The sequence below is a fragment of the Solanum dulcamara genome, chromosome 2, assembly GCF_947179165.1.
Source record: "Solanum dulcamara chromosome 2, daSolDulc1.2, whole genome shotgun sequence".
NCBI lineage: Eukaryota > Viridiplantae > Streptophyta > Magnoliopsida > Solanales > Solanaceae > Solanum > Solanum dulcamara.
In genome coordinates, this window is record NC_077238.1 from 80,085,545 (window position 1) to 80,229,723 (window position 144,179).

At 34.5% G+C, this 144,179-nt stretch overlaps 9 protein-coding genes and 1 long non-coding RNA gene across 14 annotated transcripts in view; 5 read left to right on the forward strand and 5 right to left on the reverse strand.

The window, feature by feature from the left end:
- Positions 1–7,443: 7,443 nt before the first annotated feature.
- LOC129880962 (uncharacterized) lies at positions 7,444–18,940 on the reverse strand. Of its 2 annotated transcripts, XM_055955243.1 has the most exons (4): positions 18,634–18,940; positions 17,778–18,317; positions 9,179–10,229; positions 7,444–8,896 (listed from the first exon to the last, which is right to left on the reverse strand). In XM_055955243.1, exons 2-4 carry the CDS (start codon positions 17,853–17,855, stop codon positions 8,187–8,189), a joined length of 1,839 nt encoding a protein of 612 aa, XP_055811218.1. In that variant the 5' UTR covers positions 17,856–18,317; positions 18,634–18,940; the 3' UTR covers positions 7,444–8,186. The 2 variants fall into 2 exon arrangements, with proteins under 2 accessions (XP_055811218.1, XP_055811216.1); XM_055955241.1 differs by having other exon boundaries at positions 17,778–18,940.
- Positions 18,941–25,148: 6,208 nt separating this feature from the next.
- On the forward strand, positions 25,149–28,433 carry LOC129880965 (glycine-rich RNA-binding protein 4, mitochondrial-like). Its single transcript, XM_055955248.1, has 5 exons — positions 25,149–25,307; positions 26,691–26,845; positions 26,950–27,018; positions 27,847–27,953; positions 28,088–28,433. The coding sequence occupies exons 2-5, from the start codon at positions 26,713–26,715 to the stop codon at positions 28,217–28,219; spliced, it is 441 nt and encodes a 146-aa protein (XP_055811223.1). The 5' UTR covers positions 25,149–25,307; positions 26,691–26,712; the 3' UTR covers positions 28,220–28,433.
- LOC129880966 (uncharacterized) lies at positions 26,080–81,828 on the reverse strand. Its single transcript, XR_008765512.1, has 3 exons — positions 81,499–81,828; positions 81,099–81,257; positions 26,080–26,089 (listed from the first exon to the last, which is right to left on the reverse strand). It is a non-coding gene; the product is annotated as an uncharacterized LOC129880966 (long non-coding RNA).
- Positions 30,149–60,018, forward strand: LOC129880963 (DNA repair protein RAD50). Of its 3 annotated transcripts, XM_055955244.1 has the most exons (27): positions 30,149–30,407; positions 31,423–31,509; positions 31,912–32,079; positions 33,235–33,410; positions 35,778–35,892; positions 36,785–37,013; positions 37,226–37,404; positions 37,507–37,677; positions 39,600–39,704; positions 39,786–39,893; positions 39,973–40,184; positions 40,298–40,390; positions 45,356–45,483; positions 46,050–46,164; positions 46,385–46,514; positions 46,607–46,816; positions 49,619–49,827; positions 49,985–50,186; positions 55,500–55,669; positions 55,743–56,067; positions 56,761–56,886; positions 56,977–57,029; positions 58,632–58,782; positions 59,036–59,098; positions 59,329–59,462; positions 59,547–59,675; positions 59,787–60,018. In XM_055955244.1, the coding sequence occupies exons 1-27, from the start codon at positions 30,285–30,287 to the stop codon at positions 59,824–59,826; spliced, it is 3,951 nt and encodes a 1,316-aa protein (XP_055811219.1). In that variant the 5' UTR covers positions 30,149–30,284; the 3' UTR covers positions 59,827–60,018. The 3 variants fall into 3 exon arrangements, with proteins under 3 accessions (XP_055811219.1, XP_055811220.1, XP_055811221.1); XM_055955245.1 differs by lacking the exons at positions 30,149–30,407; positions 31,423–31,509; positions 33,235–33,410 and having other exon boundaries at positions 31,999–32,079; XM_055955246.1 differs by lacking the exons at positions 30,149–30,407; positions 31,423–31,509; positions 31,912–32,079; positions 33,235–33,410; positions 35,778–35,892 and adding an exon at positions 36,269–36,504.
- On the reverse strand, positions 60,997–64,509 carry LOC129880964 (serine hydroxymethyltransferase 4). Its single transcript, XM_055955247.1, has 4 exons — positions 63,762–64,509; positions 61,976–62,366; positions 61,782–61,883; positions 60,997–61,501 (listed from the first exon to the last, which is right to left on the reverse strand). The coding sequence occupies exons 1-4, from the start codon at positions 64,437–64,439 to the stop codon at positions 61,257–61,259; spliced, it is 1,416 nt and encodes a 471-aa protein (XP_055811222.1). The 5' UTR covers positions 64,440–64,509; the 3' UTR covers positions 60,997–61,256.
- A 2,085-nt stretch (positions 81,829–83,913) lies between the features above and the next one.
- On the reverse strand, positions 83,914–86,004 carry LOC129880967 (phloretin 4'-O-glucosyltransferase-like). The gene is made up of 2 exons (XM_055955249.1): positions 84,927–86,004; positions 83,914–84,340 (listed from the first exon to the last, which is right to left on the reverse strand). Exons 1-2 carry the CDS (start codon positions 85,950–85,952, stop codon positions 83,984–83,986), a joined length of 1,383 nt encoding a protein of 460 aa, XP_055811224.1. The 5' UTR covers positions 85,953–86,004; the 3' UTR covers positions 83,914–83,983.
- Positions 86,005–87,804: 1,800 nt separating this feature from the next.
- LOC129880969 (protein transport protein SEC23 E-like) lies at positions 87,805–96,140 on the reverse strand. Its single transcript, XM_055955250.1, has 12 exons — positions 95,094–96,140; positions 94,823–94,996; positions 93,428–93,589; positions 92,904–93,046; positions 90,914–90,989; positions 90,584–90,756; positions 90,314–90,395; positions 89,688–89,765; positions 89,288–89,449; positions 88,921–89,184; positions 88,599–88,703; positions 87,805–88,467 (listed from the first exon to the last, which is right to left on the reverse strand). The coding sequence occupies exons 1-12, from the start codon at positions 95,865–95,867 to the stop codon at positions 88,318–88,320; spliced, it is 2,343 nt and encodes a 780-aa protein (XP_055811225.1). The 5' UTR covers positions 95,868–96,140; the 3' UTR covers positions 87,805–88,317.
- An 8,399-nt stretch (positions 96,141–104,539) lies between these two features.
- LOC129880970 (probable UDP-N-acetylglucosamine--peptide N-acetylglucosaminyltransferase SEC) lies at positions 104,540–119,011 on the forward strand. 2 transcript variants are annotated; one of them, XM_055955252.1, is made up of 28 exons: positions 104,540–104,850; positions 109,087–109,232; positions 109,344–109,442; positions 109,531–109,581; positions 112,217–112,333; positions 112,431–112,487; positions 112,764–112,883; positions 113,022–113,084; positions 113,176–113,254; positions 113,811–113,920; positions 114,018–114,071; positions 114,160–114,227; positions 114,340–114,442; positions 114,627–114,829; positions 114,935–115,031; positions 115,584–115,655; positions 115,779–115,855; positions 115,930–116,046; positions 116,148–116,232; positions 116,341–116,508; positions 116,873–116,983; positions 117,140–117,226; positions 117,324–117,451; positions 117,533–117,615; positions 117,735–117,840; positions 117,934–118,080; positions 118,481–118,601; positions 118,751–119,011. In XM_055955252.1, the coding sequence occupies exons 1-28, from the start codon at positions 104,691–104,693 to the stop codon at positions 118,862–118,864; spliced, it is 2,943 nt and encodes a 980-aa protein (XP_055811227.1). In that variant the 5' UTR covers positions 104,540–104,690; the 3' UTR covers positions 118,865–119,011. The 2 variants fall into 2 exon arrangements, with proteins under 2 accessions (XP_055811227.1, XP_055811226.1); XM_055955251.1 differs by having other exon boundaries at positions 104,546–104,850; positions 117,735–118,080.
- A 10,047-nt stretch (positions 119,012–129,058) lies between these two features.
- Positions 129,059–131,840, forward strand: LOC129878336 (protein HEADING DATE 3A-like). Its single transcript, XM_055953452.1, has 4 exons — positions 129,059–129,324; positions 130,097–130,158; positions 130,465–130,505; positions 130,989–131,840. Exons 1-4 carry the CDS (start codon positions 129,133–129,135, stop codon positions 131,219–131,221), a joined length of 528 nt encoding a protein of 175 aa, XP_055809427.1. The 5' UTR covers positions 129,059–129,132; the 3' UTR covers positions 131,222–131,840.
- A 2,217-nt stretch (positions 131,841–134,057) lies between these two features.
- Positions 134,058–144,179, forward strand: part of LOC129873681 (probable UDP-N-acetylglucosamine--peptide N-acetylglucosaminyltransferase SEC) — an 11,583-nt gene continuing 1,461 nt past the window's right edge. Inside the window, exons 1-11 of the mRNA XM_055948821.1 lie at positions 134,058–134,171; positions 134,872–134,943; positions 135,067–135,143; positions 135,218–135,334; positions 135,436–135,520; positions 135,614–135,796; positions 136,159–136,269; positions 136,426–136,512; positions 136,610–136,737; positions 136,818–136,900; positions 137,020–137,262. Of these exons, the coding sequence (XP_055804796.1) occupies positions 134,058–134,171; positions 134,872–134,943; positions 135,067–135,143; positions 135,218–135,334; positions 135,436–135,520; positions 135,614–135,796; positions 136,159–136,269; positions 136,426–136,512; positions 136,610–136,737; positions 136,818–136,900; positions 137,020–137,262 (1,300 nt within the window). The remainder of the gene's footprint in view (positions 134,172–134,871; positions 134,944–135,066; positions 135,144–135,217; positions 135,335–135,435; positions 135,521–135,613; positions 135,797–136,158; positions 136,270–136,425; positions 136,513–136,609; positions 136,738–136,817; positions 136,901–137,019; positions 137,263–144,179) is intronic.

Here is a 144,179-nt window from a genome sequence, read left to right on the forward strand (position 1 = left end):
TGTCTTTCTCCCACAGCACCCCCACCCCCCACAACAACCAAAAAAAAAAAGGATATACACTTCTTGTACACAATGTATAAACTTGTATGATAGTGTATAAAAGGTGTTTATACACACTTTTACATTGTTATACACTGTGTATAATTATAAAATATATGCATGTATACATTGCACAAAGTAATGTGATAAAATAATCTCGAAATTAGCTAATATCTCAAATCAAACGTGAGATAAAGTTAAACTAAATTTTATTTCAAAATTATTATCCAGTTTTTTCTTCAAATAGTACTGATATGGACAACACATCAAGAGAAAAAAAAATTTAACTCTTCTTTTTCTTTTTTCTATTTTATCAAGTTTTTGACACCAAAAAGACAAAAAAGGAAAGGCCTTTGGATTGAGGAGCCTTTGCCAAAAAAAAATTGAGCCATATTAATTTAGAACACTGCTTGAGCAAAAGGTAACAATAGCACTTCTCCATTTAAGGGCATGGCTTACTGATTCATGAAATCGAGAATCGTGAGATTTTTTGTTCAGATTCTAGTGTTGGCAAAAATCTCAAATGACTTTTTCTCATTTGTCCACGTATTTGTGTACAGAATTATCTGATACGTATACTGGCGGAAGATAGCAAAAATTCCCCACAAAAAAAAGTTACCAATAGAAGATGTCAATTCTTGGTCATTTTCATTATCATCTTGTATGACTCAGTCTAGTGTTTAGCTGATAGACATGGCATTTTTTCCTTAAATAAAGACCACAACTACAAAATGTGGTGCTTGGGCTATTTTGGTTTCTAATATCTTCTTCTTTTTTTTAATTATCCAAGAAAGAGACCCCACAATTTGTTTTGAATTATTGATTTGTTCCCTAAAGAGAACTACATATATGTTGCTTTTTACAATTTGTCCTGTGATTTTTTTTTTTTCCAATTTGGATCAATTGAGGACTGTACACTTGTTAAAATTTGGTCTTATTTTTTCCTAAATTGTTTCAACCAATCTTTTTGGACCTTTATTATCATGTTATGAGGGGACCTTTGTGTTATTTGTCAAAGTGAGGACCCCATGATAAGTGAGTGTTTGGGTAAAGAATTTCTACTTCCACAATAAAAAAGAACAAGAAAATAAAATAAAATTTCTTTATATAGGGGGCACAATGAAAATTCGCTCTAGGATATTTCGCTCGATATAAATGAATTCTTCAGAATTAACAAACTCTTTTAAAATAAACTAAGAGTAAGAGCATGTTTGATATTGTTGTTGGGAGACCAAAGATATTTTTTTTGAAAAATCAAGGTGTTTGACCGGTCAATCAGTAAAACTGTTGCTTTTAAATGGAAGTAAAATCAGTTTTTTCTGTTGTTGGAAAGAAGCTAAAAAGTTCTGTTTCTCAAAAGAGCATAAGCAAAAGTAGAAAATTATTTATTTCAAAACCAAAATATCCCCACCATATATACATACTTATATATCCTTTATATTTGTTTATTTTTGTAGTGAATTTTTCGTATGTATGATTTAATTTGTGGAATGATTTTTAAATTTATTTTGCTTGATATTTTTAATTATATTTATATCATCATGTTAATGTTATATTAATATAAAAATTATTTGTTTATTCATCTATGTATAATATTGATTAAAATTTGAATAGGTATGTTTTAATTTAATAAAAATAAAAATTTAATTAAAAAATTTATGATAGATATTTAAAGTAATTTATCTCTATAAAATAATCTTAATATTAAAAGTGTATTGATACTTGTCCTTTCCATAATTTGACTCTCAAAAACACCTTTTAGAAAAGATTAGCCAAATACAATCTGCTTATCAAAAACACTTTTCAAATGAATTAGCCAACACAAATAACATTTTTCAAAAGCATTTTTTTGAAAAACTATTTTTAAAAAATACTTCTAAAAATAAGCAATTTTTGCATTTGTTAGGATGAACAAGCTCTTTTACTATATACTAAGAGAATAAATAAGAAATAGTGTGTATGAAACTCACATCTATCATGCAAGAGATTAATCAACTAGTATAGAAGAAATTGCAATCATAAGATCATCAACAATAACAATACATCCAACATTAACATTATAATCTCATAAGTAAAATCTGAGAAGAATGAACTGTACGCAAATCTTAGTGTTATCCTTATGAGAGTAGAAAGATTGTTTTTAATAAATTCTCAACTCAAAAAAATTCGAATTTCAAAATAATTTATAATCATAAGATCGATAAATTTAAATTTTTTTTTAAAAGGAGGGGATTTCCCTCTAGAAGCTTTGACCTCAAAAATGAATTTTTCTTCATGATTTCTTTTTATTGGTGCAATTTTCTTCACTTTTTCCATTTACTTCAATATACCTTTTTAGACCCTTTTGTTGTCCATTGTTCATAAATCATGACAATCAATAAAAAAAATGGGCCACAAGTCTCATGTGGTGATTTTAAGGTTATGAATTTTCATAGTGTTAAAAAAAATGATTGTTCTATTATGGAGTAATCCCAGACCATCTGTGGTGTTTTAAATTTCTAATAACCTTACGTTTGCTTCTTCTTCTTTATATTATCATCAGACTTTATAAAAATAGACGAATTTAACTTATGTATATTAATAAAATATAATTTTTTTATATAATCAAAATTAAATCAAGCCATCAATAATATAAAGGTCTATTTATTTCTAGATATAACTTCAACTGAGCAATTTAACATGATGGATAGAATAAAAAAAAGGGCAGCCCGGTGCACTTAAGCTCCCGCTATGCGCAGGGTCCGGGGAAGAATGAATAGTATTAAATATTGTTCGTTCATTTATACCTTGCAAACAATTGAGGAACACTTACCATTATTGCCTATGAATTGGAGAGTAAATTAATCCTCCTCAATGATGCTCTATTTCAGACTGATCAATTTATTACTTGTAAATATTTTATATTATATTTTGTTTGGGCATTGTTATTTAATTTGTACCCAAATTCTAAAAAATATTTTCACGTCACCAACTTAAAAATAATTTCAGATAACAATGACTAAAGTTCAAATAAAAAATGACTGAATTTAGTCTAAGCATGGCTAAAGTTCAACTATATATGGCTAAAGAAAAGTTCACGCAAAAATAACTTAGCTTTAATCATCCTTATGAAACTTCAAATATTGTATGTCTCTGAAGTTGTTCTAAAAGGAATAGACTTGTAATTGTTTACGCATTATAATTATGGCTTAACAGGTGGTATGTGTAATCCGAGTTAATTACTTACAAGATAAATAATCTAAATTATTTAATTACACACAATTACAATCAAATTGAATGATGGCATCCATGGAAGCCTATTGATGACCAATGAACAAGCTTTGAAATCTTCCATTAAAAAAAAAAAAAAGGGGCCTATGACTAAGATCCAAAATAAATGAACTCAAGACAAGCAAATTAAGTTTTAATTTGAAACTACACTTTTCTTGTGTTGGAATAAGAGCCCAAGGCATAGAAGATTTATTGTATGGCCCAAATTGAAGTCCACATGATAAATATTAGAGGCCAAAAACTCAACAGTTAAAAATTCTAAGAAAAGATTAAGAGTCCGTTTGAATTGATTTATAAGTTGTTGTTTTTAGCTTTTTTGAGTGTTTGACTTATCAATTTAAAATAAATTCAACTTAATTTTTTTGACTTATAAGCTGCGTTCAGCTGTTTTAGATAAATTAAGTCAAACCAACTCTAACTTACCTAAATTCACAAACTTTAGTAGTTAGGATTTATTTCTTTTTTACTTTTTCATTGTTATAAATAAACTAACTTATCAAAATAAAAAGCAGAGAGTAAGAGAAAATAAGAAGGAGCAGATCAGAGATTTCTTGTCCTCTATTTGCATAATAGCAGTGGCTTGGTTTGGGGGGGGGGGGGCTAATAGGAGACAAATTAAAGTGGAGTGAAAAGGTGGAAGTTGACATCCACACATCCACTTGCACAACACTCCCCTTTGGATGTCCACGTATAATGTGCCTCATTAAAAATTTTACAAGAAATAATATACATAGTTATCGTAAACATTCATAAATATTGTGGCTCGTTAAAACCTTACTAGGAAAAACTCAGTGGGAAAAAGCCTAGTGAAGGAAAATGAGTACACACATCTGTTAATACGCCTTGAGTGCTGCCTCATTAAAAACCTTACCAGGAAAACCAGTGGAACAAAACCTTGGTTAAGGGAAAAAGAGTGCAGCGCGTATTTTACTCCCCCTGATTAAAACCTCATTTGATATTTTGGAGACGACGCATTCCAATCTTATATCTTAGCTTCTAAAAATTAATGTTGGTAATGCCTTTGTGAATAGCCAACTGTAAAAATTAATATAGTATCTTACAATTTTATTTCTCTCATTTCATTTTCTCACAAAAATCCATTTATAGCCAACTGATTTTACACCTTTAGGGGTTTGGACTACAGGTCCAAAAACCTTACGTTTAGCAAGTGAGTCTAATTCTGATTGAATTGCCTTTTGTCATTCTGACCAATCATATCTACGTTGACATTCTTCGACGAAATTAGGCTCAAGACTTTCACTATCTTGTATGGGGTTAATTGCAACATTGTATGCAAAAATATTATCCACCGTAATTTTCGATCGATCTAAATTTATCTCATCACCGGTAGAACTTATTGAAAGTTCTTCATTCACTTGAGTTTCGGATTCACTGATTTCTTTAGGAATATCAGGATTACTCAAATCTTGACCTTTTTCGGGGATTTCTTTTGTAGTATCATTTTTGTTATTTCTTACGCTTTTTTCTATGATTTTTATCATTTGAACCCAATGGTCTACCACGCTTCAGGCGTGTTTGAGATTCAGAAGCTATGATACTAGTAGATGATCCTTTTGGGACATCAATTCGGATAGGCACATTCACTACAGGAATATGTGACTTAGTTATCCGTTTCAAATCAGTAAATGCATATGACATTTGATTTGCTATATTCTGTAAGTGGATGATCTTTTGGACCTCCTACTTACATGTGCAGTACGTGGATCAAAATGAGATAGTGATGAAATCTTCCACGCAAATTTTCTTATGGGGTCCTTTTTCTCTCCCCTTAATGGCGAAAAAATTATTTCATCAAACCGACAATCTGCAAATCAAGTAGTAAATAAGTCTCCTGTCAATGGTTCAAGGTAGCGAATTATGGAGGGTAAGTCAAACGCAACATATATACCCAACCTTCATTGAGTGGCAAAGACACAACGGGCCGACTATCATTATTTTTCATTAATAGTTCATTGTGACGTTCAGCATTTAGAAGATGAGAAAGTAATTCAGAATATTTTTTAAAATCCTTTTCGCGATATTGCTGTTGCAGGAGCACATTCGCGGTTGGAAATGTGGAGTAGGTTTTTTCAAGTTTATCTTGCTCAGTGATTTCTTCTCCGCATAAATTTAACTAAGCTATAATTCTAAACAAGGCAGAATTATATTCAATTATATTTTTAAAATCCATTAATCTCAGATTTAGCCAATCATGACGTGCATGTGGAAGGATGACCAACTTTAGGTGGTCATATCTTTCTTTAAGATTCTTCCACAGTTTAAGGGGGTCTTTTAATGTGAGGTATTGTAATTTTAATCCCTCTCAAGATGGTGACGGAGAAATATCATGGTTTTGGCACGGTCTTGATTAGATGCCGTAGTGTCATCTTTGATGGTGTCTGCCAGATCCATCGATTCTAGATGTATTTCGACATCTAGTGCTCATGATGAGTAGTCTTTTCCAGATATGTTAAGAGCAACAAATTCAAGTTTAGAAATATTAAACATTTTAAGAAAATAAATTTTTTACCCCTTTTGTAACCTTCTTAAAAATATAGCTCAAAGCGATGGAGGCTCGTGATAATAACGTGTTATAAATAAACTAACTTAGCAAAATAAGAAGCAGAAAGTAAGAGAAAATAAGAAGGAGCAGATCAAAGATTTTTTGTCCTCTATTTGCATAATAGCTGGCTATTTATAAAAGGTGGAAGTTGACATCTACACATCCACTTGCATAACATTCATAAGGTAGTTGGAATTGTTTTCCAAGATTGTCTTGGATTGACTTCCTAGCCCCCCCTCTCCCCCCCCCCCACACCCCCTTTTCTTTGTGACTTTTGGAAAACTTATTTGCATATAGGGTGTGTTCTCTTTTTTGTTTAGAGATTATTCAAATTATTAATAAAATTGATAGATTTTTTCTTTTACATCTATGTGTGTGGCAATTATTAATTTCTTTCAACCTTCAAGTCTAAACTTCTAGTAAGTAAGATAATTTTGTTTTTTAAATATCTTAAATTATTTTCAAGTATTTTATAAAGGTGATAAGTTTCGAATTATTATTTTTTTTTTTACTCTAAAAGAGATCTCGATGCATGATCTAATTTTGGAATTAATTCTCTAACAAAGGCGAATACCTTTTTTAGGCTCATTATTGATATTAAGAGTCAATTTTTAAAGAATTATACTTGTCCTAAAAATATTCAATCTTTCTAGAACTTCTTGATCTATTTTTGAATTCATTCTATCGTTATTTTTTAAGCTTCCACACGTTCTTTATTTTTCTGTAATTTCTTGAATCCCTAACATGATTATTATCATCCAAATATAAGATAAGTTTCCAAATATTGTCTAAATAAATCAGTGTACTTTGCTATGATATATATGAGTGTGTTTGGTATCAAGAAAAATGTTCTTTTGGAAAATAGGTGAGCGTCCTACATATTATTTTAGTGTTTGGGGTGACAGGGGCTAGGGTTGTTGGGAGTGAAGAGGAGACAGCGAACTTGTAAAACCAATTATTGAACTAATTTTCCTTCTATTAGGAAAGTCATTTTTCTCATTTTTAAGTATCATGATTTACTAAAGAAAATATATTTTGACAAACCGAACATGAAAAAAACAAAGAAAAAAAATGTTCTTTACGCAGAGTATAGTACCAGTGATCAACATTGATATCGAGCATGTAGCAGTCTGATTCGAAGACGGGGTGAGCACATGGCGTTTTGTACTATTTCAGTCTCCATCTGTATATATTGACTAGTCTTTTGCATTTTGAGACAGTCTAATTTTTGTGGTCCACTTTTGGGACTTGTACTCGTTTTGTTAGTGGCTCTGTACTTTTGACTTCCAGATACTAGGAGGGATCTTCTTTTGTATATTTGTTTTGGATTGCTTCCACTTATCTATTGTGTTTATCTTAGAATTGTCTATTCTTGTTTAGTTTCTGCCCTCAAACTCATTACTTATTGTTCTGAGTTACGGATTGGCATACCTACTTATGGGTTATAGTAAGTGTCATCATAGCTCGAGAAATCGAATCATGATGTATCGAACACACCCATAATGTAGCAAAATCTATACATTCAAAGTGAAACTTACTATCAAGATTTTAAAAACTTGAAAATCAAGTGCTTCATGAACCAATTTCAAATATTAAAAGAAAATCCCTAAATAAAGGTCTACTTCCATCCAAATGTACATAATTTTCGTCGCAATTAACTTGAAACCTCATATTATATGTGGTATTTTCCACAAAAAGGAAAATCCATTATAAACTAGACCTTATATCTCAGTGAATCAAATGAATGCAACTACTACTACTTTTTTTTTAAAACTTCTGTTTGTCCTTTTAGTCCCCTTCTATCTTACAACTATAGTAATACTATGTTACAAATCAAAATTGTGGAGTTATAAAGACCACAAAAAGCTAATTCTTTAACACTCAATGTGAAAGAGCATCCCAAGCTTTTTAAGCAAATAGAATAAACTTGCACAAGCTTATGCATCTTCCTAGACACACTGTCCCATTTCGATCCAATTCACCAGGGGGATGCATCAAAATATATGCCAATAAGGATCTCCCTCACCCCTTCATCTAAGCTACTGCAAGGTACATCCGCGGGTGATGGATAACTCTCGGAGACTTCTTTTCGTTTGGGAAGATATAGGAGTAGAACAATCAACCTATTGTTAATGGACGATCTCAACGGAGGTGTTCCAATGTATGGTTTATGGGTCTAATGGAATTCATAGGTATGGGGAAGACGCCTTGATCAAGATCTTGAGTCAATTTCAGAACAAGCACCATCACAACCTTGCTCGGTGCTGCAACGCTGGAAGAGTTTCGTCCTTGGAAATCATCATGTTAACAGCATTCAGTAAGGTATAACATATGGCAGAGCACAAATATCAGCAGTGTCTATTTGCAAAGCTTCAGACCATACACATTGTTCCTTATTGACTTCATTTAGACACATTTCGGCACTCTTGGGCAGAGTTCTTTTGCTTCCGGACAGCCATTCCTGGTCATCAAATCCAGACCAATCGTCCATTGTAGGAACTGAGAGTATCTGGCTTACATACTTGGAATCGGGATGAGGAGGTCTTTTAGATGCTTCTGCAATCTGATCAGCACCAGGAATCACGGAAGAATCCTTTGCCTTAACACTGAACAATGGTTTTCTAGATGCTTCAGCAATCTGATCAGCACCAGGAATCATGGAAGAATCCTTTGCCTTAACACTGAACAATGGTTTTCTAGATGCTTCAGCAGTCTGATCAGCACCAGGAATCATGGAAGAATCCTTTGCCTCAACACTGAACAATGGTTTTTTAGATGCTTCAGCAATCTGATCAGCACCAGAAATCGTGGATGAAGCTGTTGCCTTAACACTGAACAATGGCTGACCTTCTATACTGCCATTTACCTTGTGCTCCTTGTTTTCCACTTTAATATCAGAAGCAACACCCTGTTTAATAGAGGAAAACAAGTCTGCTTTTGGGTGAGGGTGCAATTTCTTTCCATTCTGTGTTGGCTGCTGAGAGGATGAGGGCCGCAGCAATTTAGCAGGCCTGACTTCACTCTCTGTATAGCAGAACAGAAAAGAAGCAACACTAATCAGCCAAACCAAAAGGTTAAATAGAGCTGAACATGCTTGTTTTAATTCAAGCAATTTGCATTAGAAGTACAGGATATATGGTGTCTACAAATTCCCTAACAGACTACTACTACACCCAAAATCACAAGAACTCTATCAAGGCAATCTAATCAGATACATAACTCGCATAGCTTTTGAGGCATCAACAGGGTATGAGGTAAAGTCAATACAATGGAAAATAGCAGCTGTTAAAAGTTTTTTAAACTCACCATGCAGGAAACCATTAGTTTCAACATTCTTTCTCTTTTTGACAATTCCCTCGGTGGCTGTACCAGCGATGTTTTCCTTGGATACAAGTGGAGGTTTATTGTTACTAAGAACAACAAAATCATTCTTATTGTTGTCTTTAGATTTATCCTTCTGGCTTTTCTTGTGTTCACTTTTATCCTTTGCCTTCTCTTCCTTTTTCTTCTCTTTTTCCTTGTCTTTCTGCTTTCCATGAATGTGCTTTTCCCTTTCTTTATCCTTGTTTTTTTCTCTTGGTTTGTCATCACGTCTTTCCTTAGGTTTCGGTGTTTCCTCTCTCTTCTTCCCAACAATTTGTTCCAATGGTGGAAGAGTTCCTTCAAAATTGCTCTTTGCCATTGTAGAAAGGCTGGGAGGTATTGCATTAGCTCCAATTTTATGTTCACCCTTGAATGTTTCCGCATCCATCCTATTGTTATCAGATCCTTTCTCCTTGTTCTTTTCCTTGTCAGCCAAATTTCCAAAAACTTTGATGCCCACTCTGTCTGACTTTTCATCTCTTTTCCGCTCAACTGGAAATCTCTCCGCCAACTGACTTTGCGCACCCTTCTCTTCATCTCTGATTCTCCTGCCAAACTCCTGCACATGTTTTGAGTCCTCTGCCTCAACAGCAGAGAGGCTGGTCTTAAAGGGCTTCTCTCCATGCTGGACATGAAACTGATTTGGGAGTTTGGCTTTCTCAGAGCTAATGTGTCTATCTTTATGTTCATCTCTCCCTTTCTCTGAGCTAATCTGTCTATCTTTATGTTCATCTCTCTCATGAAGCTTCCCTCCACTAGAAGCCCCAGGTGGAACGGCAACTCTTCCCTCCTCAGAGATGCTGCTTTTCTCTTTATCCTTGTCCTTGTCCTTCTTTTTGTCCTTGTGTTTTTCCTTCTTGTCCCTGTGTTTATCCTTTGTCTCTTTCTTTTCTCTGTGTTTCCCATCACTTCTGTCTCTATCCCTTTTTTCTTTACCTTCTCTCTTCTCCTTGTCTTTCTTTTCCTTTTTATGTTTTTTATCCTTTCTTTTCTCCTACACAACATGCAAAAGGAAATTGTTAGTTTATACCATACAGGTCGAGTACAATTTTTTTTTACAAGTAGATCAAGTACAACTAATGCCAACATCCTTATGCAAGGAGGAAAATCCAGAAAAAGAAATTAAAAATCTAGGAAAAAATTATAAAATAACTGATACAGTGCCAAAATTTGGAAACCAAATGACAAACTCAAGTTAAGGTGGAAATCCTAGATCTATTTGAAGAACGCCCAAGTACAAAAGTTTCCAATCGTTAAAGAGGAAGGACATCAACAACCAGTAGAAAACCTAAACATTCACATCATAGCAAACAAAACAATGAGTAGACGCAATGTTAAATTAGTAAGTGAAAAGAACATTGATAATTAGTAAGAAAAGAGAAAACACTGAACAGAGGCATACAATCACATTGACTAAACCTGGCCCTTATGTAAGGCTATAACATTGTTCAGAACGAGATATCCGCAAAACAAACAATTTAAAAGGCGATCACATCTCTCCATGGTTCCAGCTTAATTAGCAGGACCCAAGAGCATATGAAAGTTTTGCTTCTTAAATATGCGCTTAGGCACATGATGGAAACATTTAAAAATCAAATGATTCCTAATCACTCTCTGTTTTGAGAGTCTTTCATGAACAACAGCGGTATTTCAGCTACAAAATTATAACTACTACTGTGCCTCAGTACCAAACAAGTTGGGGTCGGCTACAAAAGCGTCAATGCCAAAAAAAAAAGCTTCACCATTCACCTCAGAACACAAAATCCACTACAACAACAACATACCCAGTGTAATCCCACAAGTGGGCCTGGGGAGGGCAAGGGGTATTACACTGGGTATGTTGTTGTAGTGGATTTTGTGTTCTAATGAACTTACCAACTAAACACAGGCTGTACAACAGAACATTCATACACCTGACCAAAAGTGAGACACAAAACCAATTTTTAGTAGATCCCTCAATAACAAGAAATCAACCACCTTACTTTGGACAAAGGAGGGACAAACAAGCAATTTCATGACAACACAAAAAGCAAGACAGTTCAACTCATCAAGAAGTAAATCTCGCATTAGCACTTTTCTTGGGCCAATCTGAACAAAACCAATATGAAAGGAAACCCCCATAAGGACATCCTGACCAAAGGTCCTCCTCGTCTTGGTATACAATAAAAATGCTCCACTAACAAATAAATTAAAAATTATCACTAGACTATATGTTCACATGCATTACAAAATAATATGAGCACAAATATAATCAAATGAAATAACATAATGCAGCTGGTTCGTAACAAGTTCTCGTCACTTCACATTTGCAAAGGACACTATCACCTCAGAAAACTTTCATGGAAAGTATTGCATCTCTATTATATAAAAATTGGTCAATTTATGATGAATTCTCACAATACAGAATACACTGAAACGTGCTCACCTGGGCAGTAGGCACGTGTTACATAGGCATATGGATGTGGTGAAAAATTGGGTAAGTGGTTCCATCACATCATTGCCATATGAGCCAAGGTTCCTAGGGGTGTGGGTGAAGTAGTTAGTCCGTCCTCGATGCAGTGCAAGATAAAGAATGGTTCCCACATCATGAATGGATAAGGACAACATAGCATGACGCGAATATATAAGAATAAACAAAATATTTAATGTTGTGTGAAATGTCGTGGTAGTGAACTCATGAGCCACACAATAAAACTTTGGGAAATAATAATAGAGCATTGACTTAAGGGCATGGTAAAAGTGAAGAGAAACAATTGGGGTTTATGGGTAGAGTGTTGGTTGGTCAAGAACTCGCACGTCCAGAAGATGAGAGTAGCGGAAATGAGAATGTTGAGATGCAAGTGTGGACATACTAGGAGAGATAGGATTAGGAACGAAGATATTCAGGAGAAAGTGAGAGTGGGCCCCCATGGTGGACAAGATGAGGTAGGCAAGGTTGAGATGGTTCGGGCATGTGAAGAGGAGATATATACAACAACAACAACAACAACGAACCCAGTGTGATCCCACCATGTGGGGTCTGGGGAGGGTAGAGTGTACGCAGACCTAACCCCCACCTTAAAAGGTAGGGCGGCTGTTTCCGAAAGACCCTCGGCTTAAGAGAGAAGAAACAAGGGAGGAGAAACAAGGAAAAACAAGACATAGGTCAGTGAAGAATAGTATGGAGGAGTCATCACTATTGTGATAACAATTGCATAAGATATAAAGGAGTTTCTCATAATAGTGGGCTAAGATCAACATTAACTCGTATTAGTTCATCCTAGTTATGGATGAGACAACTAACAATATACATGATAAGGTCTCATGGTGTATGATATTTGGTTTAAGCTATAAAGAAGCAGTCCAGAAAGCAAGCGCTTTAACATAATTACAAGATTGAATATATGTACTTCAAGTTTAGCCAATATCAAAAGAGTGAAGGTGAAGTGGGATTAATCAGGATTAATGTGCCCAAATGCAAGCAATTCAAATGTATAGGGTTAATTTTCTAGGAGAATTGTATAGGACATAAAGATGTTACACATAGGACCAAACTAGGATAGTTGAATAGGAGAAGAGTAACCAGATTCAGTAACATAGAGTAAAACTAGGATGTTTTTTCAAAGTCCGAAATAGTTACCTTATTATTTTCATTTACACTTTATTTTGAGATTTTGGAAGCAATAAACTATTTATCTTGTATAAAAACATAGTCCGAAAGAAAATTATAGTAATTTAATATTATTTGTGAACTACAAATTTAGGTTATAGTTGGAGAAAGAACATACACATAAGGGCTATCTAGAATTCACAAGTGTATAGTGCAGCTGTAGTGTGTAAGCTTCTAACCTGCCAAATGAAAAGCAAAAATTCATAGTGTAGATTGTAACGCGAAAGTTCCCGTCCTACGACCTGAAGGTTGAATTGAACACCCATCATCACAGCACTAGATAACATCGTTCTATTAAGGGTGTTGAACGTTAAACATAGTGTAATTTCCAGCTAAGTGTGTTCAATTGAACACTCCTGTCAGATTGTAGCTCCGCCAAACAAATGTGTTATGCAATAAGAGAATGCCCTACTTAAGTGAAAACAAGTTCTGCAGAATGGTCGAAGACAAACAATTACTATGTTATATAAGAGTGAATGTTCGGCCTCCAAGTTCCAACATATCCACAAGATGAGTGTCGCACAAAAGGTGAATGTTAACATGGATGTCTGACTATATATTTATTAAACAATGTTAGAATGATTAGTTTTACTGAAGGTGCAAGTGTCACACAAAGGATAAAATGAGATGAGGTTGCTTGAGATGGTTTAATATTTCTTATGTCAACTTTCAAATGCATCAGCCTTTAGGAGTGAAACTTTGGTGTTTAAAGGTATTGGGACAAGCTAGACCTAAAATTGTATGGAAGGAAGTTGTTGGTAAAGATTTATAATCTCATGAAATCCATGTAGACTGAAAAGAAAATGTATAACCCAGTTAGCCGGGAATTGAGGAATAGTTTATTGTTAGCAATATCACAACAATGTTTTCAACCATAACGAAAATAATTGAGGCAAAATTCCAAAAAAAGGTCTTAAAGCACAAAACAATTCCTTCCAGACTGAAATTGGACAAAAAAATTTAACAAGAAGCCCCCAACATGGAAAAGAAAACAAGAGGACAGGTGTAGTTTGTTGTGGAGCATATACTTGCATCGTAAAAAAGGAACCAAAGAGAATCTACAATGTTCGATTATAAAATATTCTTAAGATCTGAATGGGTAAGAATTCATAAGATATAATGCATAGTGAGATGTACAATTTGCGTAGAAGAAGATGAAGCAAAGCATCAACAAAAAATTTACTGTAATGCTTTCTTCATCTTTATGTCCTTGTGCAGGTCATATCCAAACAGTGGAAGGAAAAGCACTGATGTAAACAAGAAAAGGCAACAGCAAACCGCAAAATAATTCAGAATCAAATGGGCGATCATTTCCCCCACACCCAATTGGGAACACAACTTGCACATGTTTCTTGCCTGATATAAGGTATAATATGTTTGCAAAGACAAATACTTCCAAGATCAGTAACTCTACTTTTAAAAGATTGACAAAATGAAGAAAAAAATCCATCAAATATACAAGACCAATCTAAAATACAGGACCAATCTAAATGCCAACTTATTACCACCTTTAAGGGAAAAAGATACTAGTTAACTGAAACTTCTCATATTCCTTTAGGGCTGAGAAAATAATATTAAAGCCAAATGAGGAAAAGACCAAAAAAAAATGGAAAAAGAGGACACGGTTGAACAAATTCCTATGTCAAGCTACATATGAAACTATAAGATGATGTGCTTGATAAGAATGCCAGGAATTACTATAGAATGATCACTCCATGAACTCTTTTATTAATAATCGTGGTGTCGGGCCAGCATGTGTGCACCTTGACCAATTCATGGGGCACTGCTACGTCCCACCAGCACATAACTCAACCTAGTGTATTTTGCCTCTACTAGGATTTGAACCCAACCCACTTCATTGACGATATGAACACATCCTTGGTGCAAATCACTTTGTGAACTCTAACCTTAGTAAATAGAGTCATGCTATCTTAAATTACCCAGATTAGCCTTGTCACGCGACTTGGATCAAGTGAAGTACATCAAGGACGAGGATGGTCAAGTACTGGTACAGGAATCCCGCATTAGACAGAGATGGCAGTCATACTTTCACGAACTCTTGAACGAAGGAGGGGACAGAGACTTTGTGTTGGGAGACTTGGAGCACTTGGATAGGCGTCGCGATTTTGGGTATTGTAGGAGAATAAAGGTTGAGGAGGTTATGGGAGCTGTTCGTAGGATAAGCAGGGGAAAAGCGACCGGACCTGACGAGATCCCTGGGGAATTTTGGAAGAATGCAGGTAGGGTAGGATTGGAGTGGCTGACTGCGCTGTTTAATGTCATTTTCAGGACATCGAAGATGCCTGAAGAATGGAGGTGGAGTACAATCATTCCCGTGTACAAGAACAAGGGAGACATTCAAAGCTGCAACAACTATAGAGGTATCAAGCTGCTAAGTCACACTATGAAAGTGTGGGAAAGGGTGATAGAAATGAGAGTGAGGAGTAGTGTGTCTATTTCAGAGAACCAGTTTGGATTTATGCCGGGGCGCTCGACTACAGAAGCCATTCATATCTTAAGGAGATTGGTAGAGCAGTATAGGGAGCGGAAAAGGGACTTACACATGATATTTATTGACCTAGAAAAGGCCTATGACAAAGTTCCAAGGGAGGTCCTATGGAGATGCTTGGAGGCGAAATGTTTACCTGTGGCATACATTAGAGCGATTAAAGACATGTATGATGGAGCTAAGACCAGGGTAAGGACGGTAGGGGGGGACTCGGAGCACTTTCCTGTTACGATGGGGTTGCACCAGGGATCGACTCTTAGCCCGTTTCTATTCGCCCTGGTGATGGATCAATTGACTAGACAAATACAAGGTGAGGTGCCTTGGTGTATGTTGTTCGCAGATGACATAGTCCTGATTGACGAGACTCACAACGGAGTTAACGACAAGTTGGAGGGCTGGAGACAGACGTTGGAGTCTAAAGGATTTAAATTGAGTAGGACCAAGACAGAATACTTGGAGTGCAGTTTCAGTGGCCTGCCGCGTGAGGCTGACGGGGAAGTGAGGCTTGGTACCCAGGCCATTCAAAAGAAAAGAAGCTTCAAATACCTTGGGTCTATTATACAGGAAGATGGGGATATCGACGACGATGTTTCACACCGCATCAGTGCAGGGTGGATGAAATGGAGGCTCGCCTCCGGAGTGCTGTGTGACAAGAAAGTGCCACCAAAACTCAAAGGCAAGTTCTACAAAGTGGTGGTTAGACCGACCCTATTGTACGGGGTGGAGTGTTGGCCAATCAAGAAACTTCATGTCCAGAAGATGAGAGTCGCGGAAATGCGAATGCTGCGGTGGATGTGTGGGCACACTAGGATGGATAGAATTAGGAATGAAGATATCCGAGACAAGGTAGGAGTGGCATCGGTGGAGGACAAGATGCGGGAAGCGAGACTGAGATGGTTTGGGCATGTCAAGAGGAGAGACACAGATGCTCCAGTGCGGAGGTGCGAGAGGTTGGCTATGGACGGTTTCAGGAGGGGCAAAGGGAGGCCGAAGAAATATTGGGAAGAGGTCATTAGACATGATATGGCACAGTTGCAGCTCTCCGAGGACATGACCTTAGATAGGAGGCTATGGAGGACTCAGACTAAGATAGTGGGCTAGGTGGCCGATCGGTTCTCCATAGTAGTCGTAGTCGCGCTCATTTGTCTTAACATAGGATTTTGCATGGGATTACTGCTTATATTAGTTGGCCCAGTCTACTTTGGGTATCCTATTTTATCTATAGTAGTTAATGCCCCTTTATCCCCGATCTTTCCTACCCTGACTTTATCGCTTTATCGCTCTCATTATTTATATCTTTATATTGTCTGTTATATGCCTGGCTTTACTGACCTATGTCTTGTTTTTCCTTGTTTTTCCTTGTTTCTCCTCCCTTGTTCTTCTCTCTTAAGCCGAGGGTCTTTCGGAAACAGCCGCCCTACCTTTTAAGGTGGGGGTTAGGTCTGCGTACACTCTACCCTCCCCAGACCCCACATGGTGGGATCACACTGGGTTCGTTGTTGTTGTTGTTGTACAAATCTAGCAATTCCCCTAAACTTGGACTTTTATGGACAACAACAACACACCCAGATGATTATTAATTGACACATTCCCCAAGTTAAGATTCAATATATCAAGATAATTCAACTGAAACCACAGCTATGAGTAAAGAGCTATGCAAATAAGAAAATTACGTAATCGCGTGAAGTTCGATGGAAGGAATCATCAATTCCACATTAAGGATGATCAACATTCAAGCATCCAGCACAAATTTCACCAACACGATTATGTATAGTGCATCGATAGGAAGAAAATTAACATACCATTCAATTGGATTCAATTAAGGAAAAAATGTTACCGGTCAACTCATACATGTTCTAATAAACCTTAGATAACTAAAGATGTCAGCAATCTACCTATGCAGTACATCTTGAATTAAATACGAATTCAACCAAAACCAAAATCAGATCCCTTTATATTTCCTTTAAGCAATTTTTTACTATTTTTCAGCAGTGCTTTTAGATAACTACAGGTGTCAGCAACCTACTTACGCAGCACATCTTGAATTACATACTAATTCGAACAAAACCAAAATCAGATCCCTTTATATTATTATTTTTCAGCAGTGCTTTTAGAATGTCCTCTTTCAATATATTAAGGCAATAGTTTTTAGAATGTTATCTCGCGATATATTAAGACAATCACACTAGTGCTTCAGAAGCATCCATTCTTTTAAACTTCGAAGCAATTAATTGCCATTAAGTATCATCGAAAGAAAGATTATTTGAACAGTCCACGTATCATAATCCACAGCCAATAGTCTCCAGATAATAAATGGGGTACTCAGTACGAATTATAAGTACAACAGAAACACATCCACACAATGATGATAAAATTGAACAAACCTCTTTTAATAAGTCACCCTCCTCTGGTCTAAGCTTCTTTTCATATCCCGGTGGTGGAAATGGAAAACAGCGAGACATTGCACAGAATTGTACTCCGAGGTAAAAATGCTCGGTCCAGAAAACAATGAACTCCAATTAACTTCTCAAAGCAGTGTTCCAGTAACGGAACGAACCAGCAATTATACTCCCTTCCATGCACCATATCCCCACATTCCTCTCCAGCTTCAGTTCGCTTTCATTTAATCCTCTCTCGTTCAATCAATCCAAAATCCCAATAAATTAAACTTGCTCTCCACTTCAAAATTTTACAAACAAGATTCCAACACAGTAATTCCAAACTCCGTCAAGGTAAACTTCCAACAATTCTAAAAGTATCTACAGTCCTCTTCCATTGCCTAAATCATTCTATTTTCCAGGGTTAAATCCCCTGCCAATATCCTCCCATTAACGGACGATCTGCCTATAAATGGTCACTGAAAACTCTTCAAACCACAGGCAATCGAACCAACACTTGAGAGTAAGCAATCCGATTAGGAAACCCTAGAAAATTCCACCAAGACCAGTACGAAGAGCAATGTCTCAGTAAGTAAAAACAGTACAAAAAACTCCAATTCCAACAAAAAGGTCCAAGAAAACCAAAAGGGTGTCGAAATTCAAAGGAATCAAAGTGAAAAATTCAACCTTTTCTTTGTTTTATCAAAAAAAAAAAGTGAATCCAGACAAAACCCAGAAATCCCAAACTACCCAAATGGGCACATTTCAAGCTGAAATCAAAATCAATTGAAATCAGATTAAAATGCTATTTCTAGTTCTTCTTGTTTTAGTAAGTATATAGTATATATATATGTATATTTACCTTGTCCGCTCTACAAAATGAAGAACATTGTAGGAAGGACAAGATCTCAAGATAATCGGCAATAACAACAAATATAATAATACACAACAACCATCTCACTGTGGTTGATAATCGATTCTGCAACTCAAGAATCTCGTTTGGGTTTTTAGTAAAAAGGGTTTGAGAAGAAATGGGTTTTTTGGTTTTTTCTTCTCTTTGCTTGGTTTTTATGGGGTTCGGGAAATACACGCAAAATGTGGGCAAAGGGGAAAAAAGGGTGAGGGAAGCCTAAAGCCTCACATATATTGAGAGAGGGAAAAAATGTTTTTATTTTTATTTTGGGGTATAAAGGGAGGATTTAGAGAGAGAAGTGATATCTCTTTCTCTTAAATTTTCTTGTCCTAAGAGTAATGATAATTTTGGTTTCGTCAATTCTGTTTTGATATGTTTTTTCTTGAATCGAGGTATATCAGAAACATTTTTTTTACCTCTTGAAATAGAGATTACATACACTTTATTCTTATCATACCTCATCTAATACTTCAATAACGTTATATAAAATGTGTTATACTCGTTTAATCTCGAAAGAAAAAATACAAACAGATTATAAAATCTGGTAAAAACGAATTTTGATATCTATGGGCGCTCTTTGTACTTTGTACGGTATGTATCTGAACTTTAGTCTCTTTTTATATTTGTGTATTGGTAAAATTTATATTACAATGGTATTTTTTAATAGCTTATAATTCTTAGCTTACCAAATTTAGTAGATTATTACTCCCCATATCATAATAACATTATAGGAAGTGTGTTATAGTCGTTTAACCACAAAACAAAAAATACAAACAAGTTGCGAAATCTGGAAAACAAATGTTGATATCTACCCTCATCATACCTCATCTAATACTTCAATAACGTTAAAAAAATGTGTTATAGTCGTTTAACCTCAAAACACAAACAGATTACGAAATCTGAAAAATAAATATTGATTCTATGGGCGCTCTTTGTACTTTGTACTGTATACATCTTAACTTTAATCTCCTTTTATATTTGTGTACTGATAGAATTTATATTTACAGTGATATTTTTGAATAGCCTCTAATTCTTAGCTTATCACGTTTAGTAGATCATTACTCCCAATATCATAGTAACGTTATAGAAAGTGTGTTATAATCGTTTAACCTCGAAACAAAAAATACAAACAAGTTACAAAATCTGAAAAACAAATGTTCATATCTACCCTCATCATACATAATCTAATACTTCAATAACGTTATAAAAAGTGTGTTATAGTCGTTTAACCTCGAAATAAAAAATACAAACAAGTTATGAAATTTGAAAAACAAATGTTGATATTTATAAGCGCTCTTTGTACTTTGTAGTGTGTGTATCTTAACTTTAGTTTCTTTTTATATTTGTGTAATGATAAAATTTATTTTTACTAATGATTTCTGTATAACCACTGATTCTTAGCTTACCAAGTTTAGTAGATCATTGCTCTCCATATCATAATATGAATTTCCTTAGAGATAAATCTCTACACTTTTTATCAACCTTTTCATATGAAAATGCTTTGATTTGTCTTCATTTGCCACTAAGTCAATGACATTGTTGAAGTGGTTCAAAGTTTTTTCTTATTTTTGTGATTAATCTACTATTTTTTTTACAAAAAATTATCTTGTCATCAAAAAACAATTCACCATTTATCAATTATCGATGCAAAACTGTAATTTTCTTCGCTAACCATGTTTATCACCTAACAACCATTACTACTGACTACCATCATTAGCTTTTAGAGTTTACTTTAAAAATATAAACTTATTAAAAATTATGTAAATTAAAATTCTTTTCAAATACTTCGTGGATTAATATTTAAAATTTATATTTATGTTTTAAATAAACTATGCATATTTATAAGTTGAAAAAACAAAGTGTAATTATCAAGTATTCTAATACAACATAACATACTAATACTAGAATATTCAAATTTAAACATATTTAACTTGAAGATAGCAAATAAGATTTTTTTTCATATTCTTAATTGCAAGAGTATTTATTTAATTAATTATCAGTTTATCTCTTTTAAATGATTTCACTAATTTAAACAGTAAAGGTTATTTTTTTGAAAAAATAAAATGAATTCTTAGTATTTTGATCGTCCAACATTTATAAAGAAAATATTTAGTTTGCTAAAATGATTAAGATTTGAATCAGAGGTAATATTATTAATCATAGTTAAGCGATAAAATTAATGTAAAAATATATATATTATGTGTACTTATTCACCTGCAGAGAAGGCGAAAAATCACAAAATTTATTTTGATTAAATTCAAAGTATATCTGGTTCAAGTCGAGAATGGAAAAAATGATATATGTTGACTTGATTCCTAAAAAAGATGAAGTTGTGTACATTCAAGCTCTTATAACATTTTCTTTTAATATTTTAACTCTCACGATCATTGGACATTTCTAAGTCAAAAGATATTCTCTTTAAATCAGGTCTTACTGAAATATTTTTTTTCATATGAATTTATGTTTTGTATCGAAAATTTTGACATTTTTATTAATAGGATTAATTCAAGTATTATTAATAAAAGATTCTAATGGCAATTGAATTTTTGATTTGTTGTATGCATCAAAATACATAATATGCTTTAAACTGTTGAGAGTTATTATGTTAGAAAAGGTACCATTTATAGTACAATATAAAGTTTTAAAAAAAATTGAACTTGCCCTTGAATAAGATTTTTTTCCTCCTCTAATACTTTCGATTGAATCTATTATTAGATAATTAATCAACTAAATATTTTTCCTATTAATTTTTTTTCATACTGACTATTTGTAAAAGCTCACTCCCTATTAATAATATTATAAAAGTTACATAAATGTATTTGTTGTGTTGTTAGCCACTTTGATAAGCCATTTTTAGAATTTTAAGTGGAATAAGAGCCCATTTGAATTAGCTTATGAGTTGTTTTTAACTTTTTTGAGTGTTTGACTAATCATTTTGTGTTTAAAATAAGCCCAAAAAAAATAATTAAGTGTGTTTTGTTTAGCTTATCTAAAGTAGCTTATAAGTTGTTTTCAGCTTATAAGCTGCTTAAAACAAGTTAAGTCAAACAGTCACTAAGAGCCTGTTTGGATTAACTTATTTTTAAGTAACTTATAAGTTTTAAACTGCTTATAAGTTAAAAAAAAAAAAGTAGGTGCAGCCCAATTTATTTATTTTTGACTTATAAACTGTTTTCAACTTATAAGCTGCTTAAAATAAGTTCATTCAAACAAATCCAATTATTTATGAGGGTTTATTTTAAGCACAAAATAACTTTAAGTTGGTCAGCCAAACACTTTAAAAAGCTGAAAACAACTTATAAATCAATCCAAACTAGCTCTAAAAGTTGATATGTCAAATTCTATCTGCATGTTAATGTTAGTTATGTGTATCTCTTTAGTATTTAAATTTGAGGAAATAACACATACTTCGCTAGTTTATCTGGTAATTATGTTCGGATACAATAATTTCGTAAATTATCAGTCGTATCATATTTAGTTCGCTAGATATATTTATCTAATGGAATCAGATATACGTATCTCGAATTTAATACACGTGATAAGAATACATTTAATTTCGTATATCTAAAAAACGTAATTAAATTCTAATAAACGAGGAGTAAATTACGCGTCTAACTACTTCAAAATATATGGCGTATTCCCAATAAAAAAAAGTAGTTTAAAAATACAAAATTCTTCCTATATTGTATACATGTGTGAGCTTTTAATTAGTCTTTTTCCTATAATTCTTCTTCAATTAGTACTTTTGTTAGTTGTTTTATTCAGTGAAAATATATATTATGTATATGATTTAGTTAAATTATGACATAATTGTTTACAAATTTCATGTATCTAGTTCAGATAAATGTATATAAATGCATGGTATGATTCATATACAATGTATTTAATTCAAATGCGTGTAACATGTTCAACGTTTTTAATTTATATACATATAACTCGTTTCAATGTTTATTTGATGCCGATACATATAACCCGTTCAATATATAATAATAATTGTTTACACATAAATTCATTGATAAACAATATATAGCATATGTTAATAAATTATTTATACATAGAGAGGTCAAAAAAGATAAATCATAAATATTGTATCATACAGTAGCCGAACTAAAATAACATTAATAGAAGTAGAGCACTATTTGATATTAATTTTTTCAATGACATTTGAATCAACTAAGGTGCGCTTTAATTTGGGTGGATCCTCATTGTCGCTAATTGTGTCAATATTATTTTTTACTGTTGTAATTTTATATATCTAATTTAGATACACGTAACTCTTTCAATGTATATATTTTTAGCTAAACTATCATAATCACTATCTTCATAAAAGAAAGTAACTACCGTAGAAGAAGACCCTGCAATTTTGTGCTCTTAAGTAAAATTCAAATTAAATGAAGGTCTATGTTGATAGATTCTTGATTGTATGGTGTACTTCAAGTGACAATCCTCTTGCTTATGGATTTTTAGTCGTGTAAGTACTCTAAACAATCTAAATAATGAACTTTCAAAAAAAAACTTGATATAACTTTTTGAAAAAAAATTAAATAATAACTATTGAAAACTTTATCAAATCATATACATAACTTAGATAATGGATGAAATAAGTTACAAAATTCAAAAATTGAATATGTAATGCTTTACTAATTGTGTTGATGTTCAATAAATGAAGGCAGAATGTGGAAAAGAAAAGGATTAGATAGATTGAAAGGGATTTGAATTGTGGGGCGTGATATATGTGGCTCTATTTTCGTCTATTTTAAAAGGGTGTGTATTTGAACTAAAATTTGATAGAAAATTATTTAATAGTAAGTTAATATGTAATTGTCTAATTAGGAGCCCGTTTGGATTGGCTTTAAGTTGGTCAAAACCAACTTAAAGCCCCTTTTCAGTTTTTTGACGTGTTTGCCTAATGCTAACTTTAAGCCAGAAAGTTCTTAAAGTCAGTCAGAAATGAAAAGTTAGGATTTCTAACTTTTTTTTTCTAAGTGCTTAAAGTCATTTTCTTTGACCATGGAAATTACTTTTATATCCCTTATATTTTAACTAAATTCCCAAACTACCTTTTTTATTCTTTTAACCCTAAAATTCACATAATTTTCCTCATTTAAGCACTTTTATTCAAACACTCAACTGCTTATTTATAAAAATAACTTTCAGCACTTTAAAATTCTAAAAGCACTTCATACATAAAAGTTACTTTTTTTAAGCCCATCCAAACGGACTCTAGATCATTTTTCTTAATTTATTTTAGTTAAAAGTGTACCTTACTTAAGCGAATAAGCTTATTTTAGTTCCTTAATATAATTTTGATCATTTTCAATTCTGAAATGGAGGCTTGCTTCTGGAGTCTTGTCTGATAAGAAGGTACTATCCACATTTAAAGGGAAGTTTTACAGAGTGATGGTTAGACTATTCTTGTTGTATGGATCAGAATGGAGTGCTGACTAATTAAGAACTCACATGTTTAAAAAATACATGTTGCGGAAAATAGAATGATGAGATGGATGTGTGACATACTAGGAGCGAGAAAAAATAGGAATAAAGTTATGTTGGAGAAGGTGGGAGTGACCTCTGTGGCAGACAAGGTGAGGGAAGCGAGACTGAGATGGTCTAAACATGTGCAAAGGAGGTGCGTTGACGACCCAGTAAGGAGGTGCGAGAGGCTGGTTGTAGAGGGTACCCAAAGGAGTAGAGGTAGGCCAATTTGACATAATTTCATATTACCGAACACATGACTCTAGATAAGAAGGAGTGATGGACGCATATTAAGATAGAAGCTTAATTAGTAGGAGTGAAGGTTAGTGGAGGATTAACTATCAAAAACATTACTAAGAATTGAGCAAAATTTGAACGATCATTTTAATTTCAAGTCTTCCATAATAAAATTTATTTAGCTGGATTGATCGAATTCGAATGCGCTCAAAGACAATAGAAAAATATACACTTTGACATGACATCAAAATATGCCTACGAGATACACTTCCTAAGCTTGTAAGTATTCAAATAGGCACAAGACATAAATAAGCATTTAAATTTAGTCTCAGCTATCAAGTAAACACTTAAACATTGAAAAAATATATTTAGACATCTCAATTTGATCTCAACAAACAACTAAACAGTTGAACTCATCCCCACTATATCTCGTGTACACCAAACAATAATATAACTCATAAATTTTGAAAATATAAATAATTATTTTGTAAGTTGAATTGTTCAACTAACACAGTGTAAACAAATTAATATGTGTAAAAATACATTCTCAAAATTGAAGTGCTTAATTATTAGTTGAGATCAAATTTAAATATTAATTTATATATTATGTCATTTAAATAACTATTAGTCCTAATTTAAATATTAAAATACACGAATCACACTAGTTTAGAGTCACACTCTATTTATTTGATTTTGACCAAATAATTATCTCGTCAATAATTTGATCAAAAAACATCCCACACTATCTCTCTTCAAAAAGTAAAACACCTCGAAGAAGTCATATAAGGTTATAAATAAGCCAAAGATATTTTTTCTCCACCGCTTTTACAAACCCCCTTCTTCTCCATATCTGAAAAGTGGCTTAAACCCTAGCCGCTCTCCTTAAACCCTGAAATCTTTCTCTCTCTCAGGTAAGCATTTTCCTGTAAAAATGGTGGATCGAATTGTTCTTTTGCCTTTTCATGTTTCAATTTTTTGTTGCGTTTGTTTTTTGATCTATTATTTTTAGTTATATGTTTGATCTGCGTAGCTGAGTTTTGTAGTATTAGTTCGTATACGCGTAGTAATTTTCATGATTTGTTGTTTTGTTTATCTTGCTATTTTGTTGCTTATTTTTCTTCTTTTTATGATTACATTTGTTTTGAGCCGTGTTTCTATTGAAAACGGTCTCTTTATCCACGCAAAGTTAGTGGTAAGGTTTGAGTACAAGTGATTACACTTGTTATGTTGTTATTGTTGTTTGATCTGGGTTCGTTGATGTGTTTTATTTGATAACCTGTGATGCTTTGTTTTACATTTGTTTTGAGCTGACCTCTCTATCCCACAAACGTGGTTGTAAGCTCTGCGCGCATCCTAACCTTTCCATACTCCACTTGTGTGATTATAGTGGGTATGCTGTTGTTGATTGATCCGTGTTCCTTGATGTGGTTTATTTGATAACTTTTTAGTGTTTTCTGTGTCCTGTGGAATATTTTTGTTGAATTTCCTGTTTTTAATAGTCATGGATGCTCTCTCTTCAAAAACTTTGTTGTGATCTTAATGTGAAAACTACTTTTATTTTGAAGTTTTGACCACATGTTATGATTTGCTTATGATTGGTGTAATTACTTGTTAAATATTGATGTTTAACCTTCGTATGGTTGGGTAAGCTTGCGCACACACCACCCTCCTTAGATCCACTTGTGGAATTACACTGACTATGTTTTGTTGTTGTAATATTGATGTCTATTCGGTGTGATTTCTTTTGTATTCTTTGTCCAAAAGACTCTCATAAACACTCTTCATGTTTACTTAAAACTTCTTATTTTAACCTGAGAAGCTTTCATAGTCGCGCATGTGTTATGACATGTTTTAAATTACGAATTTTACATAAATTGAGACAGAAGGAGTAGAATAAAAAGTAAAGGTTTAAGGTTTGTAAATTCATCTGCTTTGAGTTTCATTTGCTTCTTTGCGTTAATACACATCATGTAATATATGTTGGGAATAGAATAAAAATTAGAGGTTTGGTTTTCTAAGGATTCCCTATTACTGGCATAGCACTAGTTTCCACATTTAGTGCTATAATAATAACATTTATCAAATTGCTGAGTTATTGTTCATGGTTCTATTGTTCTTACTATTGATGATCCTTGTGCTCTTTAAGTCAAGTGGCTTGATTATCACTTAATATGGAAACATGATTTCGTAGTATCTTATTTGGCATTTGAAAAGGAATTTGTTTCTCCGGATTTTCATTTAGTGCTACCTTAACTACTGTATATGCATGCCTTGACTTAAAACTTTGTGCGCAGATTTGTGAATTTGCCTGCACAAATGGCTTTCTGCAACAAACTCGGTGGTCTGTTGAGGCAGAGCATTTCCACAGGAAATGCAGTAAGTGCAAATTCACCAACTCCAGCAATGCTTAATGCCATCCGGTGCATGTCGTCAAGGCTTTTTGTTGGCGGTACGCTTTGAGTTGTCTGTTGTATCCCTGTTGGTTATAGCAACTGACCAGTAAAGTTTTGCAACTTTATAAATATTTGATTTTTTTATTCATATATTTTATAGGTCTTTCATGGGGAACAGATGATCAGTCACTGAAAGAGGCCTTTACTAGCTTTGGTGATGTTGTTGATGGTAAGGTCCAGGGGGCAGATGTCTGCTGCTTTATTCTCAATGCTTTTTCCTTATGTCTTCAATAAACATGGCGAAAAGCAATAATGTGGTCTCGTATGAAGGATGGTAGATCATACTTTGTGCATCTGTTTGTACATATCATATAATTTATTACCTAAATATGGTGTAGGTTTCTCCATCTATCTAAGAATTGCAGAATGGTTTACTTCCATTTCTCAATGTCTGTCCAGTTTGTGATCATTGATTTTCTCCTCAGACTTGTTAACTTTCTGTTTCTGTCATCCTCTGGCCGGGTGCCTGCTTGTATTGGTGTGGTTTTTCTGTATACCTTGAATAGGTTTTGAGTGCTCAATACTGATGTAAATTTGACGGGTTCTCAGCAACTCTTGAACAGGGCTTTTGAATACATATATTAATGTGTGTTGTATATATATACTGTACATTGAGCAGTTCACATTTGTTAATCATTAGCTTTAATTTGTCGCATACCTAGTCATTGGGTGGGGAGCACTGCAGTAATATGGTCTGTTTTGTATTTTTTCAGTAACTTAAGTTATTACCTCTTTTTCATGGTTGATATGTGGTAGATTGTTCAAGGTGGAATTGCTCTTGTAGTTTTGGTCCTCTGAACCTTCTTTCTCAGTTTGCTGCTCAGGCTGTGTATGTGCTTCCGTTTTTCTTTGTTTGTTGCTCAGCCTGTGAATTTGCTTCACTTCTGCTTTTTCCTTGTTTGTTGCTCAGGCTGAGAATGTGCTTTCGTTTTTCTCTGTTTGTTGCCCAGGCTGTGAATGTACTCATATACTGAACTGTGTTTTTTCTTTGGTTCAGCAAAGGTAATCATTGACAGAGATTCTGGCAGATCAAGGGGATTTGGATTTGTGAACTTCTCAGATGAAGAATGTGCAAAAGAGGCTATGAACGCAATGGACGGTCAGGTAAAACATCATTAAGAATATCCCAAGACTGTTCTGTGTGCAAGTCTAGCGTCCACATTTAAATATTCATGTTTGCATTATATCTGCTTTACTTTATCGATCATGGCTGATGATACGTTATTATGTCCTGGCAGCAACTCCATGGAAGGAATATTCGTGTTAATATGGCCCAAGAGCGGGCTCCTCGAAGTGGTGGTTTTGGTGGTGGCAGTGGCGGATACGGTGGTGGCTATGGTGGTCAAGCTAGAGACAATGATGGATTCTAAGTCACTTTTATCATTTTACTTTAAGCTGTCAATGTGTGCATGACAATATTTGTCTAAGTAGAGAGAACCTGGTGTGATGATAGCTTTGTTGAATTTATCTTTTTAAACATCCTTTTTTGCAAGGTTTTTAGTACCAATAATTTTTCCCCATTTTATCACAAAGGCATCTGTGTCCTAGTTGCTGTTTTATTGTAAGCATATTCAAATTCAACCATGTGGCACTTTTGCAATTTTTATTTTATTTATAATATGACGATAATATGAAATGAGTTTAAATGGAGAAGGTGAGATTCATATTGTATATCTTAATTTGTTTAGAAGTGAGACATAATTATTGTTAAATAGTTGTTATGTATTGTTTCATGATATATTAGTATAATTTTGATGAATATAATATTTAGATAGATAAAATAAAATAAAAAATAATGCACAGTTGATTAAAAATAAAGTAAAAAAATAAATCAAAACCCTCTTTCCTCCTCCACCCTCCCCCACCCCACCCTTTTCTTTTTCTTCACACCTTACTTGGAATCTTCTTCTTCTTTTTTATTTTTATTTTTATTTTTCATCACCTCCCACACTCGATTTATATCCATCCCACCTCAGCCCACCCTACCCCACCCACCCCTACAAGAATCATATTCCGCTTCCTTCATCATATCCTATTTTTTTTATTTTTTTATGTCACCATTTTCATTATATTCGATTTTCTTTTCCATGTTGAGTTTAAAAAATAAAATATAATGGTGAGTTTGTTGGTGATGGGAGGTGGGTGATAAAGAAGAGGGAATTGAAAGCGGTGAAGAAGAAGAAATCGATATTGCTAATGGTGGTGAGTTTGTACATTTTTATGATGATGAGTTTGGTTATGAGTGTTGAATTTTGTGGGGACGATGGTGATAGTGTAATTCCGATGGTAGGTTTGAGCATAGGTAGTGAAATTTGTGGAGGCTATTTTGATTTTTGATTATGAAATATATGAATTTACTAATATGGTGGCAATGATAGTTGTTCCATGGTGTTTATCGAAGAAGAAGCAATTGAATGACATAGAGATTTTTTTCCAGAAATCTGAAATGGCATTTGATGTAGCCGTGAGATGGCATTGACATGACACGAATGTAATACACCTTCTATTGTGAAAGTGGTGTTATACGTCTCAGAGAGTAAATAATTCAATTTTGAGTAGTACAAATATATAATAGATCATATGATAGTTTAAGCGTATAACTGACTTTTCAAGACAAGTTCAAAAGTGAATTTATATTTTTTCCTAATAAAATATGATTATTAGATAACAATAGAAGTAAAATGAGAAAGAAAGAAAGATTATGATTCAATCATGTCAAATCAATTATATAAAATTGATTAGGCATTATATGCGATTGATTAGTTTGAGGTTATTGACAAAAAAAAATACTCTATTCGTTTCATATCAATTGATCACTTTTCATTTTGTGCGATACTTAAAAAATCATAAATAAAAAGAAAAAGCTCAAATATGCCATCGAACTTTGAGAAAAGGCTCATTTATGCCATCCGTTAAAAATTTGGCTCATTTATGTCATTTTCGTCTGAGAAAAGGCTCATCGTGCCATTATTTGTAAACTAAAAATATTTTCCATTTTGTAAAACTACTTTGTAGACGTAGTCAATTATGATTCGACCACATCATTAACTAAATTATTATTTAAAATGGAAAATGGTCAAATATGCCATCGAACTTTGATAAAAGGTTCATTTATGCCATCCGTTAAAAGTTTGGCTCATCTATGTCATTTCAGTTAACAAATAATGACATGAATAAGTTTTTTTCAAACGAAAATGAAACAATTTATTGAATTAAATTTGCTTTTTTTTTTGTCATATGTTACAAGACTAAATGTAAAATTTATTAATGATTTGAAGGATAAAAAAATTACAATTTAAATGAAGGCCAAAGCTTAAGGTTTTACTAAACCCCAATATTCCTTCATTTTTTTTCAATCCCAAATGCGAATTTGCCGTCGCCGGAGCTCCGGCAGAAGCTGAAAGAAGAAGTAGAAGAAAAGACGATAAACAAAAGATGAGCACTGTAGATAAGATGCTCATAAAGGGCATCCGGAGTTTTGACCCGGAGAACAAAAATGTCATCACCTTTTTCCGACCATTAACCCTCATCGTCGGCCCTAACGGCGCCGGAAAAACCGTAATCTCTCCTCTTTCCCTCTATTTATGAACATGAATTGCTATGGAGGTGTAATTTCTTCATAAAATGTTTGTTCATAAAGTATTTTAGTTGTTGCATAAATTTGTTACTCAACTTCATTCATGTATTTACTTTTTATTATTTTAATTCTAATTTTATTCGAGTTTAACTTCTATTTGAAATGAGTATAACATCCATGAAGTGAGTTGTTAGTGGCAGAGTCAAATTTTTTACGAAAATGTTCAAAATATGAAAAGTAAACACACGAACAACTCAACGGTTCAATATCTACTATATTGACATAAAAATTATTTTTAATCATATATAAACAGTGTCCGATGAATCCCTTGGCCTTACCTGCCTCCACCCCCTCAACGGTTTAAAAAGAAATTTACACTAAAATGCAACTGCAGGTAATTCTCTAAGCTTAAGTTGGGCACTTTGTCCTTCTTAGGGGCTTTAGTGCAAGGTATTAGTGGTTGCATAAATATTTGTTCTAAACTTTTTCAAGTATAAGATCTAATTTAAATGAGTATAAGTTCTATGAACTGGCGGTGTAGAAAAAAATTACACTATCAGCTTGCTTAAAATACAACGGTAGTTATTTCTCTAAGCTCAGATTGGGACTTCGTCTTGCTTAGGCGCTTTAGTGCAAGCTATAGTTGACAAAGTGATTAGCTATAAGGAGTTAGAATTTTAGTGTAAAAAACCTGATCATTACAAAATTTAAATATGTTTCATACTTCATGTATTTGGCTTGATTATAGCATTTCAACAAGTTAATCATTTTTTCCCCCAACTTTTTTGTCCAAATAATTACTGTTTGCGTTTAAAATGATTCATGCATTGAACATAAAACTTAGTTGTGCTTTGCATCCATCATAATGTTTATCAATGTGGAGATCTCTGGGTAGACTCCAGTTAATTAGTTGAAGATGACCTTCATGTGATAAAAATACAGGCTTTCCATTGCCAGAGTAATTTGTATGTTCATTATTCTTCTTGCTGTGGGCAGACTATAATTGAGTGCTTGAAGGTCGCCTGTACTGGTGAGATGCCGCCAAATGCTCGCTCTGGTCATAGCTTTATCCACGACCCTAAGGTGCTCATCTCTTTGTACTTACTTGAGAAGGAGTAGAATTTTTTTTGGGATCTTTACACAAATTGCTGGCTGGATTCACTGTTTACTTCCATATCCGTATACATCGATTATGCACTGGTTATATACATATTATACATGAATTATACATTCGCAGGCTATGTTTAGTTTAATTGGTTGGGTGGGAGGTTATTTTAGGTTATTCTTCTAAATTTTTTAACAACCTGGTCCCAATAGCAATGGTCACCCAAAAGTTTAACATCATGTTTTAAATAACAGATTATCCAAACCCGATAAATCAGTCAATGATCTCATAGCTGATATGAACTGGATAGCTTATTTGAGTTATCTTCTGTTTACATTATTTAAAGTTTGTCGTTGAAATTGAACACTATTGTGTTGAAGGTGGCTGGAGAGACGGAGACAAAGGGGCAGATAAAGTTACGCTTCAAGACAGCAGCAGGGAAAGATGTGGTGTGCATTAGGTCTTTTCAGCTAACTCAGAAGGCAACAAAGATGGAATACAAGGCCATTGAGAGCGTTCTACAGACTATAAATCCTCACACAGGAGAGGTAATACTAATTTATTTGACGGTTTTGTAAATTTTGTACTTTACCTGTCTTCTTGATGGTTATGTTTTATCTGTTTCGGAGATTCATTGACAAGATAGTAGAATTAGTCTAGGTTATATGGCTGGTGAATAGGTAAATTTGATCATCAAGGGTAGTGATGTTATCTTTGTATTCTTATAAATCACATAAGATTGTATGTGATTATATGTATTTTAGCTACCATTGATCAAGCCAGCATGTGTTAAAAAGAGAAATATAAAGAAACAATACTGCTCCTAGTACAAAATCATGTAAATATTTTCCTTGCATGTGGATTTGGACTTGGAAATACATCGACCCTTATTCTCAAAGTTGCTGCCATGTGATCAGGAGGTCATGTGTTCAAGCCATGGAAACAGTCTCTTGCAAAAATGTAGGGTAAAATTGCGTAGAATAGATCCTGGTGGTCCGGCCCTTCCTCGGATCCCGTACATAGCAGGAGCTTTAATGCACCGAGCTGCCCTTAATCAAATAACTTTTAAGTATATCTCTTTATTTTCTTGGCGTTGGTACATTTTCTTTGGTAACTGTGTTTGTCTGAGCCAACTTGTGTGTACCACGAGTAATTCCACATGGGATCTGGTACCTCCCACCAGCACTGGTGCCTCGGTAACTCTATCCGCCAAGGCGTGGACATGTGAGAAGAAATCACTTAGTGTTTTTTGCCTCCACTGGAAATTGAACTTGAGACCTCATGATTCTCAACCCACTTTGTTGGCCACTAGGCCTTACCCTTGGGTGCTTCTTGGCATTAGTACGTATTGCTTCTTTTTCTTTCACATTCTCACAACGGTAATTGTAATTTGTATCAAAGGCCAAAAAATCTACCTATGCCAAATTAACTGCTCTGTTTTGTCTTTGTTATACTTGTCCAGGTAATTTTAATATCTGTGCGGCTTGTGACATTGTCTATAATTTCCCATAAACGTACTGTATCATATCCAATTGTAGTTCTTAGGATTTTGCTAGGCTGATAGTAGAGGCTTAGACTTAGGGTGAAGAATATAACATGTTACCAATTTCAAAAGGAAAAAAAAGAACTTATACTTGAGCTGTAGGAAAATGGTTGGACAGGGAAAAAGTTTCTTTCTGAATTATTAGCTTATTCACTTGCAGAAAGTTTGCCTAAGTTATAGATGTGCCGATATGGACCGAGAAATCCCTGCTCTCATGGGTGTCTCAAAGGCCATTCTTGAAAATGTGATATTTGTTCACCAAGATGAGGCAAACTGGCCATTACAAGATCCGTCTACGCTGAAAAAGAAGTTTGATGATATCTTCTCTGCTACTAGGTATTCTTGTAATCAATAATGGAATTGTCAATTCATTATCATAGAGTTTGTGTTTGAAAGATGTATTCTTCTGTATTAGCTCGAATAATTATATTCTTTCTTGAATATGCTTGAATTCCAACTTGACTTCATTTTACTCCGTCAAGAACATTAATAATAGGGAAAAGGCTCAAATATGCCATCGAACTTTGAGAAAAGGCTCATTTATGCCATCCGTTAAAAGTTTGGCTCATCCATGCCATTGCCGTTTGAGAAAAGGCTCATCTATGCCATTATTTTTTAACTCCGTTTTGCAAAACCACCCAAACAACTTTTAACACTTTTCTATTAGAGTTTTGAATCAAATGTGCTCGTTTTGCTTCTTCTTAAGAACACCAAGAACTTCAAATTTCCAACTTCTTCAATTTTTCACGAAATCACCTCAAATTTCAATAGTAGCATTCCTCCGAGCTAGATATCAAAACTCAATATTTTTTAAGTTCGAATTCAACCTAACCCAATAAGACACTTAAAATTTCTTCAAAATTTCAAAACTTTAGCCTCCTTTAATGGTAGAATTTTTGCCACAACTCCAAATCACTTGAAATTTTGAACATAGACACAGTGAACTTTAACATAATATTTTTTGAGTCTGTGTTCAAAATTTCAAGTAATTTGGAGTTGTGGCGAAAATTCCACCATTAAAGGAGGTTTAAGTTTTGAAACTTTGAAGAAATTTTAAGTGTGTCTTGTTAGGTTAGGTTGAATTCGAACTCAAAAGATATTGGATTTTGATATCTAGCTCGGAGGGATGATACTATTGAAATTTGAGGCGATTTCGTGAAAAATTGAAGAAGTTAGAAATTTGGAGTTCTTGGTGTTCTTGAAGAAGAAGAAGCAAAAAGACTATATTTGATTCAAGACTCCAATAAAAAAGTGTCAAAAGTTGTTTAAGTGGTTTTGCAAAATCGGAGTTAAAAAATAATGGCATTAGATGAACCTTTTCTCTAGCGGTAATGAAATAGATGAACCAAACTTTTAACGGATGACATAAATGAGCCTTTTCTCAAAGTTCGATGGCATATTTGAGCCTTTTCCCTTAATAATAAGACTAGTTTCCGCCTCATCCTTCCCAACATTCCTCATTTTTTTATTTTCTACATGTATTTTGTGATTGATCAGTAGTGTTTTATCAGGAAAAGGTACCAAAAGGGTGTTCATTTGCAGTGTCAAGAATCATATATGCACCAGTTAGTATGACCTTTTTATGTGAAAATTGCTCAAACCTGGAATAGAATATTCAATCTTCCTCTATTCAAAGCTCTTTGAATCTACCCTTGTGCATCTGTATGATTTTTTCTGCAAATTGCTAGAGATACCATTGCTTACAATTTTGTGGGTAGGTTCTTTTGGATTTGCCGGATTTGACACTATTTAAGCTACATTCTTGGTCCACTAGTTCTCAAGTTAGGGTATCTAAGGTTTAATGGGCTTACATCGATTCATGCATGACTTGGTGCTGTCAAACTTACTAACTTAGTTCTCTAAGAAAGAAGGTTATTTGTTTACCACTTATTGAGTCATCATCATCAGTGGGTTTGAAATTAGTATGAGATTTCAAGCTCAAATGCTCAAAATACCAAAATATCATGGTTTGTGTGGGTAGCCTTTTCACTATATTTGGTGCTTAATCAGCAGGTGTAAATATTATTCGAGATAATTCAAGCTTTACAGAAATCTCAGAATGGTTGTGCTTTCATGGTTAATCTTTTTTAAATATCAAATGTTCTTTCTCGCTGCTGAGAGCTTTTCTTTTGATTCTAAAGTAAGGAATATTATTGATGTAAAAGGGACCCGCATTAAGAGAATGCAGGGAGAGATTACATCCAAAAGGAAGAGCTTACAGTATATGTCTAGCTGCTGATTCAGAGCTTAGTTCACCATTCTCGAGTGAAACAACCCATTTTGATCTTCAAACCCATATGTCATTGATCATCTTCCTCAAAGATGTCTAATTTGGTGTTCCCTAAGATGCTGACGTCTGTCAAGAGATAACTAGTTTGGTGCATCTCTCTGTGATTTAGAGGTCTTTCATGATTATGGTCTAAATAGGTTGGTGATTTTCATGCAATTGCAGTTTTTGATGTGCAGTTGTTGAGCTGATAGGAACCAAAATGAAAGTGGTTTTCTGGTACGCAGGGAAAATTTTTCTTGCATTTTTTGCTGATTTTTTTGCTTGGTGTATATTGTTTTTGGTTTCTCTCTGAAGGCCCAAAAATGGATAACTCAACGTCAGTACAGTTTAGTCCTGGGGATATAGATCTATTGGGCATGATAACTTATTTAATCCACTCTGTGCGCTAACTTCTGCTTTGTTTTACTGTTTAGATACACAAAGGCATTGGAGGTTATCAAAAAGCTTCACAAGGATCAATCTCAAGAAATAAAGACATATAAGTTGAAACTGGAGAATCTTCAGACATTGAAAGATGCTGCTTACAAGGTTTTGAAGTGACCTTTATTGGAACTTGCTTCAGACCCAGAACCATATTTTTCTTCCGTCTCTTCCCCTTTTTATTTACTCTGGCAGTTGTCAAATGTTCTAAAAGCATTCACTTTAATCAGTTCTTTTCTTGTTCCTAGTTCAGTGTAGTTGATAGAACTTATGTTTGTTTATATTTACTTATTAATTTATGATGTCAGATCCTTTTGCTTGAAAATGGAGGAACAATAATTTGAGTCCCTTGTCTTAGACTAGATTATATAGTAAAACAAAGAGAAGTTTCTATTCTGAACACCAAGAGGAATTTCAAGAGAAATTTCCTATTCTGAAAGCAAAGAGGGATTTATTGTGCATTTTGTTGAGCATGGTGGATAAGTTATCAAGATCAGTCCTCCCCTTCTGAAAAGATAATTTGACAGATATTTTGTTGAAGGCCTGTTAATGAGCACCACCATTCAATACTGCCATCCACTCCATCAAAAGATTTCCATTGGCTATGTCAAAACTATTTGCTACTGTCTGTCTTTCAGCTGGTGGCAAGTGGGGCTGTTCCCTTCTTCTTCCTTTGTACCCTAAGGGGTCGTCACTGTGTATATGACTACTTGAAAACAGGTTAACAACGTTTGACTGAAGTATTTGTTAGTGCTTAATTTTGGTTTTGAGATTTCCAAATGTACATACACATTATTTGCTTTACCGTGATCTTTCAGAAATTAATACTATGTTGTTTTTATCATGTTTATTTTCTTGACTGTTGAATGATGTGAATATGTAATCCTCAAACATTTTTTTTCCCACTTTAGTTGAGGACTGCATGAGATAAATGAATGCTATATGTAAAACATGTGCTAGAGGAAAAATTGTCGTAATTTGATCTTTTTTTTTGATCTAGTTGAGGGAAAGCATTGCTCAAGACAAAGAGAAAACAGAGGCACTGAAAAGTCAGATGGAGGAGCTTGAAAAAGAGATTCAGACTCTAGATAGTAAGATCCACCATACTGAAGCAACTTTAAAGGACCTTCATCAATTGCAGCGAGACATAGCCACCAAAAATGCTGAAAGGAGCACATTGTTCAAGGAAAAGGAAAAGCAATATGCAGCCCTTGCAGAGGAGAATGAAGGTTTACTGAACTGAATACACGAATATATATTCTTCTTCTTTCAGCGCAGAAGTAATGGCCAAATCATATCAGAAATGCATCAAGCAAACTTAATTCACCTTGTTAATATCCTAAAGTTATATTCTTCTTTTGTGTATGTGTGCGTGTTCATCCACTGAAATACTTTTTAGTAAAAATTGATGTATTCAAATATTTTCATTTTTAATTGTTAGACACTGATGAAGAGCTGATGGAGTGGAAGACAAAGTTTGATGAAAGGATAGCGCTTCTGGAATCAAAGATTAGCAAGTTGGAGAGGGAAATGAATGACTCAGAAGCAAAGAGTTCCTTCCTTAAGCAGTCCATAACAAACTATATCATGGAGATCAGCAAGCTTCAAGCTGATGCTGAAGTAATTCCACTCGTCCTTTGTTCTATTTGATTTCGTGAAGTTCTCTCACATCTTGCTTCGCGGTCTTAATGTTCTTTTTTCGTTTACTTTTTTGTGCTTTAGGCTCATGCAGAGTTAAAAAATGAAAGAGACGTCACTCTCAGGAAGCTTTTTGACAGACACAACTTAGGGGCTGTTCCAACTGGGTCACTCAGTGATGATGTTGCTACGAATTTAACAAATCGTATCAAACTACGATTAACACATTTTGATAAAGATTTTCAAGAAAAAAAGGTGATTCTTTGTTTTATACTATATATACATATATTTAGCTATGAAGGGGAGCCTTGGAGTAACTGGTAAAGTTGCTGCCATGTGACCAGGAGGTCACGGGTTCAAGCCTTGGAAACAGCCTCTGACAGAAATGCAAGGTAAGGCTGCGTACAATAGACCCTTGTGGTCGGGCCCTTCCCCGAACCCTGCGCATAGCGGGAGCTTTAGTGCACCGGGCTGCCCTTTATACATATATTTAGCTATGCTATGTTGTTTTAACTTGTCAGTTATGATTGTAATTACTTTGATTCAGCTGTATTATAAGGCTTGAATGCCCTTTTCACTTTGTTCCATTTCTGTTGATTATTCTATCCAGTGGCGTATACCTGGGTCTGAAGTGTACAGTCTTGCTGTTAACAATGAGTCGAGTCTTTATCAAAATGAAGCTTATTAGCTTTGGCAGTATTTTATTAAATTCATCTTGTTGGTCATTGATCTTGTACTTCAACTTAAAGTAGTCATCTTTGGGTCGACGTTTTAGATATTTGTTTTCTGCCCATATGCTGTTTCATATAGTGCCTTGTCCAACTACAGAAGTTAAACAACATCATACCTGAACTCCTGAAGTCTTAAGCTCTTAGATGCAGTCAATTGTTCCTGTAAATGCTTGATATTAGTGCTCGTGCAATAATTCTATGTTGTCATCTTGAAGGCTCCTCTATGTGGAGTTCAAAAATTGGAACTTGGATGGATTTGATCGTAGGCATACCTTGATATTTCTGCTAAATGGTTGTTTTATTTGGCTTGGGTACAACGAATTATGGTATTGAACCTTAATAATAATAAAAACGGATTCCAGTATTGAACCTTGCTTTTTGTTGATTAGAAGTGTAGGTTCAATCCTTCAAGTAAGATTTTATTATGTATTACTTTTTTAACAAATTGAACTTATGCATTACATATTAACCCTGTTTTACCTGTATTTCAAGATTAACTAAACTCATATGTTTAAGCATTCATTCCATACTTCCAACTATCAAATTGTACAAAAGCCAAAGTTTGTTCAAAGGTGTGGGTTTTCAATAACAAAATAGGCATCCTCTAATACTGAAGTAGCTACTGCCTACTGATTATGCATCATTTGTTCTGTGAGTTAAAGCTATATGCTGATTTTTTAATAAAGTAATAATTTATTATGTGGATAAAATTTCTGGTATATAAGTTTTATATAAAAAGTAGGGGACAACGTATGGTTCTCTGCGAAAGACAGCACAATTATCAATTTTCTATTTTGACTGGAACTTCATTATTGCACCAAACTTTAATCAGAAAACAAAAGATTAGCAGAGAACCATACGTTGTCCAGATGCTCTCAGCTGTATGTGCATAAAACTGTGATCTCTTCTCTATTGAGTTTGATCATTAAAACAAATGGTTTCTTCTCTCGTCTCATCTCTCGTTTCTCATGGTATCAGAGTTAACATTTGGTATGCTTTGCAGTCACCTTGTAAGTTCGAATTACAGTTGGGAGTATGAACCTCCAAAAAAGAGTTGCGCACGCGCGAGAGGGTAGAGTTACATAGTTGTCCCATACGGGCTGTGGAAGGGCTTCCAAAGAGGTGTATAAAGTTTTGTAGTTGCCAACATGTGTTGTGTACGGGCATTCAAAGGGGTTATATATGTCTCGTGCTGCTCCACCTATTGCTTTAAGGTTTTGGGTTGGATGCTCAGATTCTTTCATATGGTATTAGATCCAAGAAGAGAAACCACTGTGATTTAGGTCAATATAGTCGATAAGAGTTTCACCTAGTTCGTGACTTCGTGTAGCGTCTTGTCATTTCCTTGATCTGTCATTCTCAGCTTTTCGCATACTTTTGTGTATCTAAATTTTTTACTGACATCATATGAAGATGCTAACTTCGCTTGGAGTAACGTTGTTCTAGAAATCGAATGAGGCAGAAATTGCAGCTGCATGGCATCAATACGACATTGCAAACCGCGAATGGAGCGAAAAGGAGGCGCAAAAACAGGCTAAAGCAGATATTAAGGTTATTCTTATGAGTAACATTATTTGGTATGCTATTGAATTGTCATTTTTACACATGTTTTGGTTCCATAATTGGATGCAGGACGGCATTTTAAAGCGCATTAAAGAGAAAGAGGATGAACGTGATGTGCTTGAACGTCAGATTTCTGATGTTAATGTGGCTCATCTTGATGAGAGGGAAAAGAAAATGGTTTGATGTCTCTGCTTAATATTTCAACTCTTTTTGACGAACATTTTGGTAATGTGGCTCACACATCTTTGCCTTTCAGCAAATTGAATCTGAGAGGAAGTCTAAGCAGCTTGCAGAAAGAGAATTTGACTTGAACATAAGGCAAAAACAGACTGAGATGTACACCGTAGACCAAAAACTAAAAGATCTTCGTGATGAAAAAGATCATATGGCAGCTGAGTCTGAGGACAGAATTAAGCTCTCTCTTAAGAAGTCAGAGTTGCAAATTTTCGAAAAGAATCATAAAAAGATGCAAGTCACATTTCATTTTCATAAATTTTACATCCACGTTTTTATTGTGTTTATTATGGTTATATGCTTTTTCTTCACAAAAGATGATGCTTTCTTTCCCATAAAACTAACAGAATGGATGATAATAAGGATAAGATAAAAGGAGTGTTGAAGGGAAGGCTTCCATCTGACAAGGACTTGAAGAACGAAATTACTCAGGCACAAAGGTTCGTTTTCCCCATCTCTTGTGTACTTTTAATGTGTACAATCTTTTGGATTTGTTTCTTGAAGTTTGGTTACCAGACCATTCTTGGTCTTTTTAAAGCTCGGAGAAGTATTTTTCTTATTGATCAATGAAGACGTGTTTGCTATTGTTGTCAGATACTAAGCAAAACACAGGTATCAAAATTTACTCCACATTGCTGGGGTAAAAAGTGCATTCATTGATTCTCTTGTCTGTTTAAAAATATGCACGAGTTAAATCACAGTTGAAAGCTAAAGTGCATATACATGCAGATGTCAGTACTTGTCAATCAAAATGACATGTGTATACTTTAGTGGTATAGGCTTTATATTCTGTTCTTTCCCCAGTTTGAATACATCCTTTTGAAAAACTAATGTCCTAATCCGGATTGTACCCTATATATTACTGGAAAAGGTTATGTTTAGGAGGCATATGTGTCTGGTAGTCAAACAGCTGAAACGACTAGGACTAGTATGAAAGTGAACGAGTATGCTGCTTATGTTTAAGTCATCTTAGGAGGAGCAGCTTCGAAGTCACATGGAAGGCAACCGTTTTGTAGCCAATTGGCATAGACAGTTTGGTGTCCGAGGACCAAAGTTTTTGCAGTGTTTTATGGTGCTGATTGCTGAATTGGAAAGTTTTTACCACCTTACCTGGGATTTCCTCTCGGAGCAAACGCAAGCATGTATGGGATTCAATAGTTGAGGATTGAGAATTAGCTTGCCACATGGAAAGGCAATACATATCCAATGGAGGTCGATTAGATCTCTTACAATATGACTAAGTGTGATCCCTACTTATTTGAACAAAGAATGCCTATTTCTTTCCACATTTCCCTTTAATATTAGTGGAAAAGAGATTGGATAAATTGAGGAAGTTCCCACAAAATATCACCAAGTGTGATGGAATAGGTATTGCTATCAGAAACAAAGGGAGCACTGGGGTACTAGGAGCCTTAGGAAGCACAATGAAAGCCTTTTAGGCAAATGAGAATGGAGATTTCTAAGTGGAGATGAAGGATCTGGAGAACCTCAAAATATTTTACTTGTAAAGATGGATAGATCAGTAATAGAACTTAAGACCTATAAAAAGATATCACCCCAAATCTCCATAATAGAACTTAAGCTTCTCTTGGGTATGCATTGTGGAGGCATGCCATGAGAGAGAGGATGATCACTTCAAATTTACTGGGCTGAGGTAGAAATGTTGGAAGCATAAGATTTGGATTGGACACGTATCAATTAGGAATTCCAAGGCTGGTTTAACAGCGATGTAAATCACAAACCACAATTGTGAAGAACAATATATGTGTACAATCAGCAGAAGTGGAAAAGGACTGATGGGGCATTGCAATAAATAGTTCTTAAGAATAGAGAGTGGCAGCAAAAAAGCAAGGGATTAAAGGAGAAGAAACATGGTAAATCTGTCACGACCCAAAATGGGCCGTGAGTGGCACCCACACTTAACCTCCTAGGTGGGAGAACCAACAATACAAACCCCAACTTATATTAGCGATTCAACTTATGAAATGCAACAATAATGCGAAAGCACAACTTATGAAAGTAAGAAATAACAAAAACCACTAAAGTCTATTACATACGTTCTCCAAAATCCGAAAGTCATCACATCAAGGACATCTAATCTTAAATACCAAGTCAGAGTGTATCAAACACTAGAATAGATAAATAAAATAATTTATGTCCGAAAGCTAAGAACATTATGCCATGACTGAGAGAATCCAACACAAGCTAGGAGGATAGCTCACCTTCAAATATGATATACTGGAGACTGGCTAGAGCTGAGGACGAGTCGAAGTCAATGGTACACTAGCTGCACTCCACAAAATAAAACAAAGAAAAATACAACTAGGGGTCAATGCAGGGCAACATGTACTAAGTAGGTATCATCGATCGACTCGAAATAGAAATCAATATACATAAAGTAATAGTAGGAAATCAACTATAGCACTTAACATATGACAAACAACAAGATCAAGATCAAGATTAAGTGACATCACAATGAAACAATTACGTAATCAGTCGACAATATCTAGAGTATACGTGAGGACTCAGACCTCCATACCACGCTTTTTTGAGAAATGAGTTATTTGAGATCGGGTTGTATTAAGTCATTTAATTTTTTTTCCTTTAATATTACCGTGCCGGAACGTGACACTCGATCCAATAATATTATGCCGGCTCGTGGAACTCGATCCTAATATATCGTGCCGGGTTGTGGCACCCAATCCAATAATATAATTAATTCATCATTCGTATTCATCACTTTCCACTTCATTAACAATATTTTATCAAGCCTTCTTTATTCAAGACATCACTTTTTATAGAGCAAGTTCAAGATTAAGGATTTTATGGTCTTAGGACTGTAGACCAATCACAATAGCATATCAATTATCCAAACCAGAACAATTAAATGCATAGAAAACTTCACAACATTGCTCAATGACTATCAATCGCTATTAAGAGTCTCTTTATGATATAGAATAAATCATAACCTACCTCAACTGAAGAACGGAAGTCAAACAAGCTAATTCACCAATGCCTTTCCTTTCTTCAATGCCTCAGAACGTTCCCAACCTATCAAGTATGCAATATCCATAAGTAAACGAGTATGTAGACACCCATATTACTATACATCTAGCCTAGATCGAAAAGCTCACCCAAATCTATAATTAATTTCCTTAATATCAAGCATAGGGTTAAGTCTTAATTCCTCCATAACTCTAATGGTATTCACATAATACAACACACCTAATATTTAATTACCTATTTTAATATGTCAAAACCTTGAATGTTAAGGCGATACCACAGGAAATTTCTATACCCGAAATCAAGAACATGCCCAGTAAACTTACTGCCAACTACATGCTAGACATTAACCTCTCTGCAATCTATTCCATATATATGTAAATATAATATAATATAATAACTAATGCCTATTTCATCAATTTTCAAACATTGGCAGCATTAGCCAATGACTGCCATTAATTGTTTGCCCCCAACCAAAATCCCAATAACCAAATTCTACAGCAACTAGCAACTAGAACCTTGCAACTTTCAAATTCTCCCCTTTCTCTTTTACCATCCATCATTATAATAATGATAATAAGACATCTACCCATACATACAATTGCACAGGTTGAGGCGTGATTTACCTGAAGCAGTTGTACTCCTCTCGTTCGTCTTAGGGTAGCAGTAGTTTGTGGCATGACAAAAATAAATACTAACCCCTATTAACTTATTTTAATAAATAAAGTGGTATAGGGTATTAAATAAATTAATTTAGCCCACTAATTAAATTAGTTATCTAAATTTACCCCTCAACTAAATAACCGTAGTTATCGAATAGTCCAAAATACCCATTAAAAATTTGCGGAATGAGTCTTTTATGGAATAAGAAACTTTAGTATTCAAAACGACCTAATGGGTCGTTACAAAATCACTGTTACCCAAATGAATGCTCATGAAAGGTTGAGTGATTGATTCCGTAATCTGAACAGGAGACAGAAAGGGTAATTCCTAGTGAAATCTTACTCATCCATCTTAACAAACGAAAATAATGCACCACAGTTTCCACGTTAAGTCATATTGGCTACCTGCATGGCTGCAGCCCTTAAAGATTCTTTTTTAGGTTGAGCTGCAGAATGGGAAGCATCTTGATACTGGGGGTTCGAAGGTGCAAACAACAGCGTAAGAAATGCCTTATGCTTGAAAGACAGTAGAGACAATCAGTCACCTGTTTCTTTGGTGAAGCTGGCTTCTGTGCAATGACACATGTTCCTCTAGATCTGGGAAGACAATCAGTGCATAAGAAGCTAAAGAAATTGTACAATGCTATTCCTAGCTGCACCAGATGAACATTAATGGTGTGAGTAGAAGATGTTCTGAAAATGAAGTAATTAATTCTAACAACCTTGAGAGAAAAAAATTGTATTCTCTTTTGGTGCAAATGTGTAACTTGTAAAGATCTTCAAACTCTTTAGTACCCAAAGGGTGTGACATAGAGATGAACGAAGTGGGTTGAGAACAATGAGGTCTCAGGCTTAGGTTCAAATCCTAGCGGAAGAAAAAAGACACTAGGCAATCTTTTTCCATTTGTCCAAGCCTTAGTGGACAGAGTTACTTGGTACCTGTGTTGACGGGAGGTAGCAAGTACTCCGTGGAATCGGTCAAGACGCATGCAAGTTTGTCCGAATACCACGGTTATTGAAAAAAATCTTCAAACTCTTTGAGAATCCTTATGGAGGTAAGTATAAAGTTGTTGTAGACATTGTAATACTAAGAGAGCAATTCTATTATGTGAATAAAGTGATTTCTTAATAAATTAGGAGTTTCTTCATAAGGAGGTCAAGTTGTTTTTATATGAAACCGTAGATGTTTCTACTTCTTGGTATACTTCTTATATACGTGCATTTCTTGTCCATACATTAATAAAACTATTGCTTTATCAAAAAATAAAAAATGAAATGAAACCACTTAAAAAGGGACGGTGATCAGATCAAACACCAATTTTAGTTTTCTCCTGGGTGAAAGGTGGTTTGCATAGGCGCAATTACAATCATGGGTACACCTCTATGTTCCCTAATTCTTTATTCTACTGATAAAATGGGTGAGCACTAATCACAATTACAATCATCAGTGCACCATAGAAAAAGGAATAAAGGGCTATCCCCTAATTCTTTATTCTACTGATAAAATGGCCCTGGTTTGTTTACAATTGACTTGTGAATCTGTTTTTCCTGTGGATATGGCGGTCCCATCCCCTAACACTACTTCACTCCCTTGGCTGGAGGTGGAAGTCCTTTCACTATACAATGATCAGTGAATCTTACTCTTCTATCTTTCGATCTCTGTTCTTTTCTTCTATGTATCTCTGTGCATCTTTATGTTTTTCTTTTATATTCTTTCAAAGCTGTACCTTCCTTGCACAGGGCTCTTCAGAGAGAGGTTGATGACTTGAGTGTCAAAGCCCGCGAAGCTGAGAAAGAGGTCAATATGTTGCAGATGAAAATAGAAGAAGTTAATCATAACTTGACCAAATATCACAAGGACATGGACTGTAAGATTCATATCTGTGCTTGTCTAATCTGATTCATGAAAAAATGTCTTTTCTTAGTGTTTGTTCAGAAGCTTCTATGGAAAATTCCCTATTGCAACTTGATTAAGTTTAAATAGTATCCTATCAGATTCTATCTGAATTGTGTAATCTGGTTAGAACCAATTGACACAGATTGAGATATTCTTCCTGAAGAACTACTTGAGCTTAACAGTCATTTCACTTGTGACTTGTCAAAACAATAGCAATCATGTCAGTCATTTATTCACAATCTGTATTTTGAGACATGTTTAAAATCTATAATAGTGATACCGGAGTTGAAAATTTTATTGTAACTTTGGTAAGTGCCTCAAAGATAATTCTCTTAACCAGTATATAGCTGGACATAAGGGGTCTTTGACATAGCAAAATAGCAGTATTGAGGGCTTTTGTTCTCCTTTATTTCATGCAAGTTATTAATCTCTTCAATGAAATATCTTATCTTGAGCTCTTGTGTTTCCATTAATCTTTGTGGTGATGATTCTTTTGTGTAGAGGCCTTACATAGATCTTTCCCTTTCTGCACTGCAGCAAGAAAGAGATTTCTGGAATCAAAGCTCCAGTTGATGGACCAGGAATTTGCTGGTATAGAGTCCTATCCTAAAATTATGGACTCAGTCAAAGAGAAAAGGGATGTCCAGAAAAGGTTGGTCAAAATGGGCCCATTTCCTATTATGTCTTCTGATATTCAATCGTCAAAATTGCACTTTTTGCTAAATAACCACATATTAGAGATTATGTTTTATGTTTTTCTTCAGAGTTATCAGTTCCACGAGAAACTCTTTTTTGATTCTTCTGTTTTCGAAACATAGTATTATGCTTGGTTGAATGTGGTTGTCTTTTCAAATTTCATGTGATGATATCAGCAAGTTCAACATCGCCGATGGTATGCGACAAATGTTCGATCCATTTGAAAGAGTTGCTCGTGCTCATCATATTTGCCCTTGCTGTGAGCGTCCTTTCTCTGCTGAAGAGGAAGATGAATTTGTTAAGAAGGTTGTTATTTTATTTCTATTTGTTATTCTTTCTGTTGGAGGGCCATCTTCTGACTACTACTTTCCTGGCTCTTTTTTTGTTTGTCACTGCAGCAACGTGTAAAAGCTGCAAGCTCTGCTGAGCATATTAAAGTATTGGCTATGGAGTCTTCAAATGCTGATTCTCGTTTCCAACAAATAGACAAGCTTCGTTTGGTTTATGAAGAGTATGTCAAAGTTGGGAAGGAGTCAATACCTCAAGCAGAGAAGAATTTAAATGAGCTAAATGAAGAATTGGACCAAAAAAATCAGGCTCTTGATGATGTAATTTCAGTTCCTGTTATATATTATATTCTAGCATTGGGACTTTATTAGTATAGTCAAACTGTTATGTGACTGCTTAGGTAATGACTTGTTTGACCTACCCTCCACCATTTTGGCCCTATTCCCCACCATTTTTTATAGAATTTCCTCTTCTTTTTGTTTTCTGATGCCCTCTTCTCCTCCTCTCAGTAGAGATTCTAAGTTAGGACTCAGCAAAATGGATATATCTGCTCCTAAGGAGATATCTCCTGTGGCCGATTCCGAATTACATACATCAGTGGATGAATAATAGGTGATGGAGGATATCCATCATCCTTTAGTATTTTATCTGAATTACAGCTAATATATATAAGCATATTTGTCTTCCAAACAAGACATTGACGATATGCTGGGCAATTTTAGCGTACACCTATTATAGATGTATGTGCACCGGGCTGCCCTTTTTTATATTAGCTGTAGATCTTACCGAGTTTCAAACCATGCGCGACTAGCTCTCATGAATTCCTTGGTTATCAAAAATATGTTTTCTGTAGATCTTGTCTTGGAGTTTACCTTCACAATGGATTATATGATCTCTTGACATCCTTTGATGTTGATTTCACTGGTTCCTGTTAGGATGTTTTGCATGCTTTTTTCATGATATTATATATTTCTCATCCTCATGATTTCTCATTATCAATTTAAGTTAGGTATAGAAGTTAAGATAGTCATCAAACTCTGAAAATATCGATCCCCCTATTAACTCCATCAGAGATTAAGGACAGCACAAACAAGTTGACCAAGGTCATCCCACAAGTGGCTGCCTACTTTGCTGGAACATCCTCTGCTTACCTGTGCTTTGTCCCTATCCAACTTCTCTTTATGTTTCCCTTTTTCTTTCACATTGTTGCTCTTTCTGCTGTTGGCGAATGTACACCCTTTTGTAAGGTGTAAGTTAAACCGCGTATCAGGATCTACTCGATTAAGTTCTGTTTCATGCTGGTTTAAATAACTTCCTGTATGTTGATTTCTTGTTTTCTGCTATTTGCAAATTACAAAGAACTCAGAATTTTATTAGGTGGGTGCTCCGCTATATTGGCTTGACAGAGTTTGAAAACGTGGATTTGTCTGAGTTATATCCATGTTTTAATGTTGCTTCATTGTTTTTTCCAGCTTCCTGAGCTTGCTCAAGGCTTTGCTTTATAGCTTCCACCTGATGTTAAACCATAAATCATTAGGAGTAGTGGACCCAGCCTAAGTTCACACCTAGATATGAAGTAGTCAGGCGTTTGCTTTCCTTGGCTGGTTTCAGCCAAGTTCTGTGGTTGTTTTGGACTTCCATGCAATAAAACTTTAAAATATTGCCTGCCAAGCCTGAGGGTGAGGTTTTTGTGAAAACGATTATTGTTATTAGATAAATAAACAATGTGTCACGTCTTGTTTTCATCCACTGCTTATCATGTGTAGTTCTAGTCACATCATTTTCTTTGGGATGCGGCGGACGGGGCAAGGAACTTTCACTTGGTGCAGTGGGAGATGGTCACATCACCTAAAAAATAGGGAGGGTTTGGTATTATACTTAAAGTGTTAACAGAGCATTGCTGGATAAATGGTTGTGGAGATTTGGGGCGTGATGTAAATGCTTTTTGGAGAGAGGTAATAGTTGATAAATATGGGGCTATGGAAGGGGAGTGGAGTTCTAGAATGTGTCTATGCCTTTTGGTGTGGTTTGTGGAGGAACATCATGAAGGGATGGGATGATTTCGGACTAAATATCTCATTCAAGGTTGGAAATTGGAAGAAAGTTAATTTTTGGGGTCATAGGTGGTGTGGGGATAGTTTATTGTAAGATGATTTTCCCAGCCTACACAAAATATCTTGCCAAAGAGACTAGAGAATACAACAAATTAGGGGGACGCAAGGTGAGAGACTTTTGGGACTTGAGATTTAGGAGAGACTTCCACGACTGGGTGGGGACTGAGTTTCAAAGATTGTTGACTCTACTCCATAAGCAAGTTACAACGGTAGATAATCTCGATGCTTTGTGGTGGGGTTTGTGGAAGAATGGCATGTTCTCCGTCAGTTTTTTTTTTATGAGAACTTTTGGTTAGGGAAGAGGAAATTTTCTTTTGTATTGCAGTGTGTATACCAAAGGTGCCGAGAAGTGTGTGTTTAGCTACTAGAGGGGTGAAATTGCCAGCGAAAAATCTTAGAAAGCGGAAGGTTTTCTGCGTTAGCTGGTGTTATATGTGCAATGAGGCGGGCAGGATATGGATCATCTCTTTTTCATTGCGGTCTTACCATGAAGCTATGATGAGATATGTTTAGGTGGTTTGGTACTCCTTGGGCTATGTCAAGAACTGTGTATGAGTTGATGTTCAGTTGGAAGAGCCTGAGAAGGAGGAGAATGCGCAGGGCTTGGAACGTGGCTCCACTTGCGTTAATGTGGGTGGCATGGAGAGAGAGAAATACGAGAGCTTTTGAGGAGGTAGAGTCGAGTTTTACTCGATGGAGGAGTAGTCTTCGATCCCTTATTTTCTTTTGGTGCACCCATAGTGTTCCCAATTGTATAGAAGATTGGATGGAGTTTGTAGAGAACATTTCTTTTTGTAGATTCTTTACCTTTCGGAATACCTCTTGTATACAACCAGATTTTTGGCCATGTTTATGAATGAAAATACGTTCATCAAAAACAACATTCAAATAATATTGGTTGTGATATTGGACACACACTTCTCAGAGCTTGCAAGTGAAAGGGAACTAATATTCATACATGTGTCCACAAATATTCTAATTGTACATGATAATCCTTTTTGCTGGCAGGTGTTAGGTGTCTTGGCTCAGATAAAGGCCGAGAAGGATGCAGTTGATGCGCTAATACAACCTGTAGAAACATCTGACAGACTTTTCCAAGAAATTCAAGCTCGGCAGAAACAGGTTGATGATTTGGAATATGGTCTTGATATCCGTGGGCAAGGAGTAAGATCCATGGAGGAAATTCAATCAGAATTGGATGACCTGCAGAGCAAAAAGTAAAAGTTATTTCTGTCCGCTAAACTACATCTTCTTTCTTCTTTTCTGAATGTCATGCCATATTTGTGGCCTGCATAAACTCTATTTTTGAATTGTAGTATACTTCCTTATGCTTTTAGATTGTAACTATTATCATGTCCTATAACTGACAACCAGAGACAATTTGTATACGGAGGTGGAGAAGCTGAGAAATGACCAGAGATACATGGAAAATGAATATGCAAGTTTCCAACTAAGATGGGCTAATGTAAGGGAAGAGAAGTCACGAGTAGCAAACAGATTGGAGCAAATCAAAAGGATAGAAGAGGAATTAGATCGCTTTGTGGAGGAGAAAAATCAAATTGAGCTTGAAGAGAAGGTAATTGTTTCATTATCAATATTTTATTAGATTCATGATTATCATAGTTGCATTTAGCTAGCCAATAGCATATAGTTTCATTGTTTATGGCATGTACTCTTCTTCCTTGGGTAAGCTGTTTTGCTGCTAGCATGTATAGTCTTCGTGGAGTCTCGTAAAGGAGCAGTATATTGATAGTTGTATGCAAATAGCACCTGTAATCTGTCACATCTATACTTGCTCCACTTTGTCCCTTGTTTATCAGACCTTGCCAGGACTACTCATTTTTTGTATTAAAAATATCTGAGAAAAGGGCACATATAACATGCACCTTTAGTCATTTACCTAATTCATAGAGAAACTGATACATTTGTAACCATTCTCGAAATAGGTGATGGGTATTATTGAAATAGGGCTCAAATTCTTGAAAAGTATCGTTTACACTGACAAAGATCTCGTGGAGGAGGTTGATAATTTTTTTGATCTTTCCACATCAGAGAATACCCAATGAAAACGCACTTAAGGGCTCTAGGATCAAGTTTTCCAGCATTCCTTGTTTGGATGATGCAGCCACAACCAAAAATCTTTGGAGGAACAATATATTCATTCTTACCCTTTAAAGCTTCAGAAGAACTCTGAAAATTGAGGGTTTAAAGTGACATTATATTGATAAGATAGACAATTACTAGAATGACACCCCCACAGTAAGGGATTGGTAGAATTATGATAAACATAGGATATCTTGCTACTTCTAACAAATGCCTATTCTTCCATTCAATAGTCCCATTTTGTGCACTAGTGTAAGGAAAACTAATTTGGGTGACGGACTATCACATTGGACTTCAAATAAGTACCAAATCTTTTATCCATGTATTCAGTGCCATTGTCAGTTCTCAGTTTTTTTTTAATCTTAGCCTCAAATTAAGTAGAGATCATTTTATGAAATGACTGAAAGCACGAGAGCTTCATTTTAAGCTTTTAGCAAATGCACCCAAGTCATCCTCGTCCAACAATAAATAGAAGTAACAAACCATTGTCTACTAGGCAAACACTGTTTGAGTAGGACCCCATACATAAGAATGTTTCGTAAAAAGGAGTAGTACTTTTATTATCGCTCAAAGGATAAGAGTTTCTACTTTCTAGTATGATTGGCATAATTACAAGCATTACAAAATAAATGATATTCAGTTCTCTTGAAAACAAACTAGGGTATAATTTCTTTAAAACAAAAAATGACGGGTGCCCTGACCGTCATCCTTAATAAATAAAAGGAGGCTTGACCAAAGTTTTGAGTTCCATCAAATATGTATAAGCCATCATGCAATCTACCACAACCAATCCTCTTCCCTGTTTTAATATTTTGAAAGACACAATGATCAGGGAAGAATTTGATTTTTACAATTTAAGGCTTCAATGCTGGAACTAATAAATAACAAGTTAACAAGAAATTAAAATACATGGAGAAAGGCCGGAAGTTTAATATTGGGTTTACAAACAATAAAACTTGTTTCAGAGACAGGGTTTAAAGAGCCACTGATTATTGTGACATCCGTTTTGAGACATGTAGAGTAGAAGACCTTGGAAGAGCCTGTCGACATTCACACCATAATCAATAAGCCAAGAATAAAATTAAGGTGAGCAATAAAAGTAGTATGTGATTACACATAATTGGATGTGACAGCAATGGAGAGTCAAGTTTGAAAAGGAGTGACGGAGATGCTGAATTTCATCAGAAGGCAAGGTTTTTTCAGAGTCTGGTTCCTTGGATGTCTAGACATTTTCTGCCTTTATTGCTCGACTCCTGGATATACCTACTTGGTTTTTTCGGAGTCTCGCTCCTTTTGTAATCAACTTTTGAAATAGGACTGTATCATCATTGCACTTTGTTTAGAGGTCCTGATAGTACTCTATTTCTTCCATAGCCCAGTTCATTGGAGTAATGATCAGTGATTATCAACTCATCTTGCTTTGTGTCATGGATTATATACCGAATTATGAATATTGGGGCATCATTCCCTTGAGAGAGTTAAGTGCATTTAGTTGAGTTTCATATTTTTTTCCAGCAGAGTTTGCTTTGGTGATTTTACCGTTTTTGCTGCCAATGCTTCTCTTATCTTAGTATTTTCATCCGAGCTTCTTTCACCTTGTATTTTTCAAACCTGTTTTGAAATGTTTTTCTTGAGCCGAAGGTCTATCAGAAACAACCTCTCTATCTCACAAGGTAGAGGAGTAAGGTCTGCAGACACTCTATCCTCTCAGACCCCACTTGTGGAATCTCATTAGATATGTTGTTGTTGTCGTAGTGTCAAGCAGCATATACCGTTTAGAAATTTGAGGGTGCATAGTATTCAAAAGTCATGTCATAACAAAAGAATTATCAAGATTCCATTGACCATAAATAGCATCAGTCAGGTCAGGTGTTTTTTCTCTCCAATTATAAGACCAAGTAATTTTTCAAGATTGAATAACTAGTTTCAAAAAATTAATTTGTGTGAGTTATTTTTTACTCCCTTTGTCCCAATTTATACGACACTTTCCTTTTTAGTCAGTCCCAAAAAGAATGTCACATTTCCTAATTTGGCAAATACTTAATGATCATATCAACATTTTACCCATTTTGGGTCCCAATTATTTGGCAAAAAGCCGACAAAAATGTACTCTTTTTAAGGGTAGTTGTGGAACATTGCAAGTCTTCTCATATTTCTTGAACTCCTTGCCCAATCAAACTGGATCACATAAATTGGGACGGAGGGAGTACTACTTTTGTGTCACCCTCTTGTTTGAGTAACAATCCAAGTGTTTTTTTTTTGGAACAAGAACTCCCTTAGGGAAGAAAAAAACTTTCAGAGAAGAAAATTTGCAGAATTTGAAAACCTAAGATAAAACCTTCAGAGAAGAAAATTGTCACAATCCAAATTCAAGGGACGTGATCGACACTTAGAGCAAGTCTTAAAAATACAATGCATGAAAGCAACAAAGGGTATACATATATATCCTTTTAATACCATACTAGAGCAGCAAATAAAACATGCAACACACAGGTACAAGTCAATCAAACATCATGTCCAGATCATAGGCCTTGGGGGATCAAGTTCCCTAGACCAATCATGTTCTAATAATAGTCCCTTGGGGATCAAGTCACCTAGACTAGTCATTCTAGACCCTGGGCCCTAATGGATTCCAAGTGTTCCACTGATTGATTCATATAGGTCCTTACGGGTACCCGGGATCTGTTAGACCAGACATTCATAGGACCTTATGTATACTAGAATTCAATAGACCAAGCAGCCAGATATTGATATCTACGCAGTCAACTAGCATGTACATATTTGATACAAGTAATCATGTCATCAAATATTGTCGTGAAAGACCAGTCAAGCAATGCATATAAGATTGGTAGAGCAGAGGACTGAAAATCCTTGTTCCAACAGTTCCAATCTGGATTGGTAAATGCCAAATATCCCTATCATGATATAACAATTAATCTCTAGGATGCCATGCTCAGTTTATAGGAAAACAATTTGTGCCATGCTTTATGTCTCATTAAAGTCATATCTCGGAAATAAGAATGTATAATTCACATTGATTGTTCAAAATATCCTATATGACCTAGTACACAGCTCACCCTACAACGCACTAGGTATTTAAAAGCTAAATAATGCAAGTTCCAAATCATGATACTGATAAAGCAAGTATTCGAGAAGTTTAAGTCTCACTTGCCTTATAACTGGTACAAAAACCTTTCTTGAAATGCCAAAACATCTCCAATAGCATCAATGTATTAAAAAACACAAATAACAGGTCCAAATTAGTCCAGGGAAGCTAGTCTAATAATTTTAGGACACTTCAAGGTCAAAGTCAACTCAAACCCTTCCCTCGGGTCAATGTTCCGAAATCCAAAATTGATTAGATGGATGTGTTACCCATAAGTCGTACAGTCCAAATCTATAATTAAGTTTCAATCTTGATGTCAATTAATGGGTCAACTCTCAAGTTTTCCCTATTTCAAGCTTTAGGGCTAAATCTCAATATTTCTCAAATACAATGTTCTTAAAGGTGAAAATGTATCCCACTATCTAATACACAATTATGAATCCTATATATTGATACTTATGTTGAAAAGAATAATCCCCATGAAAGAAAATTGATACCTTAAATAAGGATTAATTATTTTTCCTCATTGTAAGTTTGATATTGAATTGGCAGTGCTATCTGCTTTGTGCCTTCCCAGAACTCTCCAAACATAGATGTCCTTAAGGTTTATTTCACCTTCAAGTCATTAGTTGCAGCTGCCATTTGGAGCATTCAAAGCTCCTCATTCTTGAATTCTTCTATATGAAGTGTAAGTGCATTGTTTCTCATTCTTAATTCCCTATTTAAACCTCAAGTAGCTAATGTCTTAAGATATGTGGCCCACTTCCCTATTAAACAATATAACAAGCTCACATATTGTATAAATATGTTTCATATGTACCCGCTTCAATATGAAACCCATTAAAATTAGTAAACTACAATTAAAGGCATAATTCCAAGTTCACTTTGAAAAATCTCATCGGGTTGTTACAAAAATATGGCTGGAAATAGGATCTGATATATCGGAACCCCACCTCTGGTGTTCAGAAATTGCTAAAACTGGGCTGGGTAGGCTCAAGATAGGTCGGTGACCCCCACGGAGTAAAGATTTCCCTCTAAAAGTAGCTTGAAAAAGTTCTAGTCGCTGGCGTGGGAAGCTAACATGTCACAGCGCTGGAGCTGTTGGTGGTGCGTGACTGTGCATATGGCAGTCTTTGGCTGAGCTGCTTGTTGGGTTTGGTAACGGGAGATAGAGGAAGCATGTGGTGTTGATTTTTGCACAACACTGATAAAAAAGTATTTTGACGCAAACAATATGAGATGGTTCTTCACTTGTGGGATCACACGGGGTATGTTGTTGAACAATATGAGAGTGAAGTTAACTCGACCTCTTGAGACCTAAAAGAAACCCTTGTGCTACATAGGGAGAGAAATCAACTTAAGAAAGGCAGCAATGACATATCATGAGCAAGGGCCAAGGGTATACAAGAAGTCTTATCCCTAATTTACGAAAGACAATCAATCAGCTAGTCAACACACACAAATTGATTTAAGACAGATTATTCATGATTGTATTGTTCTTAGTTTCTTGTTAATTTGATGCAACCCTGCAGACTTATCTTCGAAATTTTTACATGAACTACTCTTTTTTTTTTTTGATGAGGAATTTTTTACATGTACTTTACCGTACCTTAATGTCTGCTATATAAAGCTAGAAATATGGATATCCCAAGTTCACAGTGCATGCCTTGTAAATTTCAGCATCTTGCAGAGGCTTTTGGTTCCTTGTTGAAGGAAAAGGACAAATACTTTAGGGACCACGAGGATCTGAAAACAAAACTTGGTGAACAGTTGGAAGAGCAGGCAGAAATTAGAAGAAATTATCAACAGGAAGTAGATACACTTTTGAAGATTACCTCCAAAATAAAAGAGTATGTTTATTTTATTAGATGGAGCAAAAGATCATTCTCTAATTGTTCATATTGATAATTAATTCTCTTGCAGGTATTATGATTTGAAGAAAGAACATAGATTGAATGAACTGCAGGACAAGCGAAGCCTGTCAGAAGCTCAACTTCAAAGTTGCGAGTCCAGAAAGGATGAGATTTTGGCTGAAGTGAAGAAAAGTAAGGATTTAATGGGGAACCAGGATAGCTTGAGACGTAACATTGAGGATAACTTGAACTATCGGAAAACTAAGGCTGAAGTTGATGAGCTCACCCAAGGGATTGAATTACTGGAAGATAAAGTGCTGACTTTGGGTGGCTTCTCCACTGTTGAAGCTGAGCTTAAAAAGCTTTCACACGAAAGAGAGAGGCTACTTTCTGAGGTATGAATTGATCTCTATGTGAATATGTTGGGAAATTACTTTTGGTATAAACATCCAACCTATAGACATCATGTGCTAGCTTTCGACTCTCGATGAACGTTAAGACTCTAGAACTTTTCTCTTCTGGCTTCCATATGATTTCAGTGAAGATTGGCATATATACAAGCTTAACCATGATGGAAAGTTCAATTTAAAAGGCCAATAATCTTGTCTGGTTACTTTTCCAGCTAGAACAGCAGTGTCTCTGAAAGTAGATTCTTTCTGGGACACAATTGAGCTTCAGCCATGAGGACAAGAGACATGATTTCTTGGAAAGAAATTTGAAGTATTTCATCATTCATAATTACCAATTATCGCATCAACTACATAGTGAGTCTTGCAGTTGTTATTCGACGTTTCACTTGGATACTATTCCTAGTGAGTCTTGTAGTTGTTATTCAACATTTCACTTGGATTGGATTCCCTTATTCCTTGGTGGTTGTAATACCTCTTGAACTATTGGCTGACACCTTCTTTGCTTTGATATTCCTTTCTTTCAGTAATAGGACTCTGCATGTTTTAGATCAACTCAAACGTCTGTATCCGGCAAATTATTGTCCTTCGAATTTACGTGGTTACTCTTATTGCAGTTAAACAAGTGCCACAACTCTGCTACTATTGTCCTCCGAGTTTACATGGTTACTCTTATTGCAGTTAAACAAGTGTCATGGCACCTTATCTGTTTATCAAAGCAATATCTCCAAGAACAAAGTCGATCTTAAGCAGGCGCAATACAAGGATATTGACAAACGCTATTTTGATCAGCTAATCCAGCTTAAGGTAATATCTTAGTCCAAGTATATGAAGCTAATTGCTTAGTCATTTATGACATTAAAGTATCTAACAGTGTCATTATTGTACCTTGGACAGACTACGGAGATGGCAAACAAGGATCTGGACAGATATTACAGTGCCCTTGACAAGTGAGCTTCTCGTACTTCAGCCATTAGCTTCTTTCTGCATTTTATGTTGGTTTACGTGCATTTCACAAACAACACATACTTCTAGCACTTAACAAATTCTTCTAATTTGTTAAAAATATTGAAGATATATCAATTGGAGAAGTTCAAATATATTGTGTTTTCACGAATGGAGTTACAATGATTTTTATTACTTTTTTTCTTATGACACTTACAGTATTATCTTTTTTGAAAACCAAGAAATCCCTGAGGGTAGTAGCACACTGTTCGAAACACGGTCAGTAATTAGCCCGCCTTTTGATATTGTTAATCTCAATGTTTGCCTTTTTGGGGGTCCTAAGCACAAAACAACAATGAAAATTACCAGTTTCCAAATAAATAAATAAATTACAAAACAACAAAGATTCTAAATCTTTTCTATATTTGCAAAGTACTACTTCATGCCATACTTCCATTTTCCTAATATTTTCATCCTTAATACTCTCCCTCTAGTTGGAGTGTACATATTTTATGAAAAGTTACATATTCTATGCTCCTAATTTGTCACAAATTTACTTAATTTTTGTGCTACAGACCGACTTTTTAAAATATCTGCTAATTGATCATGTAAGAGCTTGTTTGGATCGACTTATTTTAGGTGCTTTTAAGCCAAAGTAGCTTTTAAGTAATTTGTAGTGTTTGGGTAAGATAAAAAAGTGCTTTTAAGCCAAAACTAACTTACGTCTCATGCTTATAAGCCCATCCAAACAGTCTCTAAGTTGAAAAAACTAATGAATCTTGGCCCAATCTTGTGTTGAATGAAATGACAATCCAGTTTTATATGCTGTGGTCTGTAATGAAATAGTGTTTTAAGCAATGCGTATTACAACCAGTTTGTCATAGATCAGTTGCTATGCATCTGCTCCACAACTTAACGTTTTGAGAAGTTGCTTTAGCCATATAAGCTCACATGTAGCCAAAGTCACTGCTCAGTGTGTTGCCTCTGCACTTGATTTAACTACTATATCTTTCTTTTTTGCTTTTTCGTGAGACTGGTTTCTTGATACATGCAATGCACATGTAGTTCTACTGTGTTTATTAATCCTTCAACGCCTGCTACTGTTTTGATAACTAATGAGATTCTACTTCCTCATATGTTGCTTTTGTAACTAATGAGATTCTACTTCCTCCTATGTTGCTTTTGTTATACTTCTTTTCTTAGGTGTACATAAGGAAGTTAAAATCAATAATGAGTTCCTCTTATGGTGAACTAAATTTGATTAAAGAAACATAATTTCCCATTGTCTTCATTCGACCAAGCCATTAATCAAGAAGAAAAAGGAGATTTAGCTGATAGGTTGACATTCATTACTGCTTTTATGACATGGTGTAGGGAACTGCTGTATTGCTTTTCAAATCTTTGTTAGACTGGTGTTTACTAAGTTGATTCTACTTTTTGCATATCCCTTATGGTCATATAATGTTTGTTTCCTAGTCAAGGTTGTACAAATTTTTAATTCTGTGTTCAACCATTTCTGTATGTTGCATTCTTTTCAGGTGTCTCCTGTACTTTATGAGTGTGGATTCTAAATACGTTGACGTTCTATCTGGTTTCTCTTATTTCAGAGCACTGATGCGTTTCCACTCGATGAAAATGGAAGAGATAAATAAGATTATCAGGGAACTGTGGCAACAAACATACAGGGGTCAGGACATAGACTACATAAGCATTCATTCAGATTCTGAAGGATCTGGCACTCGATCTTACAGCTATAAGGTACTGAACTATCTTTAAAACCTTCTGGGTAGTGCTTTATCTGCTGAAATAAAGAGCATGTTGGATGGGATTAATATTGTCGCTGTTGTATATTGGATGTTGCTATACTTGATTGTATAATTACTAAATTCCCATATATGGTAATTTTTAGAATATTTTTCTTTGTAAAATGTGGGCTTTGCATTTAAAGCCCCTGACATTTGTCGATATTTTTTGCACTTTTCCTTTTTAAAATAATGCCTGTGATTCACAGGTTTTGATGCAAACTGGTGATACTGAACTAGAAATGCGAGGGAGGTGTAGTGCTGGCCAAAAGGTGATCAGTCATCTCAATTTTGATTTTTCTTTAGCGTGTTCACTTAATTTATATGCCAATAAAGCTTTGATTTGACCCTCCTTTTGCTTAGCTTCTCCCCCAACCCCCTCCCAAAAAAAAATGAGGAAAAAGATAAAATCCGAACCCCAACAGAACTTTCACTGAACTTCTGTTTCGCTTTTTTCTTTTCTTTTGGAGTGGTCTTTTACCGGAGTTTTGTTATTCTTCAGGTCCTTGCATCACTCATCATACGATTGGCATTGGCTGAAACTTTTTGTCTCAACTGCGGAATTCTTGCACTGGATGAACCTACCACAAACCTAGATGGCCCAAACAGTGAGAGTCTTGCTGCAGCTCTGTTAAGGTATGTGTTGTTCATTTACTAATTATGAGCTCCTTTTGGATGTGAATGCTTAAGGTTGCGTCTTTTTCCCTTCAACATCACCAGAATTATGGAGGACAGGAAAGGCCAAGAAAACTTTCAACTAATTGTCATCACACACGATGAGCGATTTGCTCAATATATTGGTCAACGCCAGCATGCAGAAAAGTATTATCGCATCACAAAAGACGATCAGTAAGAGCTCTGTGGTCACCATTCCCTTCTTGATCTATAATACCATTCCCTTGATATGTTTGTTTAGTATAAATATACTGCATTATTTAACTCTCCGCCTTCTTTTTCCAGTCAGCACAGCATAATTGAAGCTCAGGAAATATTTGATTGATATCGCATGGTTTCAGCTCTGATAGTATTATATATTAGACGCTTCACAGCTCGACTTGTGTATTTATTGAAAAACTAGTTACTCACCATATGATAGAAACTTGATAGGAGAAATCTCCTTCTTCCATCTTTTTTGTATAATGTATTCTGTAAATTAGTGTTTATCTAATCTTAAACTATATATGCTGAGCCACTTTTCTTTGTAAAATCTTCAACTCTGCATTTCCCCTGGTATTCTAGGGGAAGGTTTGCAAGAAACAACTAAAATAAGCTGGAACTCTAATGCATCTGATAGACCCTCAGCTGGGAGCTAGAAAGTCTGTTTCTGATAGACCCTTTGTTGCTTGAGCTATTTAAAACATAGTTAAAATTTAAGTAAACTTACAATGCAAAAGCATATAACGTATGTGTAGTTATTTTAATTCCTATATTGCTAATACTTGACATTCTTGTATATCTTATAGTAATGCTTAAAATTATAATATATATATATATATATATATATATATATATATATATATTTATTTTTTTCTCGCATAATTTCAAAAATAATATAATAATTAAACATTATATACTTCTACAAATATAAACCCACACACACAAAAACCAAATTTGCAATTTATTTAATGAACTCCATTATCTTTTATACATATATGAAGAATTTCTATTCATAAATATTAGATAGACTTTTAGCTTATCTCGATTCATCCTTCCAAAAAATAAAGGAAAAAGGAGTCAAGTTCTTGTACCAATTTGATATGAGTCTGAAGCTGAACTTATGCCTCTATTGGTAAAGGTCAAGTTCGTGTACCAATTTGATATCGAGTCTGAAGCTGAACTTATACCTCTATCAGCATAAGTTTTACCTGATAAACTTAGAACTAAACTTATGCCTCTATTGGTAAAAGTTATGCGACATTGTTCTACTATAAAGCATAACTTGTGTTTGTGTTATATTATGATAAAAAAAAATATAAATTTATGCCGGACAATTTTCTTATTTTTTTAATTTTCGATGTAAAAGGTCAGCCACTTTTTTTATTACTTAAAATGCCGAATGATTAACCCCTAGTCATCTGACGAAATAATTATGAAGAAAATACTTTTTTTTCTTATGTGTTGAAGTGATCAATCATACATAAGAAATGAGCATCGCTTACACTATAAGAAATGAAACAACATATTCTCTTGGTATTATTTCTTTTGGAAACTACAAGTATTTGGTAATTTTAGAAAGCCAGAAAGACCACTTAAGAGCTCTCTTGCAAGACAAGATCCAATGATCTACAATACCAAGTGCAGAATTAAGAGGTAAAACCATCATCTTTTTGGTCTAAATTGAATTAAACTCGTTGAGAAAAAAAAATCTTCCATCCAAACAAAAGAAACAAACCGGGAAACGTAGAGCAGTTGTGATGCATATTGCAAGTTTTAGTCCTGGTACTTCATCTCGGACATCTTGAACCCAGGCATGTCAAAAGAGGCTGAGAATTTCTCGACATCAACCTTAAGTTCTTCAATTTCCTTGTTGTTAACAAGACCCTTGTTGAAGTCCTTCAATAGCTTTCCGTACTCCTTCTGGATGTTCAAGGTGATCGTAACAGCCCTGTGGAGGAACTCAGCGATTTGCTCAAAGTCTTTCTCAACCAATCCCCTTGATGTCATGGCAGGAGTACCTACCGAACAGGAACTTCAGTTAGTTAATTCATGGAAATAAAACATTTAGGAAATTATGATAGCTGAAGAACCACCTTTTTCATGATGTATGAATGCATGACTTTGAATGTAAAATTGGCACAAACGATTGTACAAGTAGAAACACAATAAGCACCAAAGTAAATCTGAGGTGGCATTTCACTTCATGTCTCTTTCCATGTCGTTAAGAGACATCATTTTATATCAAGCTCAAGATATTGAAAAAGAAACCTATAATTTTATATCAAGCTCAGCTCTTACCAATACGAACACCTCCTGGGGCCAAAGCACTGCTGTCACCAAAAACAGCATTCTTGTTAACAGTGATGTTGCAAAGGTCACAAAGCTTCTCAACCTTGTTACCTGCAAAAGGCCAAAATGGTTAGTTTGTATCAATCACTATTAAACGCTTAGAAGACTTCCTCCAGATAATCGAGAATAGAAAGGACTTTTACCAGTCAAACCAAGAGGTCTAAGATCCCAAAGGACAAGGTGGTTCTCAGTCCCACCAGTTACAAGCTTGTATCCTTTGCTCATCAGGTAGTCACCGAGAGCAACTGCATTGGCCTTCACTTGCTTAGCATAAGCCTTGAATCCAGGAGTCGCAGCCTGTTTCAGAGCCACAGCAAGCGCACCGATTTGGTGGTTGTGGGGACCACCCTGGAGGGAGGGGAAAACAGCAAAGTTGATCTTGTCTTCAAAGTCATAAACTGCATCCTCAGGCTGGCCCTTCTTTGGTGGCTTAGGGCCCTTGCGGTAGAAAATCATACCGGCCCTTGGACCCCTCAAACTCTTGTGTGTGGTGGTAGTGACCAAGTCACAATATTCAAAGGGATTTGCCGCTTCCTGTGTCCAGAAATAATGAGATTCAGCCCATTAGAATACAACATATCATTTCCAGGATTCAACTGAAAATAACATAAACTTTTGTTTATGTAGTCACCAAGACTAGTATCAATTCACCGACGGAGTTCAAAACTTAAATGACAAGGACATCTTGATAGAATTGAATTCTTGAAAAGATGGACAGGCACATGCACATGTACTTTTCCCTTCTATATCACATACAACTTTTGTAACTACAAGTTGAAGCATGATTTGAGAAATCTGATCTCATTACACTTTAATCTGATTAGTTATAACATATAATAAGATCAAGATTGCAGCATTTACCGAAAATGAAATGAGAAATAAAAAAATTCGACTGCATGTTAATGTCGACATATTTCCTTGTCTTAAAGACAAAGGATTCAATTTTTGTTCCAATTTCTTAGATGCGCAAAATATCAGTAAATACTCTTAACAAAAAAGAACATATATCATATTTCCCTAAATGAGAGCAAAGGCTTCCAACAAGAAGACCTGAAGTTACTACCCCAATTAGGAATACACATACCTGACATTACAGAGAGTGATCTCGGATTGCATCAATTAAAATGGATGATAACGATTCACATCTGCTTTATTTAAGTTGCTTGTTCTTAGATCTTTGATACTATCGGATTGTTTCTTTCGCTTCATTTATAGTATTGTCTTGCTGTTTTTATAGTCTGTTATTACTGCTTCTTTTTCAGTTCTATCTGAAACAACCTCCCTATCATCACGAGATCATCACGAGGTAGGGTAAGAACTCCGTACCCACTACCCTTCCCTGACCCCCCGGTGGGTTTTTACTGGGATGCTTGTTGTTATTGTCGCCAAAGATTCACATTAAATTCAAGTGCTTGTTAAAGAGAAGATCTTTAAAACTTTCACATGAAATTATCCCAAAGAATATAATTAATCAAAATCGAAAACATTAATCCCCAAGCACTAGTTAAATCAAATCTAGCTCCCACATCATAATCTCACATCCACATTTGTTTTTTAACCACTATGGTATCCAGGCCAGCTTACGCATGCCTCGACTAATTCTACGGAATACCTGTCACTTCACACCAACAACAAGTACCATATACCGAAGAAATCACCTACTGTTATTGTCTCTGCTGAGATTTGAATCCTCAGATCCACTTATTGAAGAAAAGATCTTCAAAATTTTCACATGAAATTATCCCAATGGGCAATTAATCAAACAGAACACATGGATCACAGGGCAAAACATCCAGATCTATAATACATTAAGGCAATTCACACAAGCTCTAAATCAAATGCAGATCTACAAATCAAAGATAATCAAAATCCTCATGCAGATCCAAAAAAAATGTAAAAATCATAAACACAAATCAAAAATTTTCTTACCTGAGCAGCAACAAGACCACTAATGTGAGCCATATCACAAAGCAAAAGCGCCCCACATTTATCAGCAACCTCTCTGAACCTCTTGTAATCCCAATCTCTTGGATAAGCACTTCCTCCACAAATAATCAATTTTGGCCTAAAATCCAAAGCCTTTTCTTCCAACTTATCGTAATCAATATACCCATTTGTCGAATTCACCTTATATGGCAAGCTCTCAAAATAAATCGAAGTAGCAGAGATCTTCTTCCCACCAGATGTATAATACCCATGTGTCAAATGACCTCCAGAAGGCAAATCCAATCCCATAATCCTATCATGTGGATTCAAAACAGCAGTGTAAGCAGCAAAATTAGCAGGGCTACCTGAATACGGCTGAACATTAACACCCCATTTAGTTGGATCAAGATGAAAAGCTTGAAGAGCTCGACTTCTTGTCAGATTTTCAATTTGATCAATGTATTCGTTACCACCGTAGTAACGGTTTCCGGGTATACCCTCTGAGTATTTGTTGGTTAAAGCACTTCCAAGAGCTTCAATCACAGCAAATGAAGTGAAATTTTCAGAAGCAATAAGCTCAATACCGCGACATTGACGGCGTTTTTCCTTCTCAATTAGGTCATGGATCTCAGGGTCGACGGTGGAAAGGGGTTCATTACCCCAAACTGTAACTGGATCCATTGAAGAAAATTGAAGAAAAATTGAGAGAAAATGGAGGAAATGTAGAGAGTTCAATGGCCGAGGACAAAGAAAAGTGGAAGTGAAAGGGGGGTATTTAAAGAGGTTAAGAGGATGAACTAATGGTCAATAATGCCCCTCCCTCTCCTCCTACCTTTCGTATCCGCGTTGGATCTGGCTAAATTTAAATTTTCGTATTGAAAGATTTATTTTTGAGATAACGTTTTTCATATTATATTTACATCAAATTAATATATAACTTATTATAATATAAGAATTTTATATTTATACACATAATATACTCGTATTAATTTATTTGAATTGAATCTGGTTAAATTTAAATTTATTTATTGAAAGATTATTTTTGAGATGGCGCTTTCTATATATCTTATGTTTACCTCAAAAATTTTATGTAACTTATTATAATATGAAAGTTTTATATTCATACACATAATATACGCATATTAATTTGATGTAAATATTTGATGCACATGATTTTGTATTCTTTTCTTTTTCTAATTTTCTTCTCTATAAAAAAATTTTAAAAAATCATTTTTTTGTTTTGTTTTTGTTGATGTTGGGGTTGGTGAATAGAAGGACAAGAAGGGAAATGAGTAGTGGTTAGGTAGTTGAATGCTTTTTGTCAATGGAGGAAGTATTACTTATGTTGGGAAAAAATGTTTTTGGTAATAAGAAATATTGCATACATAAACAAAACAAAAATTACTTATGTTGGAAATTATATATATCATGACAAAAGGGAAAAGTAGATTTGTAGATTTACTAATGGTTAAACTTCTAAAATTTATTTACTTTTGAATAGTAGTTTCTTTTACATTTAACTAATTATTTTTAAAAGTATTTTTATCAATAATAAAATAAGTACTTTGTGCATGATCAATTTAGCAAGAGTGTTTTGGAAAAGTATTACTCAAAAATACTTTTTCTCCTAAAATATTTGTTAAATACCTTAACTTTTTTTTAAAAAAACAAACATAAACACTTTTGACTTTTCAGAAACTTGATCAAACTTGCTAATTGAACTGGTTTTTTTTTTGTACAGTGAAAATTTTAAGTATATATTTTAAAATAATTTATTAGTTGTATTGTTTAAATCTGACTTGAATAAAAACTCCATTTTTTAGATCACATCTTATTTTTTTGTTGATAACAAGGAAAACCCGCAATCGCTATTCTTTGGGTGCACATAAGGTAAGTCTCCGTTCCTATGCAATAACTCATAAACCACACAAGAGAGGTAACCTGCACTAGGCAAACTCGATTTGATGAGCTCAACTCAAAAGACAAATCCCTTACTTTCGTTGGAAAGAAGTTTCAAACTTGAGACTTCCATGCCTAAATAACTGGGCCACCCCGAAGAATTTCATTTTCTAGATCTCATCTTTCAAACTAACAAATCTTTTTCATGTTTATACCGCTTATTAATTGAGGTACGCATTCAAACACCATGATTATTAAAAAAACAAAACTGTATATTAAGTCCATTGTTTAGGAAATGGGAGTAACTTGCCCACGTTTGTGCATCCAAATCCAATTATCGACATTTTGTGACTTCAACACTACCGACATCCTGTGTGGTGATCTACAATTAATCAAGATTCAATTGTCCTTAGAAAAATCAATTTTTTTCTAGAGGATAATTTTTGTTAATAAATATTTTAGAAATCATGCAATATATATTTTCTTAATATATCAAATTACATATGCATAAGAAATAATTCCAATATAACTAATACCAATATTATTAATATATTATATTTCAACACTATTCTTATAACCCTACCAAACGATCTCTCAAATCCTAAAAACCATGAGAGAGATGTTTCTACTTCTCTCATTGTCTCGTATTAGTTGTTCCAATTACTTGTTAATTTATAAAATTAAGATATAATTAATTATATTATTTCATTCTACTTACAATTAATTATTTCTTAAAAGTGTAAACAAGTTTATAAAGTTTCAAAAAAGTTTTTAATGGGATAAATTAGTAAAACTATAATTTTATTTATAATTTTTTAAGAGATGTGGAGTAGAGAAGGTGAAAGACATTACTAAAACAGAAAAAGTAATTATATTTGGACTCCTTTTTTACTTTATGGAAATTAAAATTAAAAACTTAATATAATATTTAACCTTTAAAGGATGTGCTCAATTTTCGGGGCATCACAATAATATTTATGATCTTTATAAGAGGCCTTAAAAGAAGACAAATCAAAAATATTTTAACCTGCTTTGAATATTATATAATGCATGAAACAGTATGTCACAAAAGAAATTCCTAGTAAAACACTTTGAGTTGTGGCTATTTTCATTTTCTTAATCCATTTAGGGATTTCCCATTTGGTAGGTGATGAACCAACAACAATATTTTTGTTTTTTCCCAATTTTGTTAAGACATAGTAATATGTATTGTTAAAATGTTAATATCTCATACACCAACTGTATTTTTCCACCACCCTTCTGAAAAATATTATTAAAAAAATATTTAAATTAAAGTCTTCTCACACCACAAGAGAAAACAAAATTATTTTATTACTACCAACAAAGGTTGTGGTGTGACTATTTCACTCTTAATCAGAGGTCTCGAGTTCGAGCACTGATATAAAAAAAAATCATGTTGGGAGCGTCACCCCCGAATGAGTCCTGCAGTGCGCGATTCGAATTTAATCGGGTTCCATGAACTCCAAACATCGAGCGGGAAAACAAAAAATAAATAATTTACTTTATTACTTTTTTTCAAAAAAATGGGTTGCTTTAAGAAATTCAATGCTTTATTCTCAACAACTACTACCTACTTTTTCAACTTGTCTAATCATGGAAGAACTAGTAACTCGTTACCAAACTAGATATGTTAATTAATTTGGATCAAACATGGATTCTCATATATAGGGAATTAAGTTGGTGAGAGAAGAAAATTATATATTATTAAGATGGGAAAATAAAGGGTAAATGAAACTGTCCAAGTTGAAATAATGTAGTGAATGAAAACAAGTTATCATAAATAAATACTAATAAAAAAAGACATGTAAAAGATACACATTAAATAGTGTATATTTTATGAGATGAATCAACAATATGGTGGCTTATCATGTTAGCGCTCATAGATAAATTGTGACACTCATTTATTAATAATGAATTAATGTTCCAAGTAATTAATTATTCGGCACAGTCTCACAAGTAAAATCTGAAAATGATAATATGTAGGAAATTTTATCTCTATTTTATGGACAATAAAGTTATTTATAATAGATCATTGACTAATAATGATTAATACTCCATATTAGCAAATTAGAGAGCATCATGAAGATTTCAAAATAAAGATTTCGCAAAATAATTGATCGAAAGTCATATCACCAAAATATTTATGAACTAACACAAAAAAAATGACAAAATCGGCTAATTCCGCTTGAGTGATCCCTAAATGCTTTAAATATGTTGTGGATTGTGCCAAAGATTAATGTACTGCTTTCCTGAGTACTTACAAAGGGTCTCATAAAGGTTTCACAAAAAAATGACTGAAAGCTACACACCAAAAAATTAATCACCTAACACACATGAAAAAAATGAGAAAAATCGTCTAATTCTGCTTTTCTGGCCCATAAATGCTAAAAATATACAGTGGATAGCGTTGAGGCTACATGTATTGCTCATTCGGATACTTATGAAGGGTCGCATAAAGATTTCGCAAAAAAATTGACTGAAAGTCATATCATCAAAAAATTCAAAGGCTAACACATATTAAAAATATGAGAAAATCATCTACTTTTGCTTAAGTGGTCCTTAAATGTTATAAATATGTAGTGGATCGTGTCGAGGCTACGCGTACTACTCACTCGGGTACTTATAGAGGATCCCAAAAAGGTATTGCAAAAAATTGATCTAAAGTCATAATACCAAAAAATACATGGCTAACACACACGAATTTTTTTTAAAAAAATCGCTTAATTCTGCTTATATAACCCCTAAATACTTTAAATATGTTGTGAATCGTGCCGAAATTACATGTATTGCTCCCCGAATACTTTTGGAGTGTCCAATAAACATTTCACAAGAAAATTAATCGAAAATTATATCAAAAAAAAAATCATGGGCTAACATATACGAAAAAAATGAATAATCGCCTAATTCAGCTTGAATGACCTGTAAATACTATAAATATATCGTGGATTGTGTCGAGGCTACACGTATTTCTCACCGGGTACTTACGGAGGGTTTCATAAATATTTCATAAAAAAATTGACCGAAAGTCATATCATCAAAAAATTAATGAGATAACACACACGAAAAAAATGAGAAAGTCGTTTAATTCTGCTTGAATGACCCCTAAATGCTACAAATATATCGTGAATTTTGCTGAGGCTACACATACTGATCCCCGGGTACTTACAGAGGGTCCTAAAAAATTTCGTAAAAAATTTAACCGAAAATCATATCACCAAAAAATTCACGGGCAACACATACGAAAAAATTAGTAAATTGCTTAATTCCATTTGAGTGGCCCCTAAATGATATAAATATGATGAGGATCTTGCAAGGCTACACGTACTGATCTCCCGGGTATTTATGGTAGGTCCATAATGATTTTGAAAAAAAATTGATTGAAAGTCATACCACCAAAGAATGAATGAGTTAACACATATGAAAAAATGATAAAATTGCCTAATTTTGTTTGATTGGCTCCTAAATGCTATAAATGTTATGGATCATGTCGAGATTACACGTACTACTCTCCTAGGTACTTGAGGAGGGTCCCATAAAGGTTTGGTAAAAAAGGTTGATCCAAAGATATATCACCAAAAAATTCATGCGCTAACACACATGAAAAAAATGAAAAAATAGCCTAATTTTGTTTGAGTGACCCCTAAAGCTATAAATGTTGTGGATCATGTTGAAACTACACGTACTACTCCCCCGGGTATTTACGGAGGGTCCCATAAAGGTTTCACAAAAAAAATTGGCGAAAGTCATATTACCAAAAATTTTATAGGTTAACACACACAAAATGAGAAAATCGCCTAATTTCGCATGAGCGGCCCCTAAATTCTATAAATATGTCAAGGATTAAGTTGAGGCTACATGTACTGCTCCTTCGGATACTTACGATCACATAAAGGGTTCACAAAAAAATTGACCATAATTCATATCACCAAAAAATCATTGGCTAACAGATACAAAAACAAAATAGCCTACTTCCACTTGAGTGCCTCCTAAATGCTATAAATATTTCGTGGATTGTAACGAGGCTACACATACTTCCCCGGATGCTTAAGGAAGGTCCAACAAAGGTTTCGCGAAAAAAATTAACTGATAATCATATCACCAAAAGTTCATAGACTAACAAACACGAAAAAAATGAGAAAATCGCCTAATTTCGTTTGAATGGCCTCAAAATGCTATAAATACGTCGTGGATCATGTCGAGGCTACACGTATTGCTCCCCTTAGTATTTACACAGGGTCCAATAAAGGTTTCGCAAAAAAGAATTGACTGAAAGTCATATCACCAAATAATTCATTAGCTAACACACATAAAAAATTTTAAAAAAAATGCCTAATTCAACTTGAGTGGACCCTAAATGCTATAATATATCATGGATCGTGTTTAGGCTACACGTATTGCTCTTCTGGGTAGTTAATGAGGGTCCCATAATGGTTTCGCAAAAAAATTTAAGAAAAGTCATATAACCAATAAAATTAATGGGCTAACACACACGAAAAAATGAGAAACTGCTTAATTCTGCTTGAGTGTCGATTGAATGCTATAAATGTGTTGTAGATCGTGTCAAGATACAATTCCGCTCTCCTTGGTACTTTCGGAGGGTCCAATAATGATTTCTCAAAAAAATTGATCGAAAGTCATATCACCAAAATAATTCATTGATTAACATACAAGGAAAAATAAAAAATCGCCTAATTTTACTTGAGTACCCCTAAATGCTTTAAATATATAGTGGATAGTTCCAAGACTACACTTACTGCCTCCCGAGTACTTACAAAGGGTTCCGTAAAGGTTTCACAAAAAAATGACGAAAGCTATATCACCAAAAAAATTTACGGGCTAACACACACAAAAAAATGAGAAAATCACCTAATTACGATTTCCTGGCCCCTATGCTAAAAATATAACGTGGATAGTACCGAGGCTACACGTATTGCTCACTTGAGTACTTACGGGGGTTCCATAAAAGTTTCGCAAAAAATTGACCAAAAGACATATCACCAAAAAAATTCATTATTTAACACACGAAAAATATGAGAAAGTTGCCTACTTCTACTTGAATAGGCTTTAAATGAAATAAATATATTGTAGTTAGTACCGATATTACACGTACTGCTCACTCGGATACTTACGGAGGGTCTCAAAAAGGTATCGCAAACAAATTGACCGAAAGTCATATAACCAAAAATATTTATGGGCTAACACACACAAAAAAATAGTCTAATTCTACTTTTGTGACCCCTAAATGCTATAAATATGTCATAAATTGTGCCGAGGTTACACATACTCTTCACCTGGTACTTTCGGAGGATCCAATAAAGATTTTGCAAAAGAATTGATCGAAAGTTATAACACTAAAAAAATCGATGGACTAACACACACGAAAAAAAGGAGAAAATTGCCTAGTTCCGCTTGAGTGACCCTAAATGCTATAATTATATCGTGGATTGTGCCGAGACTACACGTACTTCTCCTCCGGATATTTATGAAGGGTCCAATAAAGGTTTCACAAAAATATTGACCGAAAGTCATATTACTAAAAAAAATTTGAGCTAACACACACGTAAAAAATGAAAAAATCACCTAATTTCACTTGAATGGCCCCTATATGTTATAAATATATCGTGGATCGTGCCAAGGCTACACATACTACTCCAAGTATTTACGGAGGTTCCCATAAAGATTTTGAAAAAAAATAATTGAAAGTCATATGAACAAAAAAATCATAAATTAACACATACAAAAAAAAATATGAGAAAATAGCTTTCTGCTTAAGTGGTCCCTAAATGTTATAAATATATCATGGATTGTGTCGAGGCTACACGTATTGCTCATCTGGATACTTACGGAGGGTCCAATAAAGGTATCGCAAAAAATTGTCTGAAAGTCATATCACCAAAAAATTTATGAGCTAACACATATAAAAAATGCGAAAATCGACTAATTTCGCTTGAATGACCCCTTAATGCTACAAATATGTCGTGGATCGTACCGATGCTACATGTACTACTCCCTTGGGTACTTACAAAGGGTCCCAAAAATATTTGGTAAAAACATTGATAGAAAGTCATAGCACCAAAAAATACATGGGCCAACACACACAAAAAAGAGAAACATACATATATATGTTGTATTAAGAAAATATTTACTATCTATAGCAATAACATTTTTATTTACTGGACAATTATAATACATTTTAATAAATATTATAGAGAATAATTTATAAAACACATATAATACAAACTTTATTAATGGATAATATATTTATCTCACACGTTAATATACTTATAATATATTGTGTCAAATTCTGACCAAACAAGCATAATATATTTTAAAACACTTATAATACATTTATATCACATACATAATTCACTTTTAATACATAACAAATTTATCATAATATTGTTATATATTGATATAGATGGTAATAAATAAAAAGTATTGTTAAAATCAGTAATTATTTATTAAGTAATTTTTCCTACAAAAAAATAAGTAAATGGCTTAATTCCGCTTGAGTGGCCCTAAAGGCTATAAATATGTTGTGAATTATGCCGAGACTACACGTACTGATCTCTCGGATATTTATGGTGGGTCAATAAAGATTTTGTAAAAAAATTGACCAAAAGTCATTCCATCAAAGAATTAATGGGCGTTACCCACGAAAATATTTTGAAAAAATGCCTTCATTTGATTGGCCCCTAAATGCTTTAAATATGTCGTGTACTATGCCAAGGCTACATGTACTACTTCCCTGGTTACTTACGGAGGATCCCATAAAGGTTTAGTAAAAAAAATGATCAAAAGACATCACCAAAAAAAAATTAATGGACTAAAACACACGAAAAAAGATAAAATCGCCTAATTTCGCTTGAATGACCCCTAAATCCTATAATTGTTGTGGATCATGCTGAGCTTATACTTACTGCTCCCCGGGAAACTTACGGAGGGTCACATAAAGATTTTGCAAAAAAATTGACCGAAAGTTATATCAAAAAAAAATTCATAGGCTAACACATACGAAATGAGAAAATCACCTAATTTCGCATCAGTGGCCCCTAAATTCTGTAAATATGTCAAGAATTAAGTTGAGGCTACACGTACTATGCCTCTAGTTAATTACGAAGGGTCACCTAAAAGGTTCTCAAAAAGAATTGATCGAAAGTCATATAATCAAAAAATCATGGCTAACACATACGAAAAAAAATTAGAAAATAGAATAATTTCACTTGAGTGACCCCTAAATGCTATAAATATATCGTGGATCGTGCCAAGACTACACGTAATACTCCCCTGGGTACTTACGGAGGGTTCAATAAAAATTTCGCAAAAATATTGATTGAAACCATATCATCAAAAAAATTTATAACACATACGAAAAAAGATTGCCTAATTTCAGTAGACTGGCCCCTAAATGCTTAAAATATATCGTCTATAGTGTCAAGGTTACGTGTATTGCTCATCTGAGTGCTTACGAAGGGTCCCATAAAGGTTTCGCAAAAAGAATTGACCGAAAGTCATATTACCAAAAAATTCATGGGCTAACACATGAAAAAATGAGAAAATCGTCTAATTCCGTTTGAGTGACTTCTAAGGGGTCACTTGGTTGGAAACAAGTTATCCCAGGTTTAATTATCTTGTGTTAACTATCCTGGGATAAGTTATCTCATCACTATGATATAAATGGTGGGATAAGTTATCTCAAACTTGACAACCAAACAAGACAACAAAATTTTATTCCTGGACTATTTATTTTTATCCCTCACACCAAACGACCCCTAAATGCTATAACTATGTCGTGGATCGTACCGAGAATATACATACCGAGGGTCCCATAAATGTTTCGCAATTTTTTTTATTGAAAGTCGTATCACCAAAAAATTCATAGGCTAACACACACGAAAAAAATTAGAAAATCATCTAATTCCGCTCGAGTGTCCCCTAAATGCTTTAATTATCTCGTAGATCATGCCGAGGTCACTCGTACTGCTCCCCAAGGTACCTGCGGAGGGACTCATAAATGTTTTGCAAAAAAATTGACCAAAAATTGTATCACCAAAAAAATCATGGACTAAACACACGAAAAAAAATCTCCTAATTTCACTTGAGTCCTCCTAAATGCTATAAACATGCCGTGGATCATGCCAATGTTAAACGTACAGCTCCCCCGAATACTGACGGAGGGTTCTATAAAGGTTTTGCAAAAAAATTAATTGAAAGTCATATCACCAAAACACTAATGGACTAGCACAAATGAAAAAAATAGAAAAATCGCCTAATTCCACTTAAGTGCCCCCTAAATGATATAAATATGTCGTGAATCATGCCAAGACTACACTTACTGCTCTCCCGAGTACTTACTGAACCTGATGCTAGAGAAATTAAAAAATTGTTAAAGATATCGTCTCTTATACAAGCTAAACTTGATTTAAGAAAGAAACAACTCTATTAATAATCTCAGTCTTCTCAACCTCCATCACTTGTGTCTAATTTCGAGCCAACAACTAAAAATGATGTAGATCAATATAACGATTTTCATGTTGGGGGTTCATCAACAAGTTTGGTTGGTGGAAGTAGTGCTAGTCTTGGACCAATATAACATCATGACGAGTGATCATATTATTATTTTTTAAACTTTTTGCTCATATTGTTTTTTAAAAATAGTATTAACTATTTTAATTTTGTCGCACATCGTTTATTAATTCATGTTTAAATGATATGTGAAAGTTATGCAATGTTAATATTGTTCGTTCAACCTTGATATAAGTGTAATGTTTGATCATCTATTGAATCACATTTCATCATATTCTACTTCTTATCATACTATAAAATTATGTTTCATTTAGTATAGTGGGTATTTTATTTCAAGTTTAAATCAAAATGAAACATTCCTTCTCCTTTATTTTCCATTTTTTTCCATCACTAGAATTTTCATCCTTCTTTAATAGCAACTTATATTATAAATAGAATTCTCGTGTTTTAACTTTCAATAGATGCATATATGAACTAATTTGTAGCTCAATGGAAAAATGAAATGGATACATATTCTATAAGGACATTGAATTCTGTAGATTGGGAAACAATATCAATATTTTTTTTCAAATTTAAAACAAGTTTATCACAATCCTCGTGAAATCATTTGATCATATTATTTTAGTAAGTCTCATTATGCATCTTCACTTATTACAAATTCTCTTCTTCTACCTTTATTTAAATTAGTTAACTACACAATATACATACATATATATATATATATGGTGTAAACATTTGGTGCTGGTAAATTTAAAAGGAATTAGCGATAAAATTCAACGCTTACCAATCGCTAAATAACCCATAGCTACTAATACTTCTTGCTAATTTTTCGTTAAATAAAATTAGTGATAATTTCTTGAAGAACTAACCTATATGATCCAACTGATTAAATTAAAAATACCGACAAATGTATAACATGCGTATTATAAATTATAATCCATGTATATTGTCCGGAAAAAATAGATAGTAAAACTGACTATTTGTAAAGGTCCCCTTCTTTTTTCTCCATTTAGCAACAGAACTTAGGCATCATTAATTCCTTTTATTAGTGACTTTATGTGATAGGTAAGGTTGAGTCACTTTTTCATTAAAAAAAAAAGTTTAACGACTTTGATGCGATAAAATGAAATTTGAGTAATTATCTATGAAATTATACCGGAACTCATCTATAGCTCTGCAGAGAAAGGAATGACTATCCAGCAACTCCATGATTGCAAATTAGTCACATTCTGTCAAAAGCTGTTTAGCACAAGGATTGATAATAGCAAAAAATAAAGAAAAAAAATTATAACCGTGATGTCCGATACAGTTGCACACCCCTATTTAGTGATCTTATAGCTCTTTACCAATTTTATCACACCATTCATAAACCAAGTATGAAATTAACACAATTACTACTAACTAGCATTATTTTTCTTTTAATGGAGAAAGGGAGCGGGAGCTAAAGCTTTAACTCCTTTGCAAACCATTGCTACATTTAGTTTAGAGTTGCAAAATTGGAAGAAACATTGAGAGATGAGTGAATTATATATCAGGTTGATATCTAAGTCGTATATGTGTATTTGTGTGTGTGAATACACAATCTCTCTCTATATATATATACGCGAACACGGAGACATATAAAACCAGCAAATACATATAGAATCTCTGGCAAGAATCTTTTCAACACTGACAGCTATGTAATGTCAGTTTTTTACCAACTTAATGCAAATCTAAATTGTGTCTACAAGGAAAGTACCTGATCTGACGTTGGATGATTAGACCAATTAGAATCCGGACTTATCGATCCCAGAGGCTTTGGGGTACCCATCATACTCCAGTCTAATATTCAGTGTTGCACAAATAGCTCTAAATTTCAATCTCAAGGAGTCAATAATATCTGTGGCAGACTCGTTCTCTGGGTCAGAGAAGGGGTATTTATTGAGCAATTCATCCATCTGTTTGATGCTTTTCTGCACTCGGAATGAGAAACAGGTTGGCTCTACTAGGATTGCAGCATTCCAGACATCAATACAACCTCTGTAAAAACCCAATTCTTCACCTACTTCAAACCCCTTTTTGAGTCCTACCTGGTTGCCATCATCTTTCCCAGAATTTAGGCCATCCGTATAGCCTACCGAGTAGCCTTCTTTGTAATGAGTGTCCTCTAGATTCAATGATGAGTCAAAAATGTCTTCAATTGAATTAACGGTCTGAGAACTCATGGATGCTTAACCACGATTGTCAAATGCTGGAATTACACTGTTGGAGAAGAAAACTTGGAACAGTGAGATGTTAGTTGTTAAATACTAGTTGACAGAAGGTAATGGAATCAAAACTTGGCAAGACTCTGCACAAAACCCTTCCAATTATGACACAACCTAATAATCCAATATAGTTTGGTTCAATGACCAAATTTTTCTAGCAAGATATACAGTTTGGATGGGGAAAAAAGGGCACTACTTTCCAAGCAAATAGAAAAAGATGAATAGTAACAGCAGAGAGATGTCAAAGGCATACTGGAAAAAAAAAAAAGGCTGACTTACCAAATACCACTAAATCATTATATACATTAGAATAATATCAGAAGCAGAAAACCAAGTAAGCAAATCAATAATACGTCAATATTTAACTAAAAGAAGAGGTTTTGGCAGTGTTCAAGGGAAAAAATTAAATCAATTGTCCACATAAGCAACAAAAGATACTTTCTTTCTTAACAAGCTCTGTATGTGCATACACTTCAATGGCATTCTGAAGCAGCCAATGCAACACACAGACTGGAGCATTGACTTCTTTCCAAGCTCTCTGAAGCATAATACTCCATATGAAATAGACCACAGAAATAAGAGAAAATGGACTTGTGGCAGCCAAAGATACAAGACACTGGTTGTTCCCTTGGTGATATACAAATTCGATATAGGATACAGAACGCTTGGGAGTGTCTATTAAAACACACAATCTAATATGTATATAGCATTTTTTTTGCAGATCATCATTCAAATTTAACGAAAGCATGAAGCTTCATTCAGAAGAAATCACTACCTTTTCAACTTTTGAATACTACGTGTTTGATAGTATAGCAGACTTTTACAATAAAACAAATTAAAAAGCCATGACAATCATATTGTGAACTTTATTTATGGTCTTAACTAGAAGTTAAAGTCGTTAAAAACAAAGTTGAAATTGAAGTCCTTAAGAGATGAAAAAAATTTAGACCTTTACAAGGAAAAGCTATAACTTAGTAGCTATTATAAATGATGTCCTTAAAATAACATCTACTAATCACTTGATAACTAAAATAAATTCAAGGACGACATTATATTTTTGATTGACCACTTGCTTAAGGACTTCTGCTTTCGAGACAATTCTTCATTTATTTGAGAACTTGAAACGATGTGAGAAAACTTCAGTTTTCAGCTCAACCAACGTCAACTCAAATAGTGCGAGTCTTCAATTCCACTTTCTCAAAGACTAGCTTGTATTCATTTAAAATCCTCACTTCATGTACTAACTTTTGAGGTAGAGTTAGGCCCAAGGTCCATTTACATATAAAGAGGCATTACAAATATGTGAAAAAAGAATTTCTATAGACATGTCAAGACATCAGAATTAGCTATTGGAGACAAAGATTGCAGGGGAAAAGCCCCGTTATGTAATGATTCCCTATCACATTAAGTATATTTTGTAGCAAATGGAAGCAGTTGTTCATATAAATAGGGAGCAGAAAGGGGAGCTTCTGTGGACACAAATTGAGAAGAAACTTGCAAGACCAAAAGATAGTAGCGCTTTATTGTCCGGTTACATATCAGGTATGCTCAATAAACACTATTCGAGTTGAACGGGAAACACCTACGAATTTTAGAGAAATGGTCTCATGATGGAAATTCATGAGGAAAGGACGAGTACCTAGATTGTTGGATGTAAGCACTCAATGAAGAACTAGGGAAAAGCCGAAGAGGGAAATCAACGTGTTTGATACTCCCTCCATTCCTATTTACTTGTCAAACATTTCCTAATTTGATTTCCCTTTTTACTTGTCATTTTTGAAAAATAAAAAAGGACAATTTTTTTCTTCTTATTATACCCTCAATTTATTAACATTGAGTTAATGTCTTTGAAAAATGTAGTGAGTAAATATGTTTAAATTTTTATCAATTAATAGGGGTAAAATGATAAACTCACAATACCAATCATTGTTTTCTTAATAGGTGTGCCAAGTCAAAATTTGACAAGTAAAAAAGGAACAAAGGGAGTACTAAGACATTCGTCGTCTTTGTAAATTTTTGGAGCACCTCTACACTCTGATTCTAGGTTTGTATGCTTCTAGTGTTTCTTTACAAAAAAATTCCAGATTCGCATACATGTTTTTCAAGAGTTAAAACATCACTCATGAAAAATTTAAGGAAAAAAAACTCTCAGAGCTTGGAGAAATAAAACTGATATATGTGCAGAAAACAAATCCAACATTCATTGTCCAACACTACAACCAACACAAAAACTGGCACAAATCACAATCACACACAATAAAAACGTACGAAATCCAATTCAAACTAATCCTATACAGTACATTTAAAAATAAAACTACAGAAACCTCTGATTATATTGAAAATCCATATAACAATGCCAAAAGTTAATCCAAACACCGAAGGCTATTGAATAAAAAATTGGTACCAAAATATAATGAACAAAATGGACAAAAAAATAATTAGATTTTCAAAATCATTGAGGATTTTTCGGTTTAGTAATAACAGAGGAGGGAAACAACTGGATTTCGCTGGAGACCGAAGTAGGAGGAGAGAAGCTAAGCGTCTGATGAAATCGATTTTGAAATTCAACCGTCGAGAGGCTGAGAGGAAAGGGGCGGTTTCGTTTTTTTTTTTTAATTTGTGTAGTAGAATTTTGGGAGAATGTTCAACTTTAACCTCAAATATGTAATTTGTTTTTTTAGACCACTTTAAAATTGTCCTTTTTCAAAAAAGAATTGCAAATATAGCCTCACATTTGATTATTCCGCAAAAGCAGCCTCCCGCTATAACTGATTGGTTTGTGCAAATTCACTTTTCGGACATGTGGTGAAGTTCTAGATTGAAAACTTAGAGATAGGCCTTGGAGACCATAGGTTCAGGTCGAATGGGACTAGAAAAGAATAATATTTAGAATAAGTTATTAATTTCGGCTAATTTATCCATGTTATTCATCTAATTTTATATCCAGAACTATACCTCACTGCCCAAATTCTTGCCTCTAGTAATTAAATTTCAACACCAAAAATAAATTACCTAGACTAAGAATCTTGGCAATACTGTAGAAGAAGAAAAAAAGTGTACCTGTAGGATTTTCATCCACAATATCACCAAACATAAGATGATGTGCCAAGCCAATATCACAATCGGCATAATATACAATTGCACCTTCATATTCAATAGCCCTATTCAACATCATGTAGGTGGAATTCCACCTTGTAGGAACATCCAAGCAAAAAGACTTTTTAACAAGATTTTCATCTTCACAACATTCTTGGAACTTTTTCCACCTAGCGGGGGATTGCCTAATGTATCTTACCGCTTGCCTAACTCGTTCAATAGACACATTTACTTCCTTTATACCATCTTGAACAAATAAGATTTACAATATGGGTCATACACCTCAAATGAAGGTGACTACCACCCATTAGGTTGGTCCCCCACTTGGTTAATTGCTTAGACAACTCAGTTACTGCCACACTATTTGAAGTAGCATTATCAACTGTAGCGGTGAAAATCTGCTGCAATCCCTACTCATGCAAACACTTACTACTAGACTTTGCAAGATCTTCACCTCTATGACTAGAGATTGGACAAAAATGATAATTCTTTTATGCAAAGTCCATTTTATATCAATCCAATGAGCGGTAATGACCATATAATTGATTCTTTGCATGGAAGTCCAAGTATCAGTGGTTAAACACACCCTTTGTGGTGATTCCTTAAAAACAGCCATCATTTTATTATTTTCTTCATCAAAAACATCAAAACAATCTTTAGCCTAAGTGGTACAAGAAGGAATGCGGAAACAAGGTAGTGCTACTTTCATAAATTGTTTAAAACCTTCTTTTTCAACAAATCTGAAAGGAATTTCTAGACTCTTCTTGATCAAATTCCCATGGAACAACAGCTACATCACCCTTGTTACACTCTACAACTGGTTGAAATACTAATTTTGATTGTTTAATATCAATATTATAAGGCATCTTCTTGCATTTGGGTATATGACCAAGCATTGACGTCGTAACATGTTCTTTTGTGTCAGCAAAATACTCTTGCTTACAATAGTTGCAAACACCCTTATCATTTCCATCCGAATCAGTTTTACGAGTAAAATGATCCCATGCATGAGATCTCTTTTTCCTTTCTTTCTTTACTTTAGACTCAATAGTTTGAGTTTGACCTATTGCATTTGAATTAGAAGCTCCACTTTCACCAACAACCTTATCAATTATGATATTTTCAGCCATGATGCTTTCACAAAATAAAGCGAAAAGATATAAAATAATCATTAATTGAACTATTTCAGGTAATCAACAGATTAAAAAATGTTGATTTCACATAAGAGAACCACTATTTCAGTTCTCCTTTTGATCATCAATACCACAAAAAGAAAAGGATAAGGACATGCTGAACCAGCCCACTGCCGTCTTGATGTATTAAATAATTCGTTAGCGACGGCAAACAAACGAAAATTTGTTCTCATTACACACAAGGCAGCAAGTTGAAGACTACTAAGTACAAACAAAGGAGCCAAACTAAATGCCAACTCAAAAAGAAAAACAGTAACGCCAAACTAAATGTCAATTCAACAATTTCAATTGTAGTTTTCTTATTAATCGAATCCAAACGTCGCAGTGAAATTGTGAAATAAAGTGCAATTTACACTTACCGATTGAAGAGAATGAGAAATCGTGAGTGCCTGAGCAGAGTTTTAATTCTGAAAGTGAAATTGTGAGCTTCTGACTTCTGCCTTCTGAGAGTGAAATCCAGGCAGTGAGCTTCACTTGTGCTGTTAATCCTTCAAACAAGCAGTAGCGAGATCTTTTAACTGCAGCAAGGGAAAAGTGAGAAATTGAGTACCAAGGTTTAATGGTTGGACAAAATGGACTTCTTTAGATCCAAAAGTATAATCAATACTTAAAAAATCCATAAATCGTGAATATGCAAAACGGTATATTTGTTGTCATGCCAAAGAAACTAAGATATGTTGAGAAACTACAATCAACAAATAGGAAGAATTGTGAGAACTGAAAGCCAAATAACTTTTTATTTTATATGAAACAATATACATTAAAAGATACAGCTGAGCGGAATCGTGAAATCGTCTGAGCACTAAGAAGTGAGCAAAATTCGAGAGTGAATCAGTGAAATCGTGACTCGTCGAGGAGGAGCGAGACTCGCCGTCGCCTGAGTTTATGAGGAACGAGTTTCGCCGTCGCGGTGTCGCCTTGCCTTGCCTTGCCTCGACTCGATTCGCCAGAGTTTATGAGGAGCAGTGGCGGTTTGAGAAGACAAATAGAGAACTGTGGTGAGTATGGTCTACCGCTGCTGAGTCTTCTGGGTTCTAAAGCTTAAAAGTCCTGAATCTCGGATAGCTTGGTTTGGAATAAGTTATTGATACCTTGAAATAAAGTGAATAATTTATCCATAATAAATATAGATAACTTATTTCATCATATTATTTCAATCTTGTCAATCAAATAAGACACTAAAAATTTATTTTTAAATTATTTTTTTATCCCAAAACTATTTATACTAATCATTTACACCAAACTCCCCCCAAACTGGCTAACTGAGTAACTGGGAATTGCCGAATTGGGATTGGAAATTGGAATGGGAAAATATTGGGAATAAGTAACTTTTAATGGGTGTTATCGGAGTATCGGGTGCTCCGAAATTTCTTCTCCCAAAATTGAGCCCCGACCCAATAAGCCAATAAGTTGGACTAGTAATCCGACATCCAACCCAATAACCCAAATTTCCAATCCGTTATCTCGAAAATCGATTCAGATTATTGGTTTGATCCAAATTTTACACAGTCTTACTGAATTAATTACAATTTATAATATAGAATATGCGCGGAATGCGATTCTTAATAGTCCACTGTTGACGAAAACCACATTATGCCTTTATAATATTTACTTGGTTCAACAAGGGCCTCACGGTTTCACCCTTCCACTATTTCTTCTCTTCCTCGCTCTATTCAAATTGCTCTCTTTCTTTTCCTTTTTTTTGGTTGGAGGTTGATGTATGCATCGGTCCCTACCCCTAATTCTGTCAGGTTGCCCATTAATTTGGGCTATGTATTTTATTTTAGAAAAAAAAAACACTTGTACTAAAAAAAAATTTATTTATTTACAAGTGATTACTCCTTACTTTTATATCTTGTGGTTTTAATTACTAATGTACATTTACTGCTCAGCGCTAAACGAGTCACGTACAATTTGCCGCCTTCTTTTCCGAAGTTACCTTCTACTGTCAAAATTCAAATTTCACAGGATTTGAAGTTTCAATTCCATTGATGGATAACCTTAGAATTTTAGTGCAGCACAATGGAACTTGAGATTCAAATAATCACTATAATAATTATCACGTTGAAGCAATTTTAGTCAATTCTACTTCCAACTTCACAAATCTGGTCGAAACAATAGCAACAGATCTACAGAATAAAAAAATTGATCAATTATTGTCTGATACCATTAGAGTATATATATATATATATTGTGATGGCATCAACGAAGAAAAAGGCACTGCTTCAGTAAAACAAATGCTCAAAATTAATCATTGATACCATTAGAGTATATATATATATATAGTGTGATGGTATCAATGAGGATAAATGTTTGTTATCTTATTTAAATGACAATGTATGTATGTTTGAGTTTCTTAAGAGATTGATACTTTTAGAGTATATATATACTCTGATGATATATCAAGAAATTTTTTTTATATATATACACTTCAATAGTATCAAGAAAAACAAAGCAATAATTCAATAAAAATAGGTGCGCTGGTCATGTGAATAGAACAAGTGGTCAGTCAAGAGCGTTCACGTTCAGAAGATGAATGGAGTGGGAGAAGGTGTGGGCATATTAGGAGAGATATGATTATGAACGAAATTACAAGGGGTAAAGTGTGAGTGCCCTCCATGACGGACAAGATGAGGAAAATGAGATTGAGATGATTCGTGAATGTGAAGAAGAGGTGCACAAATGTGTTTATAAGGAGGTGTGAAAGGTTGATTGTATCGAAGAGTTAGAAGAAGCAAAAGTAGGCTAAAGAAGAACTAAGGAGGTGATTAGACATGGCATCATAACTTCAACTTATCGAGGACATGACCCTAAATAGAAAGATATGAATATCGATTTTTAAGATAAAAGTTTAGTAGATAGTCAAATGATTAACACTTTATATGATAGAAGCAAGGCGCTAACCTCATGTCCTTATTAGTAGTATTAGTTTCTTATTTTAAATATGGATTAATATATGCTGTTTAATTTGCTTTGTTTCTTGTCATCTCGTTGTACGGATATGTTATTTGTATTGTTTAGATTTGTTATGCATATTTTTAATAGTTATTTGTACATAAGCTCTTAAGACATTAGTATCATCATATTGGACAAAATTAAACTCAGATTTAATATTTATTCATATATTTTTCAATTTTACGTACGAAATATTAAACTATCATTTAACGTTTAAAATAACTAATAAAATTGACATCAATTGAAATAGCAAAATAATTTTACAGATGGAGTCTGAAATAGAAATGCCTCACAAACTCTCCAAAAACTTGTTCAAATTATTATATGAAGAACCTCCCACTTTCACAGCATCCATAGCCAAATCTCTATATCTCTTCACATTCCTTCTGATTTCATTTCCTTTCTCTCCATCTCCCATTAAAACTTCCAAACACATCTTTAACTCTTCTCTTTTCACAATTCCTTCTTCTTTTGCAACTCTTGCTCTCACTCCTGTTCCCCAAACTTCCTCCACCATCTTGATGTTCGTCATTTGGTCGGAGAATTGTGGGAATCCAATCAGCGGCACGCCAGCTACCATGCTTTCTAAAGTCGAATTCCATCCACAATGACTCACGAAACACCCGATCGACTTATGAAAAAGTACCTATAAGAATCACACGATTTTCTTATTAGTCCATTCTAAAGCCAATGGTACACCATTCTAATCATCAAAATAGATTTGAGTTGAACTTCTCATCCTATAAAGAACAACTCGATGCACAAAGTATTAAGCGTTCACGTACAGTGGCGGACCCACATGGTATTCAGGGGTTCATCTGAACCCTTTCGGCGAAAAATTATACTATTTATACGTGGTTAAAATATTTTTTTTATGTATAAATAGCAGATATCGAACCCCCTTCGACTAGTTCGTGTGTCTACTTTTTCAGATTTTGAACCCCAATATTAAAAATTCTAATTCCGCCACTTCACTGTTCACGTAGGGTCTGGGTAGAGAAGGGTGCACTCAAAAGCTCTACTCTAATGCAAGTAATAACTACTACTTTTACAGCTCGAACACGTGACCTGTAAGTTGACAAATTTACCATTGCTCCATGACTCACCTAACGTTCGACATTACAACATATTTAAAAAAATCATATTTTGAATTCATTTTTTACTTTTAAAACTCCGTGCCCGATCAAACCATACCATATGAATTCAAAGAGATGAAATAATTTAAACATTACCTCTATTTGTGAACACCAAGGAACTATCATCCCTTTTCCATTTAACCTATAGTTTTCATCCTTCTTAATCTTGTCATCTTCTTTGCTTGATCTAATTACCCATAAAAATGGCCTTTCACTTTCCAATAAACCCTGCAAAACCTCTTCCTTCTGCTCCTCTTTCAGCATTGCTATACTCCCAAATGCTACATAAACAACCGAACCTTCGGATTTCGAATCTAGCCACTGGCAATAAGTTTCAGATTTTTCAAACAAATCACACCCAAAAGACTTGTCTTCTTCTATTTCATTTCCATCGAAAAAAGCTGAAGGAATCAAAGGCCCAATCGAGTAGATCCCAATTTTGTCGAGAATTTTCAAGGATTTCTCTTCTAATTTGTCAAAAGTGTTGATGAGAACACAAGGATTAGGATCGTGTTCGAGATTTTGTATGTGTTCTCTCATTATAGGGATCATGAAAGAAGAGTAAGGACCATTCTGCAACAGGACGGAAGGAATATCATCGCGCGAAAACAGGGGCAATTCCGGTAATTTGATTGGGAATGAGAGCTCATTTTCTTCACTAGTAGAGCTGTAAACTCCATTGTTATGGATGGAAAACAAATGATGATAAATCGCAAAAGCAGTAGCAGATTGAATTGCTGAAAAAGCTGACGGCACGTTAATCTCACGCGCCACCTCTGCAACCCAAGGGATGAGAAATGTGTAAACTAAGAAAGTAACTGGATGACCGTCGCCGTCAAGTTTACCGAGAAGGATTTTGAGATTTTCCGATCCCACGCGCTTTAACTCTTTCAAGTAAGCAGTGATGTCCGTTTTAGCTAAGCCGTCGTCGTTGCCGTCGGAGAAGGAAGCGTAGAATAAACCTTCGATGGAAGGGAGGTTGTTCAGCTTGCGGAAGCCATTGACGGTGGTGACAAAGGTGCAGCGAGCACCGGCGCGTGAGAGGTTTTTGGCGAGCTGGAGAGTGGGATTAATGTGGCCTTGGGCGGGAAGAGAAATGACAACGAAATGGTGCTGCTTCATTATTAGGAGTACTGTTTTTGACTAATGTTGGAAAACTGGATTTATATATCTCTCATCCACCGATTCTTTCATATTAAAATATGATTAATCGATATAATTTCTCTATTTCGTAAAGATGCGATTTTTGTATATTTTATTTTTTTTAGAAATTATATGTGAAATTACACTATTTTTTTATTGTTATCACTTTTTTTTTAACTATACATGTTAGTATCAATAAGCATGTTTTAATTGGGATTGATGTATATAATTAGAAGTAAGTCACATATTCTTATGATTAACTTATCTACGTAATGAGTACTTCAAAAAAAACACAGAGACATTTTAAAAATTTAAGTCAAAATGGTTAATAAAAATATTATATCATGTATTCAGATACTTAATTAAAATATATGATAATTCGAATATCTAAATAAAATTTATAAATAAATTTCAGCCTAATACTTTTATTAGTCAATTAAGTTTGCCGGCAATCTATTTGTTTTCTATAGTTTTGCTTGACCTTGTCAAGAACGGTTGCTTACGTGATTGATAAGTTAGAATGTTATTTTAATCAAATTGTTTGTTTAGATATGGTATAGCAATTCATAGTAGGGATATTTTTAGATAAAACTATTAACTCCGTATATTTTAAATTAATTTTATGACGGACTTGTTTTTAATTTTTGCCCTAAATTTACCGCTAGTGTTTAGAGACTAAAGTCATGTGGAGACAACTTGTGGGATAATAAGATATGCAAAACAATTAGTTTGTTGTGAGGGCCATAAATTAAAGGGAAAAGGGTTAAATATGCCGCTGAACTTATCGAAAATGTCTAGATATATTCTTCGTTTGAAGTTTGGCTCACTCATACCTTCGCCGTCGATATTTGGACGCATATATACCCCTTTCACCGTCAACTGCTTTGTTGAAATTTTTATTTTTTTTATATATTACACATGAAATTGTCAAATCATCATTTAATTGACACATGACATTTATATTAACTAATCAAAAACCATTATAGTACACAACTTTCTTTTTTAAAAAAAAGCCTAAAAATTATCAATCAAGATTTGAACAAAATTATTGTCCAGCTACATCCTTCTATAAATAAAAACACCCATCATATCTCCAAATAACCCAACAATGAATTAAAACCCTATCTTTACAAGAAAAATCACCCCATTAATAAAAAAAAAAGCAATCTTTCTGCAAACCCAGATGTACAAACTAAAAAAATGTGTATTTGGGTTCTTTTTTTCCCCCCTTAAGTTCCTGTTGACAGCTGAAAATCAAAAAAAAAAGGTCAAGAATTCTCGCAATGGAGAAAAAAGAAGATGGGACAAATGAGGGAAGATTGACGAGAGAGAGAGAGAGATTTTTGAGAAAAACTCGAAACAAATTTAATTTTGTGGAAAAGCAAGGAGCATAGAGAAAGGAGGAGGATCGATTTTGAATTATTTAATATTCTTTTGTTTGTATCTTCTGTTATTTTTCCTTTTGTCTTTGTTGTTTTAACATACTCAGCATTTTGATGATTTAATATAAATGTCATGTGTCAATTAAATGATGATTTGACAATTCCACATGTAATATATAAAAAAAAAAAAAATCAACAAAGCAGTTAACACTGAAAGGAGTATATATGCGCCCAAATGTCGACGGCGAGGGTATGAGTGAGCCAAACTTCAAATGAATGGTATATCTAGACATTTTCAATAAGTTCAGGGGCATATTTGACCTTTTTCCCTGAATTAAAAACCAACACAGAATAGGGCGAAAAGTTAACCATATTAAACTTATTTCCTCTCTGAACATCAATCACAAGCCTCAAGATACTTCACATAACATGACACAAAGGAAGCAAAATTGTCCACAGATGTATATGGGATATACTTTAAATTATGAATGAAGTCCAAAATAAGCAAATGTTTTCAAAGACTTCCTATCCTACAAGCCTTAATCCAATAAACTACAACTATGAATTCAATACAAAAACAGACACAAACTCTTTGTCTGGTAATGACTTTAACAAAAAAAGGAAGTCGCCGACATAAACTTTCGCGTTCAACAGCCTGAGGGAGCAAACATGCCATTTGACTTGAAAACATAATCCTCTTCCCATATAACTATAGAGAACAATGCGTCCCATTACCGTTTATTTTCATAGGAAGCAAAAGTACCTCCACATATCTGAAAGAATGTCATATGTAGTCTTAGTTTTCCAAATAATATCTGGGTCTGACCTCTCATCTTACGAATGATAGGAAGAAAATTATGAACTTCCGACAAGACGCTGGCAGGATAGATGAGGCAAACTCAATGAGATTTTCACATAATCGAGACAAGCATCAACAGTAAAGCTCCATCTTTCTTCTCGTGTCAAGAAGATTGCACAGCCAGACGCTGAAGATGCTCAAAGAACACTTGAAGGCTCACATCATCTGTAAAGATAACGTCTGATCCAGCTGCCATATCATTTGCATTATTGTACGTGGCAGATGGATTCAACTTTGCCAAAAGGAATCTTGCCTGTCCAGCATGAGCGAAATGATGTTATCCCCAAATGACGAACTTACAATTGCTCCTACTTCTCAATAGGCATGTGGGCCTCACACATAGCACAAGGCAACAATATTTAAACAAAAGAATGCATTTGTTACCTGGGAGCCATGCTGATCACACACTACCAGTCTTGGAACAGGAAACCTCTCACGGATGATTGCTTGGGCCTCATCATGGGGAACTTGCAACAGTTGTGCAAATGCCTGAAAAGAGGAGAAAGGGAAAAAAGAATACATATTTTTGTTTCATGAGCACAGTATGAAAATACATCATGCTAGTACAGCACAAATTCTGCATGCTTGAGGATGAAGAAGAGATTTCCGAGTCTTCCTCTTTCATCATGAAGCATCGGCAGACTGAAGCTACCACAAAAAAGAAGAAAAAAAATATCGCTAGATGAGAGAAAAACGTGAGGCATACCTGGTGCTCAGGCTGGTCCTGGTATCCCATGTTTCTCCATTGAGCTATTGTCATTCCATGGAAAATAACTACACTAAAATAAGAATCCAACAAGAGAATGCGATCAGCTGCAATGGATGCCACATCCAGCAAAGCAGGAAAAGGCAATGAATTGAATGAAAATGCCGTTAGTGTTGGCTGAATCATGACAGCAGCATTGCTTATGCCCTCCCGATTGAGCAACATGCGGAAATATGCTGTCTCATCTGGACTATTATTGAACACCTGTGACACATATTTTAGTGAGAAACGAGACATGTACATCCATGAAATCAATTTGTTATGTTATTGACACTGAGACAAGAAAGAACATCCTGAGCTATATTACTTGTAAGAACTGGGACCGCCGTAAATGAAACATGAATTGAGGGAACAATGAAAAAGAGGGATTCAAAGTGAATGAGCTGGGGTCATCCTTCCGATAATCACCAAACTTGGAGCACAGACGAATGAGATTACGATCTAGCCACCTTGTGGCATCAAAATCTTCCTGAAATCAGTTATAAGGATAAAACAGAAATGAGAATTGGGAAATTATATAGTTCAAGCACGAGATGATAAGCGAATGTAATATTTTACCACGATTCATGTTTTAAGGATTAATTCCTCCCTACTTCAAGCACACCCAACCAACCTTGTTACTTCACTATTTACCAAAGCATGACAAGGTTACCCTCTGAGTACTGTAAAAATTTATGCAGAAGCAAATAATAGTCTAGAAAAGTTACCTCCATCTCCATTTTGTAAGAAGCTAATCTAGCCACAACAACCGCAGCAGTCTCTTGATCGAATCCTTGCACCAATTCCTGGAAAAACAGATTTCTTGCAGTGTCAGGATTAACAAACACTCACATGCTCCCCAAAAAGTTCGAACAATGAGTTAAAATTCCTCAACAAACTTATTTAAAAAATGAGATAAAATTCCTCAACTACTTGAAGCAAGAGCAAAATCCAAACGGGACATTGTCGTTTGACGAGATACCCTTAGCAGGAAGCCCTTCTCAGAGGACTTTATTGAACTTTCAACTGAATTTGAGGTTCTTGGGTGATTGACTCATAACCAGTATAGAAATGTCAAATATTTAAGATGTCTTGAACTGAAAACTAACTAGCATGAAATAGACTGAATAATGTGGTCTCTCTCTATCTCTTAAGTTTTCTTTCTATGTTCTCTTGTTTGTGGGGCCAGAGGAATTAAGGATAATCAAATTCTTCTTTTGTCCTTTAGCAAAAAACTGCCTCACAAAGGACAACTCAGAAGATACATTTGAATTTGGAGCTCTACAGAAGAGAACAGTAACGGAGTAAATTATGTAACAAATGATACTTCTAACTCAAGCTTTTAGTGACGCACCTCATTACTAACAGCAGCATCAACCCATCTTCTAGTAACGGTGGTGACTCGTAGTTTTGTTTGACCATCAGGGCTCTGGTAACTGCATTTACATCAAAGCCGGCAAATTTTAGATGTACAGTAACTCTTCTTTTCCTATATATAGTGTTGTTCAAGAAGAAAAAGTGTAACCTATCCATTAATAAAATCTCAGCTTAAAATATTTATTAAAAAAAAAACACTAAAGGATATGAAAGAAATAGAGGTTAATGTTCCTAGTGTTCCAAGCACCTCGTGAGGAACTGTATGTACAATTGCGGATTTATATTGCCTGAAGGGTCTGATTTCTCACTAGATGAGACATCAAAGAAAACAGTTAAGCAAGTGTTTTTGTCGAGACCACACAGCTTCCAAGCTGTAGTATTCCCCTCACCGGTAACCGTGTTGGAAACAGCAGGTCCTTTCTGCATACACCAAATGATCAATATCAACTGCCAAACTGCAACTGAAAGAGTTAAATTTTCTTTTGCAGGGGAATAAGTTTCCAGAATAGAATTTAACTGTGTAACTTTAGGTAAAAATACCCACTACTGATAGTATGTAAAAGTTTAGTAAACCAACCTTGTCTAATGATGTGCATGGTCCAATTATCCCTTGAATTTTAATATCCTTGGAGCAGTTGATCTCTAATGTACCACTGAAACAATTTAATGTATCAAATTCACTGAATTAAAAATAAAATGCAACTGTAGCAGTAGAGAGTCAGAATCCTGTGTTATGTTGTTATGTATGCAATATTTATGCTGCAAAAAGTACAACTAATATGAATTCAAATACATACTTCTGTAAGACTAAAATTCATGAGAATCACTTGCTTAACAAAAGTTCCCAACTTACCAAGGTATATCCTTTTTGTGTTGAGGATGAATTTGGGGAGAAAAAGCGTTTCAGGGTTTTGTACTTCATCATTGTGGAGAATGCAATGAGAACTTTTATGAAATAAAGTAGAAAGAAAAGTCAAGTATACATCGAAAACACCATAAAACGTGTACCAAAATTCTCTCTAAGCTCTAACCATTCTGCCAGTCCCTTAAGTTTTAACCCAACTAAATCGATCAACTAGAGTGTGAGGATTTCAACTGGTTGTTTTCACGCTGCGCTTTTATGAAACTAAAGGATAACCAAATAGGGTATGCAATTTTCGAAAACTCAATCCATCAAACAACTACTATCAATCAAAAAAATAGTTGGGATATATGATTATCATCTGCTCTATTGGGGCATATTTCATTCTAACACCAGCATGTAATTTGTCTTTGAAATCGAGAATTCTCTAAATCTTAAGGTTCTCCAAATCTCACAGTTGCCTCTGTCTGGACCTACTGTAAGGGCAACAATAACTAAACCTGAATCTCAACTAGTTGGTCTTGACTATACGGATCCTAGCTTCAATTATACTCAACTTTTAGCTAAGTCTACATCGAGTCCTGTCTTTTGAGACATTATGCAATATTAGTTTCCAAGAAAATCTAGCCAAAGGATGAGCAGTCTAGTTTCCAATACAATGGAAAAGGCGAAACACCCACAATCTATCTAAATTGTAGTGTCCAACCATATCTAATTCAGCCTCCCTCCCTCCCAGTTTCAGTGATTTCTTCTTCTTGTTTCTGATTGTAGCTAGGGATCCATTCCTGTAATGACCTCCATGTTTTGCGGGAACAACCTTTTTATAGGTAAGAAAGCTGGACATAAAGCTTTCATTCAGATAACATCAAGCCTTAACTTGATTATTAGGTACCAACACGTTATTTTTAAAATTTTTCCATTAAATTCATTAACAGATATGAACTGCATCTATTACAGAACTGATTCTTCGTTTTTGAGATTAAGTGCTTGTTTGGCTTAACTTATTTTAAGCAGCTTATAAACTGAAGCTAAGAAAAAATAAGTTGGGGGTAGCCCAACTTTTTTTTTGGCTTATAAGTTGTTTTCAGTTTATAAGTTGCTTTAGATAAGCTAAGCCAATCAGACTCAATGATATGTTTGGGCTTATTTTAAGCACAAAATGGCTTTAAGTTGGCCAGTCAAACACCAAAAAAAGCTGAAAACAGCTTATAAGCCAATCCAAACGGGCTATAAGAAATGACGTGTGAGCTGAATTTGATTATGATGACTTTCTATCAAGATCACCAAATTTACTCATAAGAAAGTTGGACATATAGCTTTAGTTTGATAATCAAGTACCATCTTGTCAGTTCCTTCCAATTTTTTCATTGAATTCAACTGAACAAGATATGCACTGACTCTATAACAAGGGTCATCCCTTTTATTCACAATTTCATATATGTTGAGTACTTTAACCCATTCTCTACAGTTATCAACATAAAATCCCCCTCACTGGTATACAGATTGGACCCCAAAAAATAAAAACAACCTCCAGACAAGTATATCTTATATCATAGATACTTATAACTTTAGTGCCTCTTGCTAGAATAAGTCCAGGACATGAAGTTAAATTTTTTTCACATTCAAAACAAGCATACTGAAAACATAGCAAAATTAGTGTCCTTTGCAAATGAGACAGAGCAGAATAATATCTCAAGAAGCTCACTTGAAGGACAGCCCAAGAGACTGTTCACCATCTTCAAATATTTGCTTGAAAGAATCTTTGAAAACAGAATGACCAAAGCTTTCAGCTAGAACAACTAATCCTCCTGTTTTTTCAATAGCTACTTTCATCTCAGCAACCCCAACCTGAAACACAGAATTATTAGTACAACATGAGATCATCTGCTTCCAATTCACCAGCAGCATTAATCAGTCTAAATTAGCCTCTCACCTTACATGCATAACACATCAAAACCAAACAAATTAAAAGTACGCATGATAGAACTCAACACACTTGAGTCCAAATATAACACACCAAACATATGATGCTCAGATGTTGTAACATTTGTTCAATCAGTTTACATAAATACACACATGTCGTAGCTTTTAAAAATCCAGTATAATTGTAAACAGACGTCAAGATCAAATGCATGATTAGTAACTAGTGAAACAACAGCACCTTCATTGAAGTGATTCAATGACACATAACACACATGTCACCATGCCAAAGCTACTACACAGACAAACCTGATCAAGTGCTGAAGCAAACACATCCAAGACGTGACCTTGACTAACAAGCTGTTTTGCGAGTTCCTCATAGAAATGGACAGCCTTTTTGAAAAAGGGTGCTGCATCCTTGTGCAGATCCTTATGAGAACGAACTGGTTCTGATAGATCTTTAGACACAATCTGCAAAAACAAGGAGATTAGTCAAAGAAAAGGAAAGCCATTGAGATTCATCAGTAGTAAGGATTTAATTAACCCAGGCAATAAGTGGTGGTAGAGACAAAAACAGGAAACAATTGGTTTTTCTTATTAAGGATCCAATTAAGTGTCATTCTCATGAAGATGCGGGTAACTGTATTCCTGACTCAAATATGTTTCAACAATACGGCTTTTAGCCTCACAATTTAGGCCAGCATCAGAGTGATTGTGTCTTTCCATGAACCTTGGCAGAAGGTAAAAAGAGCAGCAAGCGACCATCTTTCTTAATAACCGTGGTGTTTGAGCCAGCTTGAGCGCACCTCGACTAATTTCACGGGGTAGTTACTACCTCCCATCAGCACAGGTACCAAGTAACTCTATTCACCAAGGTTTGGATAGATAGAAAGAAACCATCTAGTGTTTTTTTGACTCTGCAAAGAATTGACCCTAGGACCTCATGATTGTCAACCCACTTCATGACCAGTCGGCCACACCCTTGGGTGCGCAAGCGACTATATTAATGATAAGACAAATATAAGCTACAAGGTTCATTTACGGAAGTGGATTCCGAGAGTTATCAATACTTGCCGAGAATCTCAAAGTGTATCACAACATTCATGTTCAATGGGAAAACATAGAAGTTTGCCTAGTTACCTTGATTAAAACTAAGAGTGGTTTTGGTAGGGAGGAGAATTTTTTCATTAAAATGCTTTCCATGTTTCACCATGAGAAAAAACATTTCTGAATCATCTTGCAGTGTTTGGTAAGGCATAAATGTGGGTACATTAATCGAGCAAGTAACTGCTAAGAGTGATGATAGTGTTCTAGTGATATTTTGAGCATTAAAGGTCGATAATAATGCTAAGTGTTAATTCAAGCAAGTAACAAGGAGTAGAAGTTACGATATTTGAGAAGGAAAGTGGCTTTCTCCAAAAGCAAGAGAAGCCAATTTCTCCATTTTGATGAAAAGTAGTTTTCTTCCAGACATTATTCCCCACAATTCATAGTAGCTAACACTTTGCGTAGTACCAGACACACCATAAATAGACATTCAAACCCATAATTTAGACGTATGCAACCATGAAAATCTCGACCTTATCATAAGCATCAACTCAAACAAAGAGAACCTTTTCTTCCATAGGTTGGGAAGACAAGTAATTTGGAAAGTGTGATGTGACAAGCAAAAAAAAATAGTGAAAAACAGATTGAAAGGCTCACCGTCCCAGGTCCCTCTGTGCATGGACCGCCCACTAAGGCCATGATCCGAGCACCAGCACCAGCTACACAAGCTCCAAGCATTCCAGCTGCTACACTCAAAGCAACACCAGTGCAGCGTAATGCTCTATTCCCCTGTGGTACTGGCCATTGATCCGTGCTCAATTCATCTAACAACTACAAAAAGGATGCAGGAAAATAAAGTCAATACAAAAATTACTAAGCTACATTGCTACATCAATCAAAAAGATGATTATTATCAACTGAAACCGACAGAATTCAAGGTATATTCACACTCCGAAGCAGGCAACAAGAATCTGGTAACACCAAGATTAGGAAACCCAATTTGTCCACCACCACCCTTCTGCATCCCGGGGGCACCACCAATTCGTCTAAGCCCCAATTGATCCAAAACTTGATCTTTCGACAACTCCTTCGATCCCCGAAAAACATACACCTTAGACATATCTGAAAACCCCAACTCATGCACTTGAACCTGTGTACCATACGATATAAACCCCACCATAGCATTATCCGGCAACATATCAATAGCCCTTTTCAACCCGGATTTCGCAAACTCCAACTCCTCTTCCAACATACAAGTATCCAAAACAAACAAATAAATCGGAGAAACAGAAGATTCCGGTAAAGGGTTTTGCGGGTTAGGATTAAAACTCTGTGGAGTTTGTGTAGGGAGCGTATATTGAATCGTGGTGAATTGAGGATAAAGCTCCCCAGGTACATTAGTTTCAGAAATACCGGAATAATGCTGAGGGAAATGGTTACGCTGGAAACAAAAAGGGCAGATCCAGATTAAAGCTTGGAAATCGACACGAGCAAAAGGGTTGAGAACAGCAGTACAGGTTTTACATCGGAGAGGTACATAAGGAAGTGTAGGAAGATCAGTATGAGGACGGATCAGATGGATCGATGAAGCAATTGGGATAACGCACTTGCTAGCTTCAACTTTTGTTCTAGGCCAAGCATTCCATGTCATACGAACTCCATCGATCCCTTCAGCATCAGGTTGTGCCATCTCTGTCGCCATTGATCCAACAAGAAACACCAAAAAACAATAAAAAGTTCTTCCCTTTTACAATTTCCGGGTGTAATTCGAGATACCCAGATACAGAAAGTGAAATTGGCGCGACCCCAAAAGGGAGGAAGGAAGGGTGGGTGGGTGCGTGGGTGGGTGGGGGTGGGGGGTAGAGGGGTCACACCGAGGAAACAAGGACGAAATCAGTCAACAGTGGGAAGATGGAAGGAGGACAAGACAAAGGGGTGGAGGTGAGGTGAGTTGGTTATGCTAATCTTGAATGAATTTGGGGATTTTCAACAATAGTAGATGTAAATTAATATAGTATTTATTTTATAATTTCAACTTTGGTGTGGAATTACACTCAATTTACTGTTGTTAGGGGTCGTTTGGCAGTTATTTTGGAGAAGAGTTATGCAGGTATTAAATCTTACATAAGTAATACCACGGTTGGTAGTTAGTTAGGAGTAGGGATGGGCATTTGATACTTCGGTTTGGTTTTATCAAACTTCAGTTCGATTTTTAGTTTTCGATTTTGAAAAGATTGTACACCGAATACTGATCCCAACTAATTTGGTTTGATTCGATTTCTTCAACTTCGCTTCGATTTGGTTCAATATTTGAGGATTTTGTGACGATTTAATCGCTGCTAAAGGTCTAGTTTCTTGTGGTGAATCCTAGTGGGCAACGCTTAGGTGGAAGGATTAGTCTCACGTGGCTTACCACATCACTAAAAATTTTGGATGTTGATTCTTGAGAGTATTTGTGGTCTTTTGAGATAATGGATGGTGGCTTTTTAAATTCCAAAATATAACGGAGGATATAAGTGATCTATTTCGCATAGTTCAAAAGCAACTTTGATCCTTTTCCGTTTGTAAATTAACCTTGCTTCATATTTGTTCAGTATTTTAATTTTTAACTTAAAATTGACATTTGAAGTCCAAAATTTTGTTTTGAGATGTATTTCATATGACAATAATAAACACACACTTCTATTATTTTTATGAAATGAAATTAATGTTTGTATACAAGTTTCAACTTTTGACTCCCAAGTACTTATTTATTTCAATTTCACCTAAATATTGTGAACGCGCAAATAAGTTGAAATTTAAAGACGTTTAAAAAGTATGGAGATGAAAAAAAAATTAGTATCCAAAACTTGGTTTCACTTTTGATAAATACTTTTTGTATGATAATGTTATGTGTAGGATCATCTTGTTCTGCATTAGACGGTATAATTGTTATCTCATGTATTAAGGTTAGTAAATCAGAAATACTAAATATGAAAAGTAAAATAGTATTCGAGTCCACAAAATTCATTGTGTGTCCTTAAGGAATTTAATGTCTTCAGTGTACCCAAAGTTATGGATTATTTCCTCCCAGGATAAAACGGATAGAATGTTAAAAAAGTAACGGTACCTCAAACTTCGATAATATAAGCGAACTCAGGAAAAACAACAATTTAATCACAGAAAAACACAATTTTATTTGTAAGAAAAATATATGAAGAAGAGAAGAAATTTTCGATATTCAAAACTGAGAGGAGGCATCTCTATTTATAGCCAACAAGGGTGCGAAGTTTTTTTGGGAAGGAAAGTGTCTGTTCGGAAGGAATAGGTCCTTTTTGCGAATGAAAATATCTGTTCGGAAGGAACTCGTCCTTTTCGAATCTGCGATTTCAAATTAATACCATTTCATGAATTAGTTAATTTCAATATTAATTTCGCTATTTAATTAATTCAAATTAATTCTATGAATTAAATAAATAAATAAATAATCAACAGATTAATTTTAAAGGAAAAGGAAATTAATTAATGAGATTGATAAATAAATTTTGTCTAAAAATTATCAAACAATCACATCATTTGCCGTAGCCGAAGCTGAGCCGAGCGAGCTACGACAACGACAGCGCGAGGGGGCACCCTCCACTTAACCATTTATGAGTTAGAGGAAGTTTTTCCTAATGTAAGGACAAGACTTTTCCTTTTTTTCTACCATTGAGGGAGAAATGACTTTTAATTTTTCTTTCATTTGGTTCCCCCACATTTCCCAATTATTCTTTCTCATTCACACTCCATGTAAACCCAACAATCCCCTATATGAATGGGGAATGACTATTGTTTAAAACATATGCATGAAAAACTGTGTGATTCGTAAGTAAGAATTAATTGCATCTAGCTAAGTAGGTTTTCCTTTGAAATTTCCATAGTGAACATATATCGGATATGCTCGGTCAATCGGTAGATTTGATATTTTTGAACCGTCGAGCTTTGGTGTATACCTAGACAACATAAGTCACACAATTAACCTTTTAACTATTTTTGGTTCTCATTGTTTTGTTCATTTCAGCCATGAACACTTCTTGGTTCATAAGTGCATAGAGAACTGGCCTTACCGGATTCTCCTTGAATCGGCTTACACTTCACACTTACATAGGTGACATCTAAATGTGTTATCCTGTAGAAACATCATGTGATATGCCCTGTATCAAACTTAGATATCATTAAAAGGTCATAATGTCTTATCCTTGTTACTAAACCTTGTCGCATCATGAGAATAGATATAAAAATTATTTTGACAATGTTGAACTGTCATCAATGACTTTGTTTGATCTCCTTGAACCTAGATCTTGGGATCTCCAGTCATCTAGGTAGAGTTATCGCCACGGCCCACCATGATTTGTCCTCGGACATAATCCCATTCCTTTTGATGTTCGCTCAACTCCCTCCCTAGTTAGGCCTTTTGTAAGTGGATTCAATACATCATCATTTGACTTTATATAGTCAATTGTGATAATTCCACTAGAGAGTAGTTGTCTAACGGTATTATGTCTTCGTCGTATGTAACGAGACTTACCGTTATACATAACGCTCCGAGCTCTTCCTATTACAGCTTGACTATCATAATATATGCATATATGAGTCATTAGTTTGGGCCAAAATGGAATATCTTCTAAGAAATTTCAGAGCCATTCTGCTTCTTCACCAGCCTTGTCTATGCTATAAACTCAGACTTCATTATAGAGCAAGCTATACATGTTTGTTTGGATGATTTCCAAGATATCGCTCCTCCACCAATGGTGAAAACGTATCCACTTGTGGACTTAGTTTCAGTTGACCCAATAATCTAATTTGCATCACTATATCCTTCAACAACTCTTGGATACTTATTATAATGCAAAGCAAAATTTTGAGTGTGTTCTAAATACCCCAAAACTTGTTTCATTGCCATCCAATGATATTGATTGTGGTTACTTATGTATCGACTCAATTTACTTATAGCACAAGCTATGTCTAGTCATGTACGGTTCATGATGTACATCAAACTTTCCAGCACTCTTGCATAGTTCAATTGAGCCTGACTCTCACCTTTATTCTTAGCAAGAACAAGGTTCACATCAATTGGTGTTTTTGCACTTTTGAAGTTTAAGTACTTGTATTTTTCAAGTAGAATTTGGATATAATGAGTTTGAGACAATGCTAGACCTTGAGGAGTTTTGTGAATCTTAATTCTCAATATCAAATCGGCAACTCCTAGATCTTTCATATCAAAGTTACTAGAAAGCATACGCTTAGTAACATTCATGTTTGCAATGTCGTTACTCATTATTAACATATCATCCACATATAAACAAATAATGGCAACTTTGTTTGGAGTGTCTTTAATGTAAACACATTTATCACACTCATTAATCTTAAATCCATTTGCCAACATGATTTGGTCAAACTCCGCATGTTATTGTTTGGGTGCTTGTTTTAGTCCATAAAGTGACTTAACAAGTTTGCACACTTTCATTTTTTTACCAGGAACCACAAAACCATCCAATTGTTCCATGTAAATTTCTTCCTTCAATTCTCCATTTAAGAAAGCTGTTTTTACATCCATTTGATGGATTTCAATGTCATATACCACAGCTAGTGCAATTAACATCCGAATTGATGTAATCCCAATTACAGGTGAGTATGTATCAAAATAATCAAGACCTTCTTTCTGTCTAAACTTTGACGACAAGTCTTGCCTTGTATTTGTCAATAGTTCATTCAACTTTCATTTTTCTTTTGAAAATTCATTTTGAACCCGAGATTTGTTTTCTAGAGGAAGATCAACTAATTCCCAAGTATGATTGTTTAAGATTGAATCAATCTCAATATTGTCAGCCTCTTTCCAAAAAAATGAGTCTGCAACGAACATAGCTTCTTTGAATGTTTGAGGCTCATGTTCAAGATGAAATGTTACAAAATCAGATCAAAATAAAGTAGATGTCTTTGACGTTTACTAAGCCTTGTATTCTCTTTATTAGGTATATTTTCTTTTAGTTCTTCTCGAGGTCGTTTAGACACTTCACTGGATAATTCAAGTCTAGTTTTATACGGATATATATGTTTAAAAAATTCAGCATTATCTAATTCTATTATCATATTTTCATGAATATCCGGATGTTTAGACTTATGAACCAAAAATCGACATGCTTTACTATTTGTAGCATATCCAATGAAAACATAGTCCACAGTCTTAGGTCCTATTGTGACCATCTTAGGTTTAAGTACTTGGACTTTGACTAAACATCCTCATACTTTGAAATATTTCAAATTTGGTTTTTTTCCTTTTATTTTTCATATGAAATAGACTGTGTTTTGCTGTAAGGAACTCTATTGAGTATTCGATTTGCTGTAAGGATGATTTCCCCCCATAAGTTTTGTGGTAAACCTGAACTTATAAGTAAAACATTCATCATTTCCTTTAAAGTTTGATTTTTCCTTTCTATAATTCAATTAGATTGAAGTGAGTAAGGGGCAGTAGTTTGATGGAAATTCTATTTTCCAAACATATTTCTGCAAATGGAGATTCATACTCTCTACATCTATCACTTCTTATCATTTTTATCTTTTTATCCAACTGATTCTCAACTTCAGTTTTGTATTGTCTAAATTCTTCTCTTGCTTCATCCTTACTATTCAATAAATAGACATAACAGTATCTAGGGCAATCATCAATAAAAGTTATAAAATATTTTTTTTCATCACGAGTTGGTGTTGACTTCATATCACAGATATCTGTGTGCACCAATTCTAAGGGTCTGAAAGTCCTTTCATCAAATTTATAATGATGTTTAGCATACTTAAATTCAACACACACTTGACATTTTGATTTATTGCACTTAAAGTTAGACAATACATTTAAGTTGATCAGTTTTCGCAAGGTTTTATAATTGACATGTCCTAAGCATGAATGCCATAAATTATTTGACTCAAGTAAGTAAGAAGAGGTTTGAACTTTATTATTATCAACAATCATGACATTCAATTTGAAAAGGCCCTCAATAAGATAGCCTTTTCCTAAATACATTTCATTCTTACTAACTACTACTTTGTCTAAAATCAGAACGTATGTGAATCCATTTTTGATTAGAAGACCGGCAGAAACCAAGTTCTTTCTCATTTTTGGAACATGACAAATTTTGTTCGGCGTCACCACCTTGCTGGATGCCATTTTCAAGAATACTCTACCATAATCTTCAACCTTTGCCGTTACAGAATTTTCATATAGATAGTCTCATCAGGTGCGGTAGGGGAGTATGTAGCAAAGTCTTCTTGAATCGCACAAACATGTGACGTGGCTCTCGAATCAAGCATTCATTCTTTGGGATTTCCTACTAGGTTGCATTCGGTCAACATTGCACACAAGTTTTCAACATCCCCATTTATATCAACTAAGTTGGCTTGACCTTTGTTCTTTTCTTTCTTGGAAATACGACATTCCACAGCCTTATGTCCAGTTTTTCCACAGTTGTGGCAGTCTCATTTGAACTTCTTTTTACTGGGATAGTTCTTCGATCCAGAAGATTTCTTCCTTTTTTTTGATTTATTTGGACCATCTTTAACAATATATACTCCCATAATTGTTAAGTTTCCTCTAGCCTTCTTCTAGGAAGTCTTCTTGTCTTCCTCGATCCTGAGACGAACAATCAAGTCTTCAAGAGTCATCTTCTTTCACTTGTGCTTCAAATAATTTTTGAAGTCTTTCCATGAAGGAGACAGTTTCTCGATTAATGTCTCTACTTGAAATATTTCGTCTATGATCATACCTACAATAGATAATTTAAAATCAACAATATATTCAACAATTTTAATAATAAAACTATTGAATTTGATCATACCTTCTGCCAGGAGATCATGAATAATGACTTGTAGTTCTTGGATTTAAGACATTACAGTCTTGCTATCAACCATCTTATAGTCCAAAAATTTTGCAACCATAAACTTCTTTAAGCCTGCATCTTCAGTTTTGTATTTCTTCTCAAAAGCATACCAAAGTTCTTTAGAGGTTTTACAAACACTGAAGACGTTATACAAGCCATCTTCCAATTCATTGAGTATGTAGTTCTTGCAAAGGAAATCAGAATGTGTCCATGCCTCAATCACAATAAATTTTTCATTTCCAGGAGTTCCTTCCTCTGCCATAGGAATATCTTCATTGATAAACCGTTGTCGACTGAGTGTAGTCAGATAGAAGAATATCTTCTGCTGCCAATGTTTGAGGTCAATACCGGTAAATTTTCCAGGCTTTTCTAAAGTAGCAATTACTGTAAAAACTGGTGTTCGACTAGTTGAAGGCATCGTGTTTGCTTCAAAACTGGATACATTTGTATCTCCCATTCTGTTTGACAAAACAAAAGTAGTATTACACAACAGAATAACCAAATAGGAATATATGCTCAACTAGATGAAGTTTTTATATTCTTCAAACCGAGAAAAACAAAAATTTAATTAACTTGATGAAGATTTATTTCTCCGAACCAAGTTAATCCCTAGAGTAGAAAGTCTTTCAATTTTAGTCTCCAGCCCCCAAACAGAATATAAGACGAAGCAGAAATATACAACTTGTTTCTAGTTTAACAATGAAGTTTTTATATTCTTCCAATCGTTAATCGAATGAATCTTGAATACTGATGAAGGTTTTATATTCTTCGAATCAGTATTAGTAATAATAGTAATAAAGCTAAGTTATTCACTCTTAGTAATAATAATATATCACTCGAATCGATAAAATTTATGGTCCAAACTTTCATTAAAATGCATTCATCGGCATTTTCTTTAAGGTTGTTTAAGAGCTTAATAGTTGACTTTTCATCTCCCCGAAGTAGCAGTAAGTTAAGGCTCTTCATCAATACTTTCATATTCAGTTTCTGCATATATAGTATATTTCTTATAAATTATTATCACACAATATTTGAGCATGACTATTATACATGAGTAATTTTACAAAGAGTACAATAACAACAACAATCTAGTAAAATTCTATAACGTGGGGTCTGTGGAGGGTAAAGTGTACGTAGACCTGAATTCTATCAAGGTAGAACAACAATTTTCAAAAGACACTCGGCTCAGTAAAATCATAAAAAGAAGTCTAATTTTACAAAGAGTATATTTTTATAATAAATGTCATTGCTGTTACAAATAGAATGTTATAATATAAAAACTAATTATAGAGAAATCAAGTTGTTATAATGAAATATTGTTATAATAAGGGACCGTTATATATAAAGAGGTTTGACTATATATGGTGATAGTTCAGATAAAAAATAAAAGAACTGATAATTGAGATATGAAACCCAAGAAAAAATGATAATTTAGACAGAAAAAAATCTTTGCAAAAGGGTAGAGGTGTCATACTATTTGTATGCCTCGTTAAAACTTTATATGTGTATAAAAGATATAGAATATATACTAAGCTTGTCATCCAAAATAACGAATGAGAGAATTGCGCCACTAACAAATAACACTATAATCATCATTAGTGGCGACAATATTTGAAACTCCATTATACGAAATATTTTTCTCTACATTCTCGTTCTTTAATTTGCTTCATCGAGATAAGGAGTGCGACCACCGCCGCTAAGACATAAGACTTTTGAAATGGGCGTGCACAACACATGATGTAAGACTTCTTCTATTATCTTCATTCAAATGGATTGAACAATTCATGTGATTGTTCCCCTTTGACATCATAATTTGAAACCATGATATTTAATCAAACCGACACGAGGTTGAAATTTTATTGAACATGCAGTTTGGATTCTTAAGTTGCATTTTGTTTTTCTTCATAAACATGAGAAATCCTCGAGTTGTGAAAAATTATCAAAATTTCTGCAATTCTTACACAATCTTACCAAATGAACAAACTATAGTTTATAAATAAAATATCCTAATATCCTAAAACGCCCGTATTGATAAATTGCATATCTCCACGTTCCTTTTATAAATAAATATTATCAATTGCAAACTTTGAACTACACATAATTTTCTAAAAGATCTACTAATCAACAATAGTATAATAACTAATTATTCTTTAACATAAATCTATTTGATCTGAAACGAACAATCTCTCTATGATTTTTTTCTTTAAATGCCAAATCATACAAATATTAAATTAAAATCATGATCCCAAATTACACGTCTTAAATCATGATTTCATGTAGACGCAACGCAAATAAATACATGTTCCATGGATTTTAGCCGAATAACATGCAACATTATTCACGCAATAATAATAAAGTAGTCAAACCGACTAAATCCAAACAAAACGACACGTGTCAAACAATAAAACGAGGGTACTATAGTCTTTTCATACAAACACCAATGGGAAAAGAGCTCGTAAGTACAAGCACAACAATCACTGTTACGGTATAATAAAAACCGAAAAAGGAAAAAATTGGGATTCTCCATTTTTCTTCCACGAAAAATCTTCCTGAAGAATTCTCCATTTTCCGGCGAATTTCATTATCTCTTTCAATTTTTTTTGTGAATTTGGAGGAGGTAGTGGATGTTGTAGATCATGATGTTGTCGCTGCAAAGCGATCCACGGCAGTATCAGCAACAGTTGTTGATTTCTAGGGTTTCACATGATGGTGATCTGAGAACCGATTCGTCTTTTCCGTTTTATACGGAGTCGGGGTTGTCATCGGTGAATATCAAGTCTGAGTTATCTCGAGAAGGTAAGAGTAATAGTAGTATATTTCGAGTTTTTTTTTTGATGAATTTGTTTAGTTAGATGTTTTTAGGTTTCGAATTGAGTTTTTTTGTGGTTAAAAATTCATATCTTTATGTTGGATTTCGATGTTAGAGGGTAAAGTGAAGTATATTTCGAGCTGTTTTTTTTTTGAATTTGTGTAGTTAGACGTGTTTAGGTTTGGAATTGAGGTGTTTTGTGGTTAAAAATTCTGCTATATGTTGAATTTTGATGTTAGAGGGTAAAGCAAAGTACATTTTGAGCTGTTTTTTTTTTATTGAATTTATTTAGTTAGATGTGTTTAGGTTTGGAATTGAGGTGTTTTGTGGTTAAAAATTCTGTCTTATGTTGAATTTCGATGTTACAGGGTAAAGTAAATATATTTCGAGCTGTTTTTTTTTTGAATTTGTGTAGTTAGATGTGTTTAGGTTTGCAATTTAGGTGTTTTTTGGTTAAAAATTCTGTCTTTATGTTGAATTGGGTTGTTGAGAGGGTTTAATGAATTAGGAAGATGATTTGAGTATTAGAGATTATGGATATATATTTTTTGAAGTGGGATTTTGTTTTTGATAACTGTGGTTGGTGTTCGGGCCAGCTTGTGTGCAACTAGAGTAATTGCACGGATACATGGTACCTCCTACTAGCAATAGAGTTCTTTGCCTAACAAGGCTAGGATAGATGAGAAGGAATCACCTAGAAGTGTGTGGAAATTGATTGGGAGGGATTATTTCTATTCTTTCGAAATAATGTTGTTGTGAATTTAGTATTTGACTTGTTTTTCTATCCTTCTGTTATTTTTTGGTATTATTATTTCGAGCTGTTTATTTATGTTTTTTTATTGGTTTATTTAGTTAGATGTGTTTAGGTTTGGAATTGAGGTGTTTTGAGGTTAAAAATTCCGTCTTTATGTTGAATTCGATGTTAGAGCTTTTAACGAATTAGGAAAGATGATTCGAGTATTAGAGACTATATATTTATATATATATTGAAGTGTGATTTTTTTCTGTTATAACCGTGCTTTGCGGGCTACCTTGTGTTCACCTCGACTAATTCCATGGTATACCTTCCACCTCCCACTAATAATATGTACTAGGTAACTTTGTCCACCAAAGCTAGCACAAATGAGAAGAGATTACCTAGATGTGTGGAAATTGATTGGGAGGGATTTTTTCTATTCTTTCAAAATAATAATGTTGTGAATTTATTATTTGACTTGTTTTTCTATCCTTCAATTTTTTGTGTGGTATTAGTGTATCTTTCAGGTGATTATCACGAGATTGATGCGATAAACCAATAGGCGCTACTTAACTTATACTAGCTATAATTTTATTCTAGTAACTTTCAGTGACATGTATAAGAATGCATAACTTTTAACCAATGCATTAAGTTTATGAAAATGGTCATAACACAGCTCTAACAGATAGGAAAAAGCCATGCCGATTTATGCAGCTCAATGGATGCAAAAGCATCCAAAGAACAGGGTAGAAGCTTAAGGAATTCATGATTTTTAACTGTTGAGACCTATTTTACAAGGACTCTAAATTTGCCCTCATACCTTTGTCAACTCGAAACTAACATTTAGTGTCAGACCTGTGCTGGATTCGTCCAACAAATTATGGTTACCAGTAAGGTTAAGAACATATAGGAAAAAAAATGAAGAAGATTGGAATGGAGGAGGGATAGCCCATGCTACTTGGTTTGCTTTTAATTCCAACTTATTATGCAGATAAGGGTAACAAGCATGGGCTTAGGGTGACTAATGTCATTATTAATGATATTAGTGTCCAACAATGGCAGATTGTATTGTTAAATATAACTATTAATAGCATAAAGTTGAGATCTTTGTAGTGTTATCTAAGGCGAAAAGCACAAAAAAGCTCTAAGGTCCATTGGGGCTTTAAGCGCAAAGTGAAAATAAAGCGTGGGCTTTAATGAAAAAAGGTGCAAAGGGAAAAAAATACAAATATATATATGTTTAGTCCAAAATTGATAATTATAAACACGAATGACAAATATATGACCAAAGAAATTGAAAAAAAATCATGATAAAGTGAAATATCAATTGTTTAGTGTCATTTTTTCAGCAGAGGCTCATTGGCAAAGAAAAGTTTGCCTTAACCTTGATGATGAAACTAACCTACATGCATATAGCGCTATCCTTGTATCTTATAGAACATATGGGAATATGAAAGTCGAAGCATAGATGAATTTGACAATTGAATACAAATAATATCCAGAAATGCGAAGTAGTCCAATAATATCCGGCTATGCCAAAGTTCCCATTCATCAATGCTAAAGGTGCAACTTCACATGTCTTGCATCTCCTCCATCTTCTATGAGCCCAGCTAAACATTGTTTCTTTCACTGTTCTCAGTACTATCCACTCAAAACCAAACCATCTCATCAGCTCCCCCCATAACGAAGATGCTACCCGGTTATGTTAGAGCACGTGATATACGTCTTCCCCTGTTTCTTTGCACTTGAATCACCAACTAACCCAAGTAAGCTTTCTGTTCCTCAAGTTCTCCGCTCTCTAAGATCACCCCCCCCCGTGGCTAGCCAAGTGAAGAAGCACATTGTTAGAATAGGAATAGGTGCACACAATCCTACTTAGAATAGGAATAGAAATAAGAATAGATTATAGTATCCTACTTAGAATAGGAATATAAATATGTATAGTTTATAATATTCTACTTGGAAAATGATTGTTTTATAGTATCTATAAATAGGGTCTTTGTGTAATATTGTTCTTACACAATTCAAAAATATTTTTCTCCTATATTTCTCACATGGTGTTAGAGCCTATACGATCTTGGTAAAGAATTAAAGAGCTTCCGCTGCCGGCGGGCAGCTATTATTCATATATGCCGCTTGTCTGGCCAATGATTATGTTAGCAAAAGTCTGGGTCACCGTATATCTTTTCGGTGACTATTTTCTCATATCTAATTTGCGTAGCACCTTGTGTCTTTTCAGTGACTACATTTTCATATTTAATTTGCATAGTACCGTGCATTTTTTCGGACTACTTTCTCATACCTATTTGTGTAGCACCGTGCATCATTCTGGTGACTACTTTTTCATGTTCGATTTATGTAGCACCGTGCCATTGTTTCGGTGGCTACTTTTTCATATCTGATTTGCATAGCACCATGCCATCTTTTCGGTGACTACTTTCTTATTTGTGTAAGGTCGTGCCATCATTCCGACCCTAACCATATAATTTCTATTTTTCAGTAGGATCGTGCCATCATTCCGACCCCATCCATATCATTCTTTTTCTCAGTAGGGTCATGCCATCATTCTGACCCTACCCATATAGTTTTATTTCTTAGATTGTGACCATTTTCAGCCATCAAATCTAATAATTTAGGGCATGAGCATGTTTCGGCCAGTTTTACGGTGAATTTCTTGTTTAAGATCTAATCATCTCTTGATTTCGAGATGTTCCATATATTTTATACCAGATTTCGAGCATTTTTCAGCGGCCATTGCATTGTTTCTGAGAGATCTGAGTTTTCCTACTTATTATAGGAATAGAAATATAAATAGTTTATAGTATTCTACTTGAAAAAGGATTGTAGTGTCTATAACTAGGGTCTTTGTGTAATATTGTTCTTACACAATTCAAAAATATTTTTCTCCTATATTTCTCACACACCTTTCTCCGTACTCTAGGGAACACAACCTCCTCTATCAAAAAAGGGAAAAGACCCCATTTCCCCCCGTTTCCCATTTCCAAGCATCCTGAGTACCCGTAGTATTTTTTGTTGGTGGAGCAAACCAATCAAGTTTGAAATAGGCTTGAAAGTTTCTGCTAAACCTCAAATCCCAAAAGATTCCATATTACATAAAATTATAGTATCACAAGATTGAAAGAAATTGAAACAAGTAACGTGAGAACTTGAATGCTATATAGCGCGTCGTTTACTTTTGGTTGGTTTTCCTTTTCTTGTGGTGATGACACCGTTAGTTGTGGTGGATCATATGTGATCATTTATTAGACTTGATTTCAAGGTTGGAGCTCCCTCTATTATGACATCTGTATTTCTCATTTTCTAGTGCCACAGTTGTTGAGGACACACTTTTAACTCTTGCTCATCAGAACTGCTTTATTAATGATAACATGCATTGCTGCTAGTACAACCCCCCCCCCCCCCCCCTCTCTCTCTCTCTCTATATATATATATATAGCTTTTGACATCTGTATTTCTTGTGTCACAGTTGATGAGGACACACTCTTAACTCTTGCTCATCAGAACTACAAAGCTGGAAACTATAAACAGGCTCTAGAACATAGCAAGTCAGTTTATGAGAGAAATCCCCAGCGCACTGATAATCTCCTTCTTTTGGGGGCTATATATTATCAGGTATGCTTTATGGGCAGTGTTTTATACTCACAGTGCCTACTGCCTCCTATATCGTGCATGTACTTATCCCCATATATCTAATGTAAAGAATTTTATTTTTCCTTGTTTTAGTTACATGATTTTGATACGTGCATTGCGAAAAATGAAGAAGCCCTCCGCGTTAACCCACAGTTTGCTGAATGCTATGGAAATATGGCAAATGCTTGGAAGGTATGGTTGCATTAGTTCTTCTAGTTGCTACCTTTCGCTTTTTGTGGTTGAATATTGATATGGTTTGTTTGCCTTTTATTATTTGCAGGAAAAGGACAATATCGATGTTGCAATACGCTATTATTTGATTGCAATTGAGGTTTGTATGCATCTTCATTTGCCTTTTTGGAATGTTATAATTTTCATTTATCCTACTTAGGTCGATGCAGTGGCGGACCCAGGAATTTTACGAAGGGGGTTCAAAAAAAATTAAACACGCTAATCAGGAAAAAAATGTGCTTATTCGGATTCGAACCCGCGAGCTGAGACAGGCTAAGGCGAAATATTGAACCCCATTTGCCACTGAGCTAATCCTTTGGCTTATGCTCAGAGGGTTCAATGTTAAATATATACACATAAATTGGATCAAAGAGCGTTAAATTTATTTTTGAGTATGTACCTCTTCATGGCTTTGTGTGGGCATACCAGGAGCGACAAGATTAGAAATGAGGCTATTTGAGACAAGGTAGGAGTGACCTCGGTGGAAGACAAGATGCGGGAAATGCGACTGATATGGTTTGGGCATGTGAAGAGGAGAGACACAGATGCCCTAGTGCGGAGGTGTGAGAGGTTGGCCATGGATGGTTTCAGAAGAGGTAGGGGTAGGCCGAAAAAATATTGGGGAGAAGTGATTAGACAGGACATGACGCAATTACAGCTTACCGAGGACATGGCCTTAGATAGGAGGGTGTGGAGGACCCACATTAGGGTAGAAGACTAGTACATAGCCTCGTTATTCTTCCTTATTAGTAGGCTCATTAGCGCACTATAATTTCTTGTGCTCTGATTTCTGTTATTATCTATTACTTTCTGTACTTTGATTACCCTATCTTATCTGTGTTGCTTTCGTTATTTGCTTTCCCATATCGCTTTGAACTTCTTAGCCGTATCTGACCTCTTTTTATGCTTTTATTGAGCCGAGGGTCTTTCGGAAACAGCCGTCCTACCTTGGTAAGAGTAAGGTCTGCGTACACTTTACCCTCCCCAGACCCCACATTGTGGGATTTCACTGGGTCGTTGTTGTTGTTTTACCTCTTCATGGCTTTTGTTAACTTGGAAGCTTTTGCGTTCTAAGTTTTCGTATCTCTTGATTTTCTTTGGTGCGAACTACAAGGAAGCAAATTTAAGGACTCTTCAAGTTTTGTTTTTTTATTGCTGGGTTGTTAGAGTTAAGAATTTTTTTTTGTCTCAGTAGAAATCACCATACCCTTGATGGCACTACACATTTTTAGGCCCACACATCCATCTAAGCATCCTCATCTACGCTACATTCATCTTTTGAACGTGAGAACACTCTGCCCCATACAATATAGTTGGTCTAAAAACCTCCGTGTGAATTAATACCATCCACAACTTATCCTTCCTCCTACATAAGTTCCTAAATAAGTTACACAGAGTGACAGACTGCTGGACTATTCCAGATTGAAATGTCCAGTACATTCAGTCCTCCTGCAGATTTTGGGCAGCATATCTTATCCCACAAGCCATTATGGCTTTGTGTGATAACTCCATGGTCCCTGTCCATAGAAATTTCCTGCATGTTGTAATAAAGTTGTTATTAGTCAAATACTTGCTTAATATACTTGCATTTTATATGGAAATATTTTCTATGTATATGCAAGGACTATTTTTTGGATAAAGAATAAAAGGAAAAGAAAGAAGAATCGTTGCCTGAAATATGCTAACGATACATTTCGGGTAATTCGTGTTATCCAAGGATTGCTCTAATGTCCTGAAGTTCTTAGTAACATTTTAAAGTTTGCTCAACTCTTTGGGCGGTTTCATAATGTTCCTCACCAACGATCCGAGGGTTGAAGCATGGTTGACGTTGAATCTAAAGGATCATATCGTATTCTCTCGACCAGGTCATCATAAGAAAATACTGAAAAATCTTTCCAAAGTGAGAAGAGGGAAGGCACGCAACACATAACAATCAGCTGAAAACTTGACGATTTCCGCTCATTAATACACAAAGTCCAATAAGAATATCTTGCGTTGGTTTGGAAATGGGTCTGCCTTGGATTGCTGCTGCACGGAATATGTTGCATAAGTTGGTCATCTCAATTCTCAGGCATGAAACATTTAGAAAAGGTGGTGCTAACAGAAATTAGGTTTTAGACAACTATTTTTAGATTGTTGAGGTCTTGTTGGCTGGGGTCGTGGACCCTTCATCTCTTTGTGCTAAAGCGCCACTATGGGAAACAACTAACAAGTCTTGTATCTAACGCAAAAAAGCTACAAGTCACTTGTTCGTTAAGTTATATTTTCTGGGGTTTTGGCTTTTTACAGTAAAAGTGACCTTTCTTTTTTTGGCTATGCTTAACAATTTGTTCAAAGAGGAATTTTCTGTCTGATAACAGGCTAATTCTTGGTGATCTAAAAAAACTCTTACCTTTTCAAATAGAGCTCACAAGGATATGTAAGGGGTATCTGGTTATCGAAAAACAATATATAATGGGCAATTTGGATAGGAAAAGAATATATACAGGTCAATTTGGGTCCTAGAAATTCTCTGTTCGCCTTTCTTCTTTCGAAAACCGAAAGAAGACCTTTCATTTTCCAACGTGATGGAAATGTCTCTTTCCCAAAAATTATGGAAACATGTTCCTCTACTATATATTTGCAAGTTTGGCTGTTGGTTTGGAATCTTGATATAGCAGCAAGGGTGTTTGCTATAATATAACTATGGTTCATTATTTTTGGACGACATAATAAAGGTAATATTTTGGTTGCAGCTGCGTCCCAATTTTGCTGATGCTTGGTCAAATTTAGCTGGTGCATATATGAGGAAAGGAAGGCTGAGCGACGCAGCCCAATGTTGCCGTCAGGCTCTAGCTTTGAATCCTCGTTTGGTATTCAAGATTACCTATTTATTTGGCTTCTTTTTAACAGTTCAGTTGATTTGCTTCTTGCTATGTTTCTTTCTTGACTTGCTTGTATTCTTTCTAGGTTGATGCACATAGCAATCTTGGGAATCTGATGAAAGCACAAGGTTTGGTGCAAGAGGTAGAAAACTGGGTCTTTCATAACTTATATTATGTTTTGTTCTGTCATCGATGGTGGGCCCTATATGTATTTAACGAGTCGCTGTAGTATGGTTGTGGACTTAAACTTTTTACAACGTCTACTCATATGTCTTGAGTGAGATATACTCTGCATTCTCCAATTTTGTTATTCTTTGACAGGTATTTGAGTCTTGAAGTGCAGTTCCTGTGCATTTCTGTTGGCTATAGATGCTTTGCTGGTTGATTTCTGTTGTCTTGATTATTAGTTTTCCGTTAGGCATACAACTGTTATGTGGAGGCACTACGCATACAACCTGCATTTGCTGTTGCATGGTCTAATCTTGCTAGCCTCTTCATGGATGCTGGCGATCTTAACAGGGCATTGCAGTACTACAAGGTATGGAGTGCCTTATATCGCAGTGTATATTACTTTATTAAATCAGAGATTTGGATTTATTTTGATTTTGCCTTCTTTGTTTGTTAATGGGCTATTAAGTTGACTCACTATTTTGTGGTTTGAACTTCTCATATCCAGGAAGCTGTCAAGCTAAAACCAAATTTTTCAGATGCATATTTGAACCTGGGAAATGTGTATAAGGTAAGCCCTTCTGCATTGTGCTAATATGGTCTGTTGTGCAAGTGCCTGGACAAGAATGTGGGAAATATGTGTATCTGCTTTGTATTTCCAGGCTCTGGGGATGCCACAGGAGGCCATTATGTGTTACCAGCGTGCTCTCCTTGTGCGACCAGACTATGCTATGGCTTTTGGTAAGTGTGCCTTTCTCGGTCTTAGCGTCATGTTCATTGCTATGAGGTTGCTTTCCATTGAGTGATTTTTATTTGTACAGTACTCATCTATACTTATGGACAACTTTCTTTTAGTAATTATATCCATATATGTCTTTGCACAGAATTATCACATCATATTTCTTCCCTTTTATTTTTCTTAGGGATAAATCATACTGCTTTTGTTTTTAGCATGGCAGTCATTTTGGCAATAGGTCAAAACTTCAAGTTTCCATTCTCTCATGAATTTAGTTTATGCTGTCGAAGATAAATTAGCATGGAAGACATGGCTTGATGTTAACCCCCCCCCCCCCCCCCCCCCCCAACACACACACACACAAAAAAAAAAAAAGGACGGGAAAGCCTCACAAATTCTCAGTCTATTGAAATGTTATTTCAGTTGTGTTGCTGCTCATGGTGCATATAAGCCTACTACTGAATTCCTCTTTATCTTTTTGGGAAAGAATCCATAGGATAGTAGTGCTTAATGATGATGATTAATCATTGTAAAGATCGTAAATATGTAAAAAATGTGCAGGCAACTTAGCTACTGTGTACTATGAACAAGGTAACCTGGAGATGGCCATGCTTAATTACAGGAGAGCTATAACCTGTGATGCTGGATTCTTGGAGGCATATAACAATCTGGTGGGCCTTTGTTTCATCTTCTACTGTGTAGTTGTCCAGTACAAAATTAGTTTCTTGGGGTGTTAATTATCTACTCTCCCCACACTCTTGCTTTTAGGGTAATGCTCTGAAAGATGCTGGTAGGGTTGAAGAGGCAATTCATTACTATCGTGTAAGCTATATTCACTTTTTGTGTGGATACATGCTTTCTTTTTTCTCTATCGTGCTATTTTGTTAATCTATCCGATTGGTGCTTGCAGCAATGCCTCTCACTTCAGCCTAACCATCCTCAAGCACTGACTAATCTTGGAAACATTTATATGGAGTGGTAGGGTTTACTTGATTGAATTAATTATTTTCTTTTGTTTTTACCCCCTTTTGGGAGGACTGGAGATGCTCAGATCAAGTAATCTTCAGAGTTGTCATTCCTGATTCTCTAGGAACATGATGAGTGCCGCTGCACAGTGTTACAAGACAACTTTAGCTGTGACAACTGGGCTTTCAGCTCCTTTTAACAATTTAGCCATAATATACAAGCAGCAGGTACATGTTTATATGCAATTTTGAAGAAACAATAATTTTCATGTCAGTGAAAGAAAAGCTGTTCGGAGGGCTGTATGCGGTTGCGAAGATAGCTAGAAGTTAATTGTTCTCTTGACAAATTAGTGCGCTCCCCTTGCAGGGTCTTGACCAGACAAATGATTATTTTCTTTTGGTTAACTTACAGGGTAACTATGCAGATGCCATATCTTGCTACAATGAGGTTCTCAGGATTGATCCCATGGCAGCTGATGGACTAGTCAATAGAGGTAACACATACAAGGAGATTGGCAGAGTTAATGAAGCTATACAGGACTATATGCGAGCTATTACCATAAGACCAAATATGGCAGAGGCTCATGCAAATTTGGCTTCATCTTATAAGGACAGGTTCATTATCGAGTTCGCAAGCTTCAAATAGTTGATGGTCCTTTCTCATGCATTTTGTTTATGTCCATTTTGCTCGTTGTAATGCTTTCATTCAATCTTCTGCAGTGGCAATGTGGAAGCAGCTATAAAAAGCTATAGACAAGCTTTGATGCTACGTCCCGACTTCCCAGAAGCAACTTGTAATCTTCTACACACGTTACAGGTAATCTTCACCCATCAGTTGCCAAAGTTCATGTATATTTTCTGCCTTTTTTTAATGTCAGCGTGATAAACCTTACCTGCAAATATAAGCTCATAAGATTATATTATCTGTTAATGGACTATATGGTTAAGATATGTTTCAAAAACTAAACTATTTTATTTAGATGACAGTTTCATGCTGTGCTCTTTTCTCCTCTGTTTTTAATAAGTTTTATGTTAAGACTTAGATTTGTCTTGTGCTCATTCTACCTCCGATGCCAGGTTACCAGTTTGGAAGGAAATACTTAATAGTATTTAGCTTAGGTCACATTTTCAAAAAAAGTGTTGTAAGGAACTTAGTAATTTTCATGTGCATGAGGAACAATAATCAGCTTCATATGACATTGCTTTTTCTTTGAACTGGTATTCTTAGGTAGGGATGGACACTAGAGTGATATATTGCTTTACAAGTGATTCTAGACTGAGGCTTAATTTGTACCTGCTGATTGGATATATGTTTGCTGGAATTCTTTTTTTCTAGCACACTCATTATGTTTGATTTTATACTTCCTAGTGTGTCTGTGATTGGGAGGATCGAGATCAGATGTTTATTGAAGTTGAGGGGATCCTGAGAAGACAGATTAAGGTATCTCAGCTTCTCATTCAACCATAACATGTCGGTATTGTAAGCTATATGTTGATTACAGTGATATTGATTCATATTTTAATTTTCCTTTAAATTATTTTCTCTACTGCAACTTTGTCGTAGATGTCAGTTATCCCGAGTGTGCAGCCTTTCCATGCAATTGCTTACCCTCTCGATCCACTGCTAGCTCTAGAAATCAGGTGAGGGATTTTCTTTTGGACCGATGGAAAAGAATGATGTGACTTTCTAACTAACCTTTCCTTTGATTATACAGTTGCAAGTATGCCCAGCACTGCTCTGTAATTGCAGCTCGCTTCTCACTTCCTTCTTTCAGCCATCCTCCTCCATTGCCAATAAAGGGTGGTGGCAGGAGTGGTCGGCTTAGGGTTGGGTAAGTCTCCGACCAGACGTCTACTTGCTTGCATCTTCCTCGGACATTACAGTTACTTACAAATATTACTGGTATAATGAGATCTTTTTATATGTGCCTAGATATGTGAGTAGTGATTTTGGCAACCACCCACTATCACATCTGATGGGTTCAGTGTTCGGCATGCACGATAGAGAGAATGTTGAGGTTTGAATAACATATTATTTTTAAGATGCATTGGTGCTGTTATGGTTTCCCCCTCCTCTTCTCCTCCCCCGCAGTTCCTATTAAACATACAAGGACTTCTATTGCCAGGTGTTCTGCTATGCTTTGAGTCCAAATGATGGCACTGAGTGGAGGCTTCGCATTCAGTCTGAAGCAGAGCATTTTGTTGATGTAGCGTCCTTGACATCTGATGTTATAGCTAGGATGATTAATGAGGATCAAATACAGATTCTGATCAATCTTAACGGTTATACTAAGGTAATATATTTTTTCCTAACCTTGTTAATCTTATATTCTTGTTTTGTAGTTGAATTCATTTGTTTGTGAATGCAACCCGCTAAAGAATAGAAGAGCAGAACAGGAAAAAAATGGAGCAATTATTGTTGGGGATGTTCCTCGGAAATATGGAGATGAGGATCAAACTTGGATAAGCATGACCTTAGGCTAATAAGTATTTGGAAAATGTCATCTTACATTTTTTCATTGCCCAACTACAGGATTCTGGACGGACTCATGAGCTTTACTACTTTATATTTGTAGCCATATGACCGCATATTTATTGTGCGAAGGCTTGCATTGGTAAGCTACTGTTCATCTTTAAACTGCTAATAACGTTTTGCAGGGAGCCCGAAATGAGATCTTTGCAATGCAGCCTGCTCCTATCCAGGTTTCATATATGGGGTTTCCTGGAACCACTGGAGCTAACTATATACATTATTTGGTTACGGATGAGGTATTTTAGTTATTTTCCATTTTCTTATGATCTTGACATACTTTTTTTTGAACACACGGCAGTTTGTTTATCCTACGCAGTACTATCATAGTTTGACTTCACATTATTTGCTCTTCTTTCTTGTCCTTGACATTGCTTCTCCTGTATACTTGGTAGTTTGTGTCACCTATGCGGTACTCACATATTTACTCAGAGAAGCTTGTCCATCTCCCTCATTGTTATTTTGTCAATGACTATAAGCAAGTGAGTTCTTGGGATCAAGCTTCTGAGATTCTTATTTTAAATTTTTTGTAATTGTTCTCTTTTCCCAAATGTTGATGGGTTTCATGCCACTGTCCAGAAAAACCGTGACGCGTTAGATCCAAGCTGCCAACCCAGGCGCTCGGATTATGGGCTGCCAGAGGACAAATTCATTTTTGCTTGTTTTAATCAGCTCTACAAGATGGATCCTGAGATATTTAAGACATGGTAGTGTTTGGATGGCTTTTATATTGGTATACTGTTCATTAAGACAAGTTGCATTATACTCTTTTGAGTTTGATATTGCAGGTGCAATATTCTTAAGCGTGTACCAAACAGTGCTCTTTGGCTGCTCAGATTTCCAGCTGCAGGGGAAATGAGGGTTCGCGCACGTATGTTTCTGTTTCACATTATTTCTGTTACTATAAGCTTGTGTGATGAGGCTTTTGAAATATTATTCTATGGAATCTGTTACAGGAGATATCCTTAATGTGATTTTATTTTTTTCCAGATGCTGCTGCACAAGGTGTTCAGCCGGACCAAATTATTTTCACAGATGTTGCGATGAAACAAGAGCACATCAGACGCAGCTCCTTGGCAGATCTTTGCCTCGACACGTTAGAATATTACAACCTTTCTTGCATTTTGCTTTTGCAATATCCTGTGTTGATTCAACTCATGCTGATGAATTTGGTTTCTTTTTCTCACAGACCACTGTGCAATGCACATACCACTGGAACAGATGTACTGTGGGCTGGTCTCCCGATGATCACCCTTCCCCTTGAGAAAATGGCCACTAGAGTTGCTGGTTCATTGTGTTTGGCCACAGGGGTTGGTGAGGAGATGGTTGTTAGCAGGTAGGTGTTTTCGACTTTGCAGGTTTCTATGTTGGCTTGGACCTGGCAAACATGTTTCTTTAAGTTGATATTTCCGTAGAATTGCACTTTAGAAGCTTTATTCAAGATACATGTGAACTCTTTTCTTGTATGGCTGGCGGTCTACTATTGGTATATATCTAGGAAATGTTTGGTACGAACTCAATCTGACAGTAAGACTGAACAGTCTATAGTATAATTTTATTCTGCTTGCAAAAATTGCGTTGTGAAAAGGGCATCTTACCTAGTTTAAACCATGTAAAGCTATAGTCTCAGATGGGGATGACGTGTAGAAACAAAGAAAAGGAGAGCATACTTTTCTTATCCGTGTATTTCTACCTTTTCGGGCTTTGTTCATTTTGATTTGCTGTATGTTTTACAGTATGAAAGAGTATGAAGAGAAGGCAGTGTCACTGGCACTGAATCGTCCCAAGCTCCAAGATCTCACCAACAGACTCAAGGCTGTGCGCCTGAGTTGCCCTCTGTTTGACACAGGGCGCTGGGTGAGTGATCCATTGCCATGATACATGACTCTTACTCAATGCTTATGACGTCAAGTACCTTAAGATTTGCTGAACCCCCGTTACAATTCTGTTGCTCTGAGTGCTATTCTTTTACTTAACAGTGCTTATTCTTTTCTATCCATCATTAGGTACGGAATCTGGAGCGGTCTTATTTTAAGATGTGGAATCTCTATTGCTCTGGCCAACATCCTCAGCCGTTTAAAGTGACAGAGAACGACATGCAATTTCCTTATGACCGGTAGATGTAAAAACAGTAATATAAACATGATTGTAGATAATACTTAGAATGTGAAGAGCTATTTATTGTCAAGGTTGATTCGGTGTCTTAACTGTTAGTGATGATATTTAACGGTGAGTTTTTCTATCTTATCTTGTACTATTTCCTTTAACTCCTCTCCAGGAGCTCCCCACTTTGCTTTCTTGGTGACTCGAACCGTAACCTCAAGTTTGGAGGTGGAGGGTGCTTACAGTTGCGCAACCCTCTCTTGTCCTATCTTATCTTGTGATGTTGAGTTATTAGTCGTAATTAGAATATCCATTCTAGCTGTCTAAAGACTCCAGTTTGCCCATTCTTCCAAGGCAAAAACTCTGTTACATCATACATGATGGCAAGTATGCTCTTTACCTAAAGACACCCATTGAAAGGAACAATCAGTTATATCCACTTGGGAGATTTAGATTGCATTTTCACGAGGCGCATGATTCATCTTGATTGTATTCGTTTAACAATAAGCATTTATTGACGTTTACATTTTGTCTTTGTGCAGGCTTTTTAGCTGATGGATGACCCTAGTAAAATCATTGAACAGTGATTAATTAGTTAGTGGGAATATGGTACAGAGGTTTTTGAATATATCCATGTTTTCTCGAGGAAATGAAAACTAGAGTGAGTGTGAAGCTTAAATAGCCCTGCGCATTGAGCTCCTTTCTTGCTACGTGCATTGTACTTGGTTTTACCCTACATTTCTGCAAAGATGTTTTCATAGCTGGAACCGTGACCTCTTGGTTACATGACTAAAAATTTACTAGTTACGTCAAAGCTCCCTTTGTTTGATGTAGTAATGGCTTAGATAAAATAGAACGATGGTTCGTCTTTGCTTGTCTTCGAAAAAGGCCTTGTAATGGCTGATCTCAGATTAAAGTTCTTGAATATTGAAGTGAGGGTGATGAGTAAGAAATAATCTTTGCACAAAAGTCTAAATGCATGTTTGCAAAGGTTTGAGGGAAGAAGAAAACCTTGAAAGGCTTCATTAGATGGAATGAGCACTGCATTCTTGTTCTTAAACAATAGAAAGTGCGTTACTTGAAAGACTGAAAATGCATAAAACATCTTGCTTTCATGTAAGGTTTGGGGAAGTGTCACTCTTTCCCCAAGGGTTGTGACGTAGATAACTTATTCCAATGTGAGAGTTGGTGGCTATTGCCACAATTTGAACTTATTTGAACTTAAACTTATAAGTCACATGGAAACAACCTTACATTTGCCTCACGACTTTATTTCAGTTAGTTGCACTGGCCAGTACTTGCCAATGTGGTGAAAAGTTGAGCAATTCCTTCTTTTTTTTTTTATGGATGGCGGTGGTGTCCGGGCCTGTGTGATAAATCAACTATTCCATTGAATACATGATTCCCGTAAACGGTATAGATGTAGGGTAACTTTGCCCACTAAGCGTTAGAACAAAGAAATCTTACAGTTTTTTTTACTTTCTTTAGGATTTGAACGTAAAGTATAAATTGTTTCCTTCCACTTTTTTTGAACCACTTGGCTGTACAATTCTCTAATAAGGAGGTCTACTAGGAGTTTCTTCATTTTCCGTGTTCGAATATGAAACCTCTGGTTAAATATGAAACCTCTAATTAAAGATGTTGTAGTGGTTTTGATACCACTTGGTGATAAATTGATTTAGAGGCCGTTTGGATTGGCTTATAAGCTGTTTTCAGTTTTTTTGGAGTGTTTGACTGGTCAACTTAAAGTCATTTTGTGCTTAAAATAAGCCCCAATAAATAGTTGAGTTTATTTGGATGAACTTATTTTAAGCAGTTTATAAGTTGAAAACAGCTTATAAGTTAAAAAAAAAGAAGTTGGTCTGCATCTACTTTTTTTTCTTTAAACTTATAAGCAATTTTTAACTTATAAGCTGCTTAAAAATAAGTCAATCCAAACATGCTATTAATTGTATGGGCTCACACATCGCTTGTCCTCTAATAATCCCACATATAAGGGAGAGTTTAACCATTTTCACCATCACTCCTTTTCTTCCCCACTCATCTGTATATCAACTTCAGAACTTCAAAACAATTCTAGTAGAATCATGCAAATTAAGAGTGTACATCCTACATAAAATCTTAGTATAAACAACATTCTTATGATTTATAACTCATCATGATGTTATTTGTTAAATCATAATGTTTCAGGTTCAACTTTACTCCATATGCTCAGCGTCCCTAGTTAACTCACCCTTGAGGCCTATTTGGCATGATAACAATATTTTGTTGTCAGTCTTTAATAAAATAATCATAACTTTTTATAAGAATGTAATAATGACAAACGGTTTGACTCGTTAAAAATTAGATGTATTCGAGTTGATATGATATGATACCCTATTCAAAACATAAATCATTACAAATGAGGAGTAGTGATCATTTGATTTTTTTTTTTGGGGTCAAATCTAATAAAAAATATGGCAGAAAATCATTATTATTTGTAGTATATACTTTTTTAGTCATAATAATAGAGTTTCAACTGTATATTTCTTTTTTTCCCCTTCTTTAAATGCAATAACTATTTATTTCTTTTCTTTTAGGCCAAATCTATTAATTATTTTTGCTAGAGCTCTATTATTTTTAGCCAGATAAATATTTTATATAAAATAGTGAAATCTTAACTGTATTTTTCTTCTTCTTTAGAAGCAATGAAAAATTATTGTAATTATATATTTCTTCTTTTTTCGAGCTAATACATGTAAAGGATTTGGTTGAAACCCCATTAGTTTTAGCTAAATAAAAAATTTCAGTCTAAATAATGAAAGTTTTAGCCAAATTTTGTTTTAACAATTTAAGTTATTGATTATGGTAATTTATTGATCACTTCTTTAAATGTCAATATCGTTATAGTAGGTCCACTGGCATAATTGGTGTGTAAATATCACACATGTTATATTCTTTTGGATAAAATATACAATTTTTTATTAAATATATGCTTTATTCGATATAAAAATCGACTTTCAAGAAATAATAAATAATTCTATAAATATATTTAGAAATAACTTTTCAGAAAAAAAAAGATATCTCTCCACTTATTGTTCATAGTCCTTTTTTAGAATTATCACGTCATTCACACGAACGTCCTTATTTTAGGGTGGTGTTTAATTAATTTGTTTTTAGATTTGTGGCTTTTAATTTTTGCATTTAAAAATGAGAAAAAAATACATCTGACATCTGAAAAACAAACAAAAAAAAGACTTAACTTAGATTCTACAAAATTTGTGCCGACAAAGGCGTAAGTTCAGTTTCAGATGTCACAAAGTTATGTCGTAAAAGGCAACTTATTTCTACAGAACATTTTTCGAACAAATTAAATGGATGGTTTCAGAAGAGGTAGGGATAGATCGAAAAGATATTGGGGAGAGGTGATTAGACAGGACATGGCGCAGCTACAGCTGACCGAGGATATGACCTTAGATAGGATGGTGTGGAGGACCCACATTAGGATAGAAGGCTAGTACATAGTCACGGTGGTCTATCGTATTAGTAGACGCTTTAGCACACTATAATTTCTTGTTCTCTGATGTCTGCTATTATATATTACTTTCCGTACTTCCGTCCTTTGATTACTCTATTTTATTTGTAGCGTTCCCGTTATGTGCCTTATCATATAGCTTTGAACTTATTGACCTCTTCACTTTTTAGCCTTATCTAACGTCTTTTATGCTTTATTGAGTCGAGGGTCTCTCGGATACAACCGTCCTACTTTGATGGGAGTAAGGTCTGCATACAATTTACCCTCCCCAGACACCACGTTGTGGGATTACACTATGTTGTTGTTGTTGTATTTTTCTAACAAAACAAAAATTCTCTAAACTTATGCCTTGCACATATATATATATATATATATATATATATATAAATGACCAATTTGTGATCCAAGAACATTGTAAGTCAACAGGTCCACTAAATTATTTTTTTATTTTATAGCCTCATTAAAACTCAAGAGGATATCCTGTAAATTCTTTATGGCCAAAATAATAATAATAATAATAATAATAATAATAATAATAATAATAATAATAATAATAATAATTAAATAAACACTTCCTGTCCTGATGACCGTTAATTCTTAGGTTTCCAAAGGGATAACAAAGCTTAGTAGTTATATTCTTTCTTTCCTTATCTGTACATCTCACAATTGATTGTGCCCTGCACTAAAAAATAATATATATATTTATATTTATATATATTGAAAAGGATAAAAAAAGCTCAGTAGTAATATTCTCTTTCCTTATCTGTACATCTCACAATTGATTGTGCCATGCACTAAAAAATAATATATATATATATATATATTGAAACTTTCGAAAAAAATTGTGGTAGTTATTCTAATTCGGGGACGTATTGAGTGAATTTGCTCTTGTGTAGTAATTTACAAATTACAAATAATATGTCAAATTTGCAAAGTAATATATTAACCGGACTAAGCAAGCACGATGCGAGGTGAATTGATTCTTTGTCACCTTTACAAAATATCACCTGTAGCACCAATTCAATCACTGTTACGGACTATTAGTGGCCGATAATCATACCGTTGTGACAAATACTTTCATAACTAAATGTTATTTGTGATGACAATAGATTGTCGCTTCTAAAAGTGATATATTGTAGCGACTTAACCCGCCACAAAACGCGAACAACTATGCTACAAAAAGATAAAAAGAATTGATGTTAATTGATTGCCACTAAAAATTAGTTTTAGTGGTGATAAGAGCCGCAACAAAAGGAATTATACCTTTTTCTTTTGTTGCGACTCTTCTCACCACAATTCCTTGAGATTTAGTGACAGCCTTGGTCGCCACAAATAGTAATTGTTTTTGTAACAAAGATTTTAACATCTACAATAGCCAAAGTTCTACTAATATATTTTCATTGTTGACCTAAATTTCTAATATTAATATACTTGGACATTTCTATAAATTGCTATCATTATCATAATAATACAATACTATTCAATAAATATCAAAAATATTTCTCAAGCATAATATCATAATTAATAAATACTTTGATTACTAAAATATTCCATTTAGCTACAGACTAGCAATATATTATAAGAAAATTCAATTAACTATGAGCTATTTAATTAGGAATTATCGAGAAATTCCATCGCTGATAGTGATTACTACCAATCACTTTCCATGTCTCCACATTTCCTAAACCCTACTTGTTGATGTAATATACCACAAATATAGTAAATTACAATTGAAAATAAAATGACAAAAGTGAATAAAAAATATTCAGGTTGAGGTGCGGATATCTCGCTCTCTTTAAGGAGATTCATGCCCACTGTGGTATAATCTACATTGATCCAACAATAATACTCTTGACTTTCCTCCTCTAGGATACAACAACCCAACAACGTCGTATAGCTCAAACAACTCCGGATTAGTTGAAAAGTCCAAAACTCCACAAAAAAAAATACCTCCCTTCAACATATAATTACTCTCTTTTATATAGTGAATATAGTTGAAGACTTATAATATTTTCTTTTTCTCAACTCTTTCTTTCATTACTACACACTATAATATTTTATTACACTTAACATATTTCATCTCATCTTAAACACAAAGGAAGATGCACCATTATTTATAGGTGAAGAAATCTTCCATGTAATCAATGGGTAGAATGAGGGATAGTAATGTGGGTAGATGAATGTGATAGATGTTACATAAGTTACAAAAAAATTAATGACCATGAGAGTTACAAGAACTAATGGTCATATACGTTATAAGAACTAATAGCCATCTTCTACCACAATTTATACCCACTAACATATGTACTTAAATATTTTATTTTAATAATAAAATGCATATACACCAACATTCCCCCACTCATTTTAATATAAAATAAGAGAGTTCACCAATTTAGTTGAAGGTAGACTATTATGCATAATGAAGGTGTGCTTTGCACTGAACCTTCACTTAGTAAAACAGTAACCTTTACTCCAGAGTCAGTAGTGGTCTTAGATTTGAACTAAGACCTACTTTCACACTCACATAGGTGAAATCTATCAAGAGTGCTCTTTTAATTCCGACACCCCACTCATACAAGATACATACTTTCATTAAGAGTTCTTAGACTCAACCTCCACAAATCATTACATGATAAATGCACTCACATCATAGGGATTGAATAAAATAAATATTATTGCATTTCACAACAAGTCATCATATGATTCGTTTTTTCCATTGAACCTGGTTATAGTATCTCTAGTCCCCAAGTTGGGTTTCATCATATATGACTCATAAATTTATGATCTTTAATTTCATCCCCCTCGATGTGCTTCAGACCCTTTATCTTGCTAAGGCCTTAGTTTATAAATCTGCAAGATCATCACAAGTTTTAACAAAATTAAATCGATGGTATATGAATGATCAATATGATATCACAATATTGTGCTTTCTCCCCGTGAGTCTGAATTATCGTTATAATAATGATTTTGTATTTTACCAATAATATTGGTGCTATCACAATTAATCAAAATTAGAGAAATTGATTTTCTCAAAATAAAGTGATTGATATAAATAAAATCTCTAAATCAATTCACTTTTTCACTAGTTGAAGCTTAAATTTTTTTACTTCAATCTCCACCATAGATTTAACAAATAATAATTTCCTTTTCTCATTTTCATCAAATAGCACCAAGTTTTCTCATCTGCACCAACAAAATTTTTTAGTATAGCATAAATTTTTTCTCATAAAACAAGCCATCAATTTCGTACCAAGTAAAGATACCTGATGCTATACTATATACACAATATCACATGATCAAGTGCAATTAGTCATATCTCTAGCTCATATCTTTGATTAGGCTAGCAAACACCTTTTTTATTTGCCACACATTTTTCACATATTTGAATAAAAAGGAGCTGCAAGGCTCATATAATTAACAAAATATGTATATCATAATTTTTTCAAAATAATGTGATTTGACAAGGAAAAATCCCATCACATATTTTATGGTATTTTTCATTTCAAGAATGAAATTTATCTCCACCGAATATTTCGTATCAAAATGGCTATCCAACATATTTTTCATAGTTTCTTTGATAGCACTCATGTTAGAGCCAAAATTCATAAAATCATATCCAAACAACAACATGTGATTTTTTTCAAGACTAATAAATTCACTTGTAATACTCTTTTTGAAAGCATTTCTCAAAGATGCAAAAACACGTTTTTTATAATGATTAGTTTTCTCATTTCATGAACCTCCACTATTTTAAGAATAATTCTTTTTTTCAAGAAAGGTAGTAACACTTAATTTGTTCCTGAAAAATATTAGGTACAAAGTTTTTTTTCTTTAGCTTTCCTCCATTTGAATTGAGCAAGTAGAAAAATACCTTACTTATACATATCTTCTCATCCATCTCTTGAAGAGAGCGACGTTGAGCGAAATGATGTTGAGATCTCCTATCTTGATATCCGCACTTTTTCAAACTATAACAAAAATATGAATTTCCTTAAAATTGTTGGTGTAATATACCACAAATATAAGTTACAAGAGAAACTAATGACCATAAAAGTTACAAGAACTAATGGTCATATAAATTACAAAAACTAATGATTATCTTCTACCACAATTTATATACCGACTAACATATACACTTATATATTTTATTTTAATAATAAAATACATATACACTAACGTTACTTTTATTGAACGTCTCGTACATGATCATCAGCCCTTTTCATCTAGAGATGACATTCCTTACTTGTAGTTTTAACCTTCTTTATTACTCCCAAAAATAATAATAAAAAATTTCCATCACTGTTTTCAATTGGAATATAGAGATTCTTATAAGGAATGTGTGGTGATAAAAATATCATATAAGCATCAAGTTTTCTTCTGTAACTAAAGCCTCATACAACAAGATATATGTTACTTAAAATCACAAGTTAAAGGGCATCTTTGATGTATCTTTATTTTCTTTATCAAACTCCATATCTATTCCTGCATCAAAATGGATGGTAGTCTGATGCATAAAGTATTTGGTTATATTTACTCTGTAAGATTCGGGAAGAGTCGAAGTCCATCTAAGAGATATAACATAGATAATCTATCTTAATCAGGGGTGGCTTTATATGCTAAAAAGGAAAAATTACTGAATACTTTTTAATAAATAATTACTGATTTTAGCGATATTTTTTATTTATTATTATCTATAGCAATACTATGATAAATATGTTATGTATTAAAAGTGAATTATGCATGCAATATAAATGTATTATAAGTCTTTTAAAATATATTATGCTTGTTTGGTAAGAAATTGACAAAATGTATTATAAGTATGATAAATGTATTAACCATGAGTAAAATTTGTATTATATATGTTTTATAAATTATTCTCAATAATATGTATTAAAAATGTATTATAAGTGTCCAGTAAAAAAAATGTTATTGCTATAAATCGTAAATATTTTCTTAATATAATATATCTATGTAAATTTTCGGCTAAAAAATAAGGCAATTGTCTTAGGCCCCCATATTTGAAGGACCTCAGTTTTTTAAAAGCAATAATAGTAGGTTAAAACTACTGAGTACTAATTGTAGACAATATAAAGATTTTATATAAGAGAAAAGAATTAACACAAGTTTGACAAATCTATTATAGCATGTATTAGAAAAAGATTAAAGGGATTGACTATCTAATAAATTTCATAAATAATATTAAAAATTGATGAAGCGTCCATTTAAATTTGGGTTTAGACCATTGATGTATTTGAGCTGCCTTTGGTCTTAATGCAAGTACTATTGTTATTTACTCAATCATGATTATATATAAAGTGAAGTACAATTTAATGGAGTGTAACATTATTCAACTTACATGAATAATGTTATGGCCCTAATGATCATCCTATTCAAAAACTTTAAACGATTAATTAGTAAAAGAAAATAAAGAAAAATAAATAATAATATGGATTAGGAAAATATCTTAGTACATAATTTTAAGTAAAAAAATATTGGAAAAACTATATAAAATAGACCTAATTGTGAAATTATTTATCTAAATTAGACTAATCCAAACTATTTATCTTTAATGGACCATGACCCAAACTATTTACCCTCTTACCCCACTTTCTCCTTTCTTATTTCGTGCATGATGTCAACATCATTGCTATGAATTAATCTTCTGTGATACTCCATTGGTATATTGATACCATATCGGTATCATATAAGACTGAACTTAATTCTCTGTGATACACCATCTGTATATTGATACCCTATCGGTATCATATAGGATTGAGCTCTGTTTTTAAGAAATAAAAATAAAATAATTAAGAGAAAATTATTAAATTCACAATCTCATTTATTAAACTGTAAATTAGTAAAAAATATATACATTGTGATACTCTGTCGGTATATTGATACCATATCGGTATCATATAGAACCGAGCTTAATTCTCTGTGATACTCCGTCGATATATTGATATCCTATTAGTATCATATAAGATATGCGCTAATGTCAGTGCGTGAATTTTAAAATAAATTTATATCATTTTAAAATAAAAAGAAATGTACGAAAACAACGAGGCATTTAAGAATAAATATATTTCATTTTTTTTGGGTATAAGTGTTCAGGGTCTGTTGATCCATCAGAATCTTTCCTAGATTCTCCTCTTTACAGCTCAACAATTAGGATATATGGTTTCCTTTAAAGAGAAGCTTAAAAAAAACATATAGATTCCTATGATGGTATAGTTGCCATAGAATAAATTATTTTAAAAAAATTAAGTCAAAATTTTTCATGGTTTTCATTTCTCTTGAGATGAGGGTTTACCGAAAAATAATTTTTCTATTCCATAAAGGCTGGAGTAAGGTGTGCGTACACCTTACCCTTCGCATTCCGCACTTGTTGGATTACACTGAATATATTGTTGTTTGTGGTGTTGTTGGAGTTGAAGATGAATTTATGTTTGGTATATTTTTTCCAAAGAAGAGAAAACATTTTATTTGGAATCATAAAGCCAGAGTTGAAAAACAAGTTATAAATTCGGAATCCAACTATAAGTGGAATTTAAAATTTTCATGGCTAGCCAAACATTGATTCTCAAATAAAGTGAAAGATTTATTCCGAAAAGATTGAATAATTTTTATGACCAAACGTGTCGTAAGGACGAGAGCTCTCCACTCATGAATATAAATAACAAGAGCTAGCTAGCTCCTCTACTCATAAAATTGTAAGAAACAAAAAATCAGCTTATTAATTTGGAGATCCACTAAATTCAAGAAGAAAAAAACATGTCAAGAGATCCACTAATAGTTTCTGGAGTTGTAGGAGATGTTGTGGATCCATTCACAAGGTGTGTAGACTTTGGTGTAGTTTACAACAATAGGGCCGTCTACAATGGATGTGCCTTGAAGCCTTCACAAGTTGTCAACCAACCTAGGGTTGACATTGGTGGAGGCGCCATTCACACTTTTTACACTCTGGTAAACTTATATCGTTTTATTTTATATGATACTTTTTTTAAAAAAAAATATTTACTTTCAAACTTCATTCATTTGAAACTGATTGAGATTGTTTAAGCATACAATTTCACGTAATTGTTGATCTCCTATCAATTGATTATGAGTAATAGGAGATTAGAAGCAACATGAGCAAAAATATCTAATTATGTGAATTGTGTTAGTTTTAATTTTAATTCACCAGCTAATTAAATACCTATTTTATGGCTTTTATTTGAAGTTGCGGACCTCATATGAGCGAAAACGGAGATGCCTACATTAATATAACATACTATATATTTATAGTAATAAAAATATTTTTTTTCTTTGATTTTCCATTTGGTATCCGGAGCCCATGGAACCCCGACTAAATCTGGATCGCGTACAGTAGGGCCCATTCGGAGGTGACACTCACAACATAATTTTTTTCATACCCAAGGCTCGAACCCGAAATTTCTGATTAATGGTGAAACAGTTCCACCATTGCACTACAACCCATGTTGATTTGTAATTAAAATGTTAATAACATGCATGTTTAATACTGCAAGTTAGAAGATATATATTTTTGATATGTTTTGAAATTAATCTTTAATTCTTTTCTTTTTATAGTACAATATGTCTAATCAAACAACGTCATGTTTAGTGTCATGTAATACATTTGGATAGACAACATGCATGGTATATGTTTAGGTTATGCTCTTTAATTTTTTTAATCTTTTATTTCAAGATATTTGAAATATTATTCTCTTGTTGAAAGATTATGGTGGATCCTGATGCTCCAAACCCTAGTAATCCAAACTTGAGGGAATATCTGCACTGGTATGTCTAACTTATATTATAAATTGATATAAATATAGATATTTCACTTTGTTTCTCTATATATAGTTATTTTATGAGAGGATGACATCAATGAAACAACTATCAAATATACCTTTTGATATAAATTCAAATTAATTAAGTATCAAACATCGAATGAAACAAAAAAATTAGGATCGATTGCTTAGTCCCCTAACAACTAAAGTACCTAAACACATAATTCATAAATAACAAATATTATAGTATCTATCTCCACCCCCACCTTTTCTTTTTATTTTTAATAATGTTAACACATTATTTTTTTGATAGGCTGGTCACAGATATCCCAGCAGCCACAGGGGCAACCTTTGGTAAGTGTTCTTACATTATTGCTTAATGGCTCAGACTTATGCAATGGCGAAGTAAGAAATTCAAATATATATTGTATTTACGCTAATATAATTTGTATCATCACCATAAACAACCACAACCCCCCCCCCCCTCTCACCCCCACCCCAACCACCAACACCACCAAAACTCACTTGTATGTCATTGTACGTGCTCATGTTGTGTATTTGAATCACTATTTTTTCTTTATTGTCCTGAGCGGTCTATCCTCCTCCTAGAAATCATAGCATTTCATGAAAATACATCTTTATCTTTTCACCTTAGTATAGTCCCATGCATGACTACTAATTAAAAAAAAATCAAAAATCAAATAAAATAATTAGTATAAAATAAATTGTGTGCATAATGTTTTCAAATTAGTCCAACTTTATATTTCGTGCTTGAAATAAGGAAATACACATATAAATGAGTCGATTTGGTACTAAACTCGAACTCTCGTTGTGTAGGCAATGAAGTCGTACGCTACGAGAGCCCACGTCCATTGATGGGTATCCATCGCTATATTTTCGTGTTGTTCCGGCAATTGGGACGAGAGGTCATCAATGCGCCAGACATAATTGATTCTCGTCAAAATTTTAACACAAGAGACTTTGCGAGGTTTCATAATCTTGGTTCGCCTGTTGCTGCTATTTACTTCAATTGCAATAGGGAGAGTGGTACCGGTGGCCGTCGCCTATAAATTTCATTTATACATTTGAATTAAGTCTTGTTACAATTGAAAATCTCAGCTCCTAATAAGGTGTTACAGTTAGATATTTTTGATTCAAATTTTTAAGAAAAAAATTGCGCGTATTTTCATTCGTTCATTAGATAGTTATGTTAATCACAAAAAATATGTCATCTCTTTTAATTATATATATGCATTCACCCTCAAATAGAAAATGTCTAGGCTTTTACAACTTATTGAGGCGAATGCGTGTAATTAAAAAAAAGGACATATTTTATGTGGTTAATTTAACTACCTAATAAAACAAATGAGAACACAAACAAAAAGAAATTCTAAAATTTGAATTAAAAGTTTCTAATTGAAATATTTTATTAGGAATTGATATATGTAATTGAAACTTGGCTTAGTTTGAATGTTGAAATATGATATTATGACAAGTTTAAGGATTAATTATTATTAAAACCTACCTAAAAAATAAACTGTGTCTTCTAAATTTTATTACTGATCAAATGGAGGAGTCTACCTGTAAAAGTTTAGATACTCATATTATATCTACTGCTAAGGTTTGGGCTTGTTATTATTAAATTATTATAGTTCAATTCAATTCTATTTAATATAGTCATTCATGCATAATTGGCATTTTTTGGGCCGTATAAAAATATTATTGCTAATAATGATAAATATTTTCTTAATATAACATATCTATGTAAGTTTTTCGGCTAAAAAATAAGACAGTTGTCTTAGGCCCCCATATTTGAAGACCTCATTTTTTTTAAAACAATAATAGTAGGTTATCAGTACATTTCTAAAAAAAATATTGAGTATTATTTCTAGAAAATATAAGAATTTTATATAAGAGAAAAGAATGAATAGAAGTTTGACAAATCTATGTACTATGCATCAAAAATAAATAAATAAATTGACTATATAATAAATTTCATAAATAATATTAAAAGTTGATGAAGCCTCCATTCAAATTTGGATTTAGGCCATTAATGTATTTGAGCCGTCTCTTTTAAGTACTAGTGTTATCTACTCAGTCATGATTATATAAAATGAAGTAATGGAGTGTAATGCCAACTTACATGATCTAGAGAGACCACTTAAGTAGCTATGAATATCTGTGTACATAATTTTAAGTAAAAAAATATTGGGGTCTGTTGATCCATCAAAATCTTTCCTAGATTCTCCTCTTTACAGCTCAACAATTAGGATATATCATTTCCCCTTAAAGAAAAGCTGCAATATATATATATATATATATATATATAGATTCCTATGATGGTATAGTTGCCATAGAAATCAATCATTTTTCATTTTATTTTTAAAAAATTAAGTCGAATTTTATCATTTTATATGTTTTTTATTTCTCTTGAGATGAGGGTTTATCGAAAACAATCTCTCTATTCCATAAATGTAGGAGTAAGATATGCATACATCTTACCCTTCGCATCGCAGATTCCACTGAATATGTTGTTGTTGTTGTTTTTGTTGAAGATGAAGTTGTGTATGGTATACTTTTTCCAAAGAAGAAAAAAATATTTTATTTGGAATCATGAAAACAGAGTTGGAAAACAAGTTATAAATTCGGAATCCAACTATAAGTGGAATTTAAAATTTTCATGGCTAGCCAAACACCTATTCTCAAATAAAGTAAAAATTTATTCTGAAACAAGTGAATAATTTTTATGACCAGAATGTCCTATAGAGCTCTCGACTTATGAATATAAATAACAAGAGCTAGCTAGATCCTATACTCATAAAATAGTAAGAAACAAAAATTCAGAAAAAAATATGCCAAGAGAGACGATCTACGCATTTTTTACACTTTGATAAACTTATATGGCTCTATTTTATATGATACAATTTTTTAAATACATTTTAAAATCTTTAGCTTCAAACATCTTTCATTTGGAGCTGATTGAGATTGTTTAAGCATGCAATTCACGTAATTGTTGATCTCCTGTCAATTGATTATGAGTAGTAAGAGATTGGAAACAACATGTGCAAAAATTTCTAATTATGTGAATTGTGTTAGTTCTAATTTTAATTCACCAGCTAATTAAGTATCTATTTTATGGCTTTTATTAGAAGTGGCGGACCTCACATGAGCCAAAATGGAGATGCCCACATTATTATAAAATACTATATATTAATAGTAATAAAAAGGTTTTTTTTTGGCTTCCCACCCGGTGTTCGAAGTCCGTGGAGTCCAAATTAAATTCAGATCGTGCACTGCAGGGCCTATTCGGCGGTTGCGCTTCCACCAAATAGGAAAATCATTAAAAGTCACGAAATAAGGATCGTTACATTATTCACCACTAAAAATCATGTTCGTCCTCGAACATAAAGAAGGAGAAGGGAGAATAACTGACGTTACCAAAAGCCTGAATTATGATCTTCAAAAGTCGGTGTTCATTCCTACAAGTGAGCTCCTCGTTAAGACTATTTGTAATGACCCTAAGGTCATTTTTTGACATTTTCGATAAAATTATCATTTTACCCCTCTCGTTAGTTCTCCTAAGTCACTTTTGTTTGGGTTTGAAAGTTAGTTTTTGGAAATCTCGTGAAAAATTGAGTTTTTTGCTTGACGAATGGATTTTAAAGGCCTAAATTGACAAAATTCAAATTTCAGAGTCATTCGGAGTTTCGAATCTCGGAATGGAATTCCATCGATTCCATCAGCTCCGGAATGTGGAAATTGGTGTAGGAGAGTTATCGGAATCAGATTTGGAATTAAAATGTTAAATTTAGATCCGAAGTTGGAAATTGAGTTAAAGTTGGTTCACGTTTGACTTTGGTCAACATTTAAATTTCGGGTGCTCGGATTGTATTTCTGATGGTTCCAATGGTTTCGGGAGGTGAAACTAACGCTAAAAATGGCTTTGTTATAATTGTTTTAGGTCCAGAGAGTATTTTGGGTATGTCAAGTGCCGAAACTAATTTAGTTGCGACTTATTGGGTTTTGGGCCAATGAGGCCTCAAATTCGAATTTCGATGGTTCCATTGAGTCCGGAACGTCGAATTTAGTAGGGTGTGACTTCCCAGAAGCAACTTGTAATCTTCTTCACAAGTTACAGGTAATCTTCACCCATCAGTTGCCAATGTTTTCTCGGGTGGGGTTATCAAAGAGTTCATGTATATTTTCTGCCTTTTTTTTAATGTCAGCGTGATAAACCTTACCTGCAAATATAAGCTCATAAGATTATATTATCTGTTAATGGACTATATGGTTAAGATATGTTTCAAAAACTAAACTATTTTATTTAGATGACAGTTTCATGCTGTGCTCTTTTCTCCTCTGTTTTTAATAAGTTTTATGTTAAGACTTAGATTTGTCTTGTGCTCATTCTACCTCCGATGCCAGGTTACCAGTTTGGAAGGAAATACTTAAGTTTAGTATTTAGCTTAGGTCACATTTTCAAAAAAAGTGTTGTAAGGAACTTAGTAATTTTCATGTGCATGAGGAACAATAATCAGCTTCATATGACATTGCTTTTTCTTTGAACTGGTATTCTTAGGTAGGGATGGACACTAGAGTGATATATTGCTTTACAAGTGATTCTAGACTGAGGCTTAATTTGTACCTGCTGATTGGATATATGTTTGCTGGAATTCTTTTTTTCTAGCACACTCATTATGTTTGATTTTATACTTCCTAGTGTGTCTGTGATTGGGAGGATCGAGATCAGATGTTTATTGAAGTTGAGGGGATCCTGAGAAGACAGATTAAGGTATCTCAGCTTCTCATTCAACCATAACATGTCGGTATTGTAAGCTATATGTTGATTACAGTGATATTGATTCATATTTTAATTTTCCTTTAAATTATTTTCTCTACTGCAACTTTGTCGTAGATGTCAGTTATCCCGAGTGTGCAGCCTTTCCATGCAATTGCTTACCCTCTCGATCCACTGCTAGCTCTAGAAATCAGGTGAGGGATTTTCTTTTGGACCGATGGAAAAGAATGATGTGACTTTCTAACTAACCTTTCCTTTGATTATACAGTTGCAAGTATGCCCAGCACTGCTCTGTAATTGCAGCTCGCTTCTCACTTCCTTCTTTCAGCCATCCTCCTCCATTGCCAATAAAGGGTGGTGGCAGGAATGGTCGGCTTAGGGTTGGGTAAGTCTCCGACCAGACGTCTACTTGCTTGCATCTTCCTCGGACATTACAGTTACTTACAAATATTACTGGTATAATGAGATCTTTTTAAATGTGCCTAGATATGTGAGTAGTGATTTTGGCAACCACCCACTATCACATCTGATGGGTTCAGTGTTCGGCATGCACGATATAGAGAATGTTGAGGTTTGAATAACATATCATTTTTAAGATGCATTGGTGCTGTTATGGTTTCCCCCTCCTCTTCTCCTCCCCCGCAGTTCCTATTAAACATACAAGGACTTCTATTGCCTGGTGTTCTGCGATGCTTTGAGTCCAAATGATGGCACTGGGTGGAGGCTCCGCATTCTGTCTGAAGCAGAGCATTTTGTTGATGTAGCGTCCTTGACATCTGATGTTATAGCTAGGATGATTAATGAGGATCAAATACAGATTCTGATCAATCTTAACGGTTATACTAAGGTAATATATTTTTTCCTAACCTTGTTAATCTTAAATTCTTGTTTTGTAGTTGAATTCATTTGTTTGTGAATGCAAGGCTAAAGAATAGAAGAGCAGAACAGGAAAAAAATGGAGCAATTATTGTTGGGGATGTTCCTCGGAAATATGGAGATCAGGATCAAACTTGGATAAGCATGACCTTAGGCTAATAAGTATTTGGAAAATGTCATCTTACATTTTTTCATTGACCAACTACAGGATTCTGGACGGACTCATGAGCTTTACTACTTTGTATTTGTAGCCATATGACCGCATATTTATTGTGCGAAGGCTTGCATTGGTAAGCTACTGTTCATCTTTAAACTGCTAATAACGTTTTGCAGGGAGCCCGAAATGAGATCTTTGCAATGCAGCCTGCTCCTATCCAGGTTTCATATATGGGGTTTCCTGGAACCACTGGAGCTAACTATATACATTATTTGGTTACGGATGAGGTATTTTAGTTATTTTCCATTTTCTTATGATCTTGACATACTTTTTTTTGAACACACGGCAGTTTGTTTATCCTACGCAGTACTATCATAGTTTGACTTCACATTATTTGCTCTTCTTTCTTGTCCTTGACATTGCTTCTCCTGTATACTTGGTAGTTTGTGTCACCTATGCGGTACTCACATATTTACTCAGAGAAGCTTGTCCATCTCCCTCATTGTTATTTTGTCAATGACTATAAGCACGTGAGTTCTTGGGATCAAGCTTCTGAGATTCTTATTTTAAATTTTTTGTAATTGTTCTCTTTTGCCAAATGTTGATGGGTTTCATGCCACTGTCCAGAAAAACCGTGATGCGTTAGATCCAAGCTGCCAACCCAGGCGCTCGGATTATGGGCTGCCAGAGGACAAATTCATTTTTGCTTGTTCTAATCAGCTCTACAAGATGGATCCTAAGATATTTAAGACATGGTAGTGTTTGGATGGCTTTTATATTGGTATACTGTTCATTAAGACAAGTTGCATTATACTCTTTGAGTTTGATATTGCAGGTGCAATATTCTTAAGCGTGTACCAAACAGTGCTCTTTGGCTGCTCAGATTTCCAGCTGCAGGGGAAATGAGGGTTCGCGCACGTATGTTTCTGTTTCACATTATTTCTGTTACTATAAGCTTGTGTGATGAGGCTTTTGAAATATTATTCTATGGAATCTGTTACAGGAGATATCCTGAATGTGATTTTATTTTTTTCCAGATGCTGCTGCACAAGGTGTTCAGCCGGACCAAATTATTTTCATAGATGTTGCGATGAAACAAGAGCACATCAGACGCAGCTCCTTGGCAGATCTTTGCTTCGACACGTTAGAATATTACAACCTTTCTTGCATCTTGCTTTTGCAATATCCTGTGTTGATTCAATTCATGCTGATGAATTTGGTTTCTTTTTCTCACAGACCACTGTGCAATGCACATACTACTGGAACAGATGTACTTGCAAGTTTGTCAAAGTCAAAAAGCAAACAGTAAAAAGAAAGAAAACAAAAATACGCATTAATTTTTGAAAAGCAACTTTCAAAAGTTGACAGAAATTATGCGTTGCCTCTTTTGACAAAAAAAAAAAAGGGTTTGACAGAAAAATGCGTAGAAATTTAACGCGTTTTTGTTTTCTATAAATAAAGGGCCTTGAGCCCTCATTTAATTCATTCAGAAAAAGAAAGAGTAAGAAAACAAAAAGAGTTATACACCAAGATAAATATTATAGTCATGAGTGTCCTCTTTAGTAGTTGTTCATTTTACAAGAGAAAAGTGTTAATTGTTGTTTTCTCATTGTATTTGAGAGCAGTCTACTCCCATATTATCATAGTATGATCCTTCTACCCCGTGATTTTTCCCCTCTATCTGTTTGAGGGGTTTCCACGTAAAATTCTCGTGTCTAATTTATTTTCATTATTTATTATCATATCAAATTTTTAGTTGTGGTGCTTCATCCCCCAACAGTGGTATCAGATCCCTCGGTTATTCTGTCTATTTTATGCTAAGGTACTATCTGTGAATAGTAAATTTTCGTGAATAGTAAAATTCGTTGAAAAGTACTATTTACATGAATAGTAAATTTTGGTGACGGTATTTTTTGTCACGATTGTTCGCAAAAATATTCAGAAATGATCGAGAAGGGTGTGAAGCAAATAACAATGTCGAATACAACAAAGTTTGACGTTGAGAAATTCAATTGGATTAATTTCTCATTGTGGAAAATGAAAATAAAATCAATATTGAGAAAGGACAATTGCTTAACTGCAATTGAAGACAGATCCACAGACTTCACTGATGATAGCAAGTGGAACGACATAGACAACAATGCAGTTGCTGATCTATACTTGGCACTAGCTGATCAAGTGTTATCTAGTGTGGCTGAAAAACAGACTGCGAAAGAAATATGAGATACTCTTACGAGATTTTATGAGGCCAAGTCTATGCATAATAAAATCTTCTTAAAAAAAGATTGTATACTCTTCGAATGGCAGAGTCCATGTCAGTTACTGAGCACATCAATACTTTGAATACTCTGTTTTCGCAACTTACAATAATAGGTTGCAAAATAGAGGAGACTAAACGTGCGGAGCTTCTACTTCAAAGTCTGCCTAACTCTTATGATCAACTCATCATCAACCTGACGAACAATACAGACAGTCTAGTTTTCGATGAAATTGCAGCTGCTGTCTTAGAAAAAGAAAATCGGCGCAAAAATAAGGAAGACAGACAAGCAAGTTCGCAGCAAGTTGAAGCTTTGATGATGGTGAGAGGAAGACCAACGGAACGTGGCCCCAGTGGGAGTCACAATCATGGTAGATCTCAATCAAGAAGTAACAAGAATATCAAGTGTTATAACTGTGGCAAGAAAGGACTCTTCAAGTAAGATTGTCGGTTCAAGAAGAAGAGTGAACACCATAAGTCATTAAATGCTCAAGGGAATGTTGCAAGTACCTCAGATGATGGCGATATTTTATGTAGTGAAGCAATATCAAATAATGAAGGCAGAAAACATTTCACTGATGTCTGGATTATGGACAAAGGAGCAACATGACACATGACTTCCTGGAGAGAATGGTTCCATCAATATAATCCTATCTCAAGAGGGTCTGTGTTCATGGGAGACGATCATGCTTTGAATGTTATTGGTATTGGGTCCATCAAAATAAAGATGTATGATGGCACGGTACGCACCATGCAGGAGGTACGACATGCAAAAGACTTGAGGAAGAATCTATTGTCTTTGAGATAATTAGATGATTATGGATGTTCATATAAGACTCATGTGGAGTCATGAAAATATCCAAAGGAGCGCTTGTAGTGAAACAGAAAAACTTGCTGCAAATCTATATGTGCTTAAAGGTGAAACACACCAAGAAGGAGAAACATCAACCGCGTCAACAAGTTTATTTAAAGAATCAATGATGATATGACATCGTAAACTTGACCATATGTCGAAACAAGGTTTGAAGATTCTTGCTGAGCAAAAGCTTCTTCTAGGGCTCAAAAATGTTTCACTACCCTTTTGTGAGCATTGTGTTACCAGTAGCAAAATAGACTGAAGTTTAGTAGTTCATCTGCTAAAAGCAGGGAAATATTAGATCTGGTCCACTCTGATGTCTGGTAAGCACCGGTGGAGTCCTTAAGAGGAGCAAAATATTTCATGTCATTTATCGACAATTACTCCAGGAGAAGTTGGGTGTATTCAATCAAGAGAAAAACAGATATTTTTTCAATCTTCAAAGAGTTCAAAGCGCGGGATGAACTTGAATCTGATAAAAAGATCAAGTATTTAAGGACATATAATGGAGGGGAATACACTAGTGATGAATTTGATAATTTCTGTAAATAAGAAGGTATTAAAAGGCAGTTCACGATTGCATATACTCCACAACAAAGTGGAGTAGCAGAGCGGATGAACAAAACCTTATTGGAATGGACAAGAGCTATTTTGGCAACTGCAGGGTTTGAAAAACCATTCTGGGCAGAAGCAGTCAAAATCGCCTATTATGTGATCAATCGGTCACCATCAACCGTAATTGATCTGAAAACGCCAATGGAGATGTGGATAGGAAAACCAACTGATTATTCTCGCTTACATATATTCGGAAGTCCTGCTTATGTTATGTACAACACCCAAGAAAAATCGAAGTTGAATCCAAAATTCAGGGAATGCATTTTCTTTAGGTATGCTGATGGAGTCAAGGGGTATCGCTTGTGGAATCCCACTGCCCGCAAGGTGGTAATCAGCAAGAATGTTGTGTTTGTTGAAAACAAGATACAAGCAAAAGAAGGTAGCACTTCGAAAGAAAAATCAGAGACTACTATAGTTGAAGTTGAAGAAATAAAAGAAGTTTCAGTTTCTTCTGAAGCAGCACCAGAGCACGAAGAACAAGATCAAGCTGAGATCGAAACTCCATAAGTTCGACGGTCAACTAGGGAGAGAAGAGAACCAGCTTGGCACTCAGATTATTCTATGGAGAGCAATGTTGCATACCGTCTATTAACAGAAGATGGAGAGCCTTCAACTTTTCACGAGGCTATGAAAGGCCAAGAATCATCTCTTTGGATGGCAGCAATGCAAGAAGAAATTGAAGCTCTTCATAAAAATAAAACATGAGATCTTGTTCAATTACCACAAGAAAGGAAGACCATTGGAAACAAATGGGTCTACAAGATCAAACGCAATGATAATGATCAAGTGGAGAAATATCGTGTAAGATTGGTGGTGAAAGGATTCACTCAGAAAAAAGGTATAGACTTTAATGAGATATTTTCTCCGGTAGTTCGACTCCCAACAATTCGAGTGGTCCTGGCGATGTGTGCTACATTTGGCTTGTACTTGGAGCAGTTAGATGTCAAAACTGCATTTCTTCCTGGAGAACTTGAAGAAGAAATTTACATTCTCCAACCAGAAGGTTTTGAAGAACAGGGAAAAGAGAACTTGGTTTGTAGGTTGAACAAATCTCTATATGGTCTCAAACAGGTGCCGAGGTGTTGGTATAAGAGATTTGATTCCTTCATTATAGGCCTTGGATACAATAGACATAGTTCAGATCCTTGTGTTTATTACAAGAGATTTAGTGATTGTTATTTTGCTGTTGTATGTTGATGACATGTTGGTAGCAGGCCCCAACAAAGATCGTCTCACAAATTTAAAGGCACAGTTGGCTAGGGAGTTTGAAATGAAGGACTTGGGATCAACAAACAAGATTCTAGGGATGCAAATTCACCAAGACAGAATTAATAGGAAGATTTGACTTTCTCAAAAGAACTACTTGAAGAAAATCTTACGACGCTTTAAGATGCAAGACTGTAAGTCAATTTCTACCCCACTTCCTATTAATTTCAAGTTATCCTCAAGAATGAGTCCTAGCAATGAATCAGAGAGGATGGAGATGTCTCGAGTACCGTATGCATCAGCAGTGGGAAGTTTAATGTTCGCCATGATATGTACAAGACCTGACATTGCACAAGCAGTGAGAATGGTTAGTCGATACATGGCTAATCCTGGTAGAGAGTATTGGAATATTGTTAAGAGGATCCTGAGATATATCAAGGGTACCTCAGATGTTGCAATGTATTATGGAGGATCAGACTTTACTGTTAAATTGTTAGTGATGATATTTAACGGTGAGTTTTTCTATCTTATCTTGTACTATTTCCTTTAACTCCTCTCCAGGAGCTCCCCACTTTGCTTTCTTGGTGACTCGAACCGTAACCTCAAGTTTGGAGGTGGAGGGTGCTTACAGTTGCGCAACCCTCTCTTGTCCTATCTTATCTTGTGATGTTGAGTTATTAGTCGTAATTAGAATATCCATTCTAGCTGTCTAAAGACTCCAGTTTGCCCATTCTTCCAAGGCAAAAACTCTGTTACATCATACATGATGGCAAGTATGCTCTTTACCTAAAGACACACATTGACTGGAACAGTCAGTTATATCCACTTGGGAGATTTAGATTGCATTTTTCACGAGGCGAATGATTCATCTTGATTGTATTCGTTTAACAATAAGCATTTATTGACGTTTACATTTTGTCTTTGTGCAGGCTTTTTAGCTGATGGATGACCCTAGTAAAATCATTGAACAGTGATTAATTAGTTAGTGGGAATATGGTACAGAGGTTTTTGAATATATCCATGTTTTCTCGAGAAAATGAAAACTAGAGTGAGTGTGAAGCTTAAATAGCCCTGTGCATTGAGCTACTGTCTACTAGCATTGTACTTGGTTTTATCCTACATTTCTGCAAAGATGTTTTCATAGTTGGAATCGTGATCTCTTGATTACATGACTAAAAATTTACTAGTTACGTCAAAATTTTCTTATATAAATGACCAATTTTTAATTTGTGATCCAATAATATTGTAAGTCAACAAGTCCACTAAATTTTTTATTTATTTTATAGCCTCATTAAAACTCAACAGGATATCCTGCAAATTCTTTATGGCCAATAATAATAATAATAATAATAATAATTAAATGAACACTTCATGTTCTGCTGACCGTTAATTCTTAGGTTTCCAAAGGGAAAAAAAAAAGAAAAATAGGATAAAAAAGCTTCGTAGTAATATTTTTTCTTTCCTTATCCGTACATCTCACAATTGATTGTGTCATGCACTAAAAAATAATATATATATATTGAAACTTCCGAAAACATTTGTGGAGGTAATTGTAATTCAGGGACGTATTGAGTAAATCTGCTCTTTTATAGTAATTTGCAAATTAGAAGTAATATGTCATATTTGCAAAGTAATATATTAACCGGATTAAGAGAGCACGGTGAGACCAACTCAACTCAAAAGGTGAATTGATTCTTTGCAACCTTTATAAAATATCACCTGTAGCACAAATTCAATTACTCTTACGGACTATTAGTGGCCGATAACCATATTGTTGTGACAAATACTTTCATAACTAAATGTTATTTGTCATCACAATAGATTGTCGCTTCTAATATATTTTCATTGTTGACCTAAATTTCTAATATTAATATACTTGGACATTTCTATAAATTGCTATCATTATTTATAGATGAAGAAATCTTCCATGTAATCAATGGGTAGAATGAGGGATAGTAATGTGGGTAGATGAATGTGATAGATGTTACATAAGTTATAAGAAATTAATGACCATGAGAGTTACAAGAACTAATGGTCATATACGTTACAAGAACTAATAGTCATCTTCTACCACAATTTATACCCACTAGCACATGTACTTAAATATTTTATTTTAATTATAAAATGCATATACACTAACATTCCCCCACTCATTTTAATATTAAAATAAGAGAGTTCACCAATTTAGTTGAAGGTAAACTATTATGCATAATGAAGGTGTGTTTTGCATTGAACCTTCACTTAGTAAAATGAGAACCTTTACTCCAGAGTCAGTAGTGGTCTCAGATTTGAACTATGACTATTTAAGAAAAATAAAATATCACTGCTTACACATAACAATCAAGGTATTGACATAAGCTTTCATAGCCAGCACATTACGACCTTGTGCTATCCCGATTTTCATGAGTGTTTTTGAGAACAAGCCCATTCTCATAGAAAGCGGCCTACTTTCACACTCACATAGGTGAAATCTATCAAGAGTGTTCTTTTAATTCCGACAACCCACTCATACAAGATACATACTTTCATTAAGAGTTTTTAGACTCAATCTCCATAAATCATTACATGATAAATGCACTTACATCATAGGGATTGAATAAAATAAATATTAGTGCATTTCACAACAAGTCATCATATGATTCATTTTTCCCATTAAACCTGGTTATAGTATCTCTAGTCCCCAAGTTGGGTTTCTTCATATAAGAATCATAAATTTATGATCTTTAATTTCATCCCCCTTGATGTGCTTCAGACCCTTTATCTTGCTAAGGCCTTAGTTTATAAATCTACAAGATCATCACAAGTTTTAACACAATTAAATCGATGGTATACGAATGATCAATATGATCTCACAATATTGTGCTTTCTCCCCGTGAGTCTGAATTATCGTTATAATAATAATTTTGTATTTTACCAATAATATTGATGCTATCACAATTAATCAAAATTAGAGAAATTGATTTTCTCAAAATAAAGTGATTGATATAAATAAAATCTCTAAATCAATTCACTTTTTCACTAGTTGAAGCTTAAATTTTTTACTTCAACCTCCACCATAGATTTAGCAAATAATGATTTCCTTTTCTCATTTCCATCAAATAGCACCAAGTTTTCTCATCTGCACCAACAAAACTTTTTAGTATAGCATACAATTTTTTCTCATAAAACAAGTCATCAAATTTCGTACCAAGTAAATATACCTGATTTGCTTGCACATGCTATAATATTTACACAATATCACATGATCAAGTGCATTTAGTTAC

Bases quoted from the DNA above. Each gene is read 5' to 3' on its own strand.
- LOC129880962 (XM_055955243.1), bottom strand. From the start codon at position 17,855: ATGTCTCGCTGTTTTCCATTTCCACCACCGGGATATGAAAAGAAGCTT. The intron at 10,230-17,777 runs GTTTGTTCAATT...CATGTTGTGTAG, and splicing joins AGGGTGACTTATTAAAAGAG to GAGAAAAGAAAGGATAAAAA. The intron at 8,897-9,178 runs GTGAGTTTAAAA...TCTGCTATACAG, and splicing joins AACTAATGGTTTCCTGCATG to AGAGTGAAGTCAGGCCTGCT.
- LOC129880965 (XM_055955248.1), top strand. From the start codon at position 26,713: ATGGCTTTCTGCAACAAACTCGGTGGTCTGTTGAGGCAGAGCATTTCC. The intron at 26,846-26,949 runs GTACGCTTTGAG...TATATTTTATAG, and splicing joins GTCAAGGCTTTTTGTTGGCG to GTCTTTCATGGGGAACAGAT. The intron at 27,019-27,846 runs GTAAGGTCCAGG...TCTTTGGTTCAG, and splicing joins CTTTGGTGATGTTGTTGATG to CAAAGGTAATCATTGACAGA.
- LOC129880963 (XM_055955244.1), top strand. From the start codon at position 30,285: ATGAGCACTGTAGATAAGATGCTCATAAAGGGCATCCGGAGTTTTGAC. The intron at 33,411-35,777 runs GTATTCTTGTAA...TTTACTGTTTAG, and splicing joins GATATCTTCTCTGCTACTAG to ATACACAAAGGCATTGGAGG. The intron at 45,484-46,049 runs GTAAGATTCATA...TCTGCACTGCAG, and splicing joins ATATCACAAGGACATGGACT to CAAGAAAGAGATTTCTGGAA.
- LOC129880964 (XM_055955247.1), bottom strand. From the start codon at position 64,439: ATGGATCCAGTTACAGTTTGGGGTAATGAACCCCTTTCCACCGTCGAC. The intron at 61,884-61,975 runs GTAAAAGTCCTT...GGCCTTTTGCAG, and splicing joins TAGACCTCTTGGTTTGACTG to GTAACAAGGTTGAGAAGCTT. The intron at 61,502-61,781 runs GTAAGAGCTGAG...CCTGTTCGGTAG, and splicing joins CCCAGGAGGTGTTCGTATTG to GTACTCCTGCCATGACATCA.
- LOC129880967 (XM_055955249.1), bottom strand. From the start codon at position 85,952: ATGAAGCAGCACCATTTCGTTGTCATTTCTCTTCCCGCCCAAGGCCAC. The intron at 84,341-84,926 runs GTAATGTTTAAA...TGATTCTTATAG, and splicing joins CTTGGTGTTCACAAATAGAG to GTACTTTTTCATAAGTCGAT.
- LOC129880969 (XM_055955250.1), bottom strand. From the start codon at position 95,867: ATGGCGACAGAGATGGCACAACCTGATGCTGAAGGGATCGATGGAGTT. The intron at 89,450-89,687 runs GTAACTTTTCTA...AACTGATTTCAG, and splicing joins CTTACAAAATGGAGATGGAG to GAAGATTTTGATGCCACAAG. The intron at 88,704-88,920 runs GTATGCCTCACG...TCCTCTTTTCAG, and splicing joins AGGACCAGCCTGAGCACCAG to GCATTTGCACAACTGTTGCA.
- LOC129880970 (XM_055955251.1), top strand. From the start codon at position 104,691: ATGATGTTGTCGCTGCAAAGCGATCCACGGCAGTATCAGCAACAGTTG. The intron at 109,443-109,530 runs GTATGGTTGCAT...TATTATTTGCAG, and splicing joins ATATGGCAAATGCTTGGAAG to GAAAAGGACAATATCGATGT. The intron at 114,228-114,339 runs GTAGGGTTTACT...CTGATTCTCTAG, and splicing joins GGAAACATTTATATGGAGTG to GAACATGATGAGTGCCGCTG.
- LOC129878336 (XM_055953452.1), top strand. From the start codon at position 129,133: ATGTCAAGAGATCCACTAATAGTTTCTGGAGTTGTAGGAGATGTTGTG. The intron at 129,325-130,096 runs GTAAACTTATAT...TCTTGTTGAAAG, and splicing joins TTCACACTTTTTACACTCTG to ATTATGGTGGATCCTGATGC. The intron at 130,159-130,464 runs GTATGTCTAACT...TTTTTTTGATAG, and splicing joins TTGAGGGAATATCTGCACTG to GCTGGTCACAGATATCCCAG.